Source organism: Meriones unguiculatus, chromosome 2 (genome assembly GCF_030254825.1).
Source record: "Meriones unguiculatus strain TT.TT164.6M chromosome 2, Bangor_MerUng_6.1, whole genome shotgun sequence".
Lineage (NCBI taxonomy): Eukaryota > Metazoa > Chordata > Mammalia > Rodentia > Muridae > Meriones > Meriones unguiculatus.
Window position 1 is genome coordinate 144368968 of NC_083350.1, and position 144179 is coordinate 144513146.

Sequence of the window (144179 nt, forward strand, 5' to 3'; positions counted from 1 at the left end):
GAGTTAGGTGGGGGTGGGGGTGGGGAAGAAGGGGATCTGGGAGGAGGTTAGAAAGGGTTAGAAAGGGGAAATCATGATCAGAATACGTTGTATGAAAGAAATTATTTTTAGCAAAATAAATAAAATAAAATGGATACAGTGACAACAAGGCCAATTATTAATAGGTAGAAATCAACAAGATAGATGCTTTTTTACACATTTGCTAAAACAGTGTATTTTTTCTTTTTAAAAATTCTTTATTAATTACACTTTATTCACTTTGTATCTCCCCTGTGGTTCTCTCCCTCCTCTCATCCCAATCCCTCCTTTCCTCTCCCCTCTGCACGTGTGCCCCTCCCCAAGTCCACTGACAGGGGAGGTCTTCTTTTCCTTCCTTCTGATCCTTGTCAATTAGGTCTCATCAGGAGTGGCTGCATTGTCTTCTTCTGTGGCCTGGTAATGCTGCTCTCTCCTTAGAGGTAGGTAATCAGAGCAGGCCAATCAGTTCATGTCAGAGACTGTCCTTGTTTCTATTACTATGGAACCCACTTGGATACTGAACTTCCATGGGCTACATCTGTGCAGGGGTCTTAGGTTATCTCCATGCATGGTCCTTGGTTGGAGTATCAGTCTCAGGAAAGACCCCTGTGCTCAGATTTTTTGGTTCTGTTTCTCTCCTTGTGGAGTTCCTGTCCTCTCCAGATCTTACTGTTTCCCACTTCTTTCATAAGATTCTCTGCACTCTGCCTAAAGGTTGGCCATAAGTCTTAGCATCTGCTTTGATAGTCTGCAGGGGAGAGTCTTTCAGAGGTCCTCTGTGTCAGGCTCCTGACTTATTCCCTCTTTTCTCCTTCTTCTGATGTCCATTCTTTTTGCCTTTCTGGATAGGGATTGAGCAATTTAGCAAGAATCCTCCCTCTTGATTAGTTTCTTTAGGTGTACAGATTGTAGTAGGTTTATCCTATATTGTATGTCTACATGAGTGAGTATATACCGTGTGCATCTTTCTGCTTCTGGGATAGCTCACTCAGGATGATCTTTTCCAGATCCCACCATTTACCTGCAAATTTCATGATTTCCTTGTTTTTTATCGCTGAGTAATATCCCACTGTGTAGATGTACCACAAGAAACTGAAAAGCTTCTGTAAAGCAAAGGACACTGTCATCAGAACAAAACGACTGCCTACAGATTCAGAAAGGATCTTCACCAACCCTATATGTGACAGAGGACTAATATCAAGTATATATAAATAAATCAAGAAGTTAAACAGCAACAAATCAAATAATCTAATTAAAAAATGGAGCACAGAACTAAACAGAATTCTCAATAGAGGAATATCAAATGGCAGAGAAACACATAAAGAAATGTTGAATGTCCTTAGTCATAAGGGAAATGCAAATCAAAACGACCCTAAGATTTCACCTTACACCCATCAGAATGGCTAAGATCAAAAACTCAAGTGACAACACATGCTGGAGGGGTTGTGGAGAAAGGGGAACCCTGCTCTACTGCTGGTGGGAATGTAAACTTGTACAACCACTCTGGAAATCAATCTGGCACTTCCTCAGTTAACTAGGAATAGCGCTTCCTCAAGATCCAGCTATACCATTCCTAGGCATATACCCAAAAGAGGTGCAAGTACACAATAAAGACATTTGCTCAACCATGTTTGTAGCAGCCTTATTTGTAATAGCCAGAAGCTAGAAACAACCCAGATGCCCCTTAGTGGAGGAATGGATACAAAACATTGTATTTTTAACCAACAAATGATGGTCCTATGGAATTACTATAAAATCATTTCAGTGACCCATACCCCCCTCTTTCTCTGAGTCTATAAGTATTCTACATTTACTCCATGACTTTTGAAAGAAATATTTATGAACAGTCAATATGTCAGGTCAACGGTGACTTCAAACAATTTCACGTGTACAGAGGCAAATGGAGGCCGGTGGCAGGTACTTGGCTGTTTTCTAATATTTTTACTTACTGTGATGGCTGTTATCAGTTGTCAACCTGACTATATCCGGACTGAACTACAATCTAGAAATGGAGGGCGCACCTGTCATCTGGATCTTGAGGCAAGAAAGACAACATGCCTTTGATCCAGATCTTGAGGCTGGATGACACAGGCTTTTGATCTGGAGTGACACAAGCCTTTAATCCATGGCATAGTGGCCATGCTTATAGGATCTATGATGAAAATAAAGAAAAGCTTATGTCCAGGTGTGGTGGTACTCGCCTTTAATCCTAGCACTCAAGAGAGAGAGGTTATGGCATCTCCCTTTTCGACTAAGGAAAGCAGCTGAGGCCAGGTCTGTGTCATGGTTGTCCTGCATGCAGGCCCAGAGAGGCCATTGCATGAAGCCATGAAAGTGAAGCCTGGATTGCCTTGGGGGCCCCCGGATGATAGAGATGACAGAGTCCTGAGATACACGCCAAGGAAAGCTGCTTACAAGGGGTGGAACCAGACCAGCAGAAAGAAGTGTGTTATAATCAGCAAAGCTGAAAGGAATTGGAGCTCTGAAGAGCATTTTGTCATCAGACATGGAGATGGAGAGTTTGGAGTTTGCCTAGCTAGTTTTTGATCTTGTTTTAGTCTAGTGTTTCTTCACTGTGCTCCCTTCCCTATGTTTGTGTGTGTGTGTGTGTGTGTATGTGTATTCTTTTGGAAGTATGTCATCTGCTTTTTTATTTTTATTTTACACCTAAGAGATAGCATGAATCTCATAAAAGATTTTGAATTTGGACTTTTAAACAGTGTTGAGACTGTGAGAGACTATGGGGACATTTGCATTATGTTATGGCTGTGAGCCTATGGGGCCAGAGAGTGGAATGTGGTGGTTCGAATAGGTTTGGACCCCATAGACTTATGTGTTTGAATGCTTGGCCCGTACGGAGTGGCTCTATTAGAATGTGTGGCCTTGTTGGAGTAGGTGCGGTCTTGGAGGAAATGTGTCACTGTGGGGACAGGTTTTGAGGTCTCCTATGCTCAGGCTCTGCCCACTATGGAAGGCAGTCTCCTCCTGGCTGCCTTCAGTTCAACAGGGCCTGCATCTGCCTGCATGCGGCCAAGCTTCCCATCATGATGGTAACGGACTAGAGTTCTGAAACTGTAAGTCAGCCCCGATTAAACGTTTCCCTTTACAAGAGTTGCCTTGGTCATGGTGTCCCTTCACAGCAATAAAACCCTAATTAAGACACTTACAATTTATTTTTAGCCATATTTTATTTTATTACATATGTTACATTTTATTTTAACCATATGGATTGTATTCTAATGGTGGTACTTTTAATGTTCCAATCATATATGCATTTCATATTCAAATAAATACCCTCTCTTTTTAAACACTTGCTATTCCTTTGTGGAACAAACTTTCACAAAGTTTGTGAAATACGCAGCCTTCTGAAATAAGCAGAACATTTCAGTTGTCTGTAGTCACCATACTGAGCACTACATTTTCTGAACTTCTTGCTGAAATGATGGCTTAGCTCCCACTCACCGACCTTCTTATTCTGTCTCTGTTACTTTCTCTAGCCTCTGGCAACTGCCGTTGCCCTCTCTGTGATGCTGTCAGTTTAGATCCATCTGTGAGAAGATCACACAGTGCTTGCCGATAACGATCTCTACTTTCATCTGTGTTCTTGAGGAATAATGAGATCTCATCTTTGATAATGATAAAGAGTATTTTCTTGCATATAAGAGCCACAGTTTCTTTAACCATGCATCTTTGGTGGACACAGCTCATTTCCATCACTATGAAGAGCAGTGATGGAATAAACATGTCTCTTCAGCATACTGATCCAACATCTATGAATGAGCCCAACAGATCTCAAGGTAGTTGTATTGTTCATTTTTTGAGGAATCTGCAGTTTTACATAATGGTTGCACAAGTTTAAATCCCACTATTAGAAAGGGTTCCCTTTCCTCCACACCCTCGCGAGCCTTGCTATCTGCACACCTTTGTAACTAGCCAGTTTCAGTATGGGGAAGTGACACCTCACTGTGGTCCTGATTTTCCCTGTTGATAAGTGATATTGATTGTCTTTTAATATGCCTATTGGCCATATCAACGTCTGCATTTGAAACGATATATTTTTCAGCCTACTGCTCACTTTCAATAGAGGTTTTTTTTTTCAAATTTGAGTGGAGCTTTATTTTTTTCCACATTTTAATTTTTTATATTAATTACAGTTTATTCATTTTGTATCCCAGCTGTAGCCCCCTCTCTTATTCCCTTTCAATTCTCACCCTCCCTCTCTGATCTCTTCCCTTGCCTCTCTCTAAGTCCATTGATAGGGATGGTCCTCCTCCCCTTCCATCTGACCTTAGCCCATCAGGTCTCATCAGGGCTGGCTGCATTGTCTTCCTCTGCAAACAAGTCTGCTCCTTTATTTTTTTATTTCAGTTTATTTGCTTTACATCCCAAGGGTGCCCCCTCACTTCTTTCCTCCCAGTCTCCCCACTTCCCACCCTTCCTCCTTACTCTGTCCCTTTCCACCAAGAAAAGGGGAGCCTCCCCGCATATCAACCCTCCCCAGCACATCAAGTCACATCAGGACTGAGCATATCCTCATCTCCTGAGGCCAGGCAAGGCAGCCCTGCCAGGGGGAAGTGATCCAAAACCAGGCAATAAAGTTCTTGTTAGAAACAGCCCCTTCTCCACTCATCAAGCAACCCACATGAAGACCAAGCTGCCCATCGGCCACATATGTGCAGGAGGTCTAGGTTCAGATCAGGCATGCTCCTTAGTTGATGTCTCAGTCTCTGTAAGCCCCTGTGAATCAGGGTTAGTTTTCTCTGTTCATCCCCTAGTGAGGTTCCCGCCCCATCCAGATCCTTCCACCTTTCTCCCAGCACTTCCACGGGGCCCCCAGAGCTCTGCCCCATGCTTGGCTGCATGTTCCGGCATCTGTCTGGATATGCTGATGGCTGACTCCTAGAGGACAATCAAGTTTAGGCTCCTGTCTGCAAGCATAGACACATCATTAATAGTGTCAGGATCTGGCTTTCTACCATGAAGTGGGTCTCAGGTTGGGCCAATCATTGGTTGGACATTCCCTCAATCTTTGTTCCCTCTTCATCCCTGTACTTCTTGTAGGCAGGGTAATTTGTAGATCACAGGTTTTGTCAGTCATGCCTGGCTAGGAGGTGGTCACTTCAGTCTTTATGTTCCCCCAACACACACCTGTTAGGAGCCACAGCTAGCGTCACACTCCTATCCTCCCAGGAGCCTGCCTTGTTGCAGCCCTCCAACTTGACAAGGGGATGCCCCCTCACAGTTTGCCTTTCCAACCCTCTCACCTCCCACCCCATCTGATTTCCATCCTTGTTTCCCTCGCCATTCCATCTCCTGCGTGATTCCCTGTCTTCATCCACTTCTGCTGTCTCTTCTATTTCCCCTTCTGAGAGACATTCTGGCACCCTCCCTTGGGCCCTCCTTGTTACTTAGCTTCTTTGGGTCTGTGGATTGTACTATGGTTATCCTACACTATAGGTCTAATATCCGCTTAGTGAGAACATGCCATGCACATCTTTCTGGGTCTGGTTTACCTCACTCAAGATAATCTTTTCTAGTTCCATCCATTTGCATACAGATTTCAACTATGTTCATAGCAGCTTTATTTGTAATAGTCTGAAACTGGAAACAACCTAGCTATTCCTCAGCTGCAGAATGGATACAGAAATTGTGGTACATTATACAATAGAATACCACTCAGCTGTCAAAAACAGAGAAATCATAAAATTTGCAGGCAAATGGATAGGACTAGAAAAGATCAATAGGGTTTTTATTGTTCTTGTTACGACTGAGTTTTTGGAGTTCCTTATATTCTAGAGTAAAATGCCTTGTCAGATGTTTATGTTACAAATATTTTCTTCCATTCTGTCTCTTTACTCCATTGAGTATTTGATTTTTAGCTTGTTTAAAGCAAGAGAAAGTGTGGTCCAGAGCCCAAGTGACAGTGACGCATATGGACTCTCCAACAATTGATCAGCCAGAATTTAGGCATAAAAAGGACTTCAAACATTGTCTTTCATGGAGAATAACAGCTGATTCCTCACCTCAACTTCCTGACGAAAGTTGCTCCTATAACGAACGTGAGAGAGAACCCTTCCAAGTACTGACACAGATCTGGTCCAGCATCAGCCTTGCTGCCCAGGTACTGTTTCTCTGTGCCCAGGTCTGAGGCAGAAGGTCAGTGCTGATCCCTAGTGTGTTGCAGGCTCTTTGGTTTATGATATGTAAACATGTTTGTGTTATAATCCCAAGTTGGGGGTTTTAGTTTGTCCAAGCCTGTTAATTGTCTTGTGCAGAGTGTGGTCTTTGCCAGCTGGAATTCATTGAATTCTGAGGACTTGGGGTGGTATAAACAAAATAGCCCAGAGAAAGAAGGCGCAGTGGCTTAGAGGAGATGGAGGAGATGGGCTGCTTGCTGTGCTTGCTGGTTTGCTGGCTACCTGGACTTCTGGATTTCCTGACAACGGATATTGGTATAGCACTATGACCCTATTCAGCAGGAAGAAGTAACGAAGGCTACATCCCCTTTCTTTTACAACCTTCTTTTCCCCCTCCCTGGGGCTGGGGGGTTGGAAGGGGGTGTAAGCTTTAAAGGACCCCCAAATAAAGTAGCTTTTGAAAAACTAGCACCTACACTAGTGTATACCTAGAAGTTGCTAAGAACCGCTTTCCATATCACCATGGGAGATGCCACTGTCTCAGCTCCTTGATAAACAAAGCATTCACTTCCAGGAGTTGTAAGGGAAATATAAAAAGAGCCCTCAGAGTCAGAAACTGGCTGTGCCTCTTACCCAGGTACTGCTTCTAATGAGACACCCTGTGCAGCATGGTAGGATTTCATTAAACAAAACGAAATTAAATAAGATAAAGTGGAAAAGAGTTCTGTTCCCACTGCCAGTGACTCTTTTCGCAGAAATCAGCCTTTGCAAAGTTTAAAATTAATCAACTCGCAAATTAGAAGGCCCCCAAGGAGACCTCCTTCCATCTTCTGTAGACTTGGAGTGACAAAGCGCTGCCTCTGCTCCGGTGGTGGCCAGCAATAGACAGAGGCACCCTCAGCAGCAATCAACCCCCCCACCCCCCACCCCACCCCCGGTGCTGGCAGCAGGATCAAGGGGAGTGCAAAGGAAAGCCTGGAATCACTTGCCACATCAACATTCTTTAACCTAAACAACAGCAACATTTGTCTAGATAATGACTGATAATGATGGATTGCTGGCCTGTAGTGTGGGATATTTAGACACATCTCCTGTGTGCTTGACCGCTTGGTGACTGTAGTGCAGCCCTCTAACTGTGACAAATGAAAAATGCTTCCAGACTTTGCTAAATGTCCCTGAGGCAGAGGAGCAACCCAATGAATCCCAGGGGAGCTCTGTGCTACATGGAAAGCAGGCGCTGAAGGCCTGTCAGTGCGACGGGTCATCTGTAACACAGTTTCTCAGAAAATACAAGCTCAGGTAAGAACACCCTCCAGTCATTACAAGGACAAGTCCACAATGTAGGAAGTGTGAAAAGACATCATTTGAGGATCGAGAAGATAACCAGAAAGAGATATCTAGGAAGAGTCCATTCTTATGAAAGATTTTTACCATCGCAGCCTGTTTCCCAGTGGTAATAAACACACCAGAAAAAAAAATATATTGTTTTAAGCATGAAAGTCAGACAGGTACAGTGACTCACACATTTAATCCCACCACCAGGGAGGCTGAGGCAGGAGGATGACTGCACATTTGAGGCCAGCCTGACCTACAGAGTGAAACTGTATCAAACAAGGAAAGAGAAATCAAGCAAAACCTGAAAAGAGGAAGACAAAAATAGGGGAGCCACACCACTGTCCGCTCTCCCTTCGTTTTCTTTCTCTTAGTCTGATTAAAATTTAAAGACGAGCAGAAAACAAACTAACAGCTCACACATCTTATAAACAGTCTATGAGCAAGAGTAAATGTCAGAGTCACTTAGGACTCCAGACTGGAAATGGTTCAGAGAAAAAAAACCAAACAAACAAAAGAAGCCTTTCACTCGGGTATACATAGCATTTAAACACGCCGCAAAGCAAGTGACACAATCCGCACAAAAACCAGGTCTGAGGTCATCTTGCCAAAGATGAAACTGAGAGATCAACAAAGAAGGTTAGAAGGGGATGCAGCATGTCCAAAGAGATCAACAAAGAAGGTTAGAAGGGGATGCAGCATGTCCAAGGCAACACAGACGGAATCTCAGATCACACAACAAAACCACAGCTGAGAGTGGATCTCAGAAATCAGTCTCGAGAATTTCTTCTGGATTCTTCCAGCAACATACTCAAGACCTGAAGGGAAGCCGCTGGGTATACTGGAGAAATCCGTTGGATACTGAGATCAAGACTTCTCTCTGTGATCCCTGCTTCACACCCGAACCTCCTGCATGGCCTAGTTAAGCAAGCCTCATGTAGGCCCTGAGAAGAGTGACAGGGGAAAGAAAATATGAATTTTAAAAGCCATTACTCGAGTATCTGTGAAGCTTGAACAAATAAAGAATGCATCCTACCCAAATACTCATGAAAAAGTAGGCACTTGTGGTTTTGAAACTCATTATTCTTTTGTGAGTAAGCCAGGGTGAGTTCTCACTGTTTTAACTCTCTAGTGCGCCTCCCCAGTGCCCTGAAGACATTTGTCATCACATCCAGCTGATGCTCTCACAGACCTCAGAACCGGCTCAAAGAAGACTCAGCAGGAAGAAAGAGCAACTCATTTCCATCTGGAGAAAGAAAGAAAACTGATGTGAAAACAGTGCACACTGTGCATGGCATCATGTGGACAGAGACGATCTGATGGCGAAGAGAACGGAAGGCATCCTTGGCAACGTAAGTGGACAGAGTCTAGTCAAAACTCTCAGGACACTTGAAATGACAGACTCTCTTTGAAAAGTAGGAGAAATGTCTCCTTTATGTGCACATGGGCAGTGCTGGACATTGAATTGGGGTCTTATGTCTGCTGGGTGATGTTCCACTACTGAGCTCCCATCTGAGCCCCTACTTTCCTTTTTCTTAGAACATAATTCTTTATATTTTAAGGGTGAAGTAGCTTAAAACAGCCTGTGCGGTCTTTTCTGAGACTGACATTCAACCAAGGACCATGTATGGATATAACCTAGAACCTCTGCTCAGATGTAGCCCGTGGTAGCTCAGTAACCAATTGGTTTCCCATAGTAAGGGGAACAGGGACTATTTCAAACAGGAACTCAATGGCTGGCTTTTTGACCTCCCCACCCCCCAAGGGAGGAGCAGTTCTGCTAGGCCACAGAGGAGGACTTTGCAGCCAGTCCTGAAGATACCTGATAAAACAGGATCAGATGAATGGGGAGGAGGTCCCCCCATCAGTGGACTTGGAAAGGGGCATGGTGGAGATGAGGGAGGGAGGGTGGGAGTGGGAGGGAATGAGGGAGCGGGATACAGCTGGGACACAGAGTTAATAAAATGTAACTGATAAGAAAAAAATAAAAATTTTAAAAAAATGAAAAAAAAAAAAAACAGCCTGTGCTCATGTAACAGATGTACATCTTATTTGAGACTTATCTGAAGATGAAAAAAAAGCCTACTGAATAAAAATCCTTTCATACAAGAAAACTGACATCATCAACTTAAGAGAGATGACTGAAAGTTCTGAGCACCTGGAAAGTCTGTGACAGCAGCAGTGAACTTAGCTATAGTCTCTGACGCCCTTCATGGGCTGGCTTGTGCACAGAAACAAAGTCAGAGTCTGAAAGCGTACACTTTCCTTCTTCCCTGCCTCCTTCTGGAATGAACCACTGGAGTGCCACTGTGACTGGGGACAGACAGTGAGGATGAAGCCACAAGCTGGAGGTAGGGGAGTGAGCCCACGGCTGTTGCCCTCACAGTCACTGCCTAGCTCCACACTTGTTAAGCCCTACAGGAAAGGCAGGTTTTGAGCACTCATCCGTTAGCAGCCGTTGGCTCTTCATCTAACTAGAAGCGTTGATGGAGTTAGGTCAAAGTACCTCATAGAGTAAATGCTTGCATTAGCTTATGACAGAGCAAAAACATCTCCATATTGAGAAGGGAATTGAAAGGACCCATCTGAGCAGCTAGAGAGGTTCCTCTTCAGCTAACTGTTCTAACAAAGTTTACCACAGTATTTTATAACAAAAAAAGATCAGTATTTCCAAACCGACTTCTACAGTTGAAGGTAGGGTTTGAGTGATGATGAGCTTTAGAATTAGACAATCTATCTTCAAACCTACCCACAGCTATCAAAAGTTCAAGGAAGAAAACATAGTGTCTTTACCAGTTTGTGTTGCTGTGGCAAACTGCCAAAAGCTAGATTCTTTATTTTGAAAGTGGGGAGGATTCTTGTAGGCCTATAGTTTTGGAGGTTGAAAGTCAAGATCAGGTGTATCTAGTTCCAGGGCCCCTCACAGAGGTGACCTTCTTTCACATTGTATGAAGGTGTATCTCTCTATATAAGATTGTTAATTGCTGAACTAGCAGTGAACTAAATGCTAACAGATTCTGACATTGCTGTTGAGGAATCTCCCGTCTCAATGTTGTGTAAAAATTACTCCCTAATTATCTCTGATTGGTAATAAAAAAGCTGAGGCACCTATGTCTGGGCAGAGTGTAGGTGGAACTTCCGTTCCCAGGCTGGGGATCCCAAGTAGAGAGAGAGAGAGAAAGGGAGGGAAAGAAGAAGGTCGCAGCATCATGAGGAGCTATGGGCCATGGGGAGTCGCCATGAGGACAAAGATGGAGCAGGAGATCCCAGGATGAGATTAGATGGTACTTTGCATGGCTGGGAAGTAGCCTGGACAGTATAGATGGTTTAGAATAGATCAATACCTGCTCAGCTGTAGTGCTCTAAAGCTGACTAATACATGTAACAGGTCTCCACATTATTTGGGAGCTAGAGCCGACTTAGGAAAAATCTCCAAGAACAACAGCTCCTCAGCCAGGTGTGGTGGTGCACGCCTTGAACCCCAGCACTCAGGGAGGCAAAGGTAGGTGGCTCTTTGTGAGTTCGAGGCCAGCCTGGTCTACAAAGCAAGTCCAGAACAGACAAGGTCACATAGAGAAACTCTGTCTGGAAAAAAAGAAACAAAACAAAAAGAACAATAGCCCCTCAACAATGTCACATTATGATGAAAAGCACCATAGCAACAAACCCACAGAAAAGAGAATCCACAGAAAGACAGGAAGCCAGTGAGGGGTCAGCCTGTCTTTTGTAACAGTTTACCCAGAGGAGGTACTTTAATGCCACCCAGTAAGAAGTGCTCCTACTGAGAGAGTCTCTGCGAGCTCTCTCGCAGCTGCACACCCCCTCCTCTCACACCAGTGTACTAAGGACAAAGCACCCAGTACCTAAAATGTCAGGGCCCACACTGAAACCATACGCTAACCACAGAAGTTAGTCAAACTGAAGTTCATTAATGTTAAACATTTTTGTATATCAAAAAGCCCTACCAACAGTGAAAAGATACCTGTGAATCATATCTCCGGTGAGAAAATAATATTCAAAGTATACAAAGAATTGCTACAATTCAACACACACACACACACATACACACACACCAAAGCAAGAAAACAAAAAGCCCTCTAATTAAAAAATGTGCAAATCAGAGCCAAGTACATTGTTGCATGCCTGTTAATTCTAATCTTTGGGAGTCCAAGACAGGAAAATAGTGTGAGTTCAAGGCCCTGAGATAAAAGCAAAGCCTTGACTCAAAACAACAAAATGTTCAAAAGACTTGAAAATAAACTTTTCTCCAAATAAGATCTAAATGACTGATAAGCATCTGAAACATGCCCTAGGCCACTAGTCAGTGAAATGGAAATTGAAACCACAATGCAGTATCACTTCACATCCTATAGGATGGCCGATATAAGGGAGGGAGGGAGGAAGGAAAGAGGGAAAAAGAGACCGTAGGAAAGGAGGGAGCAAGGGAAAAGGAGAGATGGGAGAAAGAAAAAAAAGAGGAAAGGAAGGGGGAAGGAAAGAAGGGTGGTTTGTGAGGTGTAGTAAGGGGAAATTGAAATGCTTGCTAATTGCCGCTAGAAAATACAAAATGAGGCAGCCACTATGAGGAAAATATGGGATTTCTTCAAAAAGCGAAACATTGAACTACCGCAGACTTCAGAAACTCTGAGCAGGGTTTGCGGGTTCTAAATCTGTGTAGCCAACACCTAGAAGAGTAGCAGCCTCTGCTCCATCCTCCTAAACTTCTGAACCACCTGACCACAAACCCCAGAGCAGTGGTTCTCAACCTTCCTAATGCTGCGACCCTCTAATACAGTTCCTCGTGTTGTGACCCCCAACCATAAAATTATTTTCACTGCTACTTCATAACTGTTAATTCGCCACCATTATGAATCATAATGTAAACATCTGACATGCAACCTCCATGGGGGTCACTACCCACAGGTTGAGAAGCACTGCCATAGAGGACGAGCTTTGTAGTATCAACACCTTTTGGAACCATGCTGGATGCGATGAGGCAAGCATAGGTAACTGCTCCTGGCTTTTAAGGCAACGGTCCTCAGCTAGCCCGACATCTCAGGAGCAGCTGGGTTTTGTTCCATTTGTTCCAAACACAAAGAGGAAGAGTCCAGTGTGGGGGAGATTTAATGTATTCCATGCTTCATCTAAGTCACCATCCGTCCAAATATAATTTGCTTCATTTTTAATGATCCCAATTGAAATTAAAAAGATTCAGATCAGCTGTATCTATTAAGATTTTTTTTTCCTGAGAAACCCGGTGAAATATTTGAAGAGTTCTCTAACAGGCTGACAGTGCTTGAGCTAGGTGCAAATAATAGATGTTTAATGGATACTGTGGATTTACAGTGACTGCTGAGCTAAAGGGTAAATTATTAAGCCTGTGCTGAAGCCAGTGATGACTTAACATGTTGGTTAGCCTATTAAAGCTAACCTCAGAGAGCGTGTTTATGTTGCATTAAAGAATGAAGATAAAGCCACCTCTTCTTAGACTTCTTAGATTACTTTGACTAAGAGAAAGCCCAAATCTGAGTTCTCCATCTCTCTCCCCATGCCTTCCATCTATCTGTCATTTGTGTCCTATCTGTAAGCTGTCTGTTGTGTGTGTCAGTGCCTGAAGACTGTGCGTTGTGCCTTGCTTCTTATTTATTGAACAGCACAGAAAACATGGAGTGGACCCCTTGGTTCAGTGGCATTATGAGACCATTGCTGTGGTCCCCTTGATAACAAATCCACCAAACCAGCAAATCTCAATGGAGGAAAGGAAATGAGAGACTCTGCAAATGCGCATTCAAAAGGAGCTATTTTCACTTCCATCCTCCAATTGCTGGGTCCATATCCTCAGCCTCCAGAGAGCAGTGGTGATTGAGGCTATCTGCTTGTGTTATGAGTATGGAGTAAATCCTCCTGCACTGCTATGGAAATGACATGTGTGGAGGCTTATGAAAATTGAAAAATTGATGGTACTCATGGGTCATCATTCAGGGAGACATGTGATTGATCAACACTCCCAAGTAATAAACTCAGCCTAGCAGAAAGTAAGAGGGGAATCCTCTGTGGAGATACTTTCCCTGGGGTCATGAGATACTTAAGCAAGTACATTGACACTAGGAAATTCACTGCTGTGTTTGAATGTGTTCAGGTCACAGTTAAGGGTAGACAAGAGGAGAATTTGTGGCAAGAACCACCCTCATCATGCTGGTCACCCGGTGAGGTGCTCCTATCATATTTAGAGAATGTTGATATAATAGGAAAACAGGAGACTTTGAATCCTACATGTTGGAACCATTATATTTTTTGATCTCTCTCTCTCTCTCTCTCTCTCTCTCTCTCTCTCTTTGGTTTTTGTTTTTGTTTTTTCAAGACAGGGTTTCTCTGTGTAGCTATGGCTGCCCTGTAACTTGCTCTGTAGGCCAGGCTGGCCTTGAACTCATACAGATCCATTTGGGAGCCTCTGCCTCCCAAGTACTGGGATTAAAGGCATGTGCCGCCACCACCCAGGTGGCTTGATATCTCATGATTCACACCATCAAACACACCACGGTGTTTGGCCAGTGATCTGGATGATAACATACAGACCAGTGAATATCATGGGTATGAGCCTACTATCATAGATGGGTTTTCTGTGAGGTTGTTTACCTAACCAGAAGAAACTGGGCAGAACAATCCAGCAACAGCACAGATTTTTAAAGGATTATTATGAGTACATTAGGGCTAGGAAGGCAAATCCATCTCAGAAAGCATATGCACTCTGGCGAAGTCAATTGTTCTTCTGTCTGTGGTGGATGAGGCAGCTGGCGATTGGCTAAATCTGGCTGAGAGTGGCACCGTCCAGGATTGCCCTCTAGTCTTTACAGGATAGAGTCTCAACAGTAACAGTTACTTGAGAAGATGAAATACAACCACCCATCCCTGCCACCATGGTTAATTTGCACAAGTTATGGTACAAGCCCTGAAGGCTGGTGTGGGATGGAGGTTGGCAGACACCCACAAAAGACAATCATATTGTTCAATTACTGAAAGCCTTCTCTACAGTTGAAGTCTTTTAGTGGAGGGAATTCATAAGGCACAAATATCCTCTATTCTAGAAGTCTAGAAAACAAACCTCTTCCTTGTACCTCCTTGTCATCAATCGTCCAGTCTGCTAAACCATTAGGAACCACCTACAGAAAACTGCAGAGCTTTAATGTTGCCCATCTTTCTGCACAGACAGCGCGCACACCCAAATGCAGTCTAAGTTCCGCCTACTTGAAGAATTTTCTTTCACCTTCATACTTCAAAACATTGGCAGGGGCTTTGATGCTGCAGACACTCCATCAGTGTCAGAAACCCATCCAATCATCTTTAAATTAGGCCAAGAATTTGTTTGCTCTATCACCATTAAATTATGGGCCTGTTGCTTTAAACTCAGAAGTACAGCTAGAATCAGGACCTCTGCTGGGAAGAATAAAGTCATGGGCAGGTAGGTTTAGACAGAAGAAGCAAACCTAGGGGAAAAGAGACAGCCACACTCCCTGATGGTCAGATTCCTTCATAGACAGCAACACTGACGGACAAACACGGACAGAAGGAGATAGACATACTTCCTCCATGTCCCTGTAGTCCTTGACTGAGTTAGTCAATCTCCTAAAACTCTTGAAACACATACCCTATGGGTAGATCATACGCTATCCTAACACCCACCCCTGGGAAATGTTAGAAAGTTAGGTCTTTGTTCCCTGGTGGTTCCACCATAAACACCTTCCTGCCAGCTCACAGAGAGTACGCACACATATGTGAATACCCCATTCTTCCACCTGAAATCCACCTCAGCACCATCAAACCATCTCTCCCTTCTATCCTCTATCATTGATTGAAACTGCCACTGTATACTATTTAACTCTCATAAGCGCACAGGGCACTGTCTTGGAAACCACAGAGAGGATGGAGCAACCACTATCAGGAAATAGTGCTGAAGTCTGCCGAGGTGCCTACCCCAAATGCTTTCATGAATGTCCTGGAAGAGTGCAAGTCCAATTCCCTCACTTTCATTTCTATTTGAAAGCAAGTTGCTATGGCTGGTTCCTAAACTTATGGCTGCTATGGCATGTACCTAAGCTTCTGGCTTATTATGGAAACCTTAGGTCATCCTGTCATTTGATGTCCAGTGAGTCTAGACCTCTACTTGGAGAAGCTGTCAGAAGAAATCCAGGTTTCTATAGGAAAGGTGCAAAGATTGAGATATCTGCCCTATAACTCCACTGTTGATACTTGCTAAGGCTCCAACTAAACACTAAACTACTAGAGACTTCAGAAACTCTCTAAGCAGGGCTTGGGGGTTTCAACTTGCGCAGCTAACACCTTGAAGAGTAACAGCCTCTGCCCTATCCCCTTAAAGAGGCCTCTGAACCACCTGACCATAAACCCTGGAGCAATGGTTCTCTATCTTCTTAACACTACGACCCCTTCATACAGTTCCTCATATTGCAGTGACCTCCCAACCATAAATTTTCTCATTGCTACTTCATAACCATAACCTTGCAACTGTTATGAATCATAATGTAAATATCCGATATGCAGGGTATCTGAGAGGCAACCCTCACAGGGGTCATGATCCACAGGTTGAGAACCACTTCCATAGATAGAGGTTTGCAGTGTCAGCACCTTGTGGATCTTCACAGTGAACGTCCTTATTGTCACGCCTGTGAGCCAGGGCAGACAAGCTGCCCCACAAAACACGAATGGAAAGGAAGCTTCATTAGTGCAGAAATTTCTCCTGCTGTCTTGCCGGCAGTCTACTGGCTATTCAACAGCAGTGTCCTAAACACTTCAGTATGATATTAGGAGTCCCCAGCAACAATCCACTTTACATCAGGTTTATATCGATCAATGGTAGAAAGCTGTCCTGGCTAGTTCATATGTCAACTTGACTCAAGAAAGAGATGTCTGAGAGGAGGGGCCTTGGTTGAGAAAACACCTCCATAATATAGGGCTATAGGCAGGCAACACTGTAGGGCATCTTCTTAATTAGTAATTGATCTGAAAGGGCTCACTCAGTTCATGATGCGTGTGGCACTCCTGGGCTGGTGGACCTGAGTTCTAGAAGAAAACAGGCTGAGCAAGCCATGAGGAGCAAGCCAGTAAGCAGCATCAGAACCATTAGTTCTGTGTGACATCACTGAGCTGTGCTATGGAGGGACTTTTTCCTATCTAAAACAGAAATCACTAGAGTTAGTGAGAGACCCTATTAAAAAAAAGCAAGAGAGAACAACAGAGAAAGACATCTCTGGCTTTCACACACACATGCACGCACACACACTTTTGTAGTTACCATCTTAGGCTAAAAAGCCATCTGATAGTAAAGACAGACTAGGCTCATTCCTGTTTAAGATTAAACCTCAGTCTCCCAAGAACTGGGCTATGCCCAACCTGTAACCTTAACTAGAAATGGTTCTAAACTGCCTGTTCCAGGAAATGGCAACCATGTCTTTTTTCCAAAAAGTATAACCATCTTGCAACCCTACCTATTCACCTGTCAAATACCCTATTTGGAAGCCCCTCATCCCTGAGCTATGAAAACCTTGTCTTCTTCATGTCCAAGGCTGACCTCCTGAACCTCTCACTTAGGGGAGGCAGCCTGTGTACACAAATTTTTAAAAACCTTGCTTTCATTAATTTGGCCATGATTATTTGGGTTGGTGGTCCTTCTTCTTGCATCTTTTGGATTAATATTGCCTCTTAGCAATGAGCCTCTTAACTGTAATCAATCCTCAAAGTGGAAAAAAACACTAAATACAATATAATACATGCCAATCTAAACATGAAGGAGCCTTAAGGGAGAAGAGGCTTCTCTCTAAAACCTGGAGATTCATTAAGAGTAAGAATGAGAGATGGGGAGAGAGAGAGACAGCTTCCATGAGAGGGGTGATGGTGGAGAAGGCAGAGATGCTTCTTCGTGGAACAAATTATCTCTGAGGAATCTCTGGACTAATCCCAAGAACAAAGAAAATAGCATGCCAGGAACCTTAGAAAAAAGTCAGGGTTCCCCTTTGAAACCTGGAAAAGGGCTCAATTAACAGTGAGAATAACAGAGAAGGGATGATAGATAGATACATAGATAGATAGATAAGAGAAAGAGAGATGACTAGAGATATAGAGAGTTCAGAGAAGCAAAGACTCAAGAACAAAGAAAATATCAGGCTTTAAGAAGTTTTGGGGGGTCTGGTGGAAAGTTTTGCCTCATGTGATTTACTTCCATATAGGAAATGTGACTTTGAAAGAAAAAGCACAGGCAAGCCAGGTGTTACAAATTAAAAGCTGTCAAGTCGCAATGCATACTGCTCCTTAACTTTCTGTCCCAGGAAGGATTCAGGGAAACGTTGCCTGATCTCTTCAAGGATGGGATCTGGCCTCTAAGACAAATGACAACTATCTTCATTCTCTCACGAATGGGGATTGCTACATTACACTTTGCAAGTCACTGAAAATGCCAACTCTTCTGTGGTTCCTTGAGGGGACTAGACGTGATTTGTCATCCTAAGGCAGAAAGAAGACTGCAAGAGCATCCACTATAATGTCTTTGCTCACAAGCCAGAAAACTAACATAATGGTTCTTTCAATCAAGTTTGTCTGAACTACACATCAGTCATCTGGGAAATAACTACCACAGTCAGCCGAAATATTGAACATGTGGAGATTCAACTTAGGCCAAATATGCCATTTATCATTTGACGTCAGTAGGCCTCGCTTTGAACAGTAGCCACTGAACCATAGTGTCACTTTGTTTTCTCCTGGTTTAACAACAATTCTCAGTCAACTTCTAGTATTCCTTTGAAATTTTGGGTATTTCATTTTCCCCACTCTCTATTTTCTCTGAAATGTTTTAAATCCCTTAAAGAAAGTTTGGGAAAAAATATATGACTTAATTTTTTTTGTCATGAATTTATAGATTAAAAAAAAACACACACACACCATGAGTTTTTGTTACACATTTATGCTAGAACATTATCTTCTATTCAAAATGTACTTGTCTTGTACCCTCTGTGTACCTGGCCTTGCTAAACTTTATGGAGATTTAAAAAATACTCTGTATAGCTAATATTTAGTAAACAGAGAAAGAAAATAACCTTGTGTTTCAGATAATTCCAGACATCAATAAGTGCGACAGAAGGAATAAGCAGGTATGTTGTGAGACACTATTCCTGGGGAAATGTGAACAAACATCTGCTCATCCCAGATGGAGGCCAGATGACACACCAAAGTATGGATATTATCAAAGTCCAGTTTGGTGGACCAATGTGTTTTACTAGGGTTACTTGCAGGAATATGGGTAAGAGACTATTCACAGAAGCAGAAATTACTCAAAGACAGCTGCATCAACAAAGCATGGGTAACAGCTCAGAAAAGCTGGGAGCATACCCTACAGGCTGCAGGAAGCTCAGCAGGTAGGAGACCTTCCTTTCCAGTGACTCAGCTGGCCTGAGCCTCTTCTAGGCAGCTCTGCTGGCTGTTTGGCAGGTCTCTGCTTCTTCCAGGTGGTTGGGTTTGTCTCAGCCTTCTGTGCAGCCTGGTTCATTTGAGAGAGTCTTGGCAGTCTTTACTGGTCGCTCTTGTGGAATAAAGAGGGCAGTATGAATCTAGTCAGTTTCAGGAACTTCCTGAAGCAATTTTGAGTTGTTTACTTTCTGTTTTAATAAGCTTCCTTGAAGCGTCTCACCTTCATTAGAACATCCTGTTGTTTCAGCTACCTGTAAAGATCCTGTCTTAAGAGATTTCCCTCAAAGAGGAAAGGTTTTTAATCTTGGAGGAAACAGTGGGATGTTGCAGAGAGCTGTTTTGAGATGACATTTTAGATAAAGAGGTCAGGAGAAACCATTTGAAAGAGTATTGGTGAACATAAAACCTGAAGGAAGCAATAGAACATGTCATGAGGAGAACTTAAGAACTATGGCCTGGAAAGAAAGAACAGGTCTAGCAAAGATGGTGAGATGAAAATGTGCCCGTGTGACCAAAGCTCACCAGCAAAGAAAGACTGGCAAGAGTGGGCAGAGCGCATTCAACAATTTACAGTGTGGTTTGGGCTATTATACAACCGGCTTTGTTTACTTGTCTTATCACTATGTATCTATGTGACTATGTATCTGACTGTGCTGTGCCAGAAACAGACAGATTTTATCTTCCCGCAATGCCAGCATTACTGAATAAAATAAATTCACAAAGTACATTTGGTTTCAAAGGCGGCAATCTGCCAGATAATCTCACCTACCTTGACATCTGCTCAAGGTGAATTTAAGGTGTTTTTTTTTTTTATTCTAATCTTGTTATTGCTAACAGTAACTCATTACACAACACACAGTAAATCAGATGCATGTATGTGAGTTACAGAAAAAGTACAAGTACAAGAGGCTGTGGAGGGGTATGAGTATTTTAAGAAGCAGGACAATGCAATAGGATCGCTACTGACACGACAACCCAGTCCAGCTTGAGGAAAGACGATGATGCAGAGACAGAGTGATAGGGTGGAGAGCAGAGATGTAAAATTGAGTCCCTCTGGGAAGGGAAAGCACAGACTCGGATTTTGAGCAGGAACAATGAGTTCAAGGTCCAATCAAGAAGACAGGCTGATGGCAGTAAAACTGTTCATGTCAACAGATGGGGACTGAGCCCAGCAAAAGCCCTGGCGACAAGTTGAGGGTTCTGTGCCTACTGCTTCTTGATACACTCTGGCTGTAGAGCCAGCTGGTGGAGTTGCGCTGTCCCATTGCTAAGGATCTACAACTTCATTGGGGGCCAAGTGAGGAAGTTACAGCCTTTCCTTGTTCTGGAATCTGATATGTTTTCTGCCTGGCTTCCTGATTTTAATATGCCGCTGCAGTCTCAATTCACTCCCAATAAATCGACTGGCAGCATCCTTTCTACTCCTGGGAATGAGGCACACATCAGACTGCACTGTACCCGATGGATGGTGCAGCTTCTAGGAAAAAAAAAATCATTATTTGGCTTCAATTAAAAGCCAAAGGCTGCTTATAAAATGGAGTCTTTCAGGTCAGGGCATACCCTGAAAAACTGTTCTTGTTCACAGAATGGAATAACTTGGGGTAGAGCATAGCTCAATCTCGAAATTAGGGTAGGAAAGCTTTCTTTTTGGGTTATCATTCAGTCCACCATGACAAGAAAGGTGGGGTAGACGGCAGCGTTGCATGAGGTGGCAGAAGGTTGCAACATAGCTTGCTCACACCTCATTGTGCCAAATTCCAGAAAGGTCAAAGCATGAGTAGAGAAGCCTAGAATCCTCCGGGCTTACCCTGTAAGACCTGGGGTCTCACAGCTCAGGAGTTCAATCGCGCCCTTCCCAGAAACTCCCCCAGACCAAGACTCGTTGCAAAAGCAAGAGGTTTATTTACCATTGTACAATGGGGTCACCCCCACTGGTCAGCAAAGAGTGGCACCGGGAGACAAAGGCCTTTAGGTTTTTAAAAGAAAAATTGTGGGAAATTTGAAGTTTAAGTTTTGGCAATTTAGGATTGGATGAGGAAGCTATAAAGTAAGATAATTGGTTAGGCTTAGATGCTCAAGCTTGGCCAGTCCTGCCAAGTGTGGATGCAGCTGCAACTTAAGGTGGGGGTGGTTAGCTCATCCTTGAAGATTAGGGGCTGCGGACTCTTGGCTGGAGGTCAAAAGCTAATCAGAAGAAGTCTAGGTTCATTGCTAAGAAACGCTATCTCAAGGACAAGGGTCTGGTCCTTCTTTTGCTGAGTGAAGGTCATTGCTTGCTTGCCCTTTTTTTATATCTGTCCTCATGGATAGGGTCACATTTCTTCACTCTCTGGAAAGGTACTAAGAGGCTTTAGCTTAACCTGGACCTAAAACTCAAAACTATAGGCTTTAGAAGACATATAGGTTACAAAGTTAGCCTAACCCTTTCAATCCCTACACCCCTATATCCACCAACAAAGATGCATGGCATAAATATTTTACACCCTCCCCAAATAGCACCACCGGCTGAGGACCAAGTGTTTAAATACTTGAGCAAGAGGGAAGCAGGTCATCTTTGAACCGAGAGACAACACATGTATTTAACTCAGTAAGAAACTTCAAAGTAGAACTGTGGAATTTAAATGCAATACACTCTGAAACCTTGTCACATTTTATGCGCTTTTAATCGTTAAGTTGTACTTAATTACAGACGGTGCTCTAACTTTACCTGAAGGAAGATCCAAGTGTCAAGGAAGTGCTCTGCTAGTTATTGTGAAATGAGCATGGGAGGGATAGCTGCAGCCCAGTGGGAAGCCTGTTACACCTGCCTGGAGGGGTATGGCTCCTCACAGCTAGCTGAGGGAGCTCGGCAAGGTGTGTGTTGCATTTGTAGATCTTCATAAGTTCCCTGCATTCACCTAGAGTTTTTCACACAAATGCAGGCATGAAATTTACTTTATGCTTAAATATTCCTCAACAATGACTTTTCAAAGGGAAGCCTTGTAGCAGTAATAACAATACTGTAGTTAAATTATAAATAAAGCCATCAAAAGGAGTTGAATAGCCAAGTGGTGGTTACATGATTTTTTAAAAAGATAACTCTGATAGTTAATAACAACCCGGACTCCAAAATAGCTAACAGAAAAGATTTTAAATCACAAAAATGTAAGATGATAGATACATTAGTAACATTTCTTCAGTTGTTTCATTATATATATATATACATCAAAACATCATTCATATACCATAATTATATATGGTTTTTGTCAACTTTATCTTAATAAATTGGGGGAAGACTAACACATCACAAAAGACTGTAAGAGAAAGGAGAACGCGCTTTCCTGCAGCAATTCTGCAAGGCACAGAAGAGCAAGTGTGGGTGGTTCTGTCACAGACGTGTGACACGGTTCCATAAAGAAGAAATCTGCCTCTCTCTCTCTCTCTCTCTCTCTCTCTCTATATATATATATATATATATATATATGTACACACACACACACATATATATATATATATACACATATATGAAGTCACTGAAAGAGCAGTTGTTGAATGAGTAAATGATCAGATTAACAAGGAAAAGGACACCCTATATTATATGTCTATATGAGTGAGTATATATACCGTGTGCATCTTTCTGCTTCTGAGATAGCTCACTCAGGATGATCTTTTCTAGATCCCACCATTTACCTGCAAATTTCATGATTTCCTTGATTTTATTGCTGAGTAATATTCCATTGTAAAATCTGTACACCTAAAGAAACTAATCATGAGGGAGGACTCTTGCTAAAATGCTCAATTCCTATACAGAAAGACAAAGAGGATGGACATCAGAAGAAGGAGAAAAGAGGGAACAATTCAGGAGCCTGACTGACACAGAGGCCCTCTGAAAGGCTCTACTCTACAGACTATCAAGGCAGATGCTGGGGCTTATGGGCAACCTTTGGGCAGAATGCAGGGAATCTTATGAAAGAAGTGGGAAACAGTAAGGTCTAGAGAGGACAGGAACTCCACAAGGAAAGCAACAGAACCAAAAAATCTGAGCACAGGGGTCTTTCCTGAAACTGATACTCCAACCAAGGACAATGCATGGAGATTACCTAGAACCCCTGCACAGATGTAGCCCATGAAAGTTCAGTATCCAAGTGGGTTCATAGTAATAGGAACAGGGACTGTCTCTGACATGAACTGATTGGCCTGTTCTTTAATTACCTCCCCCTGAGGGGGAAGCAGCATTACCAGGGCGCAGAAAAAGACAATGCAGCCACTCTTGATGAGACCTAATTGACTAGGATCAGAAGGAAGGAAAGGAGGACCTCCCCTATCAGTGGACTTGGGGAGGGACATGCATGCAGAGGGTGGAGGAAGGCAGGGTTTGGGATGGGAGGAGGGTGGGAACTACAGGGAGGATACGGAGTGAATAAAGTGTAATTAATAAAGAATTAAAAAAAGAAAGAAAGAAAGAAAAAGGACACCCAATTCCGAGAAAAAGTGAAGCATTACTGTCCTGTGGAAATAAATGCAGATGGATATGAACACCACTTAACCAAGTAGAAAAGAGGGAGGTGTGGATTTGAAGTAAAGTGGCCCAGTGAGGATGAAAGCAGGCAGCCGGAGTGTACTTTCAACCATAATGAAAAGGTCAGAGCTAGAGCTATAACCAATATCATGGCATTGCAATTGCATGAAATAATCTCCAATGACGGAGCTAAATTAGTCAGCTTCCTGCCACCACAACAAAAGGCATATGACTTACTAAGAGAAAAATATCTATATCTGATTCTGAAGGTTCTAGTCTAAGTTCATGTGGCCCCATTGCTTTTAAGCCACTGAAGACGGTATCAGGCATGAGTGGTAGAAAAACAAAATAGCTCAATTTACAAGCCAGGAAGCAGGAAGAGACAGAATGGGGCTAAGGTCTCATAATCCCTTTAAAAGCATGATCTGAACATTCCACCAGGCACCATTTCCTAAAGGTACTATTCCATCCTAATTGTGGGGGTGGGGACAAGCCTTTGGGGGCCATGCCCAAACTGTAGCTCAAGTCCAAAGCCTTTCTTACTGTAACAGTTGTGCATTTGAGATCCTGAACAATTCTATCTCACTTTAGCCAGGTTCCTGGAATTTCTCTCCAGAGCCATATAGGATGGAAGGGAGGAACAATTATGAATCCAAGTTTCTGATCTGCACGTGAGAAGAGAGCTACCAGCAAAGAACAGCTCAAGGTTTTGATAAAGTCCAGCACGTTCACCCAACATCCTCTGGTACCCAGTTGCAAAACCTGTGGTTCTAGTAGAGAGAGAAAAGCACTGTGACAGACTCAGTAGAGAATTATTAGAATCCTGATATCCTTCCCTTCCTCATGCATGTCCTCCTAAGGCGGTAACTTTGACTTTCAAAAGTATCTGGTAACCTCTGGAACAGGTTGGCAAAACCCTGACTACCAATAAGGTCTACTACAAACCTTGGAAGTAACTTCAGAAAATCTTTGTCACCAAACAGCCACCAGAAACAATTCACTAAGAGTGAGAAGGCCTCTTTACCCAGAGTTCTCTGCAAGCTGCTGTTTTCATTACAGCCCAACTTGCTTTTTCTCTTCCACTCCTAACTGTAGTACTTTCATTTAAAAAAAAAAAGGCTAGTCATTTACTTTTCTAAAATAACTTTTTACCTGAAAATAATTCTAGAGCTGGGTGTGGTAGCACACACCTCTAATCCCAAAACTAGGGAGGCAGTGGCAGGTGGATCTCTGGGTTCAAGGCCAGCCTGGTCTACAAAGCTAGTTCCAGGACAACCAGGACCACAGAGAGGAACCCTGTTGAAAGAAAGAAAACAGTTCTAGAGTTATAGAAAATTGCAAAGATGGTGAACAGTTTCACACCACCCTACCATTTCCCCATTCCTTAGCATCTCACAATAGTTTGGTTTATATAGTAAAATGAATATGCCAACTTTGACACCTGCTGTTGATCAGTGATCATTTTTGTGTTTCTTTAGTTTTGCCTCCTGTCCTATCACCTGTCTAGAATGCCATCTTACATCTAAGTATTATGTTTTCCTAGATTCCTTCTGGTTATAACAGTTTCTTGGGTTTTCTTTGATTTTATTGAGCTTGATATGTTTGATCTGGAGAATATAATGTTTGCTCCTGATTCTCATGCAAGGGCTGGCTAAAAGCAGCTAGCATTATCTATATGGTAACTGAGATGCAGGTATGCCAGAATATTTCCTCTGTTGTCCTTAAATGCAGCCTCCCACAAAGCCCGAGGATATGAACAAAGTACAGGTGGGCCTGTGCTATGAGGTGACATGATGTCCCCTAGTCCATTTCCCAGGTAAGTCATTAACGATTCCTGTCTTCCCTATCCACATTCCTAATCTTCTGGCCTTTCAGAACTCTCTAGGTCATTTCTAGCCCATATCTCTCAGATTTCCAAGTTCTTGCAAACCAGCTCCAACGGCTTCAGAACCATGCTGTTATAAGCCCACTAATGGTGTCAGATTCCTTTGTTAGCCACTTATTTGTTGCTCTGACAAACACCTGACAGAAACAATTTTAAAAAGAGAATTTTTTTAAATTTTTTTTTATTCATGATTCAATGGGTGGCTCCATTGCTTCTGAGCTGCCAATGAAGTAGACATAATGGTAGGGGCATACACATGGCTGAAGGAGGCTGCTTCCCTGAGGCACGTCACTCCTCCTGGATGTGCAGCTTACACACAGCTTGAAGAAGTGGTCTCTACTTTAAGCCTTCAGAGCTACTACAGCAGTAGTCTGAGAGGAACTAGCTCAGCCTGGCAAAGAAAGAGCAAAGTGTCAGGGACAGAACACTTTCAGAAGCACACTCCCTGGGACCTCTCTCCTCCAGTGCAGCCTTTACTTCCTCGGTTTCCACCATCTTTAAATGACCCCACCATCTGGTGACCAAGCCTTCACCACAAAAGCCTTTGTACCTGCTTTGAAGGCAGTCGGAAGATCACACAGGGGAAGTGACATTCTTGTTCCATCATTGTCAAAGGCTCGTGTATCAGCATAACCTATTGTCTGTGTCACCTTGGTCGTGGATGAGGCACTGTTGTTCACATGTCTCCACAATTCTTTCTTTTTCTGGAAGAAAGTCACTGTGTGCATACGGAACAAAAAGAGAGGAGAGTTAGCTATGCCGGCTGTGTGAGGAGATGGTGCGTCACTTTTTACACATCCACACTACCTTCATCTAATCTTCTAACATAACAGCTGCTATGCTTAGATAGGGTAAAATTATATCTTTCCAGAGCATCAGTTGACGAGACATAGCATTACATGGAAAGGACATCCATGTGCTATGGTCTAAGAGGACAGGCCTGTTACCTAGTATGGGGTATTGATGCACGTATGGATGCTGTCCCTATTAGCATCACTAACACCAGATGCCTCACAGCTTCAGACTGGTACTACCATCTCTAATGGGAACACCTCTTTTCCCCCTTTCCATAGCGCATGGGACCACCCCAGCTGGCTCTGCCCTTTCCTTCTCTGGATTCCACTCAGATCTTGGCATGCTGGCAAACGCTGCCTCTGGCATCCCCTATCAAGCCAGCCTTACTCTCTGAGATCCAGCCCTAATCATCAATCTTTCTCTTTCATTTGTTGTTTGAGGACCTCTATACCCCAGGCTTTCCACCCATAAGTAACATAGTCTGTCTTGCTGTCATCCAGAGATCTCTTCTCTCTTCCAGGGACTGGGTCCTCTCTTGCTTCAGGACTGTTAACAGGGAGCTGGGGAAATGTGTTGGCAGCGAGTGCTTGCTGTTCTTGCACAGAACCTAAGTTCTGTTCCTATACTAGTGGGCTCACAACCACCTGTAATTCTGGCCCCCAGGGGATCTGGCACACTCTTCTTGTCTTGTGAGTACTTCATGTGAACACACACACACACACACTTATAAAACAAATTCTTTTTAAAGGTTATTAATGGAAGGCACTGATCCCTACCACTCTTCTTCCTTGGCTTTTAACAACACTCATGCCTAGACTCCATAACCATGGCTCAGTCTTACCTACCAGACTCCACCATCACTCTTTCAGATGATAACAGACTTTCACCACCTCTCCACCTCTTACCAAGCCTTTTCCTCCCTGGGTAAACTCAGCCTCAGCCTGCGCCACAGCTCATACATTATAGAGTCACACTACCCCTCCCGCACAGAAGACTGAAACACCTATTCTGGTTCCTTGGGTTCCTAAGTCTCAGGCGCTGTTTCATAAGCTGTTAAGAAAGACTGTTGACTACTGCTTCTGTATTTTTAATTTCTGTTGGTCCCCACTTCTTGTTCTTTATTCTCATCTTGAACAAAATGCATGCTATGAAGTTTCTGGGATCCCTTTTTCTTCTATTTTTAAGAGAATCATGTCAAAATTCAGAAGCCAGCCAGCCCAAAATTGCTTGTGACCAGTCACACCGCTGTCACTGCTGTGACTGCTATGACAAGTAAATTGCTAGCCAGATCCGAACTGAAGGTCAGGGACTCTGGCTTCTGAGCCCAAGGTGGGTTAGAGTGACTGTATTTTGCCTCAGACTCATGAACCTCCTGTCTCTATCTCATGAGTGCTGGAATTTTAGGCATGCGAAATATATTTATTCACATGCAAGGAAATAGAGTAATAAAAAGCCAAACTTAGGATACTTGTAAAGTATGATCAGCTTTTGTTTAAAAACTATGTAAATGTATGTAAAACCCAAGGAGGATTCATTTTTTGGACACAGCAACAAAATGTTGACAGCAGTTGCCTCCAGGACTGTTAGTGACTTCCTCTCTTCTATTATGCCTATATTTTGAAATGTGGCTATACACTAATTATGTATTGCTATTTTTACTATTTCCTGAATTTGTAAAATATCAAATACAGCATTTACATATTCTCTGTGGACAGTAATATTTTGTATTCTCCATTTCAATCATACCCTTAGTTATAATTCAATTGAACATACTTCATAACAAGAAGATAGACAGATGACATAATACAAAACTATTCCCACTGAAAAGTATAATATAGAAGTAGTTACTTTAAAAGAAAATGTCATATGCAAGAATGTCAACAAGACTGATTCTAACTGACATAATTTCAAGTACATTCTTTGCCTTGTTTCTCATTTTCTTGGTTTTCATCTTTTTCAACTTAAAAATATGTTTTAAGATGGAAGACAATGACAATGTTATTATGCAACAGATTTCTGGAACTGCTGGACTTTTAGTGCAAGGGGACTCAGCCAGACACCACTAATGGCTCAGAGTAAAACTTCTACAAAAATACAATGGAAAGCTGAGCTTCTCAGCTGGAGAGACCATGCATTGGACAATTTGTATCCACCAGGGGCCATGCAAAGAGAACAGGGGAGTATTTGTTGGAAGAAATGGTGAAGACTTTAAGACATTGGAAAGTTTTGGAGCCTGACTGCCCTCAACCTTTTCTTGTCAAGAATGATGAGATACCCACAGTGCTGGAGAGCCCTTGGGCTTTGACTGCCCAGCAAGTGGGACAAGCACCCAGAGTCCTGTAACTCCCCCAGCTGCCACCCTGTGTCCAGCCTGCCATTGTCCCAAGTTTCCTCAGAGCTCTTACACACCCAGTGCCTGCTTATCACACAGCTCAGGCCTCTATGCCTGATATATGACTGCTTCTGACAGCCCAAACCATATGCTTTCCAGAAAATCAACTTATGTGGTTCAGATTCTCTAGATAAATAGCGTAGAAACACCACAGACATGCCATTATTCTCTCCGACCACAGATATTTCTAGAAATAGGCGCTAATGAAACATATGCATCATTTAGACAGATTAATAATATGCTAACTCTACAGAACAGCATTTCACAAATGCATATTCATCTTGTTTCTGTGCTGGCAGGATTAGCGCCAGCAAGAGGAGATTTTATGATGCTGTTATTGTCTTAATTTCTGCTTGGGAAAAGCTTCCAGTGTTAGAAGGATTCAGAAGGTTAGAATCTTCCAAAAATAATAAACATATAAAAATAGCAAGAGGAAGGTTGTGGGTGCTCTCTCTCCAAGGTCAAAATGCGCATCCTCTGTGAAAAAGGAGCTGTGATGTAGAGAAATAACATCTTGAATTTAAGTGGCAATAACGAAGACAAGATCAGAAAGAAAGCACCTACTCAGTAGCACTTACAGCCGTGCTGGATAAGAAGAGATCAGAATCACCATGACAGGTTCTCATGTTGAGAACCTGAGCAAGAAGAAGAAAAAAAAAATTAGACCTGTTTTCAGATAACTAAGAAAAATGATAAGTTAAATCAATGAAGACAGAGAGGTCCAACTTAAGAATTGTTTTTTTTCCTCCAGAAATAACCAAAATAATCAGAAAAGATCAAACATATGATTAAGTAACTATTTTTAAAAATTAAAGTCTTAAGATCATAGATTAAAACAATTCATTCCATTCCTGGAGAAACAAACCAAAAGAAACCTACAACTAGGGACATATGATAAATTTTAAAAATTATAATGATTAAAAAATTCTCATAAGTTTCCAGGCTGATGAAAGTTACACATATTGGCCTCCTTTTTTTTCCTCCTGTATTGCTAAACTTTAAAAGCATTGAAGATAGACTTCTTTCATCTCCCACTATGATAAAATACTCTACAGCTTAAGAGAAAGGAGTTGATTTTAGCTTACAGTTCAAGGTGGACCATTATGGTGGGGAAGTGATGGCATTAGAAGCTTGTAGCACCTGGTTACATTCACACCACATCCACAGTTGAAAAGGGGGGAGGGGGCTTCAGGAATGACTGCCTGCATACCGCTGGGTTCCCTTTCTTATGTAGCCCAAGATGCCCTGCCCTGAGCAAAGAAATCGTCCAGCCCTTTAGGGCTTGATTCTTGACTTGCCTCGCTGGTTCCTCTTCGTTCAGGTAGTTAATTTCCAAGCACCTACTTCATACCTGATTAAAATAATACTGTGCGTTATTGTGCTCCAGCACTGTACAGCTGGCCATTGAATATTTCAAAGAGGGCAGTGAGCAGACACAGTCATCACATGTAGTCCTTCGGTTTCTTCACAGACAGGGCACCATGCCAATGCAAATGTCACAGGGGGCTTTGAGCTTCGCCTCTACAAAGACAGAACCATGCAGAGCACCATCGTAGCCATTATCCCTGGCCTAAGGCTCAGAAAGTGATCTCCCATTTAAAGACCACACTGACCAACAGAATCATTTGGGTTTTGTAACTGGAAGAAATGCAGGTATTGTCATCAAATCCATTTTTATTGCCTTACATCCAAACCTGAGCTGCTTCTGTGTTGGTTACACCTTGAAAGTCAGTTGTGGAGTAACTAAGACAGCACATTGCCGGGCGTTCCAGAAGACCTGCCCGAGCTGAGCCTCATTGTCCTCTCCTCAACACCCTTCCCCTGGTCAAGCAGGAACTAGAGCCCGAGGCCTGGCACACTCCAGCTGGGTGGGTTTTTCTTTTTTTCTTCTCTTACCTGTGCTTGAGTAGAAGATAGTTTGCACACCAGTAAATGAAATAGAAATGCCAGAACAGTATATAACTGAATATTGCAACACTTACATAAAATTAATGTTTCAGGAACAGGAAGTTGTTTTCAAAGTTTTATTCAATTTCACCAATTCCTTTTCTCACGTGATCAATTAGGGTGACTGCCCAAATATTTGTCTGGGCTTCAGGGCCCTTCTTTGTGTTTGCCTTCAAAGTGAGGCCCATTCTAACCAGGACATTGTGCATCTAATTCTGAGGGCCAGTCTTACTCAGCTCATGGCATAGAGCAGACCAGGCTCTCCCATCCCAGCAATAAAGGTGATATTTTTTTACACATCTTCTGCCTTATTTTTTGTTTTTGTTTATTCACCATTCTAGCTATTTCCTTCAGATTGAAACACTCCCGTGGGCGGGAGGGGGGTTAGCGAAGCTCACGAAGCTCACAGAAAACTTAAAATGCTCTGGAGGCTCTTCCCCAAGGTTATATAAACAGTGAGTAATTGGCTTGGAGCGAGAAGAGTCTGTTGACACAGGTTGCACAGGGAGGGCCAGAGGTACCACTTTTTGAGTCCTCACACTGGGATGATGAGCTTCTGGGTAATGTGGCTGCAGCCGAGTCACCCACAAGTTCCTGTAGGTAACACAAATGAACCCATTGGTTCAAGAAGGGGCTGAATGCAATTATTCCTTTCATCTGTCATTGCCATCAGTATCAGAGTTGAATAGAAACAGATTCCCCAGGAAAATGTACACACCATTAACTGATTCAGAACTGAGAAGAGAGGAGTTTTTCTGGAGGCTGGAGTGGGTCAGACTCCAGTAAACAGGAAAGACTGTTTTGAAACTGCCAAACACATTATTTGTTACAGTGCTGTCATCTTCCTTTAGATCTTGAATTTTGCAATATGTGAATTTGTGATTGTGTGTGCATACAAGTGTGAGTGTTTGTGTGTGTGTGTGTGCTTGTGTTACCTAGGGTTTCTATTACTGTGAAGAGACACCATGACCACAGCAACTCCTTTTTTTTTTTTTTAAGTATTTAATTGGGACTGGCTTACAGATTCAGAAGTTTGGTTGATATTGTCATGGCAGGAAGCATGACTACGCACAAGCAGATATGGTGCTGGAGAAGCAGCTGAGAGTTCTCCATCTATAGCAGCAGGCAGCAGAAAGAGAGTGGGCCACTGAGCCTGGGTTGGGCATCTAAAACTTCAAAGCCCACCCCCAGTGACATACTTCCTCCAGCAAGGCCACAGCTCCCAAATGCTGCTCCCTAAATACTCAAATATGAGTCTATGAGGGCCATTCTTATTCAAACCACCACAGTGCTCCTGTATGTAGGAGTGTATCAAAGGCCAGCTTTGACAGGTCAGGGGAAATAGAGTGGGCGAATGGAGCCAGGGGCTAATAGTTCCTGGAGTCTGGGGTTAGGTAGTCGTGGGACCCAATTGCAGGTGATCACAAGGGAAGAAGGGGGGCTTAAACCCTGGACTCCCAGACTTAAAGTATGATGCTCTGGCAATTGAGCTATCCACACTCCCTTGTTCTCCTAGAGCCAGAGCTGCTTTCTCTGGCAAATGTCTCCTGTTCAATAGCAAAAGGCTGCTAAGAAAAGAAAATTACCTGCACCAGTGAAAAATTCCCGGGTCTTTATCTCAGAGAATAGCAGCAGGAATCTGCCAGGCTGCTAGGGGCTTTTGAGCTCATTAACTCTTTGTGGGCCAATGAGGAAGAAAAAAGCAAAACAGAAAAAATCATGATCACACACACTTATACAATGGATGAAGCAGAGGGGCTCTAACCAGCAAGTTTCCATAAACTTGTCTGTGATGGTGGCGTTGGCCTTGGCCAACATCTCCTCCACAGGGACTGCAACATATCCCGGACGCTGTCTGAGGAACCCTGATGGGCCACTGCCACTGCCTCCAATGGATCAGCTCTTACATACATCCAGACAATCAGACATGCAGACATGTACACATTCACACACTGGATGGATGGAGTAAGGCATGCTCCAAAACCTTCAAACGTACGTACATACATACATACATACATACATACATACATGCATACATTCAGACAGACAGACACATGTTTGGTGGACGGTGGTGGATGGAGCAAATGTTCCAGCTCCCGCCAACAACAATCCACACATATACAGATAAGCCCATAGTTGATGAATAGAGCAGGCTCTAATGCGTGCTTTAGTCTCTGTTCTTGGCCCTTTTTACAGCATCTGAAATGAAAGGAGTCTGGTAATGGAATTTTGCCTCTTGACCTTGGCAGATGTTCGCTTCATCTAAAGTTCAGTTTCTCAGAGACTGACTCTGGCAGTTTCTCCTGCGGGGTGCTCTGCGCCTGAGAACTAGGTACTCAACCTGGTGTAAGCTGGTGTGAATCCTTGGGTGTTTTGTCAAAAGACACAAATGAGCTGTTGCAATGAGAAAGTTGCTTGTGGCTTTTTGCTTTAAAAAGCTGTTTGAGTGCCTGATAAAGGAGTCTTGGCCAGAAACCTGTCTTGACTCCATTCTTCGAGTCTCTGCCCCTATCATTCCCACTCCCTCTTTCAGGTAGACCTGCTTGACTTGCCCCGTGGGACAGGTCATGAAATAGTCTTTACACCAGAAGAAAATTACCTCACAACCGTAAAAGTAATTATCACAAATGTTACATAGCAGGATTATTGATTACATGTTTTTCCATTAAGACTCGTTTCTAATTAAACATTTCTTATGTATTTCTTCATTTCACAAGTTCATTGTGATAGGTAATTAGCTATACAAGGCTTTAGAAATGAAACATAAGATGTCTAATTTCTGTTCATGGCTCATCTTGTCGTGGTGCACACAGAGACCCAATGACTTCATCTCGAAACCTAGGGTTAATGTTTTTCTTTGGCTGTAAAATCTATCTCAAGCCTTTCTTCTTCCTAGTGCAATTTATGTGCCAGTAACATGTGAAGGTTCACAGAACTTCCTATGCTGCTTTTGTTATTCTGCAGGAGGGCTTAAGGTTACTTGAACCCAGGAATCATTATCAGGAATTATAAAATCATCTTCATAACTGATTCTGCAGGAAATCTGCCCAACAGAGTGACGTGACTAGGTATCCAGGAAACAATAGGCAGTGAGGGTCCCCTCACCTCAATTTCATCATGCCAGATATATATGAGGGACACAGCAATGACAAGCATGGAAAGACATGTCAACAGCAAGAGTCAGTCTGCGACAAAGCCCCTGTGGTCCATGCCTTCTGGTTTACATCCATTGTAGCCATGCAAAAGCAGTGGACTGTCTCCAGGAAGTCCACTTGCTCAGTGTAGCCTTGCCTGCTTGGCTTCTGACAGAAGGGTTCATGAATATGTGTGCCTGTGCATGGCGAAGCTAGAGGCCAGCACTGGGTATTGTTTTTCAAGAATCATCCATCTTATTATTATCATTTTTTTTTTTATTTGAGGCAGGTTCTCTCACCAACTCCGCCTACACTGGTGGCCATTGAGGCCCCAGGGATCTTCCTGTGTCCATTCCACCATTACAAAAATCTACCACTATGCCCAGATTTATCTGCAGATTCTGAGACTCAAACTCAAGTCCTCAGTCTTCCATGATGTATTAGTTATTTTTGTGGCTGTAATACAACATCGTAACCTACAGTGACTTATAGAAGGAAGAGTTTACTTCAGCTTATACTTCCGGAGGGAGAGTCTATGGTGGCAAAGGTGGCATGGCAGCAGGCAGCTGGAATAGAGCAGAAAACTAGGCGATCTCACTCTCGACCACTGACAGAGAGAAGAGGGTAAGGTGGAAGTGAGACAAAGCCATGAACTCTCAGTGATGTAATTCCTCCAGCAAGCCTTCATGTCCTAAAAGTTCCACAGTCTCCCAGAACAGCACCAGCAACAGGGAACCAAATGTTCAAATACATAAGCCTGTGTAAGACATTTCTTGTTCAAACAAACACAAATAGAAAACACTTTGGTTTTCAACTGAGCTATTTCCCCAGCCCCAAAACTAACTAACTAAAGGTGGCACACACCTTTAATCCCAGCCCATGTAGGCAGAGGTCAGCGGATCTCTGTGAGTTCAAGAGCAGCCTGGTCAGCACAGAGAGTTAGGGCTACATGAGAAATCCTGTCTCGGAAAGAAAGAAAGAAAGAAAGAAAGAAAGAAAGAAAGAAAGAAAGAAAGAAAGAAAGAAAGAAAGAAAGAAAGAAAGAGCAAAAAAGAATATTACTTCTAAAATAATTGAGTGAAAAATTTATGCTTACTGCAGGGCTTGTGTGGACCCACCAGAGGCATAAATAAGGCGTGGAAACTTCTATAAGCTTAGGCCTTTTGCTGGGACAGTTTCCCAGCTACTCTAAACTTAACCCAACTACTCTAGCACTGAGAACTGCCACATGGCTAGCTCTTTACCCCTCTTCTCCACTGGGTCTGTGTCTGTCCCTTCTGTGTCCTATTTGATTATTCTGATTATTGTGTCCCTGCCTCTCCCTTGTACTTGCTGCCTTAGATACTGGCTGACAGATCTCTGTTACAACCAATCAACAGGGAGACAACGCCAGACACAGCTCTTAGGTCACCTAAGGCATTGAGGCATTGAGGAATGCCTGACCTTTATCTTCTGGGCAAGCATGGAAGGGCAAGAATTTTCAAATAGAAAACTGAGCTATGGGCCATGACAATACAAAAATCCTGCCAGCATTTAGCTCTCCTGTCAATTGAAAATACAATTACAATTGAAAATACAGAGATGTGAAGACAGGTTGCCCCAAAGATATTCAAAAGTCTGTAGTGTCTTCAAAGTTAGAAAAAAGACAATCACTGTGTGCTGAAAACCTTGAAAGAACTACCTTGTACATAATCTGTAAAATCAGTTCAGGGTTAATTTCCAAATAGGAAAGAAAAGCAAAACCCATGGGATAATAATCACCATATTCTAAGGGCAATAGTTGCTCAAGATAGATGAATATAAATTGTAAAGTATCATGCACATATATATAGTAACAGAAAATCCATTTTAAAATAACCATGCAAAACATGATTTCACCCCTTTTCCAGTAGCTTATGCATCTTTGAAAATGAAGCAGAATTTTAAAGCCTTCATGCCAACCTCAGCTGGTTTTGAATCCCTTTTTAACCTCTCTTCAGGGAAACCATTTGCTGAAACGTATTCTTGACAATTGGTGACCTCCATGATTCAGTTTTCCAATGCAAACACTTGAAGAAGTTGTTTACTTAGCATTTGTTGGAGCTCTGATGTCAAGGCTAATAAAATTCTCTCTTTAAAGTAAGCTTTTTGAGCTTTTAAACAAACTGAACTTTCATAGGAGACCACATTTTATGGTAAAATGTATCATTAGACAATTGATCCATTATGGCGAGTAACAGAGGGAATAAATGTCCCCAACATCTTTCTCTTTACTTCTAGATTAGATGGCTAGATAGATGATAGATAAATGATAGAAGATATAGCCCTAGGTCTCTCTCTTTACTTCTGGATTAGATGGCTAGATAGATGATAGATAAATGATAGAAATATTATAGATAGATGACTGATAGACATGATAGATAGATAGATGATAGATAGATAGATGATAGATAGATAGATAGATAGATGATAGATAGATAGATAGATGATAGATAGATAGATAGATAGATAGATAGATAGATAGATAGATAGATAGATGATAGATGGATGGATGGATAGATAGATAGATAGATAGATAGATAGATAGATAGATAGATAGGAAATCAGGACAGGAACTCAAGCAGAGCAGGATCCTGGAGGCGGGAGCGGATGTGAGGCCATGAGAGGGGGTGCTGCTTACTGACTTGTTCCTCGTGGCTTGTGCAGCCTGGTTTTTGTTGTTATTGTTGTTGTTGTTTTGTTTGGTTTGGTTTGGTTTTTTTGTATTTTTAAAAATTTATTAATTTTTTTATAAATTACAGTTTATTCACTTTGTAGCCCAGCTGTAGCCCCCTCCCTCATCCCCTCCCAATCCCATCCTCCCTCCCTAATCCCCTCCCAATCCCACCCTCCCTCCCTTATCTCCTCCCATGCCCCTCCACAAGTACTAATAGAGGAGGTCCTCCTTCCCTTTCTCTGTGACCCTAGCCTATCAGGTCTCATCAGGACTGGCTGCATTGTCTTCCTCTGTAGGCTGGTAAGGCTGTAGAACCTAGGACCACCAACCCAGGAATGACACTTCCCACAGTGATCTGGGCCCTCCCGCTTTGATCACTAATTGAGAAAATGTCTTATAGCCAGATGGCTTGGAGGCATTTCCTCAACTGAAGCTTCTTTTTTACTGATGAATCTAGCTTGTGTCAAATTGACACAAAACCAGCCAATACAGACAGACAGACAGACAGACAGACAGACAGATAGATAGATATGCCCAACAGCTATAATGGTAAATTTATAGGCTTTATTTATTTGTTTGACTGGTTATCAATGATTAAAAGATGTGTTAAAGAAATTTGGAAATAGTTCAGAACAGTGAAAAAAACAAAAGTCAACTATAACTTCACCATTAACATTTCTTTTATGAGATATTTTATTTTCTTTCTGCTATTTTTCAGTGTTTTTCTACAAATGACACTTACAGCTGCATATAATATATGCACAGAATTTAATAACTATACAAACAAACCCTTGTGCAACTGTTCTCCAGGTCAAGACATATAAAGCTCCCAGGACCCCCCATCTGCTCTGTCTTCTTCAGTATGTAATTATCAACGTTACTTTCCTGTCAGTTATTACCCTGGCTTCTTGTTGCAATTTTATTACCTAAGTATGTGTTATTATATGATTTCAAGCCAAGTGTGGTGGTGTATGCCTTTAATTCCAGCACTTAGGAAGGCAGAGGAAGGCAGATCACTGTGATTTAAGGCCAGCCTGACTTTCAAAGCGAGTCCAGAACAGCCGAGGACTACACAGAGAAACCTTATCTCAAAAAAACAAAAACAAAAACCATATGTATATGTATATATATGTGTGTATATATATATAGTGTGTGTGTACATATATATGATTTCAATCTGTTTCTTAATGTTCATATAAATAAATTTGTATGAATTTTACATCCTTATTCTTTCACTATGAAAGGTTAATTCTGAGGTTGGGCAATCCTGTGTATGAGGGGGAGGAAGGCTTGTAGGAGCCAGAGGGGTCAAGGACAGACAAGAACATGGCCCACAGAATCAACTAGACAGGGCTCACAGGGGCTCACAGACTGAACCAACAATCAGGGAGCAGGTATACAACTGACCTAGATCCTCTGTATATATGTTATGGTTGTGCAGCTTGGTGTTCTTGTAGAACTTTAACTGTGTGAGCGGGGCTTGTCTCTGACTCTTTTGCCAGCTCTTGGGACCCTTTTTCTTCTACTGGGTTTGTACCTAGTCTTATTGCAGCTTGTGAGGCCGTATTTGGTTGATATGCCTGGGAGGCCTGCTCTTTTCTGAAGAGAAGCAGAGGAGGAGAGGATCTGGGGTGTGTTGGGGGGCGGAGGTATTGGAGGAAGGAAAACTGTGGTCAGAAAGTACTGTAGGAGAGAAAAATAAATTTTTAAAAAGAAAGATTATTTCACATTATTTGATGGGACGAGAGTTTACTTTCATTGCTGTGTAATGTTCTACTGCGAGACATGTGTTAACCTATTTCTACTCAAGGCATACAGACTGGGTCTACTATTTTTTCTTTGTCATTTGTTTTCTGTATGGAATTACCTTGTCTCTAAAATTGTTTATCTTCTTTATCATTTAACATTTTAGTATATTTTTCATAGCATAAAAACTTACTTCAAAATATTTCATCTAATTACTACATGACATTTCATTATACATACATATAATCATTTATCCAACCATGCCTCAAATAATTTTGTTCAGATTCTTTCCAACTATTATAAATAAAATTATAATGAACATTCTATGTAGGTCAGGAATTTTATCTGTATTTCAATTTTATCTGTCCTTAGGTTATATCTATGAAAATAGAATTACTATGTCAAATAGTATAAATATTTTAAATCAAATTCTGTACAGAAGAATGTCACTAATATAATGTGCTCTTCTCCTGTAAATTAATAAGATTATTTTGCTTCACTTTATTTAGAATTAAGTTAGTCTCTCTCTCCTTCTCTCTCTTCTCTCTCCCTCTCTTTCTCTTCAATGATTTTGATGTGAAATTTGTCCTTTAGTAGGACAAAAAATATTTTAAAAAAAAGACTTGTTTTATACAAGAGATACCTAAATAAATCACACCTTCATAAGGAGGCAGCACGTCCAGTTCCCCTGAGATCCCTGAAATATGGCAGGGCCTTTGCTGTGGCAAGGGACAGAAGGCATGAAGTGCTGGGGAATGTTCCGGAAAAACCCCTTCAAGTAGCTGGTCCTCAAGATCCGTGACCCAAACCATGCCAGGAATCCATGCTTCCTTCGCCTTCCTTTTCCACAAATGAACGCAACTGAAGAGACAGACAGTGAGTGCCTCAGTGTCTTAGTGAGTGACTGATACAGGAGGCTATCAGGCAGTCCGGCCTGAGGAGAAAACACCTACCGTGTCCTACAACCACAAACATGGAGTGTGGTGATTGGTGTAGTGACCATCAGCAAACGCAGGTGTTTGGATAATCAGCAGCTGAGCTTCCTGGATCCTAAAAATGCTTCAGATTGCCTCACAACAATGAAATGCAAAGATTTCACACTGTACTGTCCATATTTTCCTTTAGGTCATGTGAAATCTGAATTGTAACTCATTTTCCATATCAATTAGGATTCCAAGCTTTAACGTGTTTCATGAATAGCACCTCCACCCTTCAAACTTACACAAGAAGCTGGTGAGGCTTGCAAACCGTTTCTCCAAGGTTTGGGGTTTCTGTCGCAATCATTTCTCTATGAAGATGTTAGGTCAGTGGTTCCTTTAGGTATTTTTGTTTTTTTGTTTTTCTTTGTTTTTGAGACAGGGTCTTGTCATTTAGCTGTAGCAGGCCTGTAACTCACCGTGCAGACCAGACTGGCTTCCATTTGCTATCCTCCTGCCTCTGACACCAGAATGCTAGGAGTACAGATACTCCCTACCACTCCAGGATGGATGTATCCTTTAAAGGGGCAGTTTCAGAACATTCTCCTGCTTCATGTCAGTTGCTTGTCAAAGACTCTGCCGCCTTGCAGAACCATTCAGGGAAAGGAAAGGACTGGGGTAAAAGTCAGCCCTTCAAGGAGGATGTCTCTGTCCTCTCCCTGCTGATGCTCTACCTCCTCTTCTCTGTCCCCAGCCTGTCTCCCCTCCCACATGATGGACCCCATGGACCCCTACCCTACTGTACTGCCCCAAACTCACAGGTGCTTGACCTTGGAGAAACACAAAGCCAACATCTTTTTTCTAGGTGGAAGTGGGAGAAATAATGTCCTTGTTCCTCCCCAGTGAGCATTCCATAGCAGCAGCAAGAAAGTAAGAACAATTTTATACACAGAAATAGAACCCAGCAACAGACTCCAGTAAATTAAAATGGACCATTTACTTAAGTGTGTGGAGAACGGGCTCACAGGGGCTCACATTTGTAATTCATCAAATGCTGGTCCTATTCTCCACCTGCCAGTTATAGCGGGGGGGGGGAGGGGGGAGGGAAGCAGGAGACTTGGCAACCCCATGCTGAGCATTTCAGGTATATCTTCCCGATAATTAGCTCATAATTCTCACAAAGTGTTCACACCCTCTTCATTTTGCAAGTGAAGAAAGAGAAATTAAGTGATCAGCTCGGTTTCATAATTAGTGACTGATGCAGGAGACTATCTTGGGGCAATCTGGCTCCAGAGACACGCTTCTACTCAACCCTGTTGATTCGTACTGTGTATCTTTTTTTCATAGTTTCCATAGCAGCAGAATGATTGCCAGACCCACATCACAGCCTCTCCCACTGTTAGGATTTCCCTTTTCCATGAGGCCCATTTAAAGTAGATACATCTAGCGTCCAACTAAGACCCTCACCTTCACTTGCAGGTGAAATAAGTGACATCAATTTTTTGGAATGAAAAAGTTTGCTCTTGCCTGGTAATTTATGAAAGTTCAGCGAAAACAGAGAAGAGCTGTGTAGATTCTTTTTGTTTTCCTTTTAGCATGTGTTTGGTTTGGCGGGTGATGGTGGTGATGGTGTTTTAGGCTGTGCTGAGGACTGAATTTAGGGTCACCTGCATGCCCAGTCAAGCACTCTGCCACTGATCTGAGATAAAGACGGCTGCTATTTACACAATGAGGCATTTGATGGGCATCTATATCCGATATGTGTTAAAAAAAAAAATCCAACTGTATTTTTTGATGATACAAAACCATACTGTATAAAAATCACTACAAAGGTTTGTTGAAATGATATCAGTAACATTCCCCTCTTTGTCTTCCTCATGTCCCCTTTCCCCTCTCTGCTCTGCCAGCTTGTTTCACATCCATGGGTATCCAGCCCAGCTCCAAAGACGGAGCTTGGGGAGGTCTTGAGAACAGATGTACGGCTGGGGGCCTCTCAGCAGACAGAAAGCTGCTCCCAAACCAGCATTGTTTCTCTCACTGACAACCGCCTCACTGCCAACCACTATTTGAAACCTTGATGTTCTTCTGACCTCTAAACTCTCTAGATCTTCCCAACGACTTCCATTTCATTCTCATATCATGCACGTTGCATGCTTATGTGTACGTAGGTAACTGTGTCTGTGTGTGTGTGCACAAACTTGTGTGCGGTTACATGTGAATGTGTTTGTACATGCATGTGGAAGACAGTGGACAATCACGTGTCATCTACCTTGGTTTTTGAGACAGGGTGTTCCACTGGTCTGAGGCTGAGCTAGTAGACTCTGGCTGGGCAGGGAGCCCTGGGAATCTCCCAGTCTCCACGCCCAGCAGTGGGATGGCAAATGCGCACATCCACACCAGGCTTTTTCTTCTTTAACATGGGTTCTGGGGCTCAGACACAGGCCTTCATGCTTCCAAGGCAAGAACTTTGGTGATTAAATAATCTTCTCCAGACTTTGATGATTTTTTTTTTTGAACAGAGATAATGAGAATATCATGATCTGTTTTGATTTTTGTCTCCAAAGTACTATTCTGCTCAATGACACATGTACTCATTATCATAATCAGAGTGGCAGCGTGTCTCTCTTGTATATAGTTTTAGCCTCGATGTCCATCAAATTTGATAATATTTTAATCAATTATCAAAATGGTCGGGTTCTAAAGCTGACTGCACAGACTGGGCTGAAATAAGAAAGGTGTGGGGCTCAGAGGCAGCTTTAGGGACTTACATTCTGCCAGAGGGAAGAGCCAAAAGCTGATGAAGACCAGGAGATCAGAAATCCCTGCTGTCTGCAGGGTGCAGGTCGGACACACAGAACCACGTGGCTCTCTGTCAACTGGTGGAAACCGGAACCCTTCAGACACAGGACTGCGGCCAGGATAGATCTTGAAAACTGAATGAATTTTCATGGGATGGGGGGGCGGGTAGCAGTGAGCTGGTGAGCGTGAAGTAGGGAAGGGGTAGAGGAGCTGCTGTGCTGTGAAGCCGTTTTCCCGGACATGAAGGGGTGGGAGCCAGGACACCGGGATTCTGTGTGCCTGCCTCAAAGCCACAGAGGCAGGTGTAAGTGACTGGACAGCGACAGCGACAGGGACTGCCTCTCCAGAACGAAGGAGTCGCTGAAGGTTTCTTAGCAAATGTGGGCATAAGGTTAAGGTGCTGGAACAGCAAACTGGAAAATGAGGACACAAGTCCTTGGTTTTTTGTCTTATTTTGTTTTGTTTTTAGCTCCCCATATTTTCACAGAAATTCTCCTCAATTTGCAGCTCCATCCAATTTTAATACCACAAATAAACTACATAGCTTTTTATGGGCTCTCCCCGCCCCACTCTGTGTGTGTGTGTGTGTGTGTGTGTGTGTGTGTGTGCACGCGTGTGTACAGGCTTTATGCATAGGAAGAGTAAGGTTGTTTTCAACCGACAAGCTCTACCTTCCCCTCTCAGGGGAATCTGTTCTGAGGACGTGTGCACTTCTGGCTGTGTGGAGTTGGGGGGTGCCTTAGTGGAGTCCACAGAGGCTCATTTATTTCTTCCAGTGCTAGGAACTGGAATGTTCACGGATCAGACTGCCAGTGAATTTGCAATCTACTGCAAATCTATTTTCTGGCCCATCGATGGCACCTTCTCTCAGCATCCTCTCACAAATAGGTAGGTAGATAGATAGACAGACAGACAGACAGACAGACAGATAGATAAAATAGGGAGCCTGACTTCCTTGGGCCTGTTTTATGAGGACTCAGCTCCTGACACCATCCCTTTGGGGGTTAGCGTTTTAACAAACTCTCAGGAATGCGAATGTTCAGACTACAGCAGAGGGGGCATATTGACACATGGGACCTGAACCCCTCTGAGCAGCCCTGTCTAGGAAGGAAGGAGCAGAAGCTGGGGGCCAGTGAAAGGAAGGTGTTGGGAATACAGCTCGGAAGGAAAATGAGCTCAAAGGCCATGGGGCTAGAGGCCTTGGGGAAGTAAACTAAAGTGGAAACCACCTCAGGGAAGACAGGCAGCAGTCTGTCCCAAGAGGCACACTGTGAAATCACAGGGATTTGGGGTGGTGACCTCTAGTTGGCAGAGAACAAGTTGATGCTGCTTAAGCTGGTGACACGGAAACAAGCAGAATTCAATACTGGGACCACAGGAACACGGGAGGACAGTCCTGTGACACTAGGACTGGGGCCAAAGGGGAGCACCAGGACACGGCTGTCAGGACGCCCACTGGTCATCTCAGTGATTTCACAGGCCCTGTGATTTAACACTGTCTTCTTTACAGCAGGATGAAGTGATTCAGCAAGAGGAGAAGGGCTGAGTCATACCAAAGGCCTGCCAAAGGCATGGGAAGTGGGAGAGGCTAGGAGAAGAGCTCAGGAGGTGCACAGTGGTCACCTCAGCTCTGAGAACATTCATTCAAGGCAGTGGTGGTGGTGGTCTGAACAGGAATGGTCCCACAGACTCAAGGGTTTAAATGCTTGGCCCATAGGCACTATTGGGAGGCGTGGCCTTTTGGAGTAGGTGTGACTTCATTGGAGGATGTGTGTCACTGTGGGGGTGGGCTTTGAACTCTCAGATGCTTAAGCTGAGCCTAGTGTCATTTTCACCTCTGCTGCCTGTGGATCAAGATATAGAACTCTCAACTCCTTCTCCAGCACCATGTCTGCCTGTATGTCGCTATGCTTCCTACCATGTTGATAATGGACTAAGCCTCTGAAACTGTAAGCCAGCCCCATTGAAATATTTTCCTTTGTAAGAGTTGCCATGGTCATGGTGTCTCTTCACAGCAATAAAAACCCCCATTAAGATGGTGGTCTATGCAGCAAACCCCACTGTCCACTAAAATGAGAGTAAAGACAGCTTCTTACACCAAAGACGATGGTGGATACACCATCAGCACAGAGACATGTCATTGAGTTTCCAAGAAAGCAAACCTGAAGGAGAAAGTTGGTGCCGTGGCCATCCAAGGCCAAAGCACACGGGGAAGAGGTTGCAAGCGACAGACAGCTGTCACTCACAGACCCCCAACGGAATGGTATGTATAAATAGCTTCTGAGACAGGAGAACCAGTTTAAACCCTGGATATTACCCAGGGGCCACAGGGAACTGACCCAGGGGATCAGAACATCTCTCTTCTAATTCCACCCTAACACCAGCCAGAGGAAAAGAGGGGGGAAAGGGAAGGAGAAAGGTGTCATTTCTAAAAGATTAATCCATCTCTGAAGAACCGGGACACTCACTGGGAGTGCAGCCAGCAAAAGTTGACCTCTAGAGGACCCAGCTTGACAGGCATGCAGCATTCTGGGAGATAAATCAATCCAATCAAAGCGTAACGGCTACAGGAAAGAACCCCTAGGATGAAAATGATAGGGAAGGAGCCACAGACTCGCCACGGGCTTGCCTATTCCAAACACTTGAGAAACATTTAAGGCGGGTGTTGTGAGGATGGCAATGAGTGGGCAAAGAGGGAAGTAAAATCATAGACTAGGCTTAGTTAGACAGAGATTGCTAAAAATTCCAGTACTGTCCCCAGTGCTAATGGCCAACCAGCCTGGCAAGTTCCAGGGCCGTGAGAGACTGTCTCAAAACAACAAAAACTTCAAAGTACATGGCCCCTGAGGAATGACAGAGAGCTGAGCTTGTTCTCTGCTCTCTGCATGTGTATGCCTGTGTACATGCACACACAGAGACACATGGGGTGGGGAGAGAGAGAGGAGTCTTGAGCTTGGTATAGTAGCACGTACCTACAATCCCACCACTCAAGAGGTAGAAGCAAGAGGATCAAGAGTTCAAGGAGACCCTAGAACACAAAGAGACTCTCTGCCTCAAACAAACAAATAAACGCCAAAAAACAAACAACAAAGCCAAGCAACTTCTGGGATTCAAATACAGCAACTAATTCTAAGAAGAGGGGAGAACCAGGCAGCCAACACTTTCCAGAACAAAACTGAATACCCCAACTGGAAAAATAGCACACCTCCAGACCACCACAATGGACATGTCAGAGATTAAAGTTTAGGTCAGGGTATATCTGTTAGGCAATGAAGATTACTTTGGTTTTTTTGTTTGTTTGGTTGGTTGGTTTTCTTTTCTTTTTTTCCAGAGACAGGGTTTATTTGTGTAGCTTTGGTTATCCTGGACTCCCTTTGTAGACCAGGCTGGCCTTGAACTCACAGCGATCCACCTGTCCCAGAGTGCTGGGATTAAAAGCGCGCACCACCACACCTGGCAGGCAATGAAGATTCTATAAGAACACCCTTTGAGGGTGTTGAAGTTTACAAAAGTTCCAATTGGAAGAGCAGTGCAAAGGTAGAAGTAAATTCATGCCAGCAGCACCACCCACTGGACACAAAATAGAATGCACAGATGTTAGGAAAACAGCCCTCCTCCCCTTTTGATTTCACACACACTCACACACACACACACACAATCACACACATACCTCACACATACATAGAAGCACACACCGACACAACACACAAACACCAACACAGAAAGAGAAAAATGAAATGGGATAACGACAAAGAGACTTTTGAAAGCTAAAACTGGGTGTAATTTTCAAACCATAACAAAACGATCCTCCAGGTTACACCAGCTGAATTGATAACCAGAGCCATGTGCTCTGGACGCTCCGGGTCCGCCTTGGATGCAGAGTTTGGCAGAGCCCCTTTTATAGTAGCCAGCTGAGACTGAGGGTCCTAACAGGAAAGGAAGATCTGCCTACCCTCGGAGGGGCCCTCGCCTTAATTCCCGAAGCCTGTGGACTGGAGACTTCGAATTACAAAAAAGACCTGCAAATGTGATTTTGAGATGGAGAGTGTTCGTGAACTATACAGTGGGGTCTTTAAAAAGGAAAAGGCGGGGGGGGGGGAGGACCGAGTTGGGGTGACGGGATAACAGAAAGCGGAGTCAGTGGCACAGCCGGCCACTCTTACAGCGGAGCAGGGGCTGGAAGGCAAGAGCTGGAGAAACCGGTCCCGCCTCAGCCTCAGATAGGCGCGCCCAGCCCCGCCGGCGCCAGAACTTCAGCCCACCCAGAACTTTACCCGCAGAAGCACAGGGGGAAAAAAGATTTCTGTTATTTTAAGTTGCCAGACTAGTGCTAGAGATATATTTGATATTTACGTATACATATTGCTATAAGGAGTAAAAAAATAAAATAAAATAAAAGGAAGGGGGAGGGGGCCTACCATTTTAGCAAAAACTGAGGAAGTGAAGAATACGGAGGGATCTTGTCCAATGAAAACACCGAGATTCAAAATGAAGGTCACAGTGTGGTTCCTCTGTATAACAAAGGGGAAGAGGTGAGCGACTGAGTTCGTGGTAGGGGATCGGAGCCCCGCCCCTGGCTGGGAGCTCTTAGCAGTTCACGGCTGCTGGCGCCTGGGTCATTTTTCTGCAGTTGTGCACTCACTACTAAGTTGTTCGTGTTCCGTGCTCACTCAAGCAGCTCTAATCAAGACCATTTTAGATCATTAGACCTAATCAATCCAGTCATTTAAAAAAGCCATGAAGCAGGAGGGATCCTTGTTATGGAAGGGGTTCGGAGGTGGCCTTAAAAAGTGAGATACAATATGTCTGAAGTGTTCAAAGAATACAGCCTTATCCAGCAAAGCCCCACACCGCTACATTCTTGCTTCCTGATGACAATGAGATGAACTCATTCTCCATCACTCACTCTCATTATAACCTACCTGGTCCCATGGGTCCAAGAGCAATGGCCAAAGGACTGTGTAATGAAAGCTCTGAATAAACATGAAATCTTTAAAAACTGGTTGTCTTAGGAACCTGTCGAGGAAAACAAAGCCTTCCTCTCGTCCACCTGTGGGGTGTTGACAGGGTGTGCAGAAAATGTCCTCTGTAGCGCTCTCCTCTTGGATATTTGTGGCCTAAAGAAGCTCACCTACAGAGATGGAGATGAGCCACACCTGTCTCTATCTTGCTGTATGTCATAACCCTGTCCTAGCTCATCTGAGCACATTAACCCACCTGTCGGTTCAACTGTGTACAATAGGCACCCTGGGGTGCTGCAGTTTCTCTAGAGAGCCCAGTCCATCCAACCCCAGTCTCCTCACATGTATCTGTGTGCTTGTCTTTCTTTACTCCTTCACCGTCTGGCAGGTCTGTCCCTGCAGTTGTGCGGGGCATGGCAGGCCAAGCCTTTGTCCACATCTGTTTGACCTTTGCTAAATTAAGCGGAAAAACTACACCTCACCATAACTTTATTCTGTATTCCCATCATGTGAAGTGGAAGTTTCTGGTTTCCTTGAAGACTCCGTTTTGTCATGTGATGTTTTGCTGTGAGCTCTCTCCTGCAAGGGGCGTGCCTTTGGCCAGCTGAGAACATCCAGGGGTGGACTCTGAGAAGAGGAGAGATCTATAGAGACCCATGTACAGTGAGGCATCACTTTTTGGATCCACATCGCTGTGCTGATCTCTGGGCTTTGACACTTGACTTTGCAGAGAGAAATGGTACAGAGGACTTCTTAGGGTAATCCAACTGAGTCTTGCAGCTTTCGCCTACTTCATGTTGCTGCTTGGTGTTGTCTTTGAACTGCGCTGCTGGTATCCTGACGACTGAGTTTGGTGATCCCCTAAAGACCGATTGACCCTAATCAGCCTGAAATAAATGAAAGAACTCTACAGCCCTTTTCCTTACTAATCTCCTCTCTAAGGTTGGGGGGGCAGAATTAAAGGACGTAAAGGTGGTTAAGAACCCTAAATAAAGTAGGATTGGTGAAAAATCTAAGCCTACAGTCATGAATGATCTTATTCATCATTACACACGTTTCAAAATAACTTCTTTCACCTACTCTGTAAATTATTTGTTCATGTCCTTGGTTTTCATTTCCAATGAATCATGGTCACTTTGCTTTCAATAATGAAGGCTTTATACAGGCTGTTAATGGTTGCTAGGGAAGTCAATGATTGCCCAGTTATCCATACACAAGTTATTTTTAAAAGGAACTGACTTTTAATACATATGCATATATAATATATACAGTATATATCTTAATAGTCATTAAATATATAATATATATTAAAAATCATGCCTTTGAGTTCCAACTACTTATAGGTGGTTTTCTTTTAAGTTTGCCTATTGGTGAAAATTGTATCCACACACAGTTTAGTAATTGAGCAAATTAAGACTTGTTTCACCGTGCTACTAATCCCACTTCCTCCATCCAGATCCACGCCACACAGAGTTCATCAAAACAGCATTGATGAGTATAAGGTGCCGCTTTCAACTACTCAGGCCGATGGGCTGAACAGTCACTGTCATAGACGAATGCTCTCCTTGCCTGTAGCCAAACAAACAATTTAATGCATGCCTCGAGTATCTTTTCAGCATCTCCACATAGAGGTGCAAACTAATATAGGCTTCTAGTCCCTTCCTTACCTCCTACTCCTCAAATACGAGTTAGGAAAAGTTATGGACACCGTTCTGAACCCTGAAACCTAACTCCCCACTAAGGGTCCTGGAGACTCTGCCATAACATACATAGAAAACATTTAAAAACTCCACGCACTGCTTTATTTGAGTAGTCTGCTACTTGGATGGATATACAGGTCATTCCCAATCTTTTGCTAAAATAGACAATGATAAGAACCTTGGGTGTGCATCATTAACAAATGGATGGTGGACAAGTGCCCGGAGTGTTATTAAGGCAGACAGTGAAGGCTTTTATGGCTTTGATAAGTTCTGCCAGCGCACGTTGGCAAACATCCCATTTCTGCCTCGAGAGAGTTCCTCCCTCACCAGGCTGCTGGTGGCGCTGTATCATGAAGTTGAATTCCTCACCACCCTGACAAGTCCTGGCAAAGAGAGAAATCTTGGCATAATCTGGATCTGTGTCCCGTTGGGCGCTTTAAGCATCTTTCATGTGCTACAGGTACATTTGTATTTCTTATTATGGAAATCGGTTTTTTTTTGTTTGTTTGTTTGTTTGTTTAAGTTCTTATTAGAGTGGTGGCTTTTTCTGAGGCAGGGTTATGTTATGTGGCCCAGTCTGGCCTCCGAAATCACAGCAGTCCTTTCTCAGCATCTCAGCTGAGATTACATGGGTTTGCCACCATACCTGGCTCTGCTCTTTTGCTTTGTATACTATTTGTATACTAAGCTATTTGTTATATAAACTAAGTATTTCTCTCTTTTCCTTTTTTCCATATTTTTGTTCTCATGATGGTGTTTTGCCCTTCCTCCATCTTTTGCACCCTCCCTCCTGTCCTCCTTTGTCTTACCTTCCTCTGGCTGTGAAGAAACACCATGACTAAAGCAACCCCGGGGCTTTGCTTACTGTGTCAGAGGGTGTGACCATGACTACCATGGACAGCAGGAACATGGCAGCAGGCAGGCATGGTGCAGGAGCTCACGTCTGACCCACAAGCCTGAGGCAGAGACTGGGTTTAGTGTGGGCTTTTGAAACCTCAAAGCCCACCCCTAGTGACACACCTCCTCCAAGGCCACACCTCCTAATCCTTCCTAAACAGTTTGCCAGCTGAGAAATAAGCATTCAAACATGTGAGTCTATGGGAGCCATTCTCATGCAAACCACATCCCCTTCCTCTCTGATCAAGAAAAACTTAGTTTTTAGGTAGTTAAAACTAAGCATCTTTTCTCTTACAGCTTTAGGATTTGGGGTGATTGACAGACTGACTACCCACTTCGAGACTATTACGGCAGAAATGGGCTGCCCCACCAGGAGCCATTTTGAGAAAAGCTCCAGGTCTATGCTTTGAAGAAGCTGCTGACAAATCAGCATCCTCAGCTTTCAGGTTGAGCCCTTCCTCGTCAGCAGACACCTAGCCAGTAATGAGGTAGGAGGGTACAGATAGGACAGGCCTCTACAAGACCTTTCTCAGGGGAAGGTGCCCCAAGCACACCTCCCATTAGCAGGCACAGTCAGAAAAGCCTGATGCATGACCAATTCCACCGCCTGCCTTCTTCCTGCCTTCCCTATGCCTTCTGCCTCCCTCACTTCATCCCAGAACACACTTCCAGAGACTGGAACAGGCAATGGGAGAAAACCTCTTAACTGCAATGTAATGACTAAGTCTATCATTTTGAGGTTTAACTGAATAGAAGAAGTTCAGTACTGATCTTATCGTTTTCCTCAGTAATTGCCCAGTTATCTTCATACAAGTTATTTTTAAAAGGAACTTCATTGTTGTTCAATGTAAATTAAGACCTACCTCTTCCGGGCACTTTTCCTATCTGCAGTCATTTATGAATGACAAATGCACAAGGTTCTTAGTTGTGATACAATTTCAATCAAAAGATTGGAAAGAACCTAAGTGTCCCTCCATGTTTGTTTCAATATCTGGCTCCCTTTTTTATTCCTCAGTCTATTCATGCACCAATTCTGCGGAGTTTAATGACTCTGGCAGGGGTATAGCTCATTTAGCTCCATGGTAAAGCACCTGCTCAAGACCTGCCTGGGTCAATTTCCAGACCATACACAGAAAAAAAAGAAAGAAAGAAAAAAGAGAGAGATAAACAACAGAGAGAGGTATTTAGATGGAAGCCAGACTAGGCTGTGTGTAAGAGCCTCTATAAAGAACTATATACCCTCACTGCTCTCATTTACTTTCAGTTTCTTTAAACATGATCTAGTTCTGGAAAAACAAAACAAAAAACCCCTACTGTTTTCACAGTAAGATCTGACAGGGGTTACAAACTGGATAATTACAATACATGGTAGAGCATGTCCAGCCTTAATTTAAAGCCAAGTGAGTTGTTTTCCTTGTTTGTCTTTCTCAGATATAGATTCCGATCGTAGCCCAGGCTGGCCTGGAACTCCCAGCAGGCCTCTTGCCTCAGCCTCCTCAGTGTCACAGTCACAAGTGGGAGCCACCATACCTGGCTCAGAGCTCATGAACCAACCAGCTTTTGTTGTACAGCTGTGTAACCGAATGTGGCTCTGCACCTATGGAGCTTGGGGAAAAGCCAACTTCACATTATCACACACACAACTTTTACAGTTTCCTTGGTTACTTTGTACAGCACTAAGGGCTATGAAGAGATTGCTGTTTTTATTTACATTTTTTTGAAGGGGTGTAACATTTTTCTTAGGAAAAGAAAAAGTAACCATGAGGATATAGTATATGTACAAATAGCGAAATAACTCCACTGTAAAGGCAGGAAACTGAAAGGCGAGTATTAGAAGAACTGAAGAAATGCTTTCTAAGAAACACTGTGTGTGTTATTACCTCAAAGGCAACAGACGGCAGAGTAACGAGCAAAGTTACAAGCAGAAGCTAGCACGACTTTAAGTTGTGCACAAATTACATTTTCTGCTAGTAAGAAGCACCACAGTATTATTACCTTAGCTGATAAGGAAATAAACATCTTCACCCTGCCTTTTCCCATCAGGGTGAGAGACCAAAAGATAAGCAGTGATTAAGACTACGTAGAGTAGGTGCGGTATAGCAGTCAGTAAATTCCCTGAGGGGAGAGCTACCTCGCTGCATTCTTTCCCCACCCACTAGAGATACAGTTGCTAGGAAACTGGACCCTCCCCCTAGGGAGGGACACCTGGTCATTAATGGTCTGGGAACCTTCCTATAGCCAATCGATTCAAAATGTAGCATCTTGACCAATAGATGCATGCCAGGCAGGAATTGCCCCTGCCTTGGGCATGCTGGGATGGACCAGAATCTATAAATCACCCAACTAACCTGGGGCAGCGCGCTCAGCTCCCACTGCTTTGGCGGTGGGGCTGTGTAGGCCCAAGCTGCAGCTTGTGATTTACAATAAAAAGACCCTCATGTGTTTTGCAATGGAGTCGATTCCTGGAGATCTTTTGGGGGCTCGCGACCTGGTTATAACAAGAGGACCCTACCCCTCTCTCCGCAGGAGACCCTCCCTCTCTTTCATCCCACCAGGAAACTTTTACAAACACACACATGCGCCCCACGCCACCCATGCCCAACTCGGACACCTTTCCCCATCCCCCACCCTTTCACCATCCTTCATCACTGCTTTAGGAAATTTGGCTTGCAGTGCCACATTTTTAGGATCCCAAGACCAATTATGATCTGAGCTTTTACTAACAGTAGTATCAAATGCCTGGTTTCAAAAGGATATCATTGTTAAATAAACTTTCTGAGCACACACCTGCACAGGATTTAGAGGGAAGGGAATGTTTATTTGCCATCAATTACAATCGACCGTTGTAAATTTGCAGGTCTGATAGAGCAGTAAGCTTGACTGACAGCATTTCCAGGAGTTCACAATTTCATGGCTAAGGTTCCGATCAAGGTAATATGGTTATTAACTTAATACAAATGAAGCTTTAAAAAAAGGTTATAAAAAGCAATCTACAGACAATATTACTAACTCAGTCATTAGACTTAGAGACAGGAGGGAAGGTCAGTGCTAACTAGACAGGAGATCAGAAGGGCAGGACTCTGATGTCACTATGACACCTTTGGTCATTAGCACACTAGTGCGAGTAAGGCAGTGTGGCAGGCACCGGGATATGAGCGTGGCCGCAAGTGCTGAAGGGAGCTGATGGCGGGCAGCAGGCAGCGCAGGGGGCTCCTCAGTCGTCTTCTCCTCCACAGAGCAGCAGCAAGGCTCTCTTATAGTCTCCAGATGTGTCGCCCTGGGACCCAAACACACTCTGTTAACTAGTGACTCACAAAAGCCACAGGAAGTAAAAGATCAAGAAATATCTGGGCACGAATAGTGTTCCTATGACTTTTCTCCCAACTGGGCAACTTCTCTGCATGACTCTCACGCGAGGAATGTTACACAGGGAAGTTCCTACTGAAGTCACTCAGTTTAACTTTCTAATTTTACCCCGTAGGGGCCATTCTCTTAATGTCTTAATGTTCACTCCTCCACAAGAAACTGAGAGGGCGAGGAAACTTTTCCAAGTATGTTAAATCATCAAGCTTTCCAAACAGGCTCCCAGTTTCTCGGCTAACCAAGGCATGCAGGGCCACCTGGGTGCTGTGTCTGTGCCTCAGACACAAGCATAGCACATACTTTACTCAAGTTTGCCTCATACCTGAGCATGTGTGAAATACTAATGTCTTAAGTGCACAAACTTGCTCATGACCTTCAGCCTTAACTCCACATACCACAGATTAAATCCAAAGCTTTTGCTCAACTGAAATCCTACTCTACTTACGGTCAAGATTTCAAGGTCACAGAGCACTTCTCTTTTATGGTGATGGCAGTGTTGCCTCAGCCCCTTATTACTGATATGACCTGACACCAGAGACAAAGTGATGACAGACAACAAAGAGAGAAAAGCTGACAAGAGGGAGGAGCTAACAGAGATAGCTGATGCTGATGAACAAAGAACACATTTCTAATAACGGGCAAAGCCCTGGTCGGTCTGAGCCTTGGCCATGCCTCTACCGGGCTCTCCTGTCATCCTTCTTCAGAACCCTAGCTCTAATCCTATGACTGGAATTTGAGGTTCAGCACAGGAACTGGATCCCTCCATTTCCTGGATGCTGTCCAATCTGGCTCTGCGGTTCTGATGTAAGACAAGGTTCTACCTTGATCATGGAGTACAGGGAAGTGGCAAAGTTCTTCCTAAACTCCTTCCTAATGTTAAACAGGTCGATCTCACTCCTGGATACCACGACTCTGATGAGGGTGTGATCGTCCGTCCCAGCACCCTTTAAAGGAGAAAAAAGCACAGTGTTAAAACTCTTCACCTACAGCCCTGGCTTCAGGTAAGACCCTTAAGTCTAACAGTTTGGTAGACACAGGCTATGTGTTTGAGGAAGACGCACCTTCCCAGCTGTCATCTAAAGCATAGTCAGACACAGACGAAGAAGCACTGTCAGCCTCAGGGTGTCCACTCACCTTCATAGCATAGTAGAGAGTCTCTGCAAGGTAGGCAGGTATGCTCCGAATAGACTTCACTAAGAAAACACAGAAAACAACTGTCAAAAGCTACTCTCCCATGAGAAGGATACTGTACCCCAAATGCGAACGCTGTCATGTTCTTAGCTCTGTTTCTAAGTGGAAGAGTGAGCTGTGCTGCATAGGGTTTCATCTGCAGGTTGCTAGCGTTCCCTCGCCAACGGTATTGTTACACACGAGCTTGGTTCTCCTCAGAAGTCTGTGCAGGCACAGAAAGACACTGAGAAAGAGCTTTTCTCCGTGCCCCTTTGTTCTCTGAGGTCTTCGTAGGCACCTGGGTGGTTGTCATGCCACAGCCTTCATCACGGGTAAGTTATGTAGGTAGCTTGGAAGTTTCTGTTCCGAGACATTCGATCAAATCATACAAGCATACTAATCTCCACAAACTCTTGGGATGACTTTCTGTTCTCTCTCCTAATTTTTCAAACTAAAACTCACACAATTCACATCAGTGGCCTGGGTGTATCCACTGCAGTCCCGACACTGCCAGAGAGGCATCACCCCAGCACATCACAGCTGACATAGGTTAAGGCCATGCAGCAAAGGACATGGAGCATATGAAAACTCCATAGTATGCAAAAATGACAATCCTTCAGCTGTGCGGTTTCTTAATCCTTTCTTTTCAAAGATGAAGAAAAACAGCTTTTCAGACAGACTGAGAAATTACCTATCATCTGGCTAGAAAAAAAAAAATCTGTGTCTTTGACGTGACAGAAGGTGGCTGTTTTCAGGTTAAATAATTTGCAGTTTTAGTTAAGTGCTCAGAATAACTGTGAATTCCTTGTGTGTCTTCATCATGAAAGAACCAAGTGTCCAGCTCACTGGCCATGTGCTCAGACCAAAGGCTACTTTTTAGAGCTGGTTCTTGTGCAACTTTTGCTCATTCTCTTGAAAATAAAAAACCTGAAGGAGCTCCATGTCAAATGCTCAAAAGAGACAGACAGATGCTGCCATCAAACCATGTGAAGCCTGAGCCCTCAGACTGTGGAGAGCATATAAAAATCACAGGCCCCTGCGAATTCAGTCCTCCAGTCATTCTGAGCACTTAATTAAAACTCCAAATGATTTAACCTGAAACCACCACCATCCCATATCCTATCAAATCAAAGATAGGGATTTTTTTTTCTAACCAGATGATAATTTCTCAGTCTGCATGAAAAGCTGTGAGAACAATATTCAAAAGAATTCTAAGTCCCACAGGTATCAAAGAAAAGCTGCAGCTGCAAGGCTCTGTCATAATGTCCAAAGCGTCAGAGGGCCATAGTGCTACTTTTAATGTGGTTTTAAAATGATTCCCCAATTAAAAAATGGGGTATGGAGTTAAACAGAGAACTCTCTGTAGAGGATTGTAAAATGGCAAAAAAAAAAAAAACACTTAAGAAATGCTCAATATCCTTAGCCATCAGGGAGATACAAATCAAAATGACCCTGAGATTTCACCTGACAACCATCAGAATGGCTAAGATCAAAAACTCAAGTGACAACACATGCTGGAGAGGTTGTGGAGAAAGGGGAACCCTCCTCCATTGCTGGAATGCAAACTTGTACAACCACTTTGGAAATCAATCTGGTGCTTTCTCAGACAATTAGGAATAGAGCTTCCTCAAGATCCAGCTATACCACTCCTAGGCATATATCCAAAAGAAGCTCAAGTACACAACAAGGACATTTGCTCAACCATGTTTGTAGCAGCTTTATTTGTAATAGCCAGAACCTGGAAACAACCCAGATGCCCCTCAACGGAGGAATGGATACAGAAATTGTGGTACTTTTATACAATGGAATACTACTCAGCAATTAAAAATGAGGAAATCATGAAATTTGCAGGCAAATGGTGGGATCTAGAAAAGATCATCCTGAGTGAGGTATCCCAGAAGCAGAAAGACACACAGGGTATATACTCACTCATACAGACATATAAGATAGGATAAATATACTGAAATCTATACACCTAAAGAAGATAAACAAGAAAGAAGACACGGGGTAAGATGATCAATCCTCACTTAGAAAGACAAATGGAATGGACTTTGGATATAGGAGAAAAGAAGTAAGAGGATAGGAGCCTACCACAGAGGGCCTCTGAAAGACTCTACCTAGCAGTATATCAAAGCAGATACTGAGACTGATAACCAAACCTTCGGCAGAGTGCAGGGAATCTTATGAAAGAAGGGGGAGTTAGTAAGACCTGGATAGGACAGGAGCTCCACAAGGACCAAATATATCAGGGCACAGGGGTCTTTCATGAGACTGTTTCTCCAACCAAGGACCATGTGTGGATGTAACCTAGAACCCCTGCCCGGATATAGCCCATGGTAGCTCAGTATCCAAGTGGGTTCTCTAGTAAGGGGAACAGGGACTATTTCTGACATGAACTCAATGGCAAGCTCTTCAACACCCACCCCACCCCCCACGAGGGAGGAGCAGCCTTGCTAACACAGAAGAGGACATCGCAGCCAGTCCTGAAGAGACCTGAAGAGATAAGCTAGGGTGAGATAGAAGGGGAGGAGGTCCTCCTCTATCAGTGGACTTGGAAAGGGGCAGGGAGGAGATGAGGGAGGGAGTGTGGGATTGGGAGGGAATGAGGGAGGGAGCTATGGTTGGGATACAAAGTAAATAACCTGTGATTAATATAAAAAAATAAAAATTATTATTAAAAAAATAAATAAAATGATTCCTATTCATGCTCTTGTACTTCCATATTAATTAGGTAAATAACCAGAAAACCATGTATTCAGAACATCAACACAAACTCCCCAAAGGAAACCTCAGGAGTTTGCTTAATCCAATGCCATGTCATTCCCCTACTTTCCATAAAGAAACATGATTAGTTTCAGACTCAGCCTCCAGTGGATGAAATCAATTTGTATCACAACAAATATTACACACTGTGAGTTCACCTACCAACAGCCAGGAGCAGCTGCTCCAAGTTGCCCGATGTCTCTCGGTCAATGGTTTCCTCAATCTGAAATCCTGATATCGTCATGTACTTGTCAAACACTAGAAAAAACAAAAACAAAACAACATGCTTTCTTACTCGCTGAAGAAGCGTTCCTTCCTGAAAGACGCTCTAACTTCCACCAGGTTACATCTGTCCAAGCAGAAACCCCCGTGACCTCCTTGCTGTCAGAGCCCTGCACTCAGAGCCTCAGCGTGCTAAGCCCAAAGCAGTGATTCATGCACGTTGTAACAAGTGTCATTATTTAGGAATTTTTAAATTCAGTTTAGCTTTGTATGTTGTGACAGGACTTTGGGATGTCCCACAGACTGGTCTCAAGCTTGATCCTCCAGTCTCTGCATTCTAAAAGTTACTTGAGATGTGGTCAATCTTTACACTTTACAGTTGCATTGTTTGATCATTGTCTTGAGTTAACAGACAGATCCCTTTAGGCCAGGAGAAATGCAGTTGTCTGTAGACGGCCTTCTGCCCACAAGGATACTCCAAATAAGGAGACATGACAGTGGCTTGTCTGTGGATCTTGGTGGGCTTCAGTGTGGAGATTATACTTAGGCATAAGCAACCATGCTTGGCTTCTAAACATTGCTTCATAAATTCTGATTTCCTGGCCCGTTGCTATTGCCATCAGGGAAACCAACAGGTAAATCTGCTGTGAAAGACTCTGAAAAGTCCTTCTTCTTCTTAAAAAAAAAAAAAAATGATGAACAAACATGACCACTTTAACTCTTCCTTCTCTTCTTGCTATGCAAATGATGTCTGGAGCTACAGCAACCACCTTGTGAAGATGAGGTAATGAGCATAAGATGGAACACAGAGGGCAGTGCAAGAGGAGAACAGAAAGATACAAGGTTCTGCCAAATCAACCACATCAGATCCACAAAAATAAAGCACAACTGTTTGTGGAGGGCGGGTGGCAAAACTAACTCCATCTTGAATTATAAGTACAGGGAAACCTGCTGAAGTGGTGTAAACTTTTACATCCTTTTGTGTCTGTTCTACTGTAGACCAGGATATATTGCTGACATAGTTACTGGGGAAACAAACAATACTGTTGCATGCTTGAGCACCGGTGCGAGGAACCTGGATTTTGCACACCTCCTCGTGATGAGGAAACAGACTCTGCTGTATATGTGCTTTTGATGCACAAAAGAAAGCCAGAACAAAACAAACTGGTTTCAGTCCTTACTGAAGGCCTCTAAGTTTTGTCGCACTTTGTCTTTTCTCTTTAATCCTCACTCCCTCTTTCACAGCACATGCACTTTGAGTGAGCAGTGAGCGGGCTTGGTCAACTGTTAAAGCCATGATGAGGGTTTTTGTCACTTGCTGCTGAACTTATTCTAACCTGACACTGGCACGTGACCCTATGACATCTTAGGACAGCTGGGGAACTCTTGGAGGGAGATACACGCCAGCATCTGGAGAGGTAACCGTCTGGAGCCTGATGCCCCTCTCCACATCTTAGAGTGAAGGGAGTGCTGAGAACATCTAGTTTTGCATTACGGCAGCAACTTCAAGATTTCTCCACATCAGACTGCACGAACTGATTCTGCCCTGGGGAAAGTATCTGGTCCAATGTGTGTGAGTACTTTCCAGACTTCCCAAAGCACCTGTCTCAAACAGTCTTGCTTACCTCTCCTCAAATGAGACACGCTGCGCGTCCCAAAGATGGTGATGAACTTTTCTTCATCCGTGCCCCACTTCAGCTCTCCAGCCTGGAACAGTGCCTGCAACAAAGCCCCCCAAATGAGCTGGTCACACGTCCAGTTCCCCAGCGCCTGCCCCTCCCAGAACAGTGAATGTGCCTGCCTGAGCACCAGGTTAATGGGTCACACGCAAAGCACAGAAATGACACAGGAGTTCATCTTTCCAAAATGTTGGCTGGAATATCCCGTCTTCCAGGAGAGATGCTGTGGGCTGGACAAGTTCTTGTCCTCTCACTATTAAACACAGATTTACAGACTGGAGAGTAACTCAGTGGGAAGTTGTCTGTGTCCTGCTTTGCTCATCCTATGCCTGCTGTCATGTTTACAGCACATGACAAAAAAAAATCTCTATTTCCGCTTTACATCTGTGATTTAAGCAAAGTTAGTTACAGGATACCTTGGCACACAGCCACACGGGCCATAGTAAAATGCTAAAATGTTGCAGGATAGCAGTGGTTGGCACCGTCGGGGCACTTAATAAATCCTGCTGACGTCACGTGAGTACCTTATTCACTTTCAACATGAAAAAATACAAATGCTCACCAAAGTTCACTCACGTGCTTGCGACACTTACACACGAACATTATGAAATCTGAGGTCACTTGAGATGTGGGCAGTCTTTCGGCACCCTTTCGTTACTGCTTTGAGTTAACACACAGATCCCTGTTGGGCTAAAAGAAATGCAGTTTGTCTGCAGATGGCCTTCTGCGCCCAGGGATATTCCAAATATGGATATATGACTTTGAGCGTGGTATAAGCAAGCATATAGTGCTTTAGATCTATTTTGTATCTTCAGAGATTAAAAAGACCCCTTCCTACATCTTTGTGCTAAACAGATTGCTTTTTCCTTCTCCTTCTTTCCTCTAAGAATTCAATCCTCTTTCGAGAGCAAGCATTTGGCAAGAAAGATGATAAGCAACAGTTTCAACACTCCTAAAATATTAAGTCAGTTTCACATATTTAAAAAGGTGCAGTTAATTTAACACACTTAAAAATATTAAAAAATGTTAAGTGTATTCTGTATGTGTTCAGTTCCCAAGTGAATGACTCACTGTAGCTTATCAGATTCCAGAGATAACAGGCCTGCCTCCTTGCCAGGTATCGTATCAGCAGAGAAAAACTGAGAGGTTTATGAAAAAGCCCTCTCACTATCTCAGCTTACAGGCCACCAAATGGCAGGTCCTTCCTAGCGAAGACAGTCTCCCTGCCTTGCTCCAAGGTACAAAGGGCATGTTCCTTCCCAGACTCGAGAGAAGCTCTCTGCGTCTACAGAAGGCTGGATTACTGATGTCAACAGTCAAGAGCACATGACCAGGGTGGCTTGCTCTCTGCTGCCCCTGCTCATGGCAAAGGGAAGAAAGCCTGGGTTCCATCAGGAGATTTTAAAGTCCCCCCATAAGGCAGTATTCACACATACAAAATTTCACTTTCACTGTTCTCCTAAATGGTCACATCTGCTGCGTGACAGGTAAGTGACATGTCCACAGCCTGGCTAATCAGCACAGTCCCCAGATAATGACATCAGCTCCTTGGAGGGTCTGAGAACCATGGTCCCACCCAGACCTTTAGGATCGAGGTGAAGCCCAGAATCCACAGGCCCATGGACATGAGAGGGAGTTCTGGGCAACAAATAGTGAGGGGAAAAATCAATGAGAAAGCTCCTGCGTCCTCGAACAGCACAGAGAGATTATATCAGCTGTGCTGGGAAATGTGCCCACAGGGCCCTGATGTAGGTCTCCCCACTGTCATCTGAGACTACAGTTGGCTTCCCATGCCATAACCACTGAAAAGCTTACAGAGCTTCTAGCACTGAGAGGAGGAACAAGAGAACTGCAGTGTCTCGCACGAAAGCCCAGAGGAATCAATGCCTGGAAAGCGAGGCTATCTTCTGAAACTGAGCAAAGCCCCTAGCTGGGAGAGAATGACTTGAGGGTCTGTTCCTTTCTCTACAGGAAGGTGGACTCAAGTTGGATCTGGGCTCTTAACTTGGTAAACTTGGTAAAAGGAAATCAGAATGGGGAGCTGACTCTGAGCACGAGTCTGTTTAGTGGAAGAGAAAGGATGCTGAAATCCCAGAGCCAGGCTGGGGATTGGAGCTCCACTATCACTCACCAGGACCTGGGCTCACAGTTCCCTCACTCACAGTTGGGAAAGGCCTCCTGGACCTGAATCCAGCACCTAATCAAGCATTAGTTACGGACTGAATGACAGCACCATTGTAGATGAGTCCAGAACTAAACTGACACTGTGCGCTGGAAAGGTAGGCAGGCAGGCAGCTCCAGCATGAAGCAGGGGACAGGATCAGGAAGTCTGGGATGCTACAGTTTTGCATGAGGGCCACCTGACTCGTGCCTTGAAGGTCAGAAAGGGACAAGTAAGAGCGTCTAAAGTAGGACTGACCTTTGAAGAGATGAAGCAGGAATGAGAGAAGAGAAGAGCACTGAGGTGGGGGTGGAGGCCTAAGACATGGGTTATGAGGAGGTTGAAGGACCACATTCAGGGGCCTGGACTCTACCCTGAGAACAGGGAAACACTGTTTGAAGGGCTTAGAAAGGAACCTGACATTTACAAGGCAGAACACGAGTGAAATACTGTACAGTCGGTCCCAGTAAATGTTTTCCTTTTTTTTTTTTCCTCCAGAGAGGCAGGAGCTGCAATGATCAAAGCTGTTAAAAAAATCAGCCCCCCAAAATAGGATAACTTTCTCCTCTTTAGCAAAGCCAGATGACATACTGCTGGCAATTGCACAGAGCCGTCAACCAGATCTTCCTTTTTCAATGACACCTTAACTGAAACGTGACCAGGACAGGGAGACAGCAAGTGAGTCTAGAAACCCATGTACTGTAGGACCAATTCCCAGGTTTCAACTCTCATGTTTTACATTTTCTGATGCTTACTTCTTACGTGTGACTGTTTTACAAACCAAACTGAAATTACGCTAGGATTCAGAAGTCTTGTAAGTGAAAATTTTCACTTGGGAATTGATAAAATGTAGCTGACAAAAAAAAATCATCCTGTTGAAAACTCTGTCTAAAAAAATAAGAGAATTTCCTAATGCTAATGTAAACTAACTTGTCATTTCTTTTGTAATAAAATGCCACTTAAATCATAAATGTTGTATCTATTTTTCCTTATTTTATCCTACTAAGAGACCTATTCCATCATGGTAATGGAATGGTAGTGTGAGGGTTTTTTTAGAGCATTTAAAAAAAAAAAGCATTCTGCATTTTGTGAATGATGAAAAACAAAGCATGTCTAGGTATAACTTGTAATATACTTTGCTTATTTTTACCTCAGCTTTGGGATAAAACTGTTCTGTTGGCCAGAGCAGAATAAGAAAAGTGTACCTACATGTGTCATGTGTTTTGTGGGGAGCTGATAAATACACTTCTTAAAGGTTCTTAAAACACACATTGCGATTAATTTTCACTAATATAAGTTGTTTTGTTTTGTTTTGTTTTTAATTTCTAAGTCTTAACAAGGTTGTCATGTAATAGACCTTACTCACCTGAGCATCCAGTTCAACTTGAGCATCATCAATGGCAGAATCGGGGTCTCTATTCGCCTGTAAGAAATGACAGCACACACTGAGCTTTAGGGCTTCCACGTTCAGATGGAAAGATGCCCCTGCTGCCCGCGCATGAGGTGCTTTCTCTGCTGGGGAAAGTGAGCTTGTGTTCAGATCACAGCAACCCCACAACATGCTGCACTACCCCACAGCAGTGTCCCAACCAGCACAGCCCTGCTGGCTCCAAATACCATGATGCACAAACCTGCCTAACACGAATGAATGAGTTGGCTCTCTACAGTATGAATCCGATATTCTGAGGCACAAACACACACAGGCCGCCATTGCAGTGGGAATCAGCACATACCAGAAAATACTAAAGACTTCTGAGTGGCCTTAAGACAGGCAGGTCATTCCAACCCAGCTCCCCAGTCCCGTTATGCTAGGTCTCCAGCAGTACCTGAAGAAGAACCACCAGCATCCTCTGGTAGTACCCTGAGGTGTCCCCGACCACATCATCTTCCAGGCTGGAACCATATTCTGCAAGACAGTGATTTCCCACTTGTTCATAACATATCTCAATGAGAAAAGCCCTGCTCCACTTATCAAACAAACAAGGCGAAAGGAAGACATTTGATTAGCAAAAATCCTCCATATGCCATCTCTGGGTGTCCTCAAGAAGGATGGCAAATTCAGCAAGTCAGTGGCTGGATAAAAACAGACTATATCCACATCTCCTGAAGCCTTTGCTGCAGCCTAGGTTATGACAGCCACCTAAAAGTGCTCCCCCAGATATAGGTAGTCATCCGTGGACATGGAATGACCCTATGAAGCTTCAAAAGTATAATTGTAGGGTGAAACTCTGCCTCCTTCAAATGTTTCACATGATTTTTTTTCATCAGATGTTGTTCCATGTCTTTGCATGGTGATATCCCCCACTAGTAAGATATTTTTCCTTTAAATCAATTAAGTTACCTCTGAGAGACAGCAACGACATTTTAAAGTATGAACCCTCCACCTCAGGTTCCAAATCAACTTGACATCATAGGAAAGGGGCGACCTACTGACCCACACACTCTTTCACTAGCTCTCAAACAGCGGTTTTAGAATGATCTTGCCATTGGGTGTTACAACATTTAATCACAGTTTGAAAGCAGGAGCATTTCAAAATCCTGAAGCTTCTGTTTTGTGTGTATTAGAACCAGTTACCCAAATACAGAACTTTGGAGGCATCTCTGATTCCTTCCTCTGCCCCAATACCTGTAACTATCAAATTCCCCTCAAATATTTGGTCCTCTGATTGTAACTCTTCATGCTTGCACCTCCCAGTAACCTCAGTGGCGCCATAATTCCTACACAACTTCCACGTTGCCTCCCTACAGAGCTCTATCTAATACACCCTAGGCTCAAATCTCCTTCCCTCCTTCAACTGTTCCTCCAACATTCCACCAGCCGTTTAGACCTCTGACTCAAGGCCAAATTCAGCATCCAGGCATCCAGGCATCCAGGCATCCAGGCTAATGCAGTTTATCTCCTTAACAGACACAGTGCCATTCCCTAGAGTGAGGCTCCATCAAATCTCAGTCCACTATCGTCAACCCATGGTCTGTGCCACCAAAGACCAAAGTCACCTCTACCTACTGAAAACCCACTGTGTCCTTTCCTCCCCAGTTTACTGAGGTACAAGGAGTAAATAAAACGTGTGCATTTAAGGCATACATCATGCTTGATACACTGTGAAATGGTTACCACAAACTAACTAGTACCACCACGTAGCTTTCTGTGGATGATAAAACACTTAAGATCTAGTCTCCTAGAAAATTTCAGATGTACATACAGTATAGTGCTATGAATAGTTACTGTAGTACAACTAGATCCGAGAGCTTTTCCACCACACCTCACTGTCCCATGGGCACCATCTCCCTGTCATCTCCTCCCTCATCTCTCCTGTCCAGCCTTGGCAAACACCATGTTACGCTCTACTCAACAGCTTTATCTGTTTTATCACTTGGTTGGATTCTGCCCAAGTGAGATCACAGGGTGTTTGCCTTTCTGCACCCAGCTCACTTCACTTGACATAATGTCCTCCATGTTGACCTATGCTACTGAAACTCTCTGAAGTTCCATGTTTAAGGCTATGCAGTGCAGCTCTGTGTGTGCACGTCCATACAACCCACTCGTTTTTTCCATGCATTTTTCAATGGCTACTTAGTAACCTACCTACTCTTGAAATTCCACTATCTCCTTTGTATCGTGAAGCCTTCCCTAACACCCAAAACTATGAAGCCCTTTCCCTCCCGTCTGCATTCTGAATTAATACTTCTCATATACTCCTTTATAAATTTGACCATCCTTTAGCTACTGAATATAACCTCACTGGGGACAAGAGCTGTGGTATGCATGTCTTCTGTGTTCCTCATGACAGCCAGGGTAGTAAAGGGCACAGAGCCATGCCCAGTAACATGCTGAGCGGGATGCAGCATGCACATTTCCATACACAGTTACTGCAGCAGCACAGATGCTCAGTCCTCGGGACCAGCAATCCTAGATAGAGGCCTCTGCAGGCCGCATCAAATAAACTGCCACGTTTCAGCAACTCCAATCTGAAAAGAGTTTCAGCCTCTCCTCCCGTCTCCCAAACTGCCTTCTAGATAGCTCTTATCATCTCACATAAAACTAGATGATCTGAAGAAATTTAAATTAGTAGAGAAGAAAAATCCTGTCTATCCCTATAGTGTCTGCAAATCTTACACCAAAAATAAACTTCATCTCCCTTCGGGTGTTGTCAGTTACTGTAACTGTTAGGATTAAAAAGGTGGGAGTTTGTTTTCTTTATTATTTTGTTGTTGTTTCTTTTTTATTGAAGAATAGCCTGACTCACAGCTCTTTCACTCAACAGTTATGTACTGCTTCGTGCTCATCTCTACACAGGACCACATGCATGGGACGGAAAGAACAGGTGATAAACTTAAACTGTTTACCTTCTTCATAAACTTGTTTTATGGCCCTGAGTTCTTCAGGTGTCCTTGAAGCAATAATTTCGGTCAATACTTTCTCATCTGTCCCAGCTCCCTGTTGGAAGATTTATTTTTAATAGAGAAAACATGTCAATAAGATAAAAAAGGAAAGCTATTTCCCTGGATGTCATCCAGATTACATAATTACAAAAATACTCAACACAAAATTAATTTCTTTGTAGACATGTTTTATTATTAGAGTTAAGAAATTCAGCAATCTAATTCTATTTTACTTTTTATTTTGCCTAGTGAAAAATGAAGTTGACTTTTCTATGTCCATCTATACCATTATATATAGTTGAGGTCTCTAATTCTTTGGTCCCCTAAAAGCCCAACCATTAGTGGTTTGATGTCCAGAGTGGCACTAGGGAACACTAACCAAACCCTTCCAACATGGACTCGTGTACGGCTCTTGGATCACTGGGAGATGTCTTTAAAGGGTGGTGGAACACAGTTGTCTCTTCTCTGGGTCTGACCTCCTGCCTGGCTACAGGCCCAAAGCCTCAGGGTCAGTTAGTTATGGGCACAAGCCAAAATAAACCTTTATACTTCGACAGACCATTGCAAGTATCAGAACAGAAACACGGCTAACAATGAGTTCCCCTGCTGGAACTCAATTTCTGTGTTTCTGAAAAACAATGCTAGCTTGTTTCCTTTCTGTAGTTCTAAAAGTCATGCCTACACTGTACATATCAAAACATATAAGCAGAAACACGGCTACACTTAGGTTTGTCTAAGATAGCAGAGTTTCTATTTCTGCTTCTTTGCAAATACTCAAGCACTAAATACCTGAGCTCATCACTATGGGAAAAGCTGCTAATGGGGCTTGAGATGTATTCTGTTGGTCCTAAGATCTCGTTTATTTCAAACTGTAGTTGCAGAACAGCACAGAGGCCTGGCAAATGCAGTCTCCTGACCAGGTGATGCCTGTTTTTCTGCTGTTCGAGCAGAATCCCGGAGCTACTTATCTTGTTTGCCCATTCAGAACCAACCCACTAAGGACAAGCCACTCCTGGTCACTGTCCGAGCAACTGTTTCCACAGAGTCAACTTCAAAAGTTAAAATATTTCACCTGTAACACTTCCGAGGCTGAAAGACGAAACGGAGCTATATAAAAATCCAGCACACTAAAATTTTAGAAATGATATTTTTGAGTTTAACTCCACAAGAAGATTATACATGCTTGTTAAGTTTTTCCCCCCTTTACTTCTATTTGACTCCCACTTTCGTCTGAGCAGCCTTCGTCGAAATGAGTCAAATAAAATACAGGGTAATAAAGTAGTACCACGCGTGACAGAATGTCCCTTTCCCTCGCGTGCGTCCTCTTACCTTAAGAGCATGCTTCAGTTCGTAGGCGTCGTAGAGCCGTGAGGGCTTCATCAGGGCCACAATTAACTTCTCAAACTTTCCAGTCAGCTCTGACTTCAGGTCATCCAGAAGGTCCTGCCTCAGAAAACACAAACTTGGTGACCGTGGCCTTCCCAACAGAAATGACAGCTCTCTGCTCTAGTCAATTCTGTCTGTTGCTTCTCTGAGTATTATAGAAGACATCTGTGCTAAACAAATCCCTAAGAAATGTTTAGCCCAAACCTCAAACACCAACATTTATCTAACAAGTTGTTTAAAGATGTTTTCATTAATTTCAAGTGTTAAAATAAAATGGACCCTCTTCCAGAGCAGGCTAGTAGGTGTGGTAGCACATGCCTGTGATTCCAGCACATGAGAGGCTATAGCAGAGGCCAGCCTGGCAATATGTGACTCTCTAGGATAAAACCCAGGGTCTCCTCAGGTCAGGAAAATACCCTGTGGCCAATGTGCATTCTCATAAATTTTGAGGCAGCTGTCCAGGCTGCCCAGGTACCCCAGGTAGGTTTCATCTTGCTTTTGTTTTTGTTTGTTTGTTTGTTGAGACAGGGTCTCTGTATTATGTAGCCCTGTCTGTCCTGGAACTCACTATGTAAATCCACCTGATCTCAAAATCCCAGAGATCCACCTATCTCTGCCTCCCAAGACTTAAAGGCACAGGCCACCACAGCTGGCTCTAGGTAGGATCTGAACTTGTGGTCTCATCTCAGCTTCTGACATAGCTGGAATGACAGGCCTGCAACACTTGTGTCCAGCTGCTTTATATAGTAAGATTCTACCTCAAAATCCCAAGCCCCACCCACCCACCCAAAATGCCTAATTAGCAATATTGCTCAGGGGCAGAGTACTTGGGCCACGTAAAGCATATATTCAGCATACAGATTTTCAGCAGCCTTTCAGAAGTATCCTTATAAAAGCTGCCCCCAAAGGCTAGGGTGTATCTCAGTGGCACGGCACTGTGTCACAGTTTACGGGGCTTTGGGTCAGACCCGCAGCACCAGAAACAAAAAGACAAAAAAGAAAGAGAGAAATTTTCTCAAAACTCAAATATATTTTTAAGGGCAAGACTTATCCTCTAATATCCAAACAATATCTTTTCTTTCACCATCCAATTCTAATATATAATATTAACGTTCTAATATCTAGTTATTGTTGTTATGCTTCTGACTGGTTAAGAGGCACCTTTAGCTTGGGAATGTGTATGATTATGTATGAAAAGAAACAGTGTTTCCCCAGCACAAAGGGCAGCAGGATTGGGTTTGGACATCTTCTATCAATGGACTACACTGCAGCTCCGTGGAGAGCATCTGGTCCTGAGGTCCCGTCGTCAGCAGCACAAAAGGTCACTTTCTGGCTTTGTACTGCATTTGTTTCTCAGTGAAATGGCAAATGTAAACTCTCAGAATAACAAGGCTACATGATGGTATTTCACATATGCTCTCAGTAAGATTTCAATTTTTTTCACTATCAATTATTAATCAAATAAGAAAGTATATGTTTATTAAAATTATTGCAATACAGATATAAACCTAAAAAATAGATAATGGAAGCAGGAAGGAAGGAAGAGGGACAGTTACCAACATGGGACCACTGACACTTGACACCCCAAAAGCATCAAGTAAGGAAAAACAATCGTGTGAGGCTAAGTTTTTCATTATCTTTAAAGGGTATGACAACGTTTTTTTGGTACATGCATGTATTCTATTGGCCATCTACTAAACCTTTAATAATCCAGAGGTGGTTTAAAGTAGTCAGAAGGAGGGGAACAAGTTCCCTGAGAGCACTGTGCCATCCTTGAGGACACAGGCATCTGAGGTTTCTAGTATCCTTGAGGTGGAAAGAAGGGGTCATGAAAAAAAAAATCCCTACACTCACTGGGGGATTGTCTTGTTTCTCAAACTCTATAAACTTATAACTGGACTCATTCTCTCCTTGGAGGAGCCGTGGCCTTACCCTGCCAAACAGAGTCTTAAACTCCTGGGCGATTTCCTGGCGTTGAGCATTGCTTCGAGCAGTCAACAGGGTCAGGATGCTCTCCTCATCGGTGCCTGAAATTGATGGGTAACAGTGAAAGCTTGCCTCCCACACGCCCATTTTCTAAACACCCTTTCTAATTAGCCCACCAGTCACTCTGTGATCCTAACGCCCTCTATGAAACATACAGTACAGCTTCTACAAAATAAAATATAAAACTGATACTATACAAACTATTATATTTCATATGTATATGAAAATGTATGTATGTATGTATGTATAAAACCTCCTAATTCTCAATCGGGCACCTTGGTGTGCCTGCTTTTCATGTACAGTTACACAGTTACTGCATTAATGGCTATTCCCAAAACATAAGATTAAGAGAAGAAAAAAAACACAGTCCTTGGCTTCAAGTTACACATAATTTAGCACAAAAAAAAAAAAAACAACATAAAAAAAACTACAAATAACTTTGAGTTAAAACAGACTAGCAAGTACCTCAGGGAAGGTCCAAATGTGACATGGGATTCAAAGCAGGGTCTCCTGGCTAGAGAGGAGTTTGGGAGAATATATCCAACAGTGTCGTGGAAGGCAGCCACATTGGGAAGACAGGCTTAGAATAAGGGGAAAGCTCACAGAAAATAGAGGAGCTGCAAGCTTAGCAGACCCCTCGGCCTGGCTGGATCAGAAATATCAAACAGTAACAGGAGATGAGCTTGAAAGGGGGACCTGGAGTGCCATTGGCAACCCTTCAAGGCTCAGGTGCAGGAGCCTAAGAGTAGATAAGTCAGCTGCACAAGAGAACCCTCAAGAGGTTGGCAACTGGTTAGAAAGGCACTGGGTGGGTGGGGGCTGGGGTGGGGGTCTGTAAGAGCTTCCTAAGCAGAAGTGGAATGTGGTGGGCAGGGCTACTGAGCTACCAGCCTCCCTCACACTGTGTGCAGGCTGGACCACCGACCCCAGAGCACAGAACTCATGTTACTTTCCTTGCATATCTAATTCTAGAGAACACATCTTCAGGATGGTCTAAGGAATGACTTCATTATCTGAATGTTATTTGTCCCCCCTCCACCTCCCCCACACCCCCTTATGCGGCCCTTTAGAATTAAAAGGTTTAAGTTACCCAAGCCTTTCATGGCCTTCCGAAGAACCTCTGCATCAGCCCTGCCATCAAATCCAGGAAAGTCAGTCACGGTGCCTCTAAGAGCCTGAGACGGGAAGGACAGAAGTATTCACACTGTGAAATGCTACTAATGTTGTGTTTGGTCTCCAAGTGAATTTTCCATCTGAAAGATCTGCGAACCACTTGAAAGGAGAAGGAACCACTAGGAGAGGAGTGACAGGGCCAGTCAAGGGGAGAAGACACCCAGACCCACTGACAATGACGTCATCAGAGAGCAGCTCACTCATTGCCCTCACTGTGATCACCGCCCAACCAAGGCTCCTGCCTCACAGAGGGCATGCCTGCGGGCATCTTTCCCAGCTAAGGCTCTCTCACTTCAATCTCGCCACACAGTGAGCTTACATTAAAATGTGACGCCCCGCCCTGGGCACTCAATTGGAAACAGCTCTCCATTCACATGGCCTTCATACCGAGCCCAGGACCCTTAGAACTAGGAATCTTGAGATGAGTCAGCAATTTCTAAAAATACTTGATAATGTGTGTGCCAGACAAGTGCCTTGAAAGATACCCTTTGCTTTATGAGTCTTCCCATTTCACATTATTATATGAAGTGCTTCTACTCATCTCTCGTGATTCCTCAATCAGGAAAGTGAGAGGCAGCGAGTGCAGCAGACAAAGCAGGTACAGGCACTGATCAGGGTCACCCATGTGAGCACACACTTGACAGACTGTGAGAGGGCAGGAGCCGAAGTGGGAAGAGAAGAAACTGAGTTTGCAGGGGATACCCCAAGAGAGACTTAAAAGTTGCCTGTAAAGTTGCCAATATCATAAAAATAGACAACGCAGGTGTTCAACGTCAGCATGCATAAGAGCGCAAGAGACCAAAACGACCTACTACTTCCAGCAAAGTGCTACAACAGACTGGAAAAAAGCATCAGGTTGGATAGAAAAATCAACACTGGGAAAGATCTACAAATGCCACACAAAAAGCGAAGATCTGATCCTGCAGCCAACGAGGAACACCACAGGCAATGGGGACAGGAGCAGTGTTGGCTCAGCTCTGCTCGGCACTGACTTGACGGAAGTGGGGCAAAGGAAACAGGCTATTTGAGAGCACAGCCAAGAGGAGCGTCAGAGACTGACACAAGGGAAGCCAGGAAGACGCTGCACAAATGCATCTGGCCCCAGGGTCATGGAGCAGGGAACCGAACAGGAACCGGAGTCGCAGCTGATGGTGCTGGTTTGGAATTTCGACCTGGACAGCTGCCTTTGCACCGGTCCACATCAGGCACGTGGGAAAAGGGGCAGGCTGTGAGTGACAAGGTCATCCGGGTGGTGGCTGCTGGAGGGAGCCAGAGCATCAAACCACATTAGCAATGTGGGAAGAAGTGGGTGGGCAGAAGGAAGGAAAGCTGTCCAATGGCAACAGCTACCAGCTGAGCGCCACAGGTGCGGGGCCGGGTGCCCTCCTGATGTCTCAGCGTGACTTTACAAATAACACCAGCTCAGCAGTTTAGCAAATCATCCACAGGACCACCAGCATCAAAGAAGCCATGGCTTTATACCACCGGCCCAGAGATGGTACCCCCAACAGCGGACTGGGCCCTCCCCCGGAAACCACTAATTAAGAAAATGTCCTACAGGCTTGCCTGCAGCCCTGATCCTATGGATGCATTTTTTTTCTCAACTGACATCTCAGATACCTTTAGCTTATGGCAAGTTGACATGAAACTATCCCTCACAGAGAAGAAAAAAAGAGGAGGGGACAGAACAAAGGGCTGAGGAGAGGAAGGGGAAGGAGGGTGTGGCAGACTATCCCCACAGTAGGCGAGTATGTTGCACAACAGTGAGGTGGATGGCCTCGGGGAAGCCACATCTCACAAACAACAGTCGGTAAAAGCACTTTGTCAGATACACTTTAAAAAGAAATATTGATCTCATTTGTAAGTTATGAAGAAACTGCAAACAGAGTTAAACATGGGAAAAGCTGAACAAAGAGAAATTTATCTAAAAAAAAAAAAAAAAAAATGACCCTAGGGACTGAAGGGCACTTCTTGACAGACGTAAGGAAGAAAACCATCCTTAAATTTTTCAGCTATTAGCTAGAAGAAATAAGTGCCAGCCACATCCTTAAGAACTCTCTAGAAATTGAGACACAACTTTGCTGTATTTCGCACAGAGCTAGCAAGGCCACGTGGCAGCACTAGCTGCTCAGACTGACTCACACATATGAGTAATGAGGACAGGGCCCTGGTTAGGGCTCTGCCTGCCCCTTGCTACCCACGCAAAAGGCAATGTGATTCTGAGTGACTCATCCGGGAGGCCCCATTTCCTGAAATCCCCATGGTCCACTAAAATAAGCTTCATGTGTAGCAGATTCTGGTCCCTCATTCAGCCTCGGCTTATCCTCATTATCTTTTCATCTCTTAACACCAATTCCCCACCAAAAACAGAAACAAACAAAAAATGATGATACCTGCTTAGAAAACACCTGTTTGAAACATATCATTTACTTTTTAACTCTCATCTTCAAAAATATCCACTCTTTAGCTCTACTATTTTGTTGCCTGGAAAGGTGGGGAGACAGGAAGACAGAGTTCCTTGTACCTCCTCCCAGCGAGGCAGAAAGCTCCGACTGGATGAACATACCAAAGGCCCACTCACATCCGCTGTGATAAGGAGGAATAAAACATCTTTATCACTGGATTAAAATGAGGCAGAAGCAGGTGGAGCTCTGTGAGTTCAAGGCTAGCCTGGTCTACAAAGCGAGCTGGTTCAAGGACAGTCAGGGCCACACAGAAAAAAATCCTGTCTCAGAAAGAAAAGGAAGGGGAGGAAGGCAGGAGGGAGGAAGAAACTAGATGACCAAGAAAAGATGTGACGTCAACAACCTGACCTAACTGTGCGTTTAAAAATGAGATGAACAGAGGGAGAAAGCCAGACCCTCGAACAGAACCAAGAGGTGCTACACATCCAAGTCAAATACATGGTCTGAACCCCAAACCCCTGTCCTTGCTCTGACCCTGTCAGGAAAGGGATGCTAGCTTCCAGCCCTTGCATTATATGTGAGCTCTAAGCTCAACACTTCCATTCCCTCTCACTCCTTCCTACTTTTTGCCTCATTTCAGTTGGTCAAACTATCCACCTACTTTTGACCTCTTTCTTAAGGTCAGGAACAAAAGCATCATTTTAAGAGAAGTTATTTAAGTTATTTGCACACGGCACAGACGTTCTAATGAAAAATAAGTAATTGTACTGGATGGTTTTGTGTCGACTTGACCCGGGCTAGAGTCATCAGAGAGGAAGGATCCTCAGCTGAGGAAATGCGTCCATGAGATCCAGCCATAAGGCATTTTCTTAATTAGTGATCAACAGGAGAGGGCCCAGCCCATGGTGGATGGTGCCATCCCTGGGAGGGTGGTCCTGAGTTCTATAAGAGAGCAGGCGAAGCCAGCCAATGGAAGCCAGCTAATAAGTAGCACCCTCCATAGCCTCTGTGCCAGTTCCTGCCTCCAGGATCCTGCCCTGTTCTGAGTTCCTGTCCTGACTTCCTTCAGCGATGAACGGCAACATGGCCCACAGACACCAAAGTCAGCTGGAGTTGCAAGCAGTTGTGAACGGCCTAACGGGGACACTAGGAGCCATATTAGTTACTAGGAACTCAAGTTCTGTAAATCCACTTCTCTCTTCTCTGTCCAAACCTAACTCAGCAAGCCATCCTGATCTGCACCAAGCACCTCATCAGCCACCCTCCAGTCACCTATCAAAGTTGTCCCTGTCCCCCAGAGGTCCCTCCTCTCCAGTCCTAGCTCTGCCCTGCACAATAAGCAATACTCATATTCTTAGTACTCTGGAGGCTAATGCAGGAGCTCAAGGCAAGCCTGTTCAGAGACCCTGTCTAAATGACAAAAGAGTCAGTAAAAATAAAGTCCTAGCCACTGCCTAGTTTAACTCCATGGTGGTGGTGGTGGTGGTGGTGGTGGTGGTGGAGCACTCCCTGGGATTATTGGGAACCTGGGTGGAGCACTCCCTAGGATTACTGGAACAGGTTCCAAGGTGATCCAGTTTCCCTTCCAACTCCAATTTCAACATGGCTATCCCTCTTGTACAACCCCATCAATGCAGCCACCATGCTAGCGGCAGGATACTGTCCCTTAAACACAAATCTGCTCCAGGCATACTCACCTTTAACAGCCCTGTTGAAGGGCCCTCCACTACCCAGAAAATAATTCCTGTTAGTTGGGTCTGGCTCTGCCTGTCTACCCAGTATCCCTTTCCAAGACAGGGTACTATTCACCTCCCTTACTATGGTCATTCTGGCAGTGCTACCTGCAGTTCCGTCCTGCCAAACTCTTAACCATGCCCTAAGCATCTGCATTTGTTCTCACTATGGCTGCTGTGATGCCTCCCTCCTTCATCCTACACAAATAATGCAAGCAAAGCCACCTCGGATAAGAGTAGTGTCTGTTTACAAAATGTATCACAGGTACCGGGTAATGTGTGTGACGGCCTTGGCCATGCATCCCCCCTAGCAACAAATCTTAGCCGCAGCTCCCATGTTGCCTTTCATGTCTTACAAGACTCAGGACAGAGAGGGAAAGCAGATATCCAAACATTCAGGACACACACACAAATGGAAAGTGGTGACAGCAGAAGCAAGAGTCCAAAGAAAGGAAGCCCACTGTGTACACATCCCTTCCACTTGCTTAATGGCTTATACGTTTGTTTTGCATGCCGTGCAAGCTACTAGACCGACAGGATGGATCCTGAACATACTTAAGGGAAGATCTGAGGAGCCCTAATTCTAATTCAACTAACGCATTTGGGCAATTTTAGAATAGTAAAACAGTTACACAACATGTATTTCAGAAATGGATCCACGATGTAGAAATATATTTATCCTATTCTGATCTCTGAAGTCATTAGAAGCAGAAAGTCACAGGCCGCACATCTCCAGGTCACTTCGGCACCAGAACGGTCTTCCCAGGAGCTCGGGTGATCGAAAGGAAATTGGGGCTTGCTGATGCCAATGAAGGGTTCAGTGGCTTGCAAAGCAGCCAAGCGGCTTTCTCAGAATCCAAACGAAGGCAGTCAAAGGGATAAGGAACTGCAACATCCTGAGCCAGGACAGCAGAGGCCATGGGTAATAGAATCCCAAGATGAGCGACAGAGATAACTGAGCCGAGATGTAAGTCAACGTCCAGAGAGTCCTGTGTAGTGAACTCGGAGAAAATGTACTTGTTTATCCTGATCCTGCCAGCTCTGCAAGGGGCCTTTGTAAATTATTATTATGGGCCCACACTTCTAAGCCAACCTCCAAATTTTCCAACCAACCCTTGCGCAGTTTAAATATATACCGCAGAGGTAACTGGTACTCTTGAAGTTTCTACTGAACATTTACGCAGCCTAGTTCTGCCTTCACGACATCCCTGCTGTAGGGAATGGATTAACTCTTTAGGAACAGAAAACCAGCCAGTGGCAGCAGTGGCGGTACACACCTGTAAACCCAGCACTCGGGAAGCAGAGGCAGGCAGATCTCTGAGTTTGAGGCCAGCCTGGTCTACAGAGTGAGTTCCAGGGCTACACAGAGAAACCTTGTCTTGGAAAAAAAAAAACCCGCAAAATTAATAAAAATAAAACTAATGAAATGGTTCATTTGTCTCTGAAATACAGACAACTCTTTTTTCCGACCCCCCCCCAAAAAAAAAAACAGCTCATGAACTTTTAAATATTTAAAGTAAATTGGAATCCCTATTAGTTTGGCTGTAGCTACACAGTGGAATGAAAAACTAGCAGTGCTATTATATGCAACTGTGAGTAAAATAACTCCATTCCTCCAAGTTGCTTTTTTGTCTTGGTGTTCCATCACAGCAACAGTAACCCTCACTAAAACAAGTTGGTACCAGGATGGTGGGGCGCTGCTGTAACAGTCCTGACCATGTTTTGTTAGGAGAAGATGATGGAAGAACTCCGGAACTTTGTGCCAGGCAAGCCATTAAGTGATCCATGCTTGGTGAGCTGTTCTGTAGAAGCTTGGAAAATAAGAATGTTGAGAGCAATGCAGATGATGGAGACCTGCCTGACTTGTGAAATTTCAGAGGGAAGCAAAGACTCTACCGGGCCTTTAGCGTGAAGACTCTGTGGTGTCTGGTCAGCTGGAGCTGAAGAATCGGCTGTGATTAAGAGAGCAGCATCACTGAGGTGAAGTCTTCCTAGAAGTGCCTCCTCAGGGTCAGCATACACAAGCTGTGTCCCAGCGGTGGCCAAGGTTGTATCTCAAGCTGGCAGCCGAACTTGGTAGTAAGAGTCACCCAGGTGGCACTGTTTTCAAAGGCTTGTGGGGTCATGGAGAACAGCTGAGGCGTGGCCCTGTGTGGCAGGGCTGGAGTGCTGTGAGAAGAGCCCTCCATGGAGGGCCCAGGAAAGACTATTGGTGAGAGTATAGCCCAGCTGCTGCAAGGGACCACAACGTTTTTGGAGATGCCAGTTCCATGGGATGACCAAAAGAACGGCAGCAGTGGAGTGGAGTCAGCCAGAGTGTAGAATACAGGCTGTGTGTGCTGCAGAGGGCAGAGCTGGAGAAGTGCCCCAAGGCCTCTGGGGGAGCTCAGCAGATCCTGAGTGGATCCCAGACATTGGACATTGAGTTATTTACAGTTTGGAGTTTGGTTTTCCTTTGTTTAGATTGTGGCTGTGCCCTGGTGTTTAACTTATTTTTCATTTTTACAGGGTCCCATAGTTGAGAGACTTTAAATGTTTAAAGAGATTTTTTTTTTCAATTTTACAGACTTAAAGAGACTTTTTTTTTTTTTCAGAGAATGAATTTTGTTTGACTCTTTTGAAGACTGTGGAACTTTTAAAATTTGGGATGTTTGTGTTATAATGTTGATATTTATGTGCAGTCTTGGGGACGAACAAGAAAGAAAATCTTGTGTCTGTATGTCAAGCTGACGAGGGGTCAGCTGCCTAGTCTTATGTCAACAAGGCACAAGCTAAAGTTACCTGAAAGGAGGAAACCTCAATTGAGAAAATTTCTTCCCTAAGATCTGTCTATAAGACATTTTCTTAATTAGTGACTGGAGGGAGAGGAAACAGCCCAGTCTGTGGGGGGCCGTCCCTGGGCTGGTGGTCCTGGGTTCTAAAAGAAAGCAGGCTGAGCAAACCATGAGGAGCAAGCCAGCGAGCAGCACCGCTCCACCGCTCCACCGCCCCTGCATCAGCTCCTGTCTCCAGGTTCCTGCCCTGTTTGAGTTCCTACCCTCACTGCTTTTGATGATAAACTGTGATGGGGAGCTGTGAGTAAAATAAACCCTTTCCTCCCCAAGCTTAGAACTCGATTTTTAAAGTCTAACTCAAAATATGGTAAGTCTACGTGAAGAAACACTACTAAGATGTAAAGAAAAAAATTACATTTGTGTAAGAAGTTGTATATAGAAAGAGAAAGGCAAAATTATTCACGTATATTTTACCATACAGAGATAATTAAGGCAACTTTAACAGCCTTTTTAATTCTTAATAAATAAGTTGAATTAGTTTGCGTTCAAATTTACTATAGTAGAAAATGTTGCCACTAATCCAATATTCATTACTCACATAGCAACACTGTGATGCTAAAATAACAGAGGCATTGTGGTCTAAAATCAAATAACTCACTCAAATGAATGCTTTCAAGCATACATTTAAAAATAACTGCGGTTCATAGGTGCATACTAACTGTTTACAGGTACTGGGTATCAGAGAAAGTAAATTAACCACTGTGTTTTCTTTAAAGAATACCGAGAAAGCCATCATTAAACTATTTCATTTGTCAAGCTGTCAAGCAATTGATGCAGAGAGACCAGGACTAAACTGAAAACGGATCATGGATTCTTAGTGTTCTGGGTATGTCTGGTGAACATGATGATATAAAACTCCACAGCTCTCAGTATGTTCTTTTGCCACAGTTTTATTTCCTGTTCTGACAGGATTGAGGTAAAATACACTGCTGAGCCCACCAGGCTCAGACAGGTTGTTATAAGCTCGTGAACCCTCAGACAGCCATAGTTTAACTCATTTGGTCTCAAAAAAAAAAAAAAAAAAAAAGATATGAGTGTGGGAAAGAGACTGGTAGGGAAGAGGCAGGGGCGGGAGAGGTGGGTGGGAGATATAAAAAGGAGTAAGAGTAACTAGAATGCCTCATATGCATTCATGAAATTGTCAAAGAAATTTAATTAATAAAAATTAGAATATGCAGCTGAAAAATATGTAACTGAAAAAATAGATATGACAAAGGAGAGAAAAGAGAGGGTCCAAGGTAGTAACTAGAGATAACTCCTTCCTTTCTTTCTTTCTTTCTTTCTTTCTTTCTTTCTTTCTTTCTTTCTTTCTTTCTTTCTTTCTTTCTTTCTCTTTCTTTCTTTCTTTCTTCCTTCCTTTCTCTTAGTTTTGTGCTTTTGTTGGGTATTTTTCTATTATTATTATTAAATTTACCTTATATCCTGAAGTTTCCTCTCCCTCCTCTCCTCCCAGTCCTTCCTGCCTCCCCACCTCATCCCCACCCCCAATCCACTCCTCCTCCTTTTCCCCTCAGAGAAGGGGAGGCCTCCCATGGATATCAACCAGCCTGGGCATATCAAGTTGCAGTGAGACTGTGCACATCTGTCTACTCCTATTGAAGCTAGACAAGGCAGCTCAGTGAGGGAAAAGGGTTTCAAAGGCACCCAACAGAGTCAGAGACAGCCCCTGCTTCCACTGTTAGGAGTCCCGCATGAAGACCAAGCCACAAGGATGTTACATATGTGCAGAGGGCGTGTGTGTGTGTGTGTGTGTGTGTGTGTGTGTGTGTGAAAGGTGTGCATTTCTGTGATACTTTAGAAACCTAGGGCAATGGAAAATTCCAGGAATCTATGAGGATGACCCTGCTAAGACTCCTAGCAATGAGGGAGCCTGAACTAGCCATCTCCTGTAACAAGGCAAGAATTCCAATGGCAGGATTGGGATACTTAACCAGCCACAAAACCTTCGACCTAGAATTTGTCCTGCCTGTAATTGTGCTGGCCTGCCCTCAGGGACCTAGCAATGTCTTACATCATCACCTGGTGCGGTAGGTGCCCGCCTTATAAAAGGACCCTTCCCAGCTCTCTCTTTGTTTCCAGAATGCCCTCTCTCTTTTTCTGTCCTTCTCTGTGCCCAATGTCCCCTCTTCTTTGACCTCGTGACTCTGTTCCCCTCTGTCTGCCTGCCTACATGGTTCGCTGCCTCTACTCCTCCAGGTCCCCCACCCTTTCCCCCAGTAAGCCCTCTTTATACCAGATCTGTTGCATGGCATCATTTCTTAGGGGGTACACCCTGGCATGGACCTCCATATCATTACATATCGTAACACTTCCTACAAGATATGCAGAAGTAAGGATGGAGCAGAAATTGAGGGAATGCCAACCAATGACTAGTCCAGCTTGAGATCCAGGCCACGAGAGGAAGCCCACCCCAGACTCAGTAGTGTTATTCTGCTATAATGGCAGACAGGAGCCTAGCATAACTGTCATCAGAGAGGTTTCACCCGGCAACTGATGGAAACAGATGCAAGAGACCCACAGCTAAACATTAGGTGGTGCTTGGGGGACCCTGCAGAAGGATTGTAGGAGCCAGAGGGGTCAAGAATACCACAGGAAAACCTACAGAATCAACTAACCTGGGCCTATAGGGGATCACAGAGACTGAACTGCCACCCAGAGAGAGCATGCATGAGACTGACGTAGGCACCCTCCTTTTTTTTTTTTTTTTTTTTCTAAACTGGTTTCCCTGTGGTATAGCCCTGGCTATCCTAGAACTTGCTCTGTAGGCCAGGCTGGCCTCAAACTCACAGAGATCTACCTGCCTCTGCCTCCCAAGCGCTGGGATCAAAGGCATGCACCACCCACACTCAGTCCCCTACCCCCACCTCTCCTCCCCCTGGCTCTTGTTAAATTCTTAGCAAAGATGGTCATACTCATGTTCTCCTTAAGTGCCTGCTTCTGGATTTTTGCACTTTTATAAATGGTGCAGTCCCAACACAAGTAAAAGAAAAAAAAATGTTAATACAGAAGACATAAAGACATATTCAACGTTAATAAATATGAAGAACTGCTGCAGTAGGAAACTGTATTTCAAGTTTTCAATAAGCAAGAAACATCAATATTTAAACGATGCATTTTTAATTGCTGAAGCACGCACCTCTCAGATAAAAATCTGATGCCTTTACTCTCCAGATGTCATGGAATGGTAGTTTCCAGTTCCTATCCCCTTGGGTCAACAAAAGTTCGTCCAACAAAAGAAACTCTTTAAACCTAACATGAAGTTCCAGCTTTCCTACAACGGCACCAGAATCCAAAGGAAGCTTCAGACGTCAATGAGCAGTTTTAGCCAGGCACGGGGTGCACACCTGTAATCCAGCACTTGGGAGGTAGGAGAATCAGAGTTCAAAGTCATCCTCTGCTACATATTGAGTTCAAAGCTAGACTGAACTCTCTGAGGCCTGGTCCCCAAAACCACTAGGGGAAGGGAGGGATAGCACTTATGTAATGTGGACATTCTGCTCATCACCAAATGCAAGATAGAAAACACTATCCCAATCTGAAATATTTTAGCACAATATCTCACTTTTGTGGTTTTCAGAGATTACAGATAAAGCTGCAAAGTTCAACATGCTCTTGGATAAAGAGTGGATATTTCGTAAAAGAACTGATTGGGAAATTTCAAGCTGGTGGTGGTGGCACATACATATTTGTCATCTCCACACTTGGGAGGCTGAGGCAAGGGGATCTCAGAGAAAGAGAAGGCCAAACTTAGAGTACAAGGCAAGTTTCAAACCAACCTGGGCTGCACATGGGGGCTTTGCTAAAACCACAACACTTGAGACATCACTGGGAATCTTACAAAATACTGAAGAATAAGCTAAACAGGCAAGAATGGAGGGAACTGTTCTGTGAGGCCTGCTAATCACCGTGTCCATTACCGTGTTCATCAGCATATGAAGGTAGAGTAACTCCTTAGAGTTAAGCTAATCCCCCCCACACACACACAAAAAAAAAACCCCACACACTTTATTGCTGAAGAGCCTAAGTCCAAGGTTCCATTCATATAATTAATATGAGAGAAGTGCTTACGAGCAAGAGCAGAAAAATAACACTGTATAAACTTAATAAAGTTAACAAATCATCTTGATCCTCCACTGTCTCTTAGAAAGAGCTGTGAAGTCTTACCCAATTGTACCAGAGTAACCTGACTGGTGAACTAATGAGGAAGGGAGGAAGGGAGGGAGAGTGCATTGTTTGAGAAGGCTAAAATATTTATTTAAAAAGACTGTCTGGACTCTGACAAGCCAGTTAGATTGGCAAGATGTGTGAAATTCATTTAGGGGTGGAAATTTTTGGTTGGTTTCTAGAGACAGTCTGATAAAGCCAAGGTCCTTAAAAACCAAAGAGGACCTTTAACTCCTGATCCTCCTGCCTCCACCTTCCAGGATGTGGGATTCCAGGTATAACCACCCTGGCCTCAGGGTGGAATATTTTAGACATGATAACTCACATGATCAATTTTTTTAAAGATACTATATAAGCTGGGGGTAGGAGGGTGGCACAAGTCTTTAGTTTCGGCACTTGGGAGACAGAGGCAGAGGCAGACAGATGTCTGTGAGTTCGAGGCCACCAAAGTGAGTTCTAGGACAGCCAGGGCTACATAGAGAAACCTTGTCTTGAAAAACAAAACAAAAAACAACTATATATGATCTTTTGTTACTCTTGACAAATATTAGGAGATTTTTTTAAAAAAACAATAACAACAAAAACCTATTAGGTAATCAACTTCTGAAAGAGTCCCAAGGCAAATTCACTTCAGAACCCGTTTTGCGAGTTCATTACTTTGGAAAATCAGCTCTTTGGTGGAAAACGAAACAGCAACAACAAAAGCAGGTTTGATGAACAGTCGGTTCTTTTTAAACAAACAGTGCTGTGCACTGGGAAAACGTCCCCTGAAGCACCATGGAAATCGCCCACGCACACCCAGTATTCAAGCACAGGAAACTGCGGGAAAAGTAAAAAAAATAAGGGAAGCCAAAGGGCGTTCCCCTCACATGACCAAGAGAACTGTTCTCGCTCCGGTTCTAAATTTGGCAACTCGGGATTTGGGGCGGCCTGATTCAAATGCGACGGGGAGAAACACCGGGCCGGTTCCGGACACTCCGGGAGGAAACAGGAGAGGACACGGAGGAAGACGCCAAGAGATCAAGGAGAGGGCACAGAGCGGGACGCGCAGTGGGAGAGCAAAGACCAAGAGACTCCGAGGGCAGCTTCATCTCCCCCAGCTCTGCAGCCTTCCTGGAGGGTCCCGATCGGGCGGGCGCACGGCTTACCTGGGCCATGACGCTGTCGGTCAGACGTACTCCGGGGCTGCAGGGAGAGAGAGAGAGAGAGAGACGGTCACCGGAGCTCTGGTCCCCCGCCCCAAAAAAGGGCCCTGCGCCCTCTGCGGAGGAGCCGCCCGGGACCACGGCTACTCACCGGACGGCAGAGCGCAGGCTGCGGGTGAGCAGGACCGATGCACACGCCGAGCTTGACAGGGCAGCACTCTCCGCCGCTCAGTGCAACGGAAACGCCCCGGCCAGCCCAGCCCAGCCCGACCCGGCCCAGCCACTCCACGCCACGTCCCGCCCCGGCCAAGGCCACACACCCACCCGGGCCCCGCCCCCAGCGACGCTGCCCTGGGAGCCCCGCCTCGTCCCGGGACCCGCCACTTCCCGGGCTACTACTGTACTCCTCTCCCCCGATTTCGTCCCCAGGCAAAACCACGCCCCTACCGTGGCTAGATTCCTAACTAAAAATCTGCCAGGCCACGCCCTTGCCACGTCTTCGCCTCGCTTCTCCTGCGCCTGCGTGGGGCGCGGCTGCTCCACGTCCACTCTCCGCTGTGCGGCAGGACCTGCGTGTCCCACGGGCCTGGGTGAGGCTGGGGACCCGGGGGATGTCGGAGCGGCCGCCTACCGCGCCTTGCACCGCACCGGGCAGTCGGGGCCTTTTTTATTCCAGGTTGTTTTCGTAGTGTTTGTGTTGCCTAGTGATTGTGTGCAGTGCCTGTGTCGGAGCCTCGAACTCCAAACACTTTCACTCCCACCCCCAGCCTGTAACTTGAAAGAGACTGGCGAGGTGTAGGATGACTAAGGTGGAGCCGGAAAGGCAGCCGGTTGCCTTCTCAGGTTCGCTGGTGTGGCCGGGAGGCACCTGCGGGGCCTACAGAAGATGCAAAAGGACAGAGGAAACGCTAGAAGGCAGCGTGAGGATCAATCAGATCTTCGAGAAAGCAGAAGCCAGTCAGCGTGGGGTTGCTGTATGCCACTTTTAGAGCCTGGCCCTAAAAAGATGGACGGTTTTCTGGAAAAAGACAAAACCACCACGGAGGAGAAGCCTCCCGCCTTTCCCAGAGCGGTACCCCTGTCCCCCGGGGTTCTCTTCAAGCGTTCTGCGGAACCTAGCAACTCCGCATAGCCTGGGACACTTCAGCACCTCTCCCAGGGAATTTTTTTTCATACACCACTTTTGTTTTGCTTTGCTCTGCTCTGTTTTGCTCTCCTTTGCTTCCTGAATTCGAGGGCTCCTCCCACCTGACCGTTCAAGGACTGCTAGGACTTCTGTGCACCCATTCCCCTGCCCCAGCCCCACTCCTTTAAAGACCCAGGATTCGCTCAGTCACTCAAACTTGTCTACTTTCTGACCACCAATAATAGCATCTCCTTCTATCTGACCTAAGCATTCTTTTTCTCACCCACACCTATTCAACTCCATTTTCCTCCTGCCATGTTCCACTCTGGCTTTAGGAGCAGAGGAGGCTGTTTTAACAATGTTGCTGTAGGAAACTATGCCTCTAGGTAAGTAGTAATTAGTGGTCTGCCTTGAAGCCAAGTAGTAATTATTAGATCCAGAATCTTGATCTTCCCCAACACAGGTTTTGTTAGGAGAGAGCTGCCTCAGTCCTTCTCAGGAACAACCTCTATCTTAATAACAGAGACAAAACTGCACTCATGTTCCCAGGGCCAAGAACCAGCCACTATCCTGGTTCTTTGTTAACCAGTAAAGAATGTGAAGAGGGACGTTGGGGATTATCTAGACTAAGGCACTCAAGTTGTAAATGTGTTGCCTGTCCTGACTGAAGTGACTATGTGTTATCTGCCCACTCTTTGTTCCCTTATTATCTAAATTTCAGCCCACAGTCCCTAGAGGGGGCCTAACTACAAAAGCTGAATTGGACCCTGAAACTAGGTAACCTTGATAAGGCCCAGTCACCTACATTAACTTCCTTGCTTAACCCCTTGTGGCAACTATGATTGGTCAGTGCAACAGCCCACCGTGCTCCCCTTCGCTTTGCGTTCCCGTCCTTTAAAAATGTCGTACAATCTCTCTTGGGGGACATGGTTCAGATTCCAAACTGGCCACCTCCGTGCACAGAAAATAAAGCTTTTGTTTTTTAAGCTTCCTTCTCTGAAGTGAGTTTTCTCGGCTTCCACCCGAACCTAACAGTTTCTTTTACTTCCTGATAAAGTTAGTTTATTCGCCTGGACCCCAGCCCGCATTCTGAAGGAGCAAGCTGAGTTTCTGCTCTGGAGACAGGCAGAGCCCACGGATGAGAGTGAGAGAGGAACGCTATTTCCCAAGGGAGGTCTGGAAGATTCCCTAACTAGAGGAAAAGCCCAAATATTCTAAGTGTTGCACACACACAAACACAGAGGAGAAGGTAGGCTGTTAAAGAACACACCCATGCTAAAGTGGGTTTCTTAGAAGCAACGGAATTTTATTTCCCGGCTATCTGGAAGCTGGAAAATTCAAGATCAAGGCTTTGTAGATTTGGGGTCTGGTGATGGTCTGCTTCCTTAGGGATCATTTCACTAAAGGCTCACATGACACCTGGCTCTCTGGGGTCTCCTTTACAAGCACCCTAATCTCAGTCATGAAGTGAAATCCTCATAACTTAATTGCTTCCTAAAGGCCATTCTGTGACCTTGGAAGCTGGGTTTTCAACGTGTCGGTCTGGGAGTGACTCATCAGATGACCACAACAGGCCCAGCTCCAGCTTCAGAACGTTGTCTGGAGGCACCAGGCTCACAGCTGTAGTCCAAGAACTTAAGCACGGAGACTGGAGAATCATAACATTAGCTGTCCTTCCAGTATTTTTATTCAAAACATTTGTATTTATCCAAAAGAAGAAAAATAAAGTAAATCAACGTCCCCAACAGAAGACTAGAGTGTAGGCCTTGGATAAATAATTACAATACACCACAGGAATCTTTCAGAAAGAATGTTTTGCTCTTTAAAAGGGCCAGCCAGGCCTATTGCCATAGTTACTTAGGCAGCCAAAACAGGAAAATCAAAGTTCAAAGTCAATCTGGTCTACAGAGGGAGTTCAAAGCCAGCCTAGGAAATTTAAGAAAAAAAAAAAAAAGTAAAAATTAGGAATGAGAAGCACTTCTATTATGCACAAAGCCCTAGATTTAATCCATAGCTTGCAATTAATTAATTAATAATTAACTTAAAAATATAAGATAATCAATAAAAATATTTAAGAGGATCTACAAAAAATACTTGGGAAAGGACAAGAAACCTGTCTCTCTTGATGACTGCTGAGTCTTGATCACCTACCTCAGTGCCGGGCACTTGGTAGGTGTCATACTTGGTGGTGTGACTGTGGCTAAGTATGGCAGGATATTTGCTCCAACTGTGAACTCTCGAGGGTTGTGAATTGTAAAAACCTGTGTCTTGTTCAGTGTGGTTCAGCCCTAACTCACACCTTTATTCCACGAGCTTTCTGTACACAGGATTTAATAAAGTTAACCCTAGGTCAAGAGGTGGATCAAGTAACTAGATGGCAGGGATTAAGTAGAGAGGAGGGTCAGTGAGAGAAGGTAATTAAGACAGTGTGGAGAAGAAGAGAAGAAGGAGCTTTTGGAGCTTTCTTTGGCTTTTAGCTTTTGGCTTTTTCTTCCTGGACTGTCAGGTGAGCTAGCAAACTTTTGGCCTTGGGCTTTTGGCTCTTTCCTTCAGGATGTGAGCTAAGTAGGAAGTTCAGCTGGGTGCTATCTCTGTCTCCCTGAGCTAGCAGGTTTTCACCTCAGCATCTGGTTCCTGAGTCTTTATAGGTAAAAATCAAACAATTTTGGATTTGTTTGTATTTATAACAACAACCAGGAATCTGATAAAAATTACTTAACAGAAGAAGGGCTTTTTTTTTTGGTTCAGTTTTAGGAGGTTTGGTCCATAGTTGCTTGACCCACACTCTTGGACAGAATATCACATTGGCAGGAGGGTGTGGTGAAGGAACTTCTTCACCTCATGATGGACAGGGCAGAGAATGGGGAAGGTTCTACCCAGTGAGGCCTACCTCCTCAAGTTTCTGTAAACTCCCAAAATGGCACCGCTGCTGAGAACCATTAAACACAGACATCTCCAGGGCGGCACTTCATACTTAAACCACGAGTAAATTGATGTAGGAATGCAGTGTAGAATGGGGTTTTGGTGTACTGTTTTTCAACAAAGGCTGCTGCTTACCACAAATTGTTCATATTCAGAATTATAAAGAGGTACCAAAATGAATTCAAAATAAACTTTGAGAGAATTTTCCTAGAAGAATAGATGTGTTCTCCAACAGAGTCTGAATTCTGGAGAAGATCTACTCCTGATTCAATTAACATTTTGTCTTATAATCTTATTAGTAGACCAACGTCGGATAGTTCTTTAATTTTTTCCTTGTTTGGGATGGCCGCTAGGATTATAGGGGCTGCCTTGTTCAATTCCTAAAATAACAGGATGATTGATTTCAATTTTTCATGCCTCTTTCTCCTTCCAAAAAACTGTTGCCACCAAACCCAACCTTCATTTTTCATGTTGATGATTCAGTTCCCACCCCTCCCACTTAAAAATGAAAATACAGTCCCCACCCATCCCACTCTAAAAGGAAAATACTGTCCCGAGCCATCCCACTCAAAAAGGAAAATACATCCCTCTAAATCCATTCACAGCTGTGAGCCTAGCAACCAGCTCCCACATACCCATAGCACCCACACACCCAGCTCATTTCAGATTCCGGGGTCTGTCTAATGGTCCTCTCAACGTTAGTATCATTCACTCATTGTTCATTCATTCATAATTTTATTGTGGGCCTTGCCATCGACACTGAACACAGGGGTTTGGGGGGAAAGGTACACAGAATCTACCTAGCTAGCACTCAGCCCGACAGGTTAAATAAACTGCTGGGGAGTGAGGTAGTCAGTGACAGAAAGCTCCTCATGGCAATGGGAACTTTTATGTGTCAGTTTAGCTGGGCTCCGGGTACCCAGAAGTCTGGTGTTACCTCTCATTATGTCGATGAGGGAGTTTCTGGAATAGACTGGCATTGAATTGGTAAGCTGGATAGAGCAGACTCTCTGATCTGGTAGGCCTAACCCCCTCTGTTGAGGGCCTGAATAGAACAAAAGGCCAGGAGGAACTGCTTCATTTCTGCATGACAGCTGGGGTGGTGGTCTTCCTCCCCCACCCCACCCCCTGTGCTTCAGGCTCAGGCTGTCAGGCTTGAGTTACGATCTACCCATAATTCTCTTTTGTTCTCTCCCACCAGCCTCCCTTGGTCTCCTGCATACAGATGGCAGATGGTATAACCCTTAGCTTCCCAGTCACATGGGCAATTTCTTATCAGTCTCATTGTGTATGTGTGTGCACATACTCATTTCATTGGTCCTATATTTCAAACTGATACAAACAGAAAAAAAAAAAAAAACTTCTGATGCTAATTAAGACATGGGGTTTTCCATTCACAATAAGCAATTCTCCAACTCTTCAGATATCAACTATATAAGCTTCAGTTGAATTTTGACTCTACCTGGGGCAAAGGTCTATGGGCTTAGTCCCACGAGACCATCCTCATTTCAGACACCCATTGTGGCTCCTGAGTTGTCTGCTCTTTTTGTTTGTTGTATTGTTTTGTTTTTTTTTAAATCTGTTTGTTTTTGAGACAGGGTTTCTCTGTGTAGCCTTGGCTGTCCTAGATTCACTTTGTAGACCAGGCTGGCCTCAAACTCACAGAGATACGTCTGCCTCTGCCTCCGCAAGTGCTGGTATTACAGACGTGTGCCACTTTGCCTCGTGTTGTCTGTTCTTAAAAGAAGAAAAAAAAATAGATTTGCTTGATGGGTATGAGGGCGTTGCTTGCATGTATTATGCATACCATGTGCATGTCTGGTGCCAAAGGAGGCCAGAAGAGGGTGTCAAATCCCCTGGGACTGGGGCTGTAGTTACAGATGGTTGTGAGTCATTCTATGGGAATCAAACCGGATCCTGTGCAAAAGCAGCAAGCACTCTTAACTGCTGGACCCTTCCAGCCCCTCAGCTGCATTTTTAAACAATGGCTGTCCATCAGGTTTCCCATAGCCTCTTCCTCGGTTTTCATGTGCAGCTGATGATACTGATCAATTCATTACAAAAGCTATTACAAAAGATACAGGTGAGAAGGGGCTTGGGATGGTCACTGAGACCCCGGCCCCACCCTCTCGTGTGCTGGCAGCTTACTAACAAGGAGGGAGGCCTCAGGGGTAATCATTCTGATTGTTTCCACATTAGAAACATACTGAACATACGGTGCATTAATGAGCAAGATGTGTGTGTGTTTGTGTGTGTTGGGCCATCCACTGAAAGAGGGTGCTTTAGAGCCAGCGTTTTGGATGGGCAGTCATAGGCTTAACTTTGCCCTGCAGCTGCTGTTCCTGGTGCCTCAAGCAGGACATCTGCCTTCCGGTAGAGAAATATTCCTCCCCACCCTGACCCTGAAGAGCCACCCCGCTGGACAATCCTATCTCAGCACCTTGACTGAACCTCCTGAAAAGCCCTACATCACACAAGCCGGGAAACCTGCTCTAGATTCCCGACCTACACATGCAATGAGCTTCTCTGGCCTTGAGGGTGACCTGTTACAAAGTCGTGACTAACATTCAAAAAGTTTGTGTTAGGGGTCAACGTGACTGAAGTTCCAGGGCTACCTTCCAAGGTCGTGGTGTGCACTGCTCTTCGTGGATTTTGAATGGTATCTGTGACTTGTCTTCTATTTCCTCCACTTACTCACTTTCAAATATGGTTTAAAATATTATGCTGAAGAAAAGTTTGAATGGATTTCTTGGAGAACAGCTTCAGTGGGTTATTCGGGGAACAGTAGGTTATCTGTGGGTAACTTGAGTGGGCTATCTTGAAGGGTTATCTGGGGATAGCTTGACTGAGTTATCTGGGGACAGCCTGAGTGGGTTGTCTGAGGACAGCCTGAGTGGGCTGTCTGATCAATATTCAGAGAGTGACATGCACAGAAAAGTTCCAATTTTCTATCACCACTCCTATTGCTTTAAATACACTGGGATGGAAACTGAAACAGTCTCTCCATCCAAGCTCTCATCTTTCTAGAATCCATTCATGCATATCCTATCAGAGTCTCTAGGAAACAAGTCAAGATGTCTAAGTCTCATTTTAATAACATGTCAGACCCTGGTTTTGATCCTCTGCACTGAACAAGGCAGGGTGAGTGGGTCAAAAGTATTTAGTTGATTCTTATTCAGTAGCTAAAATAAAACAAAAAACAAACAAACAAAAAACAGTTGAATAAAAGGAATAAGACAGAGGAAGGGTGACTCTATTCTGTTTCCATCCAGACAAAGTTTGGGGACTGTCACCCTGTGCTCTGATGACTAGTCAAGAGCGCAGCTTCTTGGTGTATTTTAGGGGAGGACATTTTAGTTGACTAAAAGCTGGAGAGAGAACATTTTGGGGGGTGATGGAAGGTGTATAGATTTTAATACAGTCACAGAAGAGAATGATTTTAGAATTTACTAGTTAAGAAACATGATCATAAAAAACAAAACATGATCATTTCAATAGAAATGTGTAAGTATCAATGTAAAATAGTGTACAATTCCAAAAGCAAAACGCGTTTTTAAAATGCAGGCTTCAGTAAGTAAAGCAAAGCCAGCGTTTCCAAGTACTCTCAGACACTGCCCTTGAGAAGGGCCAGCTTCTGGCGCAGGAGCTGGGATACATTCTTCTCGCCGTTCGCCGTTCTCCCGGCAGAGGAAACTCAAGCTGCTTAAGGGGCCCTCCCGGTTCCGGCCAGCCTCTGAGTGCAGAGTATGATAACCACAGCGGCTGCAGGAGTCAGCCGGTTCCACCACGGAGTCACCGTTCAGGAATCTCAAGAGGCCGCTCGAGGAGGACTTTGGCAAAGAAGGGAAAACATGCTAACGACGCCCTCCTAGTTGTAGTCTGAAGCATCTCAAGCAACACATGTGCTGCAGCTGCCACAGAGGGGGGTGACCAGACTAGCAGGAGAGGAGGCCTGGGGAGCGAGTGAAAGCCAATGCCGTGTCCACTGCTCTGAGGACAGCAAAGGCAAGAGCTCAAGGAGGCTGCAAGCCAGCTGGCTCGCAGGTCACAAGGCTGCCTTGAGGCATTCCCAGTCAAGTTAAAAACCTTTCTGTGGTCCCCTGGGTCTGAGAACCATCCTCCACGGCATGTCTTACTGTTCTATTTTATATCCAGAAAGTAAAAATACCGACTCCATTGCTATGCTTATTTGTAGATAGTGTACATTCGTTATTATGGATGGAACGAAAAGCAATATATAGCATTGTTTGGCATGTTTAAGCTACTGTACGTGGTGTTTCAACGTTCGAATGAAGACACTGTGGGCACAAAAACATAGGATAAAGAAATAATGAGCACATCTGACTACATAAAGATTATAAGGTCTGAATGTCAAAATATTATATAGTTCAAGTTAAATAATATACAAGCTAAGCTACAAAATACCATTTCTCTTAAAAATAAACTTGCCACAAGTATAATTATCCTTATATTTAACTTACTTATTTTTAAAGAGTCATTTATTATTTTTTTATAATTACAGTGTTTTGCCGGCAGGTACGCCTGCATGCCAAAATAGATGTCATTATAGATGGCTGTGAGCACCATGTGGCTGCTGGGCATTACACTCGGGACCTTTGAAAGAGCAGCCAGTGCTCTTAATGCCTGAGCCATCTCTCCAGCCCCTTGCCTTATTTAGTAATGTGCGTTTGTTTGTATATAGGATGAGAGTTATACACAATGGCTGTCATGCAGAGGTTGGGGAAGAACGCTGTGGAGTCAGTTCCCTCCACTTTTACGTAGACCTGGGGATGGAACTCAAGTTGTCAGGCTTCCACTGCAATATCCCTACCCACTGAGCCATCTCAACAGCCCCACAATTTTAAAAGTCAAAAATGTTTGCCGCCCTTATAGTGAAAAAGCCTTTTGCCTTGCTAGGTCCTGCTAAATTCGCTTCTCTGGAAGTATATTTCTCAACTCTCCCATTTTTTTTTTCTTCTGGAATTAACCTCTACATTAGCTACCATAATTATATAGGATTAAAAAAAAAGAATAATAGCTATTGACTCCACACACCAAAGTTAATGATCCAGTGCGCCCCCCCCCCCATTTCAATTGTTACCAATCTTGGTTGAAACAACAGCCAGTGCTTACATGCTAAATCAATGTCACTGAGAAACAATGTAACTAAGAATCCAGAGAGCGAGACCATTCTACTTGCCCACTGTTTTTTCCCATCATCCTCACTACCTTTCTTGGGGGTCTACAACTTTCTCATTTCTGAACCAGCCCCTAGAAGAATTCCTTTCAAACATTCAAACTCACTGGAAGATCATATGTGCACACGCACAAACATGAGCAGAAGCCTCCCCCTGGTGACATCTTTCCGGCTGTCTGACTGAGTGGTCTGTCCCTGCCAGCTCCTCCCTGCTGAGAATTCCATAGCTGAGAGTCCCACACCCAGCAGTCCCCTGGGTCTGTTCCGCACAGAACTGGTGATTCACAACTCGTGGGTCCTATTTTGTTTTTTTCCTGGCTCATTTGCTGGTTCTGTGAAGCACATTCTCCAGTATCTTTCCGAAAAAAAAGGATGAAAGTGTGGTAAACTTTTAAAAACGTGCTTATCCGGAATGTCTGAGCCTGAGCCCGCCTCTTGCTTGCTAGGAAAGCCAGCATGGAGCCGAGTCAGGGCTTGAAGTTGTTTTCCATCTGGGAGGTGACCGGTGGGTTGAGAAGTCTGGGCTGCTCGGGTTCTTGCTCATCTCTAGGACTTTGCAGGATCTTTCCTTTAGCGCAGAGGTTCTCACGCAGCATCCGGGAACAACTTTTAAAACGTTTCTCTGAAAATATCTTACCCCGCCTTTTTTAGATTACCCTTTCTTGAAACCCTGTCATTAGTGGTGGGTTTCCTGAGTTCTAATATTTTCCTTTCCTATTTCTTCACTTTTTACTGACTTTCTGGACGATTTCTTCAGTTTCATCCTCCAAACTCCTGTGAAGTTTTCTTTTCCTTTCTGACCTTACATTACGTCTACTATGGTTAGTCTCTGAGCAGTCTTAGAGCACAACTTCCTCTCGTTTTCCCCGACACGTCTCTTCTTACCCACATGAAGATATCAACTATAGGTGTTTGCGTGTTTGTAAGATTTATTCTGCTCTTAGCACAGTTGCTTGCTTTCGTGTAGTTATTTTATTTGTTTATATCCATCAAGATACACATTCAGCTGAAATGCCTGATGCCTGTCCGCTCACATTTAAAAGCCGCGGTGATACCCGCCTGCAATATCAGCCCTCAAGAGACAGATAAAGTTCTAGATCAAGGCCTCATAGCAAGACCTGGTCTCAAAAGAAACTACTAGGCAAACGATGGAAAATGACTGGAACCCATTTCTAAGAGTGAGCTGGGCATTTCGGCTGCGTTAGAGCCTCTGGTTTTGCTCCCAGTCAGCGTTCCCTGGAGGGTTCCGCTGCACCCCCACCTGGAATGTAGTTCAGCTGCAAGTTCCCTTCAGTCACAGACATGCAATAAATCATCTCGTTCCACCCTGACTCTAATATCTCTAAAATATTTCTGTGTTTCCTTGTTTCAGACCACCGGCCTTCCTGGTTTCAAGAGCGGCTTCAACTTCGTCTGCCTCCTAACATTGGTTTTAAAACTAATCCATCTCTTCATTTCCAGAGTTCCACATTCCGCATGTGCTTCATACCTATCTGTATGACTGCGTGCCTTGGCAGTTAGATAAAATCACTTTGCTGTCACTTTGTATAATCTTGGAAGGGATAGTAATGAGCGTGTATCTACACTGCCATTTTCAGTCTTGAAGTTGCCTCTTTTCTCTTCTGCATTTCTTGTTAAATCTGGGGTAGACTGGGGTAAGGTCTCTAAGTCTACTGTCTAGTGTGAACCCGGGCACAGATGAGGAGCTCGCTGAGCATATGAAGCCTGCATCCAGTTCAGGGGTGCTTATTGAACACCGACCATTTTGTGCGTCACTGAAGTATTTCACATCTCCCTGTTTCATCTGCTCTCTTATTTCTTTAGAGAACACATGGGGCTATTTCTAGTTTAGTTTCAAAAGCTCACATCTTTAGTAAAACTAAAAATACCCATAACCAAGAAGATACTGGGTCACCATTCCTCTAAAAGCAGAAGGTGGAGCTGAAAGATAGGCTACACTTGTCACTCAAGAGACAGCAAAATGGGGCTGGAGAGATGACTCGGTGGTTAAGAACACTGTCTGCTCTTCCAGATGTCCTGAGTTCAATTCCCAGCAACCACATGGTGGCTCACAGCCATCAATGCTGGAGTCTGAGGCCCTCTTCTGGCATGTAGGTGTACATGCAGATAGAGTACTCATATATATAAAATAAATAAATAAATCTTTAAAGAGAGAGAGAGACAGCAAAACCCTATGGAAAAAAGTATTAGCCAATGTGGTTAGATAGTTGGCAGCATTTTTTAGACTGGAGATGGAGCCAGGGCCATGTGGGCACAGGGTTAACATCCCTGCTAGGCTACATGCAGTTTCTTCTCTTTAGACTGGACCAGCAGCAGAGTATTTTCTTTGCCTTCATGAAGGAACGGTATTCAGAGGAAGGCAGGATTGTCCACAGAATATAGGTGATGAGGAGATAGGAAGCACCTACATTGGGAGTGCATCTTGGGCATCTGATCCCAGACCCCAGCCTTGATGATTTGGCACCTCATAAGCTCCCTGCTGCTGACACACAACCCTAAGAAACCCCCACATTTCCTGAGGCTAAAGTTTATCACCCAAAGTAAAATAGAAAATTAGAATTAAAGTATTTAGTTATAAATGTCATGTTTCCCCAAGCTCTTGATCAATTCTTTTATTTTATTCTTTTGTTTTAAGACAGGGTCCTCCTAACTAGCTCAGGCTATCCTGGAATTCATTGTATAGACCAGGCTAGCCTCAAACTCTCAAACCTATGGTGATCCTTCTGTCTCTGTCTCCCTAGTGCTGGATTTCAGGCATGTGCTATCACATTCAGCCCTAATTTCATATACACTATGCAATATGGTGTCTCCGATCACCAAATAGTCATTTTAAAATCCATAAAACTTTTACTGACAAGATGGCATAGCAGATAAAGACGCTTATGCCAACACTGACAGTCTGAGTTTGATCCCTGCGACCCACATGGAAAGAAGGAAAGAGCTGACTCCCACACATTGTTATCTGGCCTCCATACTTGGTTGACGTGGCATGTGTGCGCGCGCGCGCACACACATACACACACACACACACACACACACACACACAAATATAAATATAAATAAATATGAGAAAATTGTACTTCATAGAAGTCATAGAATAATATTAATATGGTAATTTAGGACAAGTCATCTGTAAAATTAAGCACATGGTCAATGGACCACATAGATTCCTCATCTACAGTTTATAATGGATTATTATTAATCTCTTTGGTTGGTTGGTTTGGCTTGATGTTTCTTGAGACAAGATCTCACAAAGCTCAGGCTGCCCTTGAACTCCTGACCGTTCTGCCTTCACATAAGTGCTGTGGTTATAGCAGTCATCACCATGCTCATTATGTTAATCAATAGGAAAAATGAGAAATCATCTGTCATGAATGTATACTGGAAGTTCCTTCAGCTGAGGTGAAGTTGGGGTTATAGACTTGCTGAGGCAGCTGGGAAGGCTGGCTAGAGTACACAGATCACTGGATCTGGAAGCCTGGGAAAACTGCTGAGACACGGGGAGTTGGGCAAGGTGGTCCTGGAAAGAGAGGGACCTTGGAGAGGAAGATAGATGTGTTGAAACTGGCTTTTTCTTTCGACAACTGCTCACTCTGAGCACTGGGGGAAAGTTCAGGAAGCCAGGCAATGACCTGAGGGGAGCCACGAAGGATGAGAAGATGGCAGAATTGCAGCCTTTGTCTACAAAAATATTTACCAAATTCTGAATCTTCGTGGAAAATAAAAACAGCCAAAAGCCACTAAAAATGGAACGACTTGCCTTTTTTATTTGTTTTGTTCTAAAAAGACACATGCAGAAAAAACAAACAAACAAAAAAACATCATGGTGATCCTTCAGGACCTCATATAGAACTCATCTCCAGAAACAAGCTGAGTCTGAGACAGAAGAGAGCTTCTTACAGGGCAGTGGCCCCCGGGTGACATTCTGGAAATGGTAAAGCTATAGAGGAAGAAGACACTGGACGTTTCCAAGGCTTGGGCAAGAGGGTGGTCTAGGTGGACAAGAGGAATGCCCAGGGGGGCAAAGGGAAGGGAGGCTGCTCTGATTGCTGTTTTGATATGATAAGTGTCAGTGTGCGTTTGCCAGACCACACATACCATCAGAGTGAGGCCTCACAGTAAGCTTTGGACACCGGACCATCATGATGCAAATGCAGGCTCATCAGTTGGCAAAAGTGCTGCTGTGGGGGATGGTACTGACGGATGGGGAAGGATGTGTGTGGAGGAAGATGGAATCATCTGCAGTTATGCTCAGTTTTGCTGTGAATCTAAGACAATATGTTGTGGGGTATTCACCAGAGAAGACTGCTCAGAAATAAGTTTAATCTAACATAAAGCCTTTACTAGCTGGTCATCGACTACACAGGGTGTTCGGGACCCCAGTGTATCACTGAGCCTTCCTCAGGGTGAGCTTTTAAGCATAGGAACTATCTGAGTTGACATACTTCAGTTAACGAGAACAGTTAGCCAGAAGTAGAAAAGCTAAAAAGCAAGGTTAGTGTATTTTGAGTTTCCCAGAACTACATGGACTTTGATCAATTAGGTCTTTTAGATTTCACAGGTGGTGCTATCTACATGCTGAGTTTTACAACCTAAATGGCACTTCCATCATGGAGTCAGTTATGCTAAGGTCCTGGGGCCTACTAAGGTCTGGGGCCCTGCTATGAAAGAAAACTATAGAAAGTAAAAGAAAGAAAAGGAGGGTGAAGTCTGATAGAGAAAAGAAGGAAGAGAGGGGAGGGAGGAAGGGAGAAAGGGATGGAAGGGGAAGGAGGAAGAGAAGAAAGGAGGAAGGGAGAGAAGATAGTAGGCAGCAGGCAGGCAACCTTCACTGCACCCTGGAGGTATCAGATTCTTAATAAAGAAAAGATTCATGGCCTTTGAAGATAGATACAGCTGTGGAACCTGTGTGATTTTAAAATGCTACACCTGGCATTGAGTCAAAATGAATTCCAGGAAACAGGGGGGAAAAATCTGTAAAGGCCAAGAGGAAAAACACAGGATAGACAACTAAGCCAGGGACTATAGTTACCACAAGCAGCATGACTGTGTTTTGGGGTTCGCTTAGATCCAACACAACTCAAACACCAGGTCAATGAAGATAACAAAAATTTATTGTAATCAAACCACCACTGATTGATCCCAACTGAGAACCCTTATTCTTCTTCCCCTAGCCATAATGGTACAGACCTTTTAAGCTTGAAACCACAAACATCTGTGCTCTGCGTTTCCATTGGTTGGGCTAGTCAACTATGGTGGGGTGACTTGCCTAGCATTCGTGTCTCAACTTGCCAACCGGGGTGTCAGGTCTCTTTCCAGGCAGAATGTCAGTGACTTCTATTCAAACTGGAAGTTTTATTAAAAAAAAAAAAAAAAGGCTTTGGTTTTGTTCCTTCTTACAACTGTTAATTTTGCCACCTCGACAAGATCTAGAGTTCACCGCTGAGGAGCCCCTGGGCACAACCGTGAGGTACTTTCTTAGGTTATTTGAAATGGGAAGCCACACCCTAAATGGCATCTTACCTTGCATCTCCGTTCTTAGTTCACCTACCTGTGCTGCTCTTTCCACCACTGTTTCCACCATTGTTGCTGTTCCTGCAGCCACCATTGCCACCACAGACGCTGCTGCCACATCCACCATGGCCACTAGCTGCTGCTGCTGCTATGACTGTGACCACCAAAGCTGCTGCCACCACTGCTGCCATCTTCCGCTGTCGTCATGGCCCCGCTTCTTCTGCCTTTCAGTGTGAAGACCAGTTATCCTCCAGGAACTGTCTGGGCCCTCAGCACCTGACTGGGACTGTGGAGTCATCCAGGCTTGTAGGACTGAGACAGACATTGTTGGACTATACAGGCTGTATCATGTAAACCAATCAATCTACAAATCCCTTTTAATGTATTTTCATTGTGGTGGTTTTGTTCCGCTGGAGAACCCTGACTAGTACAAACAGTTAATCTGACTAATACATGTAGAGAGGAAAATGCAGCCAGCCGGTGGTGCACCTTTAATCCCAGCATTCAGGAGGCAGAGGCAGGTGGGTCTCTGTGAGTTCAAGGCCAGCCTGGTCTACAGAGATACCAGGAGAGCCAAGGTTATACAAGGAAACCCTGCCATTACTTAAAGCCAAATATATATTTGAAGACAATACATGACAAAAAGGTGTGACTGCTTATCACATTTATTGAGTGTTCATTGTACGGCAGACATTCTTGTAGTATAATCTCTTACAACACTCCTGTGAAATGAATACTATTATTGTCCCCTCCTTATGAATGAATGAACTGAAGCACAGGATGGGGAAAGAAATGGTTGTGTTCCAAAACTAGTAAGTAGAAGAGCTAGGATTTGAGCTCAGGAAACGTAACCAGAGAATCTTTGTGTTCATCACAGGTCTTAGCTACAACAGTCACAGATGGATGCAATCTTGATTAAAGACATGCAGGATGCCTGACAGTGTTATTTTGGTCACTATTTTCTGTCATTTGCCCCACCCCAAGAGAATATGGTAGGTTACTAACTTAGTTTGGATTGCACAAAGCTATATGCAAGTTTTTAAATTGTGTTGTCCAGTAATTATTGGGTTAGAATTGTCTGAGAATATGAAAGACAGAGAAAAATATGTTTAATATTAAGTAGATGCAATTAGAAAAGTAACAAAAAGAAGCACACAAATGAAAATATGCTCAATATCAATAGCCTCCTAAGTCTTATTGTAAACTTAAACACCCAATCACCGGCAGACGTATGGCCTGAAAAGCCACTTTTTCCTCAGGTGAATGCTGAGTTGAGAGGAGCTGACCCTGAAGTTCTTTCCATCTCGGGATTGTGGAGAGTGACTTATTACCACTGGCTGATCCCAGCTTGCCTGGCTTCCCCGAGTGCTGTGCTGGGGACTGGGGAAGGGGGCAAAGATGGCTGAGGAAAGAATGGCAGAAGTTTAACTAGGAAGGAGTCTTAAATTCCTGATATTTGAAGGGAAGAGATAACAGAAACATTCTGGGAAATTCCAGAAAAACCAAACAAGCAAACAAACAGTAAAACCCAGTCAATAGATAGCAGGTAGCTCCTCCAACCTTTGAGGAGCCACAGCACCAGAGATGTCCCCAAGCATGGCTGCTAGGTGGTTTCTTAGTTACTGCTCTACTTCTGTGGAGAGACACTCTGGTTAAGGCAACTCATATAAAAGAAATTATTTAACTGGGGGCTTGCTTACAGTTTCAGATGGTTAGTCCATGACTATTATGGTGGGAAGCAGACAGGCCTGGTGCTGGGGCAGTAGCTGAGAGCTCTATATCATGATCTGCAGAGGTCATGAGAGAGGTATGGCAAGGAGAAAGGGAAGGAGGGAGGGAAGGAAAGAAGGAGGAAAGGAGAGAGAGAGAGAGAGAGAGAGAGAGAGAGAGAGAGAGACTAATCTTGTGTGGGCTTTTGAAACTGCAAAGCCCACCCCCAGTGACACAACTCCTCGAACAAGGCCACACCTCCCAATCCTTGCCAAACAGTTCCACTAACTGGGGACCAAGCATTCAAACAGATGAGCCTATGCAGGCCATTCTCAATGAAACCCCCACAGGCAGCGACTCTTCACAGTAGGAGAGGTGGCTTCTCCTCCCTTCCACCCACTTGTTTTTTAAAAACCCGAGAAATCCTTTTTTTCATCCTTCTCCTCCCTGCCCTAACTCTTCCATTCTCCTCCTGCACTGAAAGTTTCTGACACTCAACCTGCAGCTGCTTTCAGTGCAAATATGATGTTTGTCAGTCTGGGGTCGTGCTGATCCAGGTGTTGAACACCCGGTGTGATGCTAAAACCCTGTCCGCACAGTAGACCTCTGGGAAGTGTCCCATCTCTTTCCTCCCCTCATAGTCCGCAAGCCTCCAGGCTCCTCCCTCATCCTTTCTCCAGTACATGGCCGCATCTCAATGCACTCTCTCCTCTCAGAACACAAAACACACTTTCTTGAAGAAGCCAGTTCCAACGGGTTTGGAATTCATGATTTCTGCAAAAACTTTTTAAAACGTGAACAGCTCTGCCTATACATCCTAACACTGTTCCCAAGGAGACGTATGAATGACACCTTCGTTAAATCTGTACCTTTGAGATGGGGAGCACACAACAGTGAAATGTTAGCTTCTAGGGACTGCACTCGGTTGGACCATCAAAGGCACTTAATGGAAACTCTGATTTCCCAGCCCTTAAATAATTCCCTGACTGAAAGCCACAAAGCATTACAGATGGGCGTCTCCAGACCCAAGGCACTTCTCCAAGACCGCAGTTCTCTTCCAGCCTATCAGTGGAAACGAGCAGAACACAAACACATGCTTGGTGGGCCGCCTGCCCCAGGAGGAGCCCCAGCACCTCACATTTTCCCTAACAACGCAGGAAACAAGTATTCATCACAGAAATGGATCCACCGAGGAAGAGCACGGCATTAGCCGGCATCTCTAATTGCTTCCAGCTCAGGAGGAAACTTGAGACCGCCATCTTAAAGCCCAGTGCTGAAAGCAGCTCCTCACCACAGGGCAGAAGGTCAAACCAGCACATTGTCTTTGTGGGACAAGGCAGTGTCTGCCAACAGCTTCTTACTTTTGCTGGCTTTACTGATAAGAACAAGCACAAGCAACCACTTTGCCTCAAGTCTAATAGTACTGTATTATCTTTCTTTTCACAGAGAAAATCCCGGTAATAAAATAATGGGTTGAGTGATTACTGAAAACTTGAATCATATCTCGGTAGGTCTCACAATCACCTTAGCGATGGAGCCCTCAGTCAATCTATGTTCTATATTCTGGAGCAACCTTGGACCTTCTCCATTCATTCAAGAGCTCCCTTATCTCCCTAAGAAAAGCACCCAGAAAACCATCATTGCCCTGTCAGTGTTTTCACTGCACCAAACACTGGCCTCTTGTTCTCGTAATGTTCCACGAACATTCTTTTATGCATGTGATCTGCCACTTGCCAGATCACAAGCCATTTGAGGATTTGAAGTACATCTTACTGAGAACTCGCAGAAAACTAGCTGTTCAGTATGCATTTGTTGAGAGTGGGACTTTATTGGTTAATATGTCCTTGTTCCAACTATGGCACTTTATAAATAATTCATTGGTCTTCATCTCGGACCATGAAGCTAGTGGTAGAGCCCCCTTCACAGGGCGGGAGAGCGCATTGCTGATGTTCAGAGGGCACTCACTGTGGCTGTTGCTGGCGAGATGGCCAGTATTTCTAGGTAGCACTGAAACACCATTCAGAAGGCTGGAAGGCTTGCTCCCTGCGCTCATGGTGCTTTGTAGACAGAGCCCCTGAGAGGGGAGAGGCAAGCCAGGCCAATGCCACGTGGCACACGGACAAGAGACTGAAATTTCGGATGCTCTGTTATCCAGGAATGAACCTTACACAGTGTATGGCTTCGTATTTTAAAAGTGTGGCTTTATTTCACCTTCATATGTGGGACAGAGAAATTATTCTTACTGTTCTAGTTCTTGAAGATGAGGAAAATGAAAGAGAGTTTACATTGCTGAGGATTATGGCTTCTCAGGTGAGCCACTGGCCACAGATGCCATGATTTTCTTTCAAATAGTGACAGAGAACAAACAAACTACAGGATTGTCATTAAATGTTTTCTAGAGGGCCAGGCTAGACCCCTTCATCTTCTCTCCCATCCCTTCCTGCCCCCAGTCCACCCACAGCATCTATTCTATTTCCCCTTCCCAGGAAGATCCACGTGTCCAGGAAGATCCTTGAGCTCCCCTTGTTGCTTAGCCTTTCTGCAGATGTTATGGTTTTGTAGCTTGGTGGTTTGGGAAACCACTGACAGAGGCAGCAGGGGCTGTTTCTGATGCTTTTGCCTGTTTCAGGATCCTTGTCCTTCTATTGGATTGCCTCATCCAGCCTTAATATGAGGAGAGGTGCCTAATCTTATTGCAACTTGATATGCTGTGTTTGATATCCCTGGGAGGTCTGCCCTCTTCTGAAGAAAAGTAGAGGAGGAGTGGAATGGGAGGGAGAAGGTAGGGGAGGGGGATGCTGGGGGGAGAGAAGGAAAACTGTGGTTGGGATATAATATATGAGGGAATAAATTAATAAAGTATTTCCTGGACTAGTGCCCGATCCATCCTCCTAAGCCACCATAACCCCAGGCCTGCCAGCCTGCATTACTACTGAGGGACCAGGAGCAGTGATCCCCAAACCATCTGGTTGTTAGTGTTCCTTCCATCCATCCGCAGATCCGCCCTGATCACTTCTTGGAGGCACAGAACCAATTTCTTTTAAAAAGACCATAAGCCAAACCATTATTAGATATCATACAGTCAAAATAGCAATGCACAAAATTTCCCCTGGCAGTCCTTGTCAAAACTGTACTGCATCCAGCTACAAAACACAAACGAGGAGTCTCAGATCACGTATCAAATAGATCTAAAAATAGCCAGGTGCTTTTAAATTTCATCTGAGTTGGGTTAGGGGAAGCTGCTTCTGGCCTCTTGTAGGCAGAGGCGGAGGAAGCTGCTAGCATCCCCAGGGTGTGCAGGATAGCCCCGCAACAAGACATTATCCAGCCCCAATGCCAGTCATGCCAAAGCTGGGGAGCTGGGAAGCTGCGTTTTCCGCTAGACAGTGAGCAAAGTCCAGAGAAGTTCTCTGCTCACCGTGGACTCAAACCAAAGGGACAGACATTTCCGTGTTAGAATCCCTAGCCCTGAGGTGGTGACCTCCATCTTGCTTCATAATATGCTGGCAAAGAAGTGCTGTCGGGGTGGAGGAAAAGCAGTCAGGTCAGAGGTGCCGGACCGTAATGGTATCACTTTGAAAAACCACCGCACTAATGGCTACGTTAATGACCAGAGCAAGCGGGCTATTTGTAAGGTCTGTACCTCCTTCCTGGAGGTGGCCCGGGGCCAACGGCTAAGGGGTTCGTTAGCTATCTTAGTCAGGGCTGAGCATTTGCCAACTGTGTGATTTGCATTGCTCTGCTAATCCCGAAGCGCCTCTCTTGCTGGAGACGCCTCCCTATTGACAGGACGCAGGAAGCACCGCCACCTAGTGGACATTGTCAGAAGCGTGCAGAAGAATCGGCTCCCACAACTCCCAGCTCTGTGTAGGCCAGGAGCTGAGCTTTGTCAGGTCTGTGCAATTCTCCGACGGCCCTCCTGCCCTCCTGCCCGTTAGGTCCCAAAGAAACTCAGGACAAGTGACTAACTGTGGTGCCTGTTTAACAAATAAAAGTGGGCGGTGTCTGCCAGGCTCTCTTAGCATCTCTCAGTACCAGTCACCCCTGCCCCTACCCTAAACTTCTCCAGCCCCTGAGCGTCGCTTCCCTTCCCCCAGCTTCTGGTTTCTATAAAACCCACCTGTTTTGGCCGCCTGCTCTCTTGATTCTTCGTACTCTTGGCCTCTTGGCTCTTCTCTCTTTCCTGGCTCCCTCTCTTGTTCCGCTCTCTCTTTTCTCCCTCTCTCCCTCTCCCGCCCCTCTACTCTCATGGCCTATTCTGCCATACTCAATCTGGAGTCTTCCAGGTGCCGGCGGCTGTTTCCCTCACATCTACAATAAAAACCCTCTCCTCAGCCATACCTAGGAGCGGTCATGTCTTCATTTTAATTCGCTGCCCTCAAGGAATTTGCAAAGAAAAATAAATGATACTGTTCTACTTCACAAATGCTCACCTTTAGAGATTTCCCTTCCCCTCGGGTAGAGTTAGATGCTGCATTTTTCTCGGTGAGTCAAGACCAAGGAGTGAGAGTGGGGAGAAGCCCTTTAAGAAAAGACATTCTGTCCGGGGAGCCTAACGTTGGGAACCTTGCCTTGCTTGGCAGCTTTGGTTGCCAGTGAAGGAGCCAAGAAGAGCCGCTGAGACAGACTTTAGTGACTTTCTCAGGCCTAACATTTCAGGTGGGTTTTGCCCCTGCGGAGAAAGATAGCTTCAGCTGGGTCCTGGAACCCAGCAGGAAAGACATTATTTTTTGCCACTAAATACATCCCAAGACGCTTTCCGTCCTGGGTGAGCATTAGTGGTTTCCTTTGTTCAGGGAACTGATAGCACTGTGGGACCAGGTTTGGAGACACCCTGCTGTGGAGAAAACCGTTGCAGAGCCAGGATTCAGGATCAACAGTAGGCTGGAGCTGAACCAGCCTTTCACACTTTCTAAAGTTTGGGGCCCAGTGCTTCGCCTGGGTTCGCAAGAGTCAGCGGTGAGATGTCGCCCCCACGCGGCCGTGTGGAGTCACGACTCAGGTCCTCTGACTCATCCCTTGCTCTGGGAGACCAGAGGCGCTTCCTAATGTCCAAGGCGGCTGGAGTAGGTAGGTAACGGCAGGACTCTAGCAACATCCAGTAGTTTAAGGTCGTTTTTAAACCCAGAGTGAGGAAATTAACAGTAATTAAAATTTACAATGTCTGTCTAACCAAACTAGTCTAGAAATTTTAAAAAGTTGCTTATTCACAAGAAAAAGCACGTTTCAACTTAAAATATATAGAGGAAGAAGCGGGACCTGGTGGCTCATGCCTCTAATCTCAGCACGTGGGAGGCAGAGACAGAGGATTTCTGAGTTCAAGGCCAGCTTGATCTCCAAAGCAAGTTCCTAGCTAGCTAAACTGGCTGAATCAGGGAGCTCTGTGTTCAAGTAAGAGACCGCCACCCCACACACCTCAGTATAGAAGATGGAAAGGGATGATGCACACAGCTGACAACAAACGCTGACCTCCACGTGCACGTGGTCACGTATGCACTCTGCAACTACACACATGCTAATACAACACACAGCTGGAAGCACACCGTGCCCACATTCAAAGAAGACAAAATTCAGGAGTTCAAAATTCTCAGCAGCCTCCTCCTGAGAAGTGTTTGGCTTTGCAGCCACGTGAAACAAGCATTTCTTCCTCTAGGTAAATTTGGCTTTAGGTGGCTCTGCCCCAAACTTTCTTTGAGATGGATCAAATCACATACACCTTGTTACAGAAGCTCCCACACATTTTGAGAGAAGCCTGGCCCCTATATAGCCACCGCCCGTTTCCGTTGCGTTTTTTTAAAAGTGATTTTTACACTTCTGCTTGAAATGACTAATAGCAAAATATCCTAACCTTTTTGTCTTCTGAAAATATTCACATTTTTAACATTCTTGCGTCACTTCCCTCTTTTCAAGCCTCTTTTTTTTAGGAACAGAAGTAAGTATATTCTTGGGGCACGGTGGCACCTCCCTGCAGTCCCCACAATGGGGAGGTGGAGGCAGGGTCTCTTTGACTACACAGGAGCCTAACGCAGCTTGGGCTACATGAGACCCTGCCTAGAAGAGACAAACAAGCGAAGAATTCACCGAGGTTATTTTTACTGACTGGTGATCTTTCGCCTGCTGTGCTTGCGTGCCCCGAGCAGTGCCAGGCGCTGAGTCAGGAGTGCGTGCTCCGCATTCACTCTTCCTCGTGCTGTGCCAGGCTGTGGGCACAGGCAGCTTCTGTGTGTATGTGTGTGTGTGTGTGTGTGTGTGTTTACTTTCCATGTGAGAGTCTAAAACAGCTTGCTAAAGTAGGTGTTTTAAGAAAGATAGAAAGGAGCTGGGCGGTAGCGGCCCATGCCTTTAATTCCAGCAATTGGGAGGCAGAGGCAGGTGGATCTCTGAGTTTGAGGCCAGCCTGGTCTACAGAGTGAGTTCCAGGACAGCCAGGGCTACACAGAGAAACCCGGTCTCTCTCTCTCTCTCTCTCTCTCTCACACACACACACACACACACACAAATTATTAATTAAATTAAAGAAAGAAAGTGAAGAATTATAGTCCCAACAGAATGGCTTGCCATGCTTTCTCTCTCAGGGACCTAAGAACTCCAGACGCACCATGGGAGTGTTCACCTGGGTCCATGCTCAGGAGAGGTGTGGGGAACAGTGCCCTCACGCACTCCACTGGCATCTGCTTGTGGACCCAAGCAGCCCAGAGAGACACATCTGGCTCTCCAAGGACAACTCCGAGGACCTCATATTTGACATTGCGTGTCTTCTGCGAATGTTTGGTTCAGGGCCAGGGTACAAGGCAAGGGTTCTAGCAGGCCTGCGTCTCTCCTGAAATACCCGTGGCTTGAGGCAGCGCGGTGGCCGGGTTTCCCCCACGCTCTGGCAGTTGCCATTTCTGAGCATCGTGTGATGTAGGCTTCCTGCATCTCTCTCGATCTCCTTCTCCTCCTCTGGTGGTCTCCGCTCTCCCACACTCTCACATTCACCCCCACAGCTGCGGATGCTATCTCTTTGTAACTGCTTTGGATAGAGTCCTAAAGCCATTGTGTGGACAGATGCCCTCCCGCCGTGACCCGCAATCCTCAATACTCTCCCTCCCCCTTAAAGGCAACCGACGCTTCCCCACCGCTCAGAGCCAAGACGTGGAGCCTTGACAACTCCCTTTCTCACACCCCGCACGAGCGGATGCAAATGCGCACGCCAGAATTAGACTCCTGCCGAGTCTGCCACATTTAAACATTTCTCGGAGACTGCTTTGACGCGGGGCATGTTGGGAATGGTGCCTCTAGTGGCTCCGGGTCGGTACATCACTGCCGTTCGTCTTATTTAGCACCTTGATCTTCTCAGCTGTGTCTCTGCTTTCTGAGGCCGCGTCTCCTAGGTCCCAGCCTGGCTTCAGGTTCTTACTGAGCCAAGACTGATCTTCCACTGCCGGTCCTCCTGCCTCCACTTCCGGGCTGCTGGCACTACAGGTGTGGCCCATCACGCCTGGCTTTTAGTATCATCCTTGCGAGCCAGGTCGTAAGATGTGCTCGCGGCTGACTGCCCACTCCCGCCCCCATGTTGCCCACTCCTGTTGGTTCTCTCCATGCTGTCACAAGATTCCGTGCAAACACGGGCCTCGTCCTGTGGATTTCCACCTGGAAACTTTCTCAATTCGTTCAAAGCACATATCCCCGTGTGTCGGGCATGCCCTCTGCCCTCACCCTAAGCTGAACACATCCTTCTTTGCAACCGTCTATCCAGCCCGTGCCCTTTATGCTTCCCGTGGCGGAAATGATACTGCTGCAGGTTTCTTTCCCGGATATTCGCTCAGTGCCACCTCCTAAGTGGCCGTGGCAAGCCTGTGGGAGCATCTACCAGCCTGTTTCCTCTTCCCTGTGGCTTTCCCTCCCTCGCATTCTTTTGCTGACACGCATTTCCACAAGGTGCTGTGAGGACGGACATCACCCTCAAAGATGTGTCCCTACACCTCAAGGCTTTAGGTGATGTTGTGAACCCAACGGAAGAGGAGGCTCCAGAAATCAAGAGGTGGGCGGGAGCAGAATCGGCCCCTGTACTCTCCCACTGTGGATGTGCTGGGGAGAGCTTGTGGCTACACTCTGCTCTCTGGGGTCACAGCATAGCAAAGATGAATGTTTGCAAAAGAAGTTTTGTTTTTACTTTAATAAGCGTTTGGGTGTTTTTTGTTTTTGTTTGTTTGTTTGTTCTTGTTTTGAGCCACTAAAATCACAAATGGGAGGCAGAAAGATGGTTTGGTGGGTAACGACCTGCAATCCCAAGAACTGAGTTCTCTGCCCTCCACATAAGCATATGCTGTGGTTTACACATGCATACACACACACTCGGGTACACACACACTCGGGTACACACACTCGGGTACACACACACTCGGATACACACACACTCGGATACACACGCACACACTAAATGTAAAAATTAAATAATTATAAATGTTTTAGAGCCATAGCTTGGTGGTACAGTGTTTGCCTAGCATGTGCAAAGCAGCACAAAACAAACAAACAAACAAACACAAAAGCCAATCACAAGTGATCAAAATGGAATACCCTTGTATTGTGCTCAGAACCACAAGCATGGCTTCTCCAGGCTCTTTGAAACCTCCAATACCCCCAAAGACGCAAGCGCTCACATGCTGTGTAGAGTTCAGATGGGGATCATTACAGTCCCCCCAGTGCGGTCTGCAAAATTCTCTTGGTCACACCCCAAGGGTGGGAAGAAAGGCAGGCGTGGAGGAAATGGTTAAGAGGTAAGGACTGTACCCTGTTGGGGCTGTTGGGGGCTACTGGGGTAGGATGAGCCAGCAACAGCACCTGAGCATGCCAGGTAAACACTTAACCCGGAACTGTCGTCAAGACTCCAAGGTGAAGCTAATCAGGACCTCCTGAACCCGCTGGGGAAGGGTACATCACGGACACATGCAATTCCCACGGAAGAGAAATCCCGCTAGGATAAGACACACAGCAGGGTCCCACTGTAATTCAGACACTCTACCTGGAAGGGGGTCGGAGCATGAACTCCCTCAAGTTCCTGGTTCTTCAGTCTTCATCGCAGGAAACAGGAGAGGACATAGTGACCCACGGTGCACCGTCAACACGTACCACTTTGCTTTAGCCCCGCCCCTCGCTGGGCAGCCACCCAACAGACACTCCTCACTCCGCAGAGAGAGGGCCAGGCCTGGAAACGTTGGGAGCATAGTCTAGCAAGCTTCTCCCCAGCCACTGAGATGCTCACTCAAGGTATCCGTATTTGTTTACTCCCTTGTAGCTAAACACATTTAAAAGGTCTGCCAGGGCTGACAAAATCCTGTCCTGACTCTGCGTTCCTAACAGCTCATCCAAACACGCAACAAATATCATCTCTCTAGAGCTCCTCTGCACTCCTTCTGCAAGGGAGGCTGAAGGATCCAGGCACAGAACATGTTTGCATCTTTTTTTTTCCCAGAAGGCATTGCAAGATCTAGGAGGATGTGGGCTGTGGCCAATGGGCTTACTTTATGGAGAGGGATGAATTGCAGGAGCTGAGTTTTTTGTTTTTGCATGCACCAGAAAGAATTGTTTGGCATGACATTTTCTGTAAAGGAAAAATGCCCAGTTAAAACTACACGTGCAAGTGACAGCAGTGTGTTTTAACAGTTGGCTTAACAGAACGTACAATCACTGGGGAAAATAGCCTCAGCGAGAGACTGCCTAGATCAGGTTGCCCGGTGCACAGGTTCTGCGGAACGGGTGGCCCTGACGGTTAATTGGTGGGAAGACCCAGCCCATCGTGAGTGGCAGCATTCCCCTGGGCAGTGAGCCCTGAAGAGCACACCACAGGGGATGGCTAGCTGGTAGCAAGCAAGCAAGCAGCACAGGTGCATTCCTTTCTCCCTGCTCTTGGCTGTCCATGTAATGTGATTAGCTGCTTGAGTTCCTGCCTTGCCCTCCTCAAAATTGTGGGCTGGGACCTGGAATTGGAAGCCAAATAAAGCCTTTTCTCCCCTCGTTGCTCCCCTCTTGTTGCTGTGAACAAGTCAACACTTGTTCAAGGTGTTGACTTGTTCACAGCAACAGAAATGTTGCTAGTGCAAGCAGGTGTCACACGGGAAGAAGAATAGCGCAGGAACAGGCCAAGAAGGCTCAGCAGGGGACGAGGACTGCAGATGTCTCTACACAAGCTGATGAAGTACAGGCTGGAAGCCAAGTGCATCAGAAACATTAGGAAAAGGTGGTCAGGGCCTTGACAGACAACGGTTGTGTCAGGGCAAGAAGCAGAAGCCAGTAGTGACCCAGCCTGAGGAAACTCTAGCTGGCAGCTATTGAGCATGTGTGACAGACAGGCACGTGTGTTCAGTATGTTTCAAAAGGACTATTGCTGACCAGCCCTGCAATCCAAATGACTCAGGAGACAGAGACAAGAATCAAAAGTTCAAGGTTACGGGGGCTGGAAAGATGGCTCAATGGTTAAGAGGTTTTTTGTTTTTGTTTTTTTTTCCCCCCTCCACTAGAGGACTGGAGTTTGGTTTCCAGCACCTATGTTGGGAAGCTCACAATTGTCTCTAACTCCAGCTTCAAGGGATCCAATACCCTCTTCTGGCCTCTTCAGGTACGTGTGAGCTCGTGCATACACACACTTAAATAATGAAATAATGTTGTTTTTATTCAAGGTCTGGGTGTCTCATGTCTTTAATCCCAGCACTGGGGAGGCAGAAGCAGATGGATCTCTATAACTTTGAGGACAGCCTGGTGTACAAAGTGAGTCCAAGCCAGCCAAGGCTACGCAGAGAAACCCTGTCTCAAAAAAACAAAAAACACAAAAATTAAAAAATATATATATATATGTAACAATTCAAGGTTTGCCTGGAAAGCAAAGTGTGGCCTTGTCTCAAAGTACAAAGTATAAAAAGCACAGCGGGAGCTGGGACTGTGTGTGCAGCTCCTCTTGTAGGGTGCTAACCGAGAATGCCTGAAGCCCTGGTTTTAATTCCTGGTACTGATGGGCATAGCGCTGCACACCTGCAAACTCAGCATTTGGGATGGGGAGCCAAGAGTTCAAGCTCATTCTTAGCTACATAGAGTTTTCAATGCTGGCCTGGATTACATAAAACCCTGTCTCAAAAACTCCTTGAGATATAGCTCAGGGATTCAACAGCCAGCAGGGATGCCTCGCAGAAGCTCAATACCACTGAAACGTATCCTCTCCATCTTTTATATGGGAGATGAGAGAATGAGGGAAGGACGTCAGTGCTGGCCCTGGTGTTTTAGTTTCTAGCTCTGCCTCTCTAGCCGAGAAAATCAGGCAGTAAGTAGCAGGGAAGGGGAATTCATGAACTAGAGCTGAGTCATGGTGAGATCATTTCTGTTGGGTAAAAATGAGAAAGAAAATGGAAATTCTTATGAAATAGATATCCTGGCCAGACTTTAGACAAAATGGGGCAGTCGAACTAAAAGAACCAGCTGATACAGAGACAAATGTTGTCAGTACTGGTGAGCCTAGCTGTTGGGAAAGCTGCTATCCAATGTCCTGCTTGTGTTGGAGAAACAGAGGCCGGGAGGGGCAACCTCTCTCTCCTCATAGCTCAAGGATGCCCAGGAAGCCAGCAGAAGGGTGTAGGAGCCACACACTTAGGAGGGGCAAAGGGTCTTTCTTTCAAAGATCAGGAAGGGTGATCAGAGGCAAAGGAGTCTGGATGTTAGGAATGAGGGAGGTGAGCTGAGTCTCGACCCACATCAAAATCCAATACGGTAGCTGCCAGTGGATAGACATGAAGCCGGATGAAAACCATGGAGTCAGATGGTTTTGTTGGGGTACAGGTGATTGATACTCCAGGTGCAATTTTGTGGGTCCCCTTCTTCAACTGCAGCCTTTCCTAGCTGTACTCTCCCATATCTGCTGGGGTGGTGAGCTACCCTAACTGCCCAGTAAGCCAGAAGTATTGGCAGTGGGAATCCACAATGAGTCTTGGCACCGGCCACAGCAGAGAGCTTGCATGTCTGTCCCTTCAGCGACAGAAGAGAGGCTGCATGTCTGTCCCTCCAGCCCCACCAGGTGCCCTTGCTCAGCTGTCCCAATCGGAACCTCCTCTGCCTGCCTGTTCAGCACCCCAAAAGCTTGCACTCGCTCTGCTTTATCTCTCAGCAGCACTATTTCCTTTGAATATAAGGACTACATTGTACCTTTTGTTCATTTTCTGTCTCGCTGTTCCAAACTAACCCCCACAAAGGCGCAGGCACTCCCCTATTTTTTTTCATGCATGCACTGCACGAGCCAGAGCCGCATAAGCACTCAAACCATTAGCTGAATAAATTAAGAAAATTGACCATTAATTAATTAACCAGCCACTAATTGGCTAGATAGATGGCCTGGGTTTTCTATTTTACTATTAATAACGCACACCCTGCCTTTTACATGGGTGATGAGGATCCAAACTTAGGTCCTCAAGCTTGCACAGTTTGCGCTTTATCTGGAACCACCTCCCCAGATGCCTCTACTTCTCGTGTTTATCTAGACCTCAGCATGGGACAAATATAGCAACCGGTAAAGGGTGTAAAATAATTGAACGTTTTTGTGGAATTTTAGATTCAGAAAGAGAACATAAATATACATCTCAGTACAACAAAAGCAGTGAAAAGTCGTAAGAAGTCTTTGTACCCCAAGAGTCCTGGGGACCTACGGTTTTTTTCTGTGTAACCTTGGCTGTCCTGGATTTGCTTTGAACTCAAGGCTAGCCTTGAACTCACGGAGATATGCCTGCCTCTGCCTCCCTGAGTGGGAGGTGTGTGCCACTGTCCTCCCCACCCCTGGGACCCAGGTTTTCAGTGTAAAGGGGTCAGATAAGTTCTGCCATCGGTGCTCCAGCCAGCCATGGTGTCCAGGTCTCATACTGGGAGAGCCCCTCAGCACCCAAACACTGTGGGCTTCCTAGACTAAAGGATTCATCATCAAAGAACCTCGCGGCCCACAGTTATTCATGCTTGTTTGCAGCCTATCTGCATGTGTGATTTATACAGTTATAGCCATGGTAATCCCAAATTTTATAGGACTTTCAGCACGGTATACATTAGAATATTACTCTGTTGCTACATAGACTCCATTTGTTCCGTTTTTATTTCATTTTCTTGTTTCTTATTTTTTTTTAATTCACAAATTTGGAACTTTCCTCTTTAAAAAAAATTAGTTTGTCCATGTGGGTGTTTTGCCTGCATGTATGTTGTGCACCTTCTGAGTACCTGAAGCCTCAGGAAGCCAGAAGAGGGCATCAGATTCCCTGAAAGTAGATGGTTGTAAACCACCATATGGCTGCCGTGAACCGAATGTGGGTCCTCTGGAAGAGCAGCCAGTGCTCATGACTGCCGAGCCACCTCTCCAGCCCATCATGCGCCATTTTTAACTAAGTACGTGCTATCGCATTGAGTAAATATCTTTATTTAATCAGCCTTCAGCCACCAGATTGAGTTTGTTGTCAAATATTTACTGAAATTTTCTATATTGACTTTTTTTTTTTACAGTAACACAGATGTGTTGAGTCCAATTTTTATTTTTAGCACAGGGATAAATATTTTCACACATTTTAAAACTCTGACCAGGCTGATATTCTCATGGGGATTTTTGGTCTTAAAAAAAAAAAAAAAACAGACAGACAGATGAAGGATGGTAATGTAACACTGAAGTTGCAAAAGCCTCGGTCCAAACCTGACATCGACATCTTAAAGCAAATAAACGTCCTAAGGGGCTCTTCTGGGTTTTGTATTATTAGAAATGAAGGCTGCCCTGAACAGCCTGTGTGCGCCTGACCACAGGACATGAACCTGGTGGGTCTGTTTGTCCGCATGACAGTTAGGGTTTCTGAAGAAGGACATTTGTAGGTAGAGATGCCGTCAAGCTACTCAGAGCCCCGCTCTCTCCCCCATGCGTGTGCTCACCTTCACCTGCACATACACAACTCACAAACAGAAACACCTGACACAGAACAATCACAGAAAACTCACACACACTCAGCTACACAGAAACGCACACATAGACACACAACTACACAAATGACACACACACTCAACCCATATACAGAAACACACAACACATACAAGTGCACACCTGCACACACACACACACACACACACACACACACACACACAACCTTACGCCTTTCTGCAGTCTACTTGGCCTGCAAAGGCGTCTGAGTTTCTGCTGCTTCTGTTAAGCAGTCAAGTATACCCACTGAAGTGACTCCGGGATACATACAAAACGAGCAAATTTAAAAGCTAATGCTGCCCCTAGCAACCAACAGTTGACTCTAAAAATTATCATGCAGACTCAGTTATATGCGTATTCTGAATGTGTAAAAATTATGTCTTTATTTGTTCTGTTTCAAAAATTATGTCCTTTTTTGAGATTGTCTAAGACTAGAAAAAAAGAATCTGGCAGAATAATTTTATTAGACTTACGAGGACAACTTCAAGTTTTTAAGTACTTCACATCTGTGGTATATGGCTCTAGAATAGAAATAAGAACAATTCAAATAATGTACAAAGACAATCAAAGCTGAGATGAGACATTCAAAAGTTTATAATGAAGCATGAAAGAAAGAAGCATTTTTAAAGACGATCTTATCATATTTCCCAGTCGGATTTCCCAGAAACCCCTTCCTGGTACTGTCAACCCCTATAGAATTCCACCTTTGTTTCCAGATGCCAAAAGAATCTTTACCCTTGAATGTGTGTCTCCAGAGACTTAGGGAGCAAAGCGGCCCTTAAGCCGCCGATACTCATCATTTTGCCTGTAGCATCGGAACTCAGGAAACAGTAAAGCCATGAAACAGGTTTAGACCTTTACAAGGTGAGCCAGAAAACTTTATTCAAAGCTTGTTGTGGTTCTACAGACAATTCTGAAGTGTCTATTAAAAACGCTTATATTTACTATATGAAAATTAGCATTGTGATAATCTAATATCTATATAAATGTGTATCGAATTAACATCCATACTGATTATAGGTTCATTTAAAAATATTAACTTAGTATCATCAGAAACTTCAATACATGCATGTATGTGCATCGTGTGTGTGTGTGTGTGTGTGTGTGTGTGTGTGTGTGTGTGTGCCTGGAACCAACAGAGGCCAGAAGAGGATGGCAGTTCCCCTGAAACAGGAATTATATATGGTTGTGAGCTGTTGTGTGAGAATTAGGACTCAAACCTGGGTCCTCTGGAAAAGTAGCCACTGCTCTTAACTGCTGAGCCATCTTTCCAGCCCTGAACATGTTACTTTATACTTGCAAAGTTGTGGCAGGAGGGATCTCAGTGGTTAGAGCACTTGCTTGGCCTGCTCAGCATAAGCTCCCAGCTTAACGATGGACAAATATCCCAAAGGGAGTGCTGGTACCAAGGCCACAAGAGGCCACACAGCCATGCCATTCAGGCAATGAGGAAGAAGAAGACAGTATGGATAAGTAGGCAGATCTAGCTGTAAGGGAGGAGGCTTCCCAAAAATGCTGTTTGGCAGTTCGTCTGCCTTTGGCTCAGTAGAAGAGAATCTTGGAAATGCTTTGTGTTAGAAGAGTATTCTCAACAAAATGTGGTGTCTGTGAGAGCACACTTACAATGGGCAATAAGAATACATCCTTTCCTTCAGACACGCTGTTAAGGAGATAACTTCTTGAATATTTGTTTTTGTTTTGTTTTGATACAGGGGCTCACTACAGAGCCGAGGCTCATATAAAACTTTCAGTGATCCCCATGCCTCAGCCTTCTGAGTAATCTCAAATACATTAAAAAAGGGGTCACTTATCTCCCAATATCCAGTCTGCCTTTTCTCAACAGCATCCCATATGCCCGCTGGGCTTCAAACCCTGCACACTCTCAGTCCAGGTGAACTAGATGTAGCTACATCTCCATCCCCTCTCCTCCTTTTGGCTAAGATTGAATCAGTCTAATCCTCAGTGTTAGAGTTGGAGTACAAAAACATGCATAGACCTTCCATGTCATCATACTGCATCCCACTGACCAGCTGATTAGGTCAGGGCTTGCACATGTCACTCAGAATGACTTTTTTTTTTTTAACCAGAATATATGTTCATCAAAAGTAAGTACTTGGAGCTAGGGAGATAACTGAGTTAGTAAAGTCCTTGCCATGCACACATGAGGAGCTGAGTTCCTCCCTAAGAGCTCACTATAAAAGGCTGGGTGTAGGGGAATTTTAATTCAGAGCCTAGCTGCTCTGTAAGGGATCACATCCAAAAACCTTCTAGGTCTGTGTGATCTGGCTGGAATACAAACATGCCTTTCATCCCAGGAGGCAAGAGGCAAGCAGATCTCCGAGCTCTACTCAGTTCTGTTCAGGAATTCAGTTGAGAGTGAAGTGAGTGCGCTGGAGTTCGTGGCAATTCCGTTTGAGGAGTTCAGAGGCAGTTTATACCAGGAGAGTTAGACAGAGACAGGTTGAAGAGAGAACAAACTAGACACAGAAAAAGACAGAACGAGCTGAAGAATGAGAAGGAGCCAGGACAGATTGATAGAATTACTTTGAGGACAAGCAGATCGATTCCGTGAGAAACCGAGAGAAGCCAGAGTGAATCAGTCAGCTTGGAGAGGAGTTTGAGCCAGAAGAGCTGAGTTGAACCAGCCAGCCAGAGTTCAGAAAGAACTAGAAAGACTGAGCTTATTCAACAGTAAGTCTCAGAGGCTGAAAACAGTCGAGGACTAGATTAGATTCTAGGGAGGCTAGAAGCCAAGGTTAGCATACGGAGGCAGTAAGCCTCCAAGAAACAATTACCTCAGGCAAATAAAAGTTCATTTTATAGCTTGAAATAACAGTCTCGGTATTATCATAATCTCAATGCTAGGAAGGTAGAAACAGGTGAATTTTGGGAGGTACACATAAACCAGTCTATGCTAATCAATAAGGTCCACAAATAATTTAATTTAACCTTTATCATGAAGCTGAGTTGGCAATATTTTATAAAATACCTTTACATTATTGCCTGATGTGTTTGATGACAACCATTGGCTGTTGACTCTCTTTGACTCTTCTAGTCCCAGGGATCTTAAATCCTTTCCAAGTAAAAACTATAGCTTCTCTGTATATATTACTTGAACGATGTAACATGATTTAGGCAGAATAACATTCATCTACAAAAACATACGCTTTAAATATTCAAACTGTATGAACAGGGGACAGCAGAGAAACCAGCAAAATAGTAGCCATTCCATTATTAGGGGGAAGCATTTTATTATGGATCTGAGAGGGAAAATGTTCAGAGGCATCTGGAAGAGTTCAGAGCAGAGAGAAAAAGAAGCAGACTGTCTAGAAGAGAACTGAGAATATTAGGAGAAAAGTAGAGATAGCTTAAACAGAGATAAACTGTGACTTTCTAGATGCACAGGCTGGACCTAGCCCCCCCCACATGTGGCAGATGTGCAGCTTGGTCAACATGTGGGTCCCCTAACAATCTGACAGAGAGCTGTTTCTGACTCTGTTGCCTACCTTTGGTTCCCTTTCCCCTAGCTGGGCTGTCTTGTCTGGACTTAGTGGGAGAGGATGCTCTTAGTCTTGCCTGATGTGATGTGCCAGGGTGGGTTGGTATATATAGGGAGCCTCTTCCAAGGGAAAGAGAGAATGGGGAGAAGGGAATGAGGGTGGGACTGTGAGAAGAGAAGGGAGGGGCCCTGTGATCAAGATGTAAAATTAATAAATAAATTAATTAATTGAAAAAAGACAGGGTATTTCTAGAATATTTAGGAAATTAGGATAGCGCAGAAAGAGATGTTTGGGAAGGGACAAGAATCTAGATGGGTGTTTTGAGATGTATAACAAGTACATTTATTTCCCCTTCAGGGAACCTGGAGGCCACCATGGGTGTTGATATCCTGATAGGAGCCACAGGTCAACACAGAGCCATATGCCCCTTTTTGTCAGAGACAAGAGAAATGATCCCTTTTGCTGGACAAGAACTCTCTCAAATTCTTGATGGATGCTGTTTTTTTGTGTGCTTGTTGGTTTGCTTGTCGCTTTTGTTATTGTTGGTTTGGAAATTGAGTCTGTGTCCTAACACCATGCATCCTTTAAAATTTAGTATGGATGACCAGCCTTATAACTATCCACTGATTACCTGTGCCATTAGGTGGAGACCTGTGCCAGGAGAATCCATATTTACCTATATGGAAGCCTGTGAGCAGTTCACCATGGAAAGGATACATCAAACCTTAATATGCCGCAGCCCCGTGGAACTCAGAAGAGGCAGGACAAGAAAAACAAACAAACAAACAAACAAACAAAAACAGATTGATTAAAAAAAATGACATCTCTCCTTGTTCAATGACATTTTGGTTATGTCTAATACCCTGTGAGTATGTGCATCATGCCTGCCTAACTATGAGAGGCCTCACTTTGATTAGGCTTTCCTGTATAAACAATAAAAGTTTTTAAACTTAGGTTTTGATATTATAATTACTTCATTATTTCCACATTTTATTTCCTATTACACATTCTCCCACTTTCCCTTACTTGTTCTCTTTTAAAATCATAGCATCTTTTTAAATTAATTATTGTTACACAAATACATGTATATTAAGATACATATGTGTGTGTGGATAAATACATATATTCCTAACTACATGAATATAATCTACTCAGTCAGTATAATAATCGTATCTATGTTTTCAGGACTATCCATTTGGTATTATATAGCCAATTGGTCTGCTTTTCCTAAGGGAGGAATATATCTCTTTCTCTTAGAATTTTCAGTGACACATACGTCTTTGGGTAGTGATGAGGCTTGGTGGACATTCTTCTGTACACATTTTTACTTTGTTATCACAAATGTATTAGTCATATTTTATTTTTAATATTTTTTTATTTTTATATTAATTACACTTTATTCACTTTGTATCCCAGCTGTACCCCCTCCCTCACTCCCTCCTAATCCTGGCCTCCCTCCCTCATCTGCTCCCATGCCCCTCTCCAAGTCCACTGATAGGGAGGTCCTCCTTTCTTTCCATCTGACTCTAGCTTATCAGGTCTCATCAGGAGTGGCTGCATTGTCTTCCTCTGTGGCCTGGCAAGGCTGCTCCCCCGTCAGAGAGGTGATCAAAGAGCCAGCCACTGAGTCCATGTCAGAGACAGACCCTGTTCCCAATTGCTAGGGCACCTACTGGGATACTGAGCTGCCATGGGCTACTGGGCAGGGGTTCTAGGTTATCTCCATACATGGTCCTTGGTTGGAGTATCAGTCTCAGAAAAGACTCCTGTGCCCAGATATTTTGGTTCTGTTGCTCTCCTTGTGGAGCTCCTGTCCTCTCCAGGTCTTTCAATCTTCCCCTTCTTTCATTAGATTCCCTGCACTCTGCCCTACGTTTGATTATGAGTCTCAGCATCTGCTTTCATACACTGTTGGGTAGAGTCTTTCAGAGGACCTCTCTGGTCCTTCTGTCCTGTTTCCTGTTTTCTCCTTTCAATGTCCATTCCATCTATCTTTCTGAGTAAGGATTGATCATCTTACCCAGGGTCCTCCTTCTTGCTTAGATTCTTTAGGTGTACAGATTTTAGTATGTTTATCCTATATTATATGTCTAATACTTACTTATAAGTGAGTATATACCATGTGTGTCTTTCTGCTTCTGGGCTACCTCACTCAGAATGATCTTTTCTAGGTCCCACCATTTGCCTGCAAAGTTCATGATTCCCTTGTTTTTAATTGCTGAGGAGTATTCCATTGTGTAAATATACCATAATTTCTTTATCCATTCCTCCTTTGAGGGACATCTGGGTTGTTTCCAGGTTTTGGCTATTACGAATAAAACTGCTATGAACATGGCTGAGCAAATGTCCTTCTTGTGTACTTGAACATCTTTTGGATATATGCCTAGGAGTGGTATAGCTGGATCTTGAGGAAGCACTATTCCTAATTGTCTGAGAAAGCACCAGATTAATTTCCAAAGTAGTTGTACAAGTTTACATTCCCACCAGCAGTGGTGGAGGGTTCCCCTTTCTCCACATCCTCTCCAGCATGCATTGTCACTTGAGTTTTTGATCTTAGCCATTCTGATGGGTGTAAGTTGAAATCTCAGGGTTGTTTTGATTTGCATTTCCCTGATGACTAAGTGCATTTCCTTAAGTGTTTTTCTGCTTCTACAGAGACTTCTTTGTTTAGCTCTGTACCCCATTTTTTAATTGAATTACTGGATTTGTTGCTTTTTAACTTCTTTAGTTCTATATATATTCTCAGTATTAGCCCTCTGTCAGATATAGGGTTGGTGAAGATCTTTTCTCACTCTATAGGCAGTCGCTTTGTTCTGATGACAGTGTCCTTTGCTTTACAGAAGCTTTTCAGTTTCACAAGGTCGCATTTATTGATTGTTGATCTTAGAGCCTGTGCTGTTGGTATTCTGTTCAAGAAGTTGTCTCCTGTGCCAATGAGTTCAAGGCTCTTCCCTAATTTTTCTTTTAACAAGTTTAGTGTGTCTGGTTTTATGTTGAGGTCTTTGATCCACTTGGACTTTAGTTTTGTGCAGGGTGATAAATATGGATCTATTTGCATTTTTCTACATGTAGACATCCAGTTCGACCACCACTATTTGTTGAAGATGCTGTCTTTTTTCCATTGTATGGTTTTGGCTTCTTTGTCAATAATCAAGTATCCATAGGTGTGTGGGTTTATTTCAGGGTCTTCTATTCGGTTCCATTGATCCACCATTCTGTTTCTGTGCCAATACCATGCAGTTTTTATTACTATTGTTCTATAGTACAGCTTGAGATCAGGGATGATCCTCCAGATGATCTGTTGTTGTACAAGATTGTTTTGGCAATTTTGGTGTTGTTTTTATTTTTCCATATGAAGGTGAGAGTTGTGGTCTGTAAAGAATTGTATTGGTATTTTGATGGGAATTTGCATTGAATCTGTAGATGCTTTTGGCAGAATGGCCATTTTCACTATGTTAATCCTACAGATCCGTGAGCATGGGAGATCTTTTCATCTTCTGATATATATATATATATATATATATATATATATATATATATATATTTCAAACAGGTCTTTCACTTGCTTAGTTAGAATCACACCAAGGTACTTTATGTCCTTAGTGACTATTGTGAAGGGTGTTGTTTCCCTAATTTCTTTCTCGGCACTTCTGTCTTTGGTATATAGGAGGGCTTCTGATTTTTTTTTTTTTTTAGTTAATTTTGTATCCAGCCACTTTGCTGAAGGTGTTTATCAGCTGAAGGAGTTTTCTGGTTGAATATTTGGGGTCGCTCATGTATACTATCATATCATCTGCAAATTGTGATACTTTGACTTCTTCCTTTCCAATTTGTATCCCCTTGATCTCCATTAGTTGTCCTATTGCTCTAGCTAGGACTTCAAGTACTATGTTGAAGAGATATGGAGAGACTGGGCAGCCTTGCCTTGTCCCTGATTTCAGTGGGATTGATTTAAGTTTCTCTCCATTAAGTTTGATGTTGGCTATAGGTTTGCTGTATATTGTCTTTAGTATATTTAAGTATGTGCCTTGTATCCCTGATCTCTCCAAGACTTTAAACATGAATGGGTATTGGATTTTATCAAATGCTCTTTTGGCATCTAAGAAGATGATCATGTGGTTTTTCTCCTTACGTTTGTTTATATGGTGGATTACATTGATGGATTTCTGTATATTGAACCACCCCTGCATGCCTGGGTTGAAGCCTACTTAGTCATGGTGAATGATATCTTTTATGTGTTCTTGGATTCAGTTTGCAAGTACTTTTTTGAGTAATTTTGCATCAATGTTCATATGAGAGATAGGTCTGAAGTTCTCTTTTTTTTGTTAGGTCTTTGTGTGGTTTAGGTATCAAGGTGAATATAGCTTCATAGAATGAGTTTGGTGATGTTCCTTCTGTTTCTATGTTGTGGAATAGTTTGAAGAGAATTGGAGTTAGCTCTTCTTTGAAGGTCTGCTAGAATTCTGTGCTGAAACCATTTGGCCCTTGGTTTTTTTTTTGGAAGAGAGAATTTGCTGATTGCTTCTATTTCCTTGGGGGATATAGAACTATTCAATCTATTTACCTGATCTTGATTTAATTTTTGTAAATGGAATCTATCAAAAAAATTGTCCATTTCATTTAGATTTTCAAATTTTGTGGCATATAAGCTTTTGTAGTAAGGCCTACTGATTGTTTGGATTTCCTTAGTGTCTGTTGTTTTGTTCTCCTTTTCATTTCTTATTTTGTTGATTTGGATAGTTTCTCTCTGCCTTTTAATTAGTTTGGCTAAGGGTTTGTCTATCTTGTTGATTTTCTCAAAGAACCAACTCTTGGTTTCATTGATTCTTCAAATTGTTTTATTTGTTTCTACTTTATTGATTTCAGCCCTGAGTTTGATTATTTCCAGCTGTCTACTCCTCTTGGATGTGTCTGCTTCTTTTTTTTCTAGGGCTTTCAAGTAAGCCATTATGTTGTTTGTATGTGATGTTTCAAATTTCTTCTTGAAGGCAGTTAGTGCTATGAATTTTCCTCTTAACACTGCTTTCATTGTGTCCCAAAAATTTGGGCATGTTGGGCTTTCATTTTCATTGAATTCTAGGAAGTCTTTAATTTCTTTATATCTTCCTTAACCCAGCTGTCACTGAGTAGTGAGTTGTTCAGTTTCCATATTTGTGTTGACTTTTTGCTATTTCTGTTGTTGTTGAGGTCCAGCTTTAGTCCATGGTGGTCAGATAGGATATAAGGGATTATTTCAATCTCCTTGTATCTGCAGAGATTTGTTTTGTGACCAACTATATGGTCTGTTTTGGAGAAGGTTCCATGAGGTACTGAAAAGAAGGTATACTCTTTTGAATTTGGATGAATGTGTTTCTGACAAATTGGAGTATCCATTGATTTGAGGGGTTGCTGGCAAAGCCATAATGTCCTGGTTTTTGTTGGATGTGTTCTTACGCCAACCTCTGGCCATCTGCTTATCCATAACCTTCACTGTTTGTTCCTGGAGTCTGTACTTCAGACTGGGTCCTTCTTTCTCTGGTGTCTGGAGCATTCTTCAGGAAGATGAGGGCCACTGGTTCGAGAGTGTGTGTTGGTGTTTCAGCTGTACCTAGGGGAGGAAGATCCATAGGCGCAGGTGCACTAGTGTGGGTGATCAAGCATGTGCGTGAAAGTGTGCCTTGAAGGACATTGTGCTAGAGAGTGTAGATGCCTGGAATGTGGGACTGGGAGGGTGCAGGCCCAGAAGGGGGTATGGAGGCTGGCACTGTGCATGAGCAGATTCCCTGAATACCTCAGTGGCCTACAGGCCTGTCATACTGTCCTTTTGGTATTCAGGTCTGTCTGGGCTCCAGGAGTTGTTTTCTGGGCACCACTGGTAGACCCGCTGAACAGGGGCTTAAATGTTGAGAACGCTGTCCAAAGAATCCCTATGTTGCCCACAGTGGGGCTGTGGCTGGGAGGGATCTGATGTCTAGCTGCTAGTGTAGAGGGACCCTGGATCTGGGACTCTGCGTGCTCTCACTTGAAGGCGCACTCACTCTCTAGCAGGCCTAATCAGAAAGCACAGGGGTTCCCCCTGTTCTCTACTCTCAGATTTGGGCCTGCCAGGGCAAATGCAAGTGTAGGAGATCTGTCAGCTCAGTGGCGCTGCAGCCGCAGGACTTGGAGGCTGGTATAACGGTCCACTGAGAGTCCAGCCACAGCAGCAGAATTGGAGGCTGCCAGTACAAATGCCTGCTGGGAGGCCTTGGGGAGCCCCTACATCTGTCCTCCGACCTGAGTGGCCCTTACAGCCACCAGCTGTAAAGTTGGAATCACAGGGATTGTGTCATGTAAACCTTGTGCTCTACACAAGCATACACCCGAATTCCTATTTCTTTCCCATGTGAAGAGTTCATCACAGGCAACCCCCACTTCAGACTCTCGTCGTTCCTAGTCTCCTCACAGAGCTGACTCAGTTAACACAAGTGCTTGCAAGTTGTATAAACCTCTGGGTTCTGTGACTCTACCCTTTAGCTGGAAAAGCATTTTCGTAGGCTTGAGGAAGAAAATCGTCTTTGTGTTGTTCTCTGAATATTTCTTGTCCCTTGGTAATATCTCTGAAGATTATCATGTTAATTCTTGGTGTTTCTCCCATCTGGAATATGAGAGAGAATGTACTGTGTTTAGGGATATATGAAGTATTTAGTGACACCATTTCCATTAAACTTTTCTTTTTATGAAGGAGTGGAATTTGGAAGTCATATTTACACTAGTTCACATTCAATTAAATATGCACCAGGCCTTTTCAACAATGCATATCACCAAGTTCTTTTGATGTTTCCTGCTATGTCACCTTTTAATTTGGTGATATTAGATGTGTTGTCTATTTACATGTGCAGGCTGGGGCCACAGGCATAATCCACCCTTCTGATGAGAATGATTTCAGGCAGAATATGAAGTGGGTGAGCAGTTAACAATAGAAACAATAAATGAGAGAGTCTTTTGTCAAGAATCAGTCACAGAAAATATGAAGCTCCAATTATGGATGTAGAACCATGGCAAAAGAAAAAAAAATATGTCTGAATGTTCCTGGCAACATGGATCACAACTTTCAGAAAGTTGAAATAATCCACATATTAGCTTATGAATGGAAAAACAGTACCTGGTATAGGGCTATGAGATAGGAGAATTAAGAATAGTGAAATGGGTAAGGGTTGCACTTTGGATAAAAAAAATATTCATCAACAAAATAATGTTGATAATTATAAGACCCTGTGAATATATCCAGTATAACTGAGGTCAAACTCATTCAACATATACTTTGCATTTTATAAAATGTTAGTGTGGTGCATTCATCTTTAAGCCATTTTAAATTTGAGTATTACGTGCTACAGTGAAATAGTGGTGGGCTTATTAATTAGCACCAGGGAAACTGATCTTATGATTTACATAGATGAAGCACTAGTTTTCTAGGAACTAACGTCTCTTATGCCAATTCTGTAATTCACATGAGAAAATAAAGAACAATTCTTTTATCATAAAAGGTGTTTGCCCTGGTTTAAGTGTGTTCTAACCAAAGGCCATATGCTTTACATGTGGTTAGTGTGAATAATAAAATAGTAATACCTTTCTTTGTGAACAAGACATTCCCAACCAGCTATTGTTTAATTCCCATCAAGTATGTTTCCAGTGAAATAACAGATCTAACAGCAGCCCAGTCATGTGAAGAATGCCAGCTACTCCTGCATGCTTACCAATGAAAATTGGCTTATAATATTTGTGTGAGAAATAATATTAAAAATCTTGGCATTTTCAAGAGCCCAATCTATTTTTTTTTCACTTTTTACATTACAGTTCAGTGGTGCAGAAAGAACGGTGGTACTTTTTTCTCCAAGCCTTATTGATAAAGGGATGGCATTCTGTGCTCCATTTCTTTCATAAAAATGTGTTTGATAGACTGTGTCCAGACGTGCTGTTGGTTACATGTTTTCTGGCTACTGTTTTAAGGTCTCCTGTTAAAATGCATGCTTTGTTTAATTTTGAGGAAGTTCTGCATACTCTGCTCTTCATCATCTCCTCTTTCTATGGAAGCAAGCAGTCTTCTCCAGACTGATTTTACTTTCCACTCAGTGGATGTTATTCTCCCATGAGTGCTCAAAACATCTGATGCTTCCTGCCCTGACCATGTTTTTCTTTTTTAAACATTTTTTAATATTCCCTAGTCTATTAATGCATAGTGCTGAAGTTGTGTTTAAAGCTAAAGTGGTAGTGATAAAATATTGACAGTGATTAGCTTGAAATATTCTATTAACAGGTTGACTTTGCTGTATTGTGTGTTTTTATTGCTTTTGAGCAGATATATTAATGATGCCAAGAAGAGCAACAGGGATCTCTTTCCCTGCAGATATTCCCTGAGGACATCCCAAGCTCTGCCAATATATGTGAATATAAAACAAAAAAAATGACATTCCGTGTTCACGACTAGGAGAGAGACAGTTTGTACAGTAATAGAATATGGAGACAGGGGGTGGAGAAGAGAGAAAATTCAGGCAGTGGTATGTGGAAAAGATATGTGTATTCCGTGCACATATGTCTACAATGTGGTATGTAGAAAGCAATATGAAGCAAGATTGAGCCACGTTAGCCACAGTGCCAAAAAGGAGGAAATATTTTTGTTAAATGACTGAAAATTGAGACAGCTTGATCCAACAACATGCATTTACAATCCAAGTATTCCTACCATAATTAAACCATTTTTCCCTGGTTCTTATTGCTTATAAATAGACTTATGTGTTTTTTCCACTATTGCTTATATTTTAAAATAATTTTGTCTAATCATAAATAATCCTAATAAAAAATTAACAAATTTTAAGCAAAATATTAAGAAGTACATTTGTTCTTCATAATTACCTGTTTGGTGACATTTAACATACTCTGCCCTCTGTTCTCTCTCTTTCTCTCATTGTGCACTCTCACACCTTATTATGAAGCCCAGCTACATAGTCATGGCTCCTTATCCTCAGATATGTGTGAATCTCCTAGGCATAAGGGTATCTTTTTGTGTAACTTCTGCTTTAAAATCACCTTTATACACTCGATTTTGTGTGTGATTAGCTGTGTGTGTAGTGTTTAGAATAGAGCTCATGACCTCACACACGCTACACACAATTGTTCTAGCATTGAGTCGCACCCATATCAATTAAAATAATTTTCTATTCTTCTAACTCTAATATCATCGTTTTTTACACTATTGGATTCAGTGCAGATCATCCGTTCAACTATTACGTAGAATTCAGAGCACAGAATTGAGAGCTTTCCTACTGTAAGACCCGGATGGAATGCAGCTGATAGGATCACCAAGTTTCTGACTTTTATAAGTGCTAATGATTATAAAACACATTTAGAGTGAATATTCTAACATGTCACGGTAGAAATTGTACTAGAGTAACCAAGGTGTTTATATGAAGAAAGTTTAGATCACCAAAGTGATGTGTTCTTCATACCAGGTCTAGGTTATACAAAACAATAATTAAATGGAAAAGTGTAGCATAAAGTTAAGTTCTAGCCGGTAACCTAACTCATGAGAATACTCTCACTTGCTTTGCTGAACCAGGTATGTCTGTCTTCAAGAGACGTTCCTGTGTAGAAATGCTCTCTGCCTCTCCTTGCTGGATGCCAGCTGTGGCAAATGTTCAGTATTGCACATGAGCAATCTCTCTGGTTTCTTTAAACAACATTGTGACTTGGACTCAATTCCTTTAGAAGAATCATTTCTACTGATTTTCAGGCAAGATCCTATCGGTTTGATATTTTATCTTGCAACAATTTTTGATAGCCTTTTGTGTAGTGCAGATGATTGAAAAAATAGATACTTTTCGGCTTTTCTTCAAGTTTTTTTTGTTTGTTTTGTTTTTGAAGAGATAGTCTCAGAACATAAAACATTCTTCTAAAATTTTAGTACTTAAATATTCTCCACCGTTCTTCTTTCTCCATATTCTCCAGTGAGTAGTAAGCAATGATCCTTCATACATGCTTTTTATCAATTTTTTAATGGTTTTCCTTGATTTTCTGTTTATAGTTTGGCCTTTTGAGGTTTGAAAATTCTTTGAATTTCCTGTGTATGTCCTTACACTTAAAGAAAAACTGTCATTTTTCTCTATAGACAAATTAAGAAAAAATTTAGGGGCTGGAGAGATGGCTCAGAGTTAAGAGTACTAGCTGCTCTTCCAAGGGTCCTGAGTTCAATTCCCAGCAACCACATGGTGACCCAGAACCATCTATAATGAGATCTGGTGCCCTCTTCTGGTATGCAGGCATACATGCAGGTAGAATACTGTGTAATAAATAAATAAATAAATCTTAAAAAAAAAGTTGTCTTCTGTGCTAATAAGTTCCAGGCTTAAAAAAAAAATTAAGCTACTTAATATTTTTACTTCCGATTTTTCTTTCTTTCTTATTAAAATTCTTAGAATTCAATGTAGATCCTTCAGACTCGGTTTACATTTTAAACACCTAGATGCAGATAATTTTTTTTAAATTATCTCTATTTGACAATTTTATACAAGTATGCAAAACCACTGGCAACTCACTTGCATCACTTGCAAGATATCCCCTAAACACTTCATACTTTCATGTCCTCTCTCTGTCTCTGTGACTCTCTCTGTCTTTCTTTTCCTCCCTCTTTCTCATCTGTCTCTCTGTGTCTCTATCTCTGTGTGTGTCTTTCTCTCTATGTGTTTCTCTCTGTCTTTCTCTCCTTCTCTCTGTCTGTCTCTTTCTCCCTTACTGATTTTCAACTACAAATATATGAAATATTGAATTTTTTACTTAGAATTGTATAGATAAAAATTGACTGTGCTGTCATCACAAATATATGAAATATTGAATTTTTTACTTAGCATTGTATAGATAACAATGGACTGCGCTGTCATCATGAGTCAATGGCCACACTACGGCTGGAAGGCAGCATTTCACTACATACCTAGATGAGTTTAATCTCTTCTGAAGTTCATACCTTCTTGGTGATATCGATTACATAATTCAGACTGACCACTGTTTCTCATTTAGTTTCTGTAATGTATAATTTCAATAATTACAGGTTTTTTATTTTTATCTGAAGCTATTGTTTTTCTTCACATTAAACATATTCCCTTTATATCATGGAGCATAATTATAAAAACTTACTATTCCTCATTGTTTAAACATGTGCGTTATTGTGCTGTTGGTCTTCACTCTTAATAATTACTTACACATCCCTGGTTCACAGTGTATCAAGTTTATCTGAATATAAGGCAAAACTCTGTTATATTTTCATTTTTAATGCTTTCATAAACAGTTTTAGAAATATTTTGTTTAGAAAGACTTTGTCTCGTGAAAGTGTCTGCTTTGTAAACAAAATCTGATCATGAAGAAATGTGTACATAGTTGCAATCATTATTTAGAACTTAATATGTTCTATTTGGGGTTAATATGTTCTAAATGCAATATTTTACAGTGATGCAAATTCAAATGCTATTGTCCTATCACACATGTGTTTTTTATATTAAAATACTTCGTTTTTAAAATTTACAGAGAAGAGCTTTTAGATACTCAACAAAATATCAGAAGCTTTACTTATCTTTAAAATTATTAATCTCACTGTGAGTGCATGTGTGTGCGTGTTTGTGTGTGCACGTATGTCAAATGATCATAATGGGGTAAGAAGAAAACTTGGAGGAGTTGCTTAGTTTCTTCCGTCATGTATCTTTTGTGAGCCCTGAGCTATTTTTATGCCCAGAGATTATTAAATCCACATTCTGAGCAAAAGCACACATTGGTTCCTTCCTGGTTACATTAGTAACTACAAGATGAGAGCTCTTCTTTCAGAATCTGAGGTGTTTTTGCATAATTCCTAGCCTCCAGTTACTAAGATGTAAAATCACTAAGTGTAAGGTGTTCTTGTTCATACAATTCAATTAACCTTGTTTGTTATGGTAGGGTCAGGATCAATCTTTAGCACTATACACAAACACACACACACACACACACACACACTTTATTTTCAAGGTAATAGCTTATGCCCAGCCATTAAAAGATTAAAAAAAAAATCAGTGAAAGATATGGGTTATGCAGTAGTGTCCTTTCGCCTTGTTTCAATGTTGTTGTTATGGATAATGAGTGGGCACTTGTGCTGCTTTTCTTGTTTATGGGATAATTTCCTAGTGTCTTACAACCTCATTGCAGATCAGATACTACAGAAACTATCTGCATAAAAAGTACGTATTTACTCATTTCATTGTCATATTCTGTGATGATGAATTAGAATTCTAGTATCTTTGTGGTATCAACTCAGATTCCTACCAATTGATTTCATGCTATTTTCTTCAATCTTTCTTTCTAGGTCTCTGGAGCAGATTCTAAATGTGAGAGGTAATAAAAACTATTATTATAAAGTAACTTGTTTATTCTCAAGAATATTAGATATGAGATTTCATATCTAAAATATTTATTTTGGATTCCTAGATCTATCACTGCAACAGATTTCAATACTATATATCATCTATTTACAAATCTTGATATGGAGAAAGAGCTCATTCATATTTGTTTTTACAAAAAAAATGCAGCCACTTCTTGTCCTGATTGTCCTAGAACTGTGTACATGCTATGCATGACAGTAAAGCTGTAAAATGGTGGAAGTACAGTTGTGGAGGTAGCAAAGCATCCTGCTGTCTTGTTACCACCCCCACCCCACTGCCATAATGAAAGAAAAATCAAAATGCTGAGTCCCAGTACCCCTGGCTCCTCATACCTGGCTCCTTAACATACATGACCTGTTGACTGTTATATTTAAGTACCTGTTACCCAAGTTCTTAATTGAAGACAACTATGTTAGACTGACAGTCTTCCAGTTATGCTATATAAAGGGGAAAAATCAAGGCTTGCTTTTTTTTCCCAAGTGGCTGGAGCTTTAAACTTTAAAACAATACCCACTGATTTTTAACCCTTTGGTCTCTCATAGACACATGATAACATCTCTTTATGCACATTCTGAGGTTTGGTGAGTAATTAACTAGAATTTTCTTGCACTTTTCCATTTGAAAAACAGAATTTTTCTAAAAAGATAAGAAAAAAAAACATTAGATTCTGGATATATTGTTTGTGAAAAACAAACAAACAAACAAACAAAAATTCCATTGGTTGAACATTAAAAAAATCCTACTAGCTAGAGAGGTGTGTAAGTGGTTTCCAGCACCCACATGGTAGCTCACAGGAATCCATAATTTCAAAGGGGATTTAATTCTCTCTTCGGACCTGCCCAGGTGCAACATGTTCCACAGATATACATGTCAGCAAAACACTTTCATACGTAAATAAGTCTGAATTTAAATGTAACACCTTTAAAATTCTTCTGTATGCTCCAAACCATGTAGCTTCTCTTTTGGAATGAAAATCTGAAATCTGGACATTTTTCTGAATTCATGTAAAAATATTCAGTTCACATCTATTTCTAATGAGTGCTTTTACCCATTGAAGGAGAGATCATATTCAGACTTCTGGAGCCTTTCTGTCTGAATCACCTGCTATTCCTTGTGTTACAATTTTCAAGCATTTGTCACCAGATTATTGACAAACTGGTAACAATAACAGAATTATCAGAAGCATTTGGCTAGGACTTATAAATGATAGACCGCCCAGAGTGCTTGCAAGGCTGACCTTTCAAAGGTGACTGAAAATGCGAAGCTCTAAGACACGTAGTGACCCTCAGACAAGTGACAGTAATTATGTCTGTTGGAGATCAGAGAACACTTTCTTGTTTTTTAGACCTTCCTCATGTATCCTGAAAACAGTCTGTGGGGACATTCTTGATGATTCAAAGTAAAGTGAAGCTAAACTATCATTATTTGCTGTAATATTTTCAGAGTTCTTGTACTTTTTTATTATTATTATTATTATTATTATTATTATACCCAGGGCATAATCCATTCACATGTCTGATCTTTTTCTGTCATTGTTATTTTGTTTTTAATGGCAAAAGGTATTGCTATTGAGCCCAGGAAGGTAAGGGTCTGTCTCCTCACTGTCATAAGCAAATGAGTGCTGAAAATACAGGGATGTGCCAAAAACATCTCTCTTTTTTCCACTTATTATTTCATCTCATTACAGCCTGGTCCCAGCCCACTTCGTCCCAGTTCCACCCTCATATCACCTTAGGGGAGGCCCCTAAAGGAGGGTCAACATACCCAGACACCTCTGTAGACTGTAGTTCTAGCCCACAGTCACTGCTTGTCAGAACACAGTCCAAGAATGGAGTTTTGTGAAGGGAATTCTGAATGCTTGTCGGAGAACTTCAAGAAAACAAAACTAAAGTCTTGTGACTTCAGTTTCCTCAAAAACACTGACTTGTTCTTTCAATGCATTTTCATGCCCCTCCCAGGTGTATCAGATAGGTGTGAGTTTGCTTCAACTGTTGTTATTCATAAGTCTCTATGGAAAAACATGTTTTTGCCACATGCAGCTTGTCCTATGGTTGCATACTTTACTTGGGTGACTCTTTTTAAGCCTCAGACTATACATTGTCAGATTCTCTGAATGAAGTGCAAGCCCCCAAAACATATAAACATTTTCTATTTTTTTCTTCTTCTTATTTATATATAAAGACTTCTATATAAATGGGAAATATTTAACTTGATTAATATAAAGATCGACATGTGAAGTAAGATTCTTACGATCATGAAATTTGCAGGCAAATGGATGCCTAGAAAAAATTGTCCTGAGTGAGATCTATCAGGAGCAGAGAGACACACATGATATATATTCAATTATAAGTGGACATTAGCCATATTAAATAGAATAAATATACTAAAGCCTAAAGAAACTAATGACAAAAAGGACCCTAGGGAAGATGCTTAATTCTAATTTAGAAGGGCAATCAGGATAGACACTGGAAGCCATAGAAGAGAGGCAACAGGACTGGAGCCTACCACAAATGTCCTTTAAAAGACTCCAACCAGCAGAGGATCAAAGCAGATGCAGAGACTCACAGCCAAACTTTGGACAGAGCACAAAGGGACTTATGGAAGAAGGAGTATATAAAGGACTGGAGGGGACAAGAGCCACACAAGGAGACCCATAAAGCCAAAAAAAAAAAAAGTAGCCTTACAATGATCATGCATGGAGAGGACCTAGACCCCCTGCTCTGATGTAGCCCATAGACAGCTCAGTTTCCATGTGGGTTTCCTAGTAAGGGGAGAAGAGACAGTCTCTGACATGAACTAGGTTGCCTGCTCCTTTTGTCACTTCTCCCTGGTGAGGCAACCTTGGCAGCCCACAGAGAAAGAGGATCCAGGCAGTTCTGATAGGACCTGATAGGCTAGGGTCAGACAGTAGGGAGGAGGACTTCTCCTAGCAGTGGACTAGGGAAGAGTGATAGGGGAGGAAAAGGGAGGGAGGGTGAGACCAGGAGAAGATGAAGGGGAGCTACAACTGGGATACAAACTGAATAAGTTAATAATAAAAATAGTAAGTAAAAAAAAAGATTCCAATGATGTCAAAATCTTGCTGATATCAAGGTTCAAACTGGCAGGCCTTAAAATTGTCAAAGGGGAGCACAGCAAAAGCCCCCCTACACACACACACACACACACACACACACACACATGCACACTAGCAGTACATTGATGGGCCTATGTTCTCCAAATGAAATGTTGCTATGATTGATTTAGAGAAATTATCGCATACACATTTTTATGGTATGCACCTTTCATGTGCTATAATAAAGTACCAGGCTTAGCGAGTATAGATATCAAATGGTTATTTTCATTCTCAGTATTTGAGTTCCTGAGTTATTATTAACTGACCAATTGCTCTTGGGCATGAAAGGAGTACTTTATAGGAAAGCCTAACTCAGAAAATCTTTTCCTCATAGCGGATAGAATGAAAGGACAGGAGACAAAGATAGGGTCCCGAAGAACTGGCATTGCAGACACGTAATTATCCAGTTCTCCCTAAATAGACCTTATTTCACATGCCTGTCAGTATAACGAACCTGAGGATGAAGATGTTAACATTACATCTGTCCTTGAGCAATCAGAGATGCATGGCTGCTGCTGTTCAGTTGGCTTTGCCTGTGTCTTCCTTTACAGTCACCAAATGGGAACTTTCAGTAGGATGGTGCCCACATTCAGAGATGCCCACATTCCCTGCTCGGTTGTGGCTTTCTATAAGCATCCTCCTCCAACAGGCTCAGCCATCAGCGTGACAAGCGGAATTAAAGTTACTCAGGTTGACAGTATATACCAGACATCGCAATGGGAAAAAAAAAAAACAAACAAACTAGAAGCCATCCTCTTTTATAGAAATGTACCGTGATGATCATATTTCAACATCTGATCTCAAAAATCAACTTTTGATTTCCCAACAGAAAAATCCCCCCTTTCTCTTATAACAGCTGACTCTTTCCCAGAATCTTGCACTACATATTTTCAGCCTCCATGACTCATACATCAAATGTGATTTACAACCATGCAAAATGACAGAGACCCTCTGTTTCTGCCCCATTTCTCTCTCAGATTTCTCTGGTGAAGTTTCTTATTAAAAAATGTGCTGAAAATATTTGGAGAGGACAAGAGTTTAGTTATTCATGAGACCTCATTTTTCTCACATGGAAAGAAGGCTTCAGGTTCCCTGAAAAATCTATCTGATGTTGGTGGGATAAGGAAAAAAAGAACATCCAGAGAACAGCTGTCCCATTGGGATGAAGTGCCTGACAGATAATGATGATATGTTTCCCATAAGTCCAACATCTCCTATTCTCAATGAGATTATAGGGAAGTATGTATTATTGTAACCTTTTCTCCCATTTAACTTGTTTTAATGTTTCTTCTTTCACAAATGGTGAAACTACTAAAGTACAGACAAAAGAATAATCTTAATGTTGTGGCCAACATTATAAGTAGGTGACTATAAATTTAAAACACTTTCTGGTCATCAGTGCAGCTCTGCAAGTCTCTAGTAGGGCAGGTCTCTGTGTTCCTGATGGTGCTCTTCCCCCCCCCCCCGCTCCCCCTTCCCCCTGTTATCTGTTTTCCCAAGTCCTCTACATCAGTCTCTTCTTCCACTCTTCCATCAAAGGTCCAGGAGGTCTCCCAGGACCACGTTGTGTTCCTCCACCAAAGCCACCTTGGTCCAAAAAAACAGCCATCTCAAAATCCACCTCTGTCTCCACCTCCGCCAAGTCTGAACATTGCTCCAGGTCCTTGGGTTTAGGGGCCCTAGACTGGTTGCTTTCTCTTCTTCGGGTGAAGTTCTGGTTTCCACAGCCCAGATTGGAACAATGCAAGTCCCCAGCTCAGTGCTAGACCTTTCCTCCTCCGGAGGGGCTCCCTCCTGAGCCCTGGGGCCCTCTTGCAGGGAAGCCTCCTCTGTCTTCTCTACATGCAGCGCATGGGTCCTCCAGGACCTTCTGGGTCACCAGGACCTCCAAGATACCACTGCTTGATGCTAATACCTTTATACATTGCTTTCAAAGCAAAAAGCAGATTTTACTGATTATACCTAGAAGTATGAGCCATAAACAACTAGCTATCAAGTGCCTTGTGATACACTCTCATTACTATCAGTGTTACAATATTGATTAATTATTTTCTGTGTATTTGTGGTGTTGCAGAAGGTATGCATGCTAGAAAAGGAAAAGAACCTTCAAGAGTTAAGTGAGTTAGTTACAACATGCAGTGATTTTCTTTCTTTGTTAGATTTTGAGAAACCTGACAAAATATCATTCATAAATGTGATGGGTCCATGTGGCTCTGATATGAATTTTGAAAATGTGCACATACCTCCAGCACCCATCAAGGAAGATATCACTGAAGTTTCTCCCTCTCCATCAGAGCCAGTTGAAGCAAAGCTGTTCAGGAGGTCTCTCGAGAGTATTTGTGAGGATGGCCTACTGTCTGCCATTATGGTGGTGAGTTAATTTTGGGTCTCTGTAGCTGTCCTGTCCCACATACTTGCTGGGGAACCTGTGTTTTGAACGAATTATATCAAACATATGAATGTGATAGCCTATCTATAAGGGTGAAATCCTTTTCAATTAGTGCCTCCAAGAAATAAATCCCACTTCAATTAGTGCCTCCAAGAAATAAATCCCACTGAAGTTTCAGTCATGTAATTATAGGAATTTGAAAAAAAAATAGTACAGTATTTCCGTGTTTTTCACTGACTTCAGGAAAGTTCCAAACTCACCATCTTGTTGGAGGAAATGGGTCTATGGATGTGAGTTCCCCCTGGTCCAAAACCCTCAACTCTTCCAGCTTCTTTTAAACTCTGGATTGCTCTGAAGTCTCCATTAATATCATTGCCTCTGAGATAATTCAGTCTTATAACTCAAAATGCCTAGAGTGCTTTGTTTTATATTATCAGTGAATAGGTTTAAGCATTTTTCTTTGCTATATATTAATCCTTTCATCCTAGTAGCATATATTTCAAAGCCACCCTATATGGCTTGAGCTATTTTAAATAAGTAACTAAATTACCATTGGAAATACACACACACACACACACACACACACACACACACACACACATTCTGTCCAGCATGCATTTTAGCACTATGCAACACATGAACAAGATTATTATGTCAGATACTTGGTAACTAGCACCCATAGCTTGAGTATTTTACAGCAACCTTTTCTGCTAAACACGACTGTAATCCTTCCACTCTTGAAAATACAGAGAATGTTGAGTAAAGCTCTGTATGTTTACATAGTAAAACTATGGAAGAGGAATTAAAATCTCCTTGGGTTCTTGACTGTGACAGCATCTTTTGACATTGAAAGCTGAAAAGAAGTCTCAGAAAGAGGAAATGAAAGTCTCTATTAAAGGAAGTGTAAGGAGGCAAAAACTTTCCTGAAAACACAGATTTTAAGATTCACAACAGAGTTTAGGATAGACAGGAAGTAATAGTGTTTGGATCACTGAAATGGAAAAATCCCAATAGTAACTGAGAATGGTAGGCTTGGGAAAGATATTCTTAGAAGAGCAAGAAAAAGTAAGAGAGGATCATTCACCAAAATTATTTAGGGAACAGAAGTGTGATTCAATGCCAAGGATTATCTGATTCTAACAAAACCCCAAATTTCAAATTGGGAGGAATGGATTAAGGGAGAAAATACATTCAGAAGTAAAAAAGAAAAAAAAATACACAATCTTCTTCATTCCTCCCAGTCGGAACTATTGACCTGTAATTGCCATTGCTCTGGTTCACAATAAGTGACACATTTGTCTTCAAACTTCAATCTGTAATAATAGAAGGTTGTCTTTATCTCATACAGGACATGCTAGGTATCATTGAAGAAAAAGGAGAAGATGCAGAAAAAATATTCTGAACATTAGTGAACAATGCACACTGGGTCCTACGGGAAAAGATCAACTCTGATCAGGAAGTAAAACAGCAAAAGCAGTCTGTGGTTGTCATAGGATCAGTCTTTTTTTTAAATTTTTTTATATTAATCACAGGTTATTTACTTTATATCCCAGCTGTAGCCCCTCTCTCATTCCCTCCCAATTCCACCCTACCTCCCTTATCTCCTCCCTGCCCCTTTCCAAGTTCACTGATAGGGGAGGTCCTCCTCCCCTTCCATCTGACCCAAGCTTATCAGGTATCTTCAGGACTGGCTGCCATGTCCTCCTTTGTGGCCTAGCAAGGCTGATCCTCCCTCAGAGGTGGGGAGGGTAAAGGAGCCAGTCATTGAGTTCATGTCAGAAGTATTTCCTGTTCCCCTTACTAGGGGAACCCACTAAAATATGTGCACCTAAAAAAGATAAACAAGAAAGAGGACCCGGAATAAGATGATCAATCCTCACTTTGAAAGACAAATGTGATGGACATGGGAAGTAGGAGAAAACAAGTAACAGGACAAGAGCCTACCACAGAGGGCCTCTGAAAGACTACCTAGCAGTGTATCAAAGCAGAACTGAGACTCATAACCAAACCTTCGGCAGAGTGCAGATAAAAGGGAGAGTTAATAGGAGCTCCACAAGAACAAACTATGTCAGGGCACGGGGGTCCTCTATGAGATTGTTTCTCCAACCAAGGACCATGTACAGATATAACCTAGAACCCCTGCTCAGATGTAGCCCATGGTAGCTCAGGATCAGTCTTAAAGATAAACGTTTTAGCATCCTCCACACTCAGCATCCCTCTGATTCATAAGTACTTTCCTTCCTGTAGATAAACTGATGATGACTGTTTCCTTCAGCTATAGAAACTGATGACCTGAGGATAAGAGGCATCACAGATAAGAGCTTGACAAGCTAACGGATTCATCACAAAGACACAGCTGACCTTCTGTTGGAAGTTGACTCTCTTGTATGTCAGATACGCTTTGGTTTGGCATTGCAAATCACCCAAATGATTTCACTTCTGACCTCACCAATAATAAAAACAAAATAAAATAATAAGAATAAGTGCTTTCTGAGGTAATAACAAAAGAAGTAATAATAGTGGTGAAAGTGTGATTTACAAAATACACTTATATCCTTCATAAACACAAAATATCCTTCCTAAATAAAAACATTTCAAAATGGCTAGTCCACTACTGACCTCTAACAAGTTCACAGAGAGTCGGATGTTGACCTCTGTCCAATACATACATGAATTATTTTCTTTATCCACAAAAACACACAAAAACCTAATTTTACATTTACTGAATGTTGCCATTATTATCCCATGTCAGAAAATCAAGAATTAGCCTAACACACTCAAAACACTCTACCACACTGAACTTACATTGGAGCAAGCAGACGTACGTCCTAGAGAAAATGCCATCACTTGATTTTGATTGGACCATGTTCTGAGTTCACCACTCAGTTGACTCTGGAACTGTAGCCTCATACATAAAGAGAAAAGGTACTGCTCTCAGAGCAGGCAGGATTAATAACATCAGACAAAGGTACCACTTGACCCCTCCCTGACCTGGAGCTTGCCAAGTATGGCTTGCTCTCATTGCCTGAAAGCTGGGACTACATCATGGAGATGAAAGTGAAGATCAGTGGCTACCAAGGAGAGCTGTGTGTTCAGAGCAGGAACACCTGCTCATTCTCATTCTCATTTCTCTATCCTTGCTACCTCAAAACATGGCTGACGCTTCACCTTTCAGAAATCATTGAAAAGAATCAACCTTTACTGAATAATGAGCATGAAAGTTGGTTGTGTTTTCTGGACTGGTTAGTCCTGAATGGTTTGGGGCTATTTAGTAAGAGTAGAACATATATGTACTTTAAACTATTTAAGGTAATTCGATATCTTGCTCTTTTTCTTACCAAAATGATTAGGGATTCCTCCAAAATTATTTATTGGTTTTTTTGTTTGTTTTGTTTATCTGTTTAATTCAGGACCTATTTGTTTGTTTGTTGTTTATGTAAGACTTGACTTGGTGCAGGAGAGCTGGTAGGCTGATTCGATATCACCCAGACCCAGATCCAGGACTTTGAGTTGGCCAACCCCAACATCTCCATCTATGAGCTGTTGGAGCATGTGGAGAATGTGAAGAGGCTGGTCATGTACAACCAAACCTATGGGATCTCCAGGAATAAGAACATCCAGAATATCCAGGAGGAGCATCTGGGAGTATTGTTGGTCTAGTATTGATGGCGTAGCACAAAGCCACAGGACTTGAACCAGAGCAATGACTCATTTCAATGAACATTTACAAATAGAGCTGTTTGGGCAAAAGAATATATTGTGTGACACACAGTGACACAACACAGCTCACATGGCAAGATTTTACTTTTGTATTTTTTAAATTTCAGTGTTTAATTTATTATTTTCTTTTAGGAGATTTAAAAGACTGTAGAGCAGAAATTGGAGGATTGGAAAATGAGTGGAATGGCATGCATGATGTAAAATTCACAAAGAATCAATAAAAATCATATGTAAAAAAGACAGAAAACGAAAAAGAGAAAAGAAAGAAAAAGCAAGGGGTATATCTTAACTAGTTGTTTCCAGTGATGGGGTCCACAGGAAGGAGGTCATGACACTGTGACTCACAATGGAGTAGTACAGCACAGGAAATAGATGTCTCATCCAGGACTCTACTTGGCTTTCTTCAACTACCAAGCTACTGGCAACCTAAAATCCACGCCTTTATTAAACTTCATCTGCAGTCCAACAGGAGCAATGAAATACATTTTTACACTCTTAACAATTATTAATGATTTGATTCTCATAAAAGTTCTATTCAAATATATTGTTTTACATGGTCATATAGGAAAACAAAGAAGCAACACAACTCTGAACTATTGGCCTACGAAATAAGACACTCATCTGAGGGTGATATTCCTGAGAATCATTTCTGTCCTACTTTGTTTAAGACTGGTCAAACGTAAAATTAGATGCATCCTCAGAAAAAGCGTATGTGATGAGCAAAGTTGACTTAACCCAACCATCTCAATAGAGAAGATACTTATCAGCATTGTTGAACTTAGGAAGCATATTAATTTTTTGCTATTGCTGTGATAACACACTGATGGAAAGCAACTTATGGAGGAAGTGATTTACTTTATGACATACATCAGTTGCCTGTCAATTACTGAGAAATGTCAGGGCACAAACACAGTGCCTTGACCCTCATAGCTCTCTTGGCCAGCATGCTTGTGTTGCTCATGGCCAAAAGGTCAAGCATGGCACCACCCTGGTGATCTGGGCCTACAAATTCTATTGTTAATCAAAACGATATCCCACAGGTTTCATATACATTAGATCAACCTGATGGAGGCAGTTTCTCCGTTAAGATTTCCTCTTTTCTGATATGTCTATGCTTCTCTACTCAAGGAACTAATTCTTCCCTTAGTTGCTTTTCTATTGCTTTAGTAAAGCATCATGACCAAAACAACTTATAGAAACAAGTGTTTATGTTGGGCTTAGAGATCTAGAGGGATTGCAGTCCTTCACAATCACAACAGAACATGGCTGCAGGAAAGCAGGAGAGATGAATATGCACCTGAGAGCTGAGGGCTCTTCTCCTAGACAGCAAACAGGAAGCAGAAAGAGGACTAGAAATGGCTCCTGGCTTTTGAAACCCTAAATTCCAACCAATGAAGTATTTCCTCCAGCGAGGCCACGCCACCTAAACCACCCTAATGGTGTCACAAAGAAGTTATCATTGACATGCCTGGAATTAGAGGGGCATCCCATTCAAACCACCACAACGAAACGCCTCCTTCCACCCACCTCCTCCATAAAATTGCACAAGATACCTTTCAAGTCACTAATCAATTCACTCACAGTTCTTGGCAGCGCATCAGTTCTGAAATGTTGCTTTGCTTTCTAGTAGTTCCTTTAATTTTTGTACTATGTATGAAATTTTAACAAATTTTAATAAGATGCAGAGAACTTAGAATCTCCATTCCAGACAGAGACTTCTGGGCACAGCAGTGTGTGTACATTCATGAAGCAAAAAGAAATGAAAGCTGGTGCTTCCCTGCTTTCAGCATTATTCTTTTTAGTCAGTCTAGGACATGCATCAATGGATTCATGAAGTCTTACTCCTCATTTAATTCTGTCTGGAAATACTCACACAGACAAACCTAGATGTGTGTGTGTGTGTGTGTGTGTGTGTGTGTGTGTGTGCAAGTTAAATTACAATTTTGTCATGCTAACAATAAAAAAAATTGCCAGGTGCTAATAAGCTTCTTGCAGAAGACCTGAGTTGAACTCTTATCACCCAAGTCTGTTGGTCCACAACTTCTTGAAACCTAGGCTACAAGCATCTGGTGGCCTTTTTTAGTTTCCATGGCCGCAATTCCAAGGGGTACGTATCCATACACACACAGACACACAGACACCGTTAAAAAAATAAGAAGAAAACATTCGTCACCACAGTGAGGATATTGAAGCTTTCCCTATTTTATTATAATGTATTGTACTGACTGTATAATTAAATACATGCACATAATGTACTTAGCCATTTCATGAATCATTTATGTTCATAGTAACTACTATTTTCTTCATAATTCTTGATTTCAAATTTTTTATCTTTTGAAGACTCTGATGTCAAATTTGTCAGCAATGTGGAATGACAGCTTTTTGTGTTTGCATTGTGGTTTTGCAGGTTTCTATTATAGAAATTCTCATTGACAATTTTCCAAGGAGCTTTGAAGAAGATCCTGCTATATTTTATACAGATATTCAAAAGTGTATTGATAACACCAACAATTCTTCACATTCACAAAATATTGTTGATGAGTCTTATCATAAGGTGGATGCCAGTGATGACAAAAGTGAGAAAAACTTTAGGAATGATAATGATGAAGAATTAAAGATTTCATCTGTTCCTCCTCAGGAGGAAGGTCCTACAGGCAAGGGGAAGTGTTAAATAGTAATCAAATGGATGAAGATATTACTGATGTCACAAAATTATAAATAGCATCACAGCAGTATTGGGTACATCATTATACTAGAGCATGGGAAACGTTTTTTAAACATTTTAAATAAAAACACAAATATAAGCATAAATACATACATACACATACACACTGAAACACATACATATACAAACATGTAAACATTTTTATACACATATATATGAATATGTGTGTGTGATAGATGTACTCCTAATTTAGCCCCTGTAAGATTCCCAGAATATTGCCTGCTGTATTTTTCACCTTTCTTTCCCCTGGTCCCTCAGTTGATGTAGGATTATCTTGGATATTGAAATTATTACTTTTGAAAAGCTCATTTAGAAACAATGAATTGATTCAAAAATCCCTCAAACATTCTGGAAGATAAAGCCTTGTGCCACTGTTAATGAACTGTGCTATCCTTGTCAAAAACTCTAATGTTGGTTTGATTTCATATGAGAGATAAATCTTACCAAATGCTTAACATTATGTAAATATTAAATTGCATAGCCTCTCCTACAACAAGTCTGTGAAGAATGAGTAAGAGGCTAAAACATACCTGAATTAACAATCAACACCACTAAAATTCGGATATATTGTTAACCCAAGTAACTTGCTGTATAGAGTTGAGGAAATACACTGAAAATTTCATTTTATCTGATTTGAAGTGACTCTATCATCCAAGAATGTTTGCATTGAGATGATATTTTGTTTTATTTGGTAATGAAGAATGGAACAGCTTTCTTATCCAGTACTGTTTAATCATGAGATGGAGGATGAAGGCTGAAGAAGCTTCTGTATTGTCCAAGCTATCTTACTACCCTTCATTTTTTCAGGAACTGGATAATGGAATTCTGGGAACGCCTACATCCTTCCTTTCCTCTTATACACAAAAGTAAAGCTTATTATAAGACATTCCTTATGTTTTTCCTCTACGTCTTATATACAAATATTTTCACTTAGTATTTATATTGTATATTAAACATTTTTATTGCTAAAATAAAAGTTATTTGATAATATGATTGCTTATACTGCTTTCCCCGCATTTTAAGCAGTGCCTGGAACAAAGCAAGTGCTCAATAAACATGACTGAGGGAGGGTCAAATACCTAAAGCAAAGCTGGGAGATGATTTGAGCAAAACACTGAATTTTGATGATATTTGAATCTATCTATGGTTTTGCTTTATAGTTTAGATTCAGACAACACTTCATTCTGTAAAATAGAATACTGCTCCAATGAGCTGAATACACTGGTTCTCTGAACAGAAAAGAACTTGAAGGAAGCAGAAACAAACAAAACAAAAACAGAAAGGACATTGGCTGTTTCAAAATTACCCTGCTTATAATGCAGAGATGAGATGAAGACAGTAAAATAACTGATTAGCCAACATTGAGGTATTTCATGTTGTTTCTTTTGTGCAAGGATTAAGACACAGAGCGACCATCTCTACTGTTCTGATTTAAATTGGCCTGTTGGGAAGACATGGCTCTTGTCTTGCCAAGTCAGATGAGAGGGAGGGGAGTGGAAGGGGGAGAGAGGGAGGGAAAAGGATGGGAAGAAGAGGGAGAGAGGGAGAGCAGAGGAGGGGAGAGGAGAAGAGAGGGAGGAAGAAAGGAGGAGGAAAAGAGGAGGGGGAGGAGGAGAGGGAGAGAGGGAGAAAGAAGGGGGAGAGAAGGAGAGGGGGAAAAGGAGAAGGATGGGGAGGCCTGTTAACCACAGCACACATCCGGCAGTGGCGGATGATGACCTCGACAGCTGCTAGGTCCCTGACAGCAGGCCAGTGGAGTCACCCGCTTGCTAACACTGCTCCTAGACTGCGGCCTTAGGTAAAGGATGCAGTCTCTGCCTTGAGTGACTTTCTTCAACAAAACCGCAGAAGTACTGGTGCCACAGGTGGTTGTGAGCCTTAAGAAGGGTGACTGAGCTGGGATTAAAGGCGAGGGCCACTCTGTCTGGCTCATGATTTTATTTAGGACCCTATGCCAGAACTAAATCAACTTCCTAAATTGTTCCTTGCGTGGGTCAATGCATTTCCCTTTGTTTGTTGCACCGGTTTGAGTCTGAAGTTCTCATTTGCAACCCAGTAGTAACAAGGAAGCAGGTCTCAGCCTCGGTTGGCAGGATCAAGAATCTAAGCCAGAAAGGGCTTAGTTATTAATAGGTTAGGTTCAAAACATGGCCATCGTTTCTGTTAAGCAAGAGAACTGTAAACAAAGCTGAGCATGGAGTCACCTGCTTGAAATCTAAGCCCTGGAGGGCGTGGGGAGAGGGGTGTATGGAGGCAGATCAGGGTTTCATCCTGATTCTTGACTATATGGTAAGTTTGAGCCCAGCTACGTCAGATGAGAGACAGACAGAGAGACAGAGAGAGACAGGGAGAGAGACGGACAAATTAATAGCAATTTGAAGTATGAAGAGATACAGATTTATTTCAATGAATTTGTTTTAAATTACTTCATTTATTTTATGTATATGAGTGCTGCATGTACACCTGCCTGTCAGAAGACAGCATCAGATGCCAGTGTAGATGGTTGTGAGCCACCACGTGGTTACTGGGAATTAAACTCGGGGCCTCTGGAAGAACAGTGGCTCTTAACCACTGAGCCATCTCTCCAGCCCCCAGATTTACTTTTTAAAACTTATTTGTTTTTGTTTTATGTGCATTGGTGTTCTGTCTGCACTCACATCTGTGTGAGGGTGTCAGCACCCCTGGAACTGGAGGTATAGACAGGAGCTGCCATGTGGGTGCTGGGATTGAACCCGGGTCCTCTGGAAGAGTATCTAATGCTCTTAACCATGAAGCCATTTCTCCAGCCCCAGATCTACTTTTTGATGACATATTTTGTTTTGAAAATGCAATGAGTCTTTTCAGTAAATAGCACTGTAATAAGTGAACATCCACATTCAAAACTAGAAAAAAAACATCTGGCTTCATAATTCTCATTAAATTAAACTCAAAATGGATTACAGAGCTAAACAATACAAATAAAAATACAAAATAAAATCAAATACAAAAATGCAGATAGAATCCTATAAGATAACTTAAGAGAAAATATAGATAACTTTGGATTTGGCAGTGATTCCTGGATGCAAAACCAAAATCATGAACTACAAGAGGAAAAACGTGATAAACTGGATTCCAACAAAATGGGAAATCTTATCAAAAGACATTGTAAAGAAAATTAAAATGCAAGTGTAGGTGATGAAGCAGGAATGTTCATAAATCACCAGTTTGATAAAGACAATAACATATAAAAACTCAGATTTTACAATAAGAAAAGTCCAATTTAGAATGGGCAAAAGGTCTAAAGAGAAAGCCGAGCGAGGAAGACAAGCAGACGTCAGGCGAGCATGTGGGATGATGGTTCTCAGCATCATGAGCTGCCAGGAAACTGCAGATTAAAACAATGACACACTTCTGCGCACCTCCTTGACTACCAAAAATAGAAAATGCTGGGGGCTGGTGAGCTGGCTCATTGGTTAAAGGCATGTGCCGCCAGGCCCGAGTTCAATCCCTAAAACCCACATGGCAGAAGGAAAGAACCGACCCCTGCAAGTTGTTCTCTGACCTTCACACATGTGCTGTGGCCTGTGCCCCTCACCTTTCCTACAAAATAAATCAATAAATACGAAAATATAGAGAGAAAATTCCAGTGACAGTGAATCCTGGTGAAGAGGTTCCACCACAGAGTAATCGGGACTCAGAAAGGTTAGGCAGCCATTTTAGAAAGCTAAAGGTAGTCTTACCACACACCCCCACAGTCTTGCTCCATAGTGTTTACACAAATAAGCCTAAAAGTTTGGTCACACAGTAACCTGTATGGAAAAGTGCACTGAAGGCTTATTCATAATTGCAAAACCTGAAAGCAGGCAAGATGTCCTTCGGTGGGTGAATGAATGAACTTTAATATAGCCAGACATTGAAATACTAGTCAAAGGTAAAAAGAAATGAGCAGTCGGTCAGCGGCAGGAGAGGGGAGGGGCTTGAATGCCTAATTGC

General features: G+C 43.3%; 1 protein-coding gene and 1 long non-coding RNA gene across 2 annotated transcripts; both read right to left on the reverse strand.

Annotated features, from left to right (window-relative positions):
- Window positions 1–52122: 52122 nt before the first annotated feature.
- On the reverse strand, window positions 52123–82225 carry Anxa5 (annexin A5). The gene is made up of 13 exons (XM_021655155.2): window positions 82044–82225; window positions 81896–81932; window positions 69529–69613; window positions 68385–68479; window positions 66396–66509; window positions 65031–65121; window positions 62510–62589; window positions 62050–62106; window positions 58469–58562; window positions 56784–56879; window positions 53823–53881; window positions 53510–53632; window positions 52123–52602 (listed from the first exon to the last, which is right to left on the reverse strand). Exons 2-13 carry the CDS (start codon window positions 81902–81904, stop codon window positions 52540–52542), a joined length of 966 nt encoding a protein of 321 aa, XP_021510830.1. The 5' UTR covers window positions 81905–81932; window positions 82044–82225; the 3' UTR covers window positions 52123–52539.
- A 6998-nt stretch (window positions 82226–89223) lies between these two features.
- Window positions 89224–107697, reverse strand: LOC132652203 (uncharacterized). Its single transcript, XR_009589682.1, has 3 exons — window positions 107387–107697; window positions 96710–96984; window positions 89224–90238 (listed from the first exon to the last, which is right to left on the reverse strand). It is a non-coding gene; the product is annotated as an uncharacterized LOC132652203 (long non-coding RNA).
- Window positions 107698–144179: the final 36482 nt, after the last annotated feature.

What these genes read in the sequence shown, in the direction of transcription:
- Anxa5 (XM_021655155.2), bottom strand. An exon ending in TGCTGGTGGTTCTTCTTCAG is followed by an intron (nt 62,107 to 62,509) that starts GTACTGCTGGAG and finishes CATTTCTTACAG; the next exon opens with GCGAATAGAGACCCCGATTC. An exon ending in GCAGCTGCTCCTGGCTGTTG is followed by an intron (nt 53,882 to 56,783) that starts GTAGGTGAACTC and finishes GTGTTTTCTTAG; the next exon opens with TGAAGTCTATTCGGAGCATA.